This window comes from Carassius gibelio, chromosome A22 (assembly GCF_023724105.1).
Source record: "Carassius gibelio isolate Cgi1373 ecotype wild population from Czech Republic chromosome A22, carGib1.2-hapl.c, whole genome shotgun sequence".
Lineage (NCBI taxonomy): Eukaryota > Metazoa > Chordata > Actinopteri > Cypriniformes > Cyprinidae > Carassius > Carassius gibelio.
The window spans coordinates 7,144,867-7,289,045 of NC_068392.1; the positions used below are offsets into that span (position 1 = coordinate 7,144,867).

A 144,179-nucleotide genomic window follows, 5' to 3' on the forward strand; every position below is an offset into this window, starting at 1 on the left:
ATATGTTGCAAGATTACTTCAATGACATTCCTTTTTATGACAATGACCATGCAAAAAGCATGAGGAAAATGGAGTTGAACAATGCTCGTGAAAAAGTGGGACTCCGTTTATTCACTGGTATGAACAGGAAACTTCAAGGATAAAAAAAAAAAAAAAAAAAAAAAAAGATTTATAATAATAACAAGCCTGTGGTTTAATATCCACAGAGGAGGAAGAAAAAGAAGAAGGAAAAAAAACATGATCATTATGATACGGTGACCATAAATAATAATAATAATGATAATAAACAGTATATTCACTGTTTAACTGAATTAGTATTGAATCCTAAAAATATACTAACATTTATGGAAAATATCATTATAAATTTTTCATTTTGTAGTGAAATATGAAACAAGTAAAAATAAAAGTAAACAACAATAATACTCTTTTCATGGTCTCCATTTAAAGCTTTTGCTATCTCAAAGGTCTCATTCATAATAATATTATTAATAATGAGAAAAATAATATATGCATTATTATTATTATTATTATTATTATTAAAAATTGTTGATTTGGCACAGTGCACGGCTTGATTACAGTATTGGACTTTAACCTGGCACAGTTTATGACTAGCTGACAAAAGATGTGGTAATTTATATATGAACAAGCAAAAAAAAAAAAAAAAAGACAAAAAAAAAAAAAAAAAAATTGGCCTACAATATTTGTGCCTTGCACTTTTTGGTACTTGCAACTTAAAAAAAAAAAAAAAAAAAAAAAAATATATATATATATATATATATATATATATATATATATATATATATATATATATATATATATACACAATTTGATTTTCTAAAAGAACAAATTAATTTTTATGTTTTTTTATTTATTTATTTTTTTAAATCACAGAATATACAGAATAGGCATAAAATGCACATGGACACACACAAACTCTAAAAATAGCTATGTAAGTGTGCTGTTAAAATCCTCTCCGTAATCTTTTGTAATCTATGTGACTTTTGACACGTGGAAATCAATGACCTGTCGCTGGGTTTAATTAAACTGTTTGTCCTGCAGTAGCACATCCATTTGTCCCACTCACACTTATCAGGCGACATCCTAACAGAAGCCATGACCACATCAGCTGGATTTCCAGCGGATCCATATCGATGACATGATAAAATATTGAAGCTTGATTACTTGACTTAGTCAGGTAGATAGAGAAACAGACAAAAACGGGTTGATTCCGAAATCGATATCTAAGCTGAACCAAAATCTATAAAAAAATAAATAAAATAAAATAAAAATAAAAAGGCACCTCTAGCACAACTTGCTGGTGTTCAGATTCTGAGCGATTAGAAAAACACAACCAAAAAACGACGTCCATGATAGCAAAACAGATTGGTATACCGGTTTGCTATAAAGCATGACTTCTATAAACAATTGTCTTTTATATTATATTATTTTCTATAAAACAAGTATGCAAACCTTGAAGGCAGACCTTCAATGCGTGTGAAATGTATTTATATATTTAATTCTGAAGCAATTCAATTTCTGCTTTCTTCAGGGAATGTTATAGGAGAATACCCCCACAAACACAGGGTCGTCACTGAGACACGAACCGAACAAAACTAAGAAAAAGAGAGAGAGATAGGACATTCAAAAACAAAGATACGAATCTATCAAAAACATCACATTTCAAAATCCAACGAAAACAATCATTCTTCATTTGCATGACAGCTTGATTACAGTTATGGAATGATATTCCGGACATTATTCAAAAGGAATTGCAAATTGTATTTGCAATTGCGTTTTCAATTTGTGGATGCGTAAAATGTGACATAATCCACATCCAAATGTGACGTCACTTCCCAATGCAAACACGCCCAATAAAATGGCCCCACCCCTGTCACTTGATTGACAGGTTTTAGTGTAGACCTTGGAAATTCAAATGCAAAAGGAATTGCGATTCCATTTGAGTTTTGGCAGTTTTCATGCTCAGTGTAGAGAGAGTGAAAAGGCAAATGTGGTTATTAATATTGCTATTTAAATATGACAAGCTCCTAGCTCGTAAGATATGGGAAAAACAATCGCAAACGAACTTTGCATTTCCATTTTAAATTTGGCAGACACTGTGCGTTTGCTTAAACGAAACTGCAAACGGTTATGCGCGATTTGCATTTGCGTTTGGATTATGTCACATTTTATGCGTCCACAAATTGAAAACGCAATTGCAAATACAATTTGCAATTCCTTTTGAATAAAGTCCGGAATATAATTCCATATACAGTCTTTGTCTTCTTTAGCTGGAACAGTTTGTGACTAGCTGTTTCTCTAACTCGACTTGTTGAAGTCAAAGGTCATTTGGAGTGTGAGTCATAGTGTAATTATAGTTTGCATCATCTCTGCAACGCTCCCTTGCTCTCCTAACACATGCACACTTTTCCCCAGCTGCTCTGTACCAGGGCTGGAGACCCTCAAATAGGCCATGACAAGCAATTTGCCGCATGGAGATGATGAGAAATAGAGCAGAATATGATCAGTTTTGCACATGGGGGGCAAGCACAGCTCACAAATACAAGGGGAGGTGAATATGGCCAGAGTTGGAGAGTAACTGCTACTTATACAGAAGACCTTGAGATCCCGAGAAACAGCAGCAGGGAAGCCAGTCATTCAGAAACACCCTCTGAGAAAGTACGGGAATATGCAAGTGTCTTCCTGGAATATTCAGCTTACTTCCTTCTGCTTTTGAAAGTAGTATGCATTCTGTGGACTGTATGCTAATATTCTATATATATAAATAACAGTTGCGTTATTTATGCATAGAAAATCATCATGTTGCTCTTTTAGCGCTCACAAGATTTAATTGAGATCACATTTACAGTATGTTTCATTTAAGTAGGTAAAATATTTCCATTTGATCTCATTTCTGTCTCTGAGAAACAAACTCGATCTAAAAGAGATCTCACTAGTGATTTCTACTAAGATAGACGCAAATGTCATTTGATCTCAATTCAATCTCATTGCTATCTCAGAGAAAAAACTGACACATAAAAGAAATCTTCAGAGTAATTTCTTATGGGAAGACATGCAAAAGTCATTTCAGCTCATTACTATCTCAGAGAAACAAATGAGGTATAAATGAGATCTCGTGGGTGATTTCTTATGGGAAGAAAAATGCAAAAGTCTCCATTTGATCTTATTTCTGTCTCAGAGAAACAATCAAGATCTAAAGATCTGGTTGGTTATATCTTACAAGGATACATGCAAGTCTCAATTTGATCTCAATATCATCTCCTTACTATCTCAGGGAAACAACTGAGATATAAAAAAGATCTTATAAGTTATTTTGTATGGGAAGACATGGAAAAGTCACAATTTCATCTCATTGCTACCTCAGAGAGACAATTGAGATCCAAAAGAGATCTCACCAATTTTTTTTTTTATCAGAAACATGCAAAAGTCTATATTTGAGCTTAATTGAATCTCAATGCCATTTCAGGAAAACAATTGCAATATAAACAAGATCTTTCATATATTTTTTTCTAAAAGAAAGAAATGCAAGAGTCTTCATTTGAACTCATTGCTTTCTGGGAGAAGCCACTGAGATCTAAAGGAGATCTCCTTAGTGATGTTATGTGGAAATTTTATGCTAAATTTGATCTCATTTTAATGTTATTGCTTTCTAGAAGAATTTAGATTTTGGGATTTTTTCATAAATGTGATGTGACATAACTTCATGTTCTAATGTTTTAAATTTGAGTATGTATATTGTTCCACATGTTTTTTTTTTTTTTTTTTTTATAGAATATGCAATACGCCAACATTCCTTTCTGAACTTAGCCCACCTCTCTCTCTCTCATTTGCTTTTATTCTTTCTCTCTCTTTTTGTTGTTTGTTGCTTCTACAGTCTCTGTTTGCCTCCAGACACTACATCTTTGCATTTCTCAAGGGAGTATTCAACTGAACCGAAGGGTCTGTTGTTCATAACTCCTCCTTGGTGCTAGCACATTTACACTTCGGCTCTTTTCAGCTGCTAAAAAACACACAACGCTTCACACAATCCCGCTGCACATACAACAGAACACACACAATCTGCTGCAAATGCTCCCTGTTTTAATGACAAAATGGTGTACAGTGCAACGCCTTCAAAGCTTTGTATTTCCAAAACCATTTCCTGCACAAAATCAGCCGTGAAAGGCAATATATTCTGATTTCCCAGGACAGAACAAGCTATTAAAGAGCAATGCAGACAAAGTTTCTGTAATTTTAACTTTTCCCCAACATATTCAGGCTTATCTGAGCTAAAAAAAAATCCCTTTAGTTTGAGCACGTGTGTTTATTTTTGTGTGTATTGCCGGTTCCATGTTAAACGTCTGCCAATTTAAATACAACTTACTTTTCTCCCAAGAGGAAGAGAGAAGCTGTGAAGTTCAAACCGCTAAACCTCTGCAAAGCCCTGATGGGTTGCTTATCACGAGCCAAAAGAGAAAAGAGTGACACTGTGCACTGGCTCCAAGTGTGCGTGTTACCGTCTACAGAGATATTTTCAGGAGAAGGGGTGCCTGGGAGATTTACAGCGCTCACTCATGGGGATCTACTCCAAATTATTAACAGAAAGCACTGCTCTCCAAACAGCTCAAAACCTCTTGAAGTCTCTGAACTAGCAAAATAAACGAATAACATAAGAAGAAACTCCAATACTTGTTTTATTGTCCTTTATACTTCTTCACCTTATAGAAAGGGTATAAGAGTTAATTTTCTCATCAAAGGTGAAAAAAAAGGACCCAAGATGCTAAATAATTGTGGGCTAATTCATTTCAAACCAAGAGGCTAGTCATATGCTAGCTAAATCAAGGCTAAGTTTATTTTTATGACAGATTAAAAAGCAAAAGGACAAACTTCTGAGTATATGTCGTATGACCTGCTGCTACATCTTAAATCTGTGTTTTGCTACAGGAGCGTTAGCATATAGCATTACTAGCTAAATATATGATTACTAACCTTTTAGGTTCAGTCATATATACTTCATATATACTATATATATTTTTTCATGCAATATGGATTCAGTAATGGATTACAATTTGTAAGTAATCTACCCAGCTCTGCATAATGCCATGTTTGTCATAATGTTACTATTTGGGTTTTAGCATTAGCATGAAGCTAAATTCACAACACATAATATAGCATATCTGTCTTATAACACTTATACTAACATTCTTTTATATAAAAAGTATTGATTCCACAGACCAAGCATAGCATTAATATGTTTGTACAGGTATGTAAGTATTAGCATACAGCTAAATTCATTGTAAGCTTTAACCCTGTGTCCAAATATGCCTACTTCCCTAGTAGTTGAAAAAAAAAAAAAAAACAGTACATGAAAATAATAGTATTTCCTAATTCATAAAAGTATGCGGATGACTAACTAGTTTATTAGATGGGTGCTTCATAATCTCAGCTGGACATTTTACTATCCCAAGTCGTCACTAGACAGGAAAGCGACACACATTTCAATAACATGGTGAATATGGTATTGTTCACACATTCATAATATATTGAACAAACTAGTATGCGATTTTGGATGTAGATTAAGTTCAAATTAAACTCTTCATTTTTTGTACAACTGTCACAAAGTCCACCGTTTCCATAAGAAGGGATCATGAGTAAAATCACATTGGTTGAATCTTCTCTTTGGAATGCCATGCTGTGCAGAATCAAACACAATAAGACCACGAAAAGTGTGCTATGAAAGAAAATAGAGTTTTTCAAATTTGATTTCCTGTTGATTTTAAAAACATCTTACCTTGCTGAAGGGCATTCCAGGATAGTCTCACACTCAGGAACTTCCTGTTAAGGTTAATACTGAGAGAGTATATGTTCTCGCTCCGTCGCTGAACCATTATCAGAAGTTTGCAATTTTCCCACCAAGGTTTTGGCTCCCGGAGGGTACCTGGAAATTTACTGAAAGCCGAAGATAGGCCATCTAGGCCCTTAGATGGAGTAGAGCTGTCAATCATCCAGCCCAACCAATCAGTTCTTACTGATTAAATTCTGATCACCACCCAGTCACTTCACATTCCCCCTGTCTTTCTGCTTGACTCCAACCATTTCTCAAAAATTCAACGCTGAGAGCTATTTGTGAGTGTGAATCATGTTAATTCTCCCTGAATTAAAAACTTTAACACCAATTAGCATAACAGAAGTTCCCTCCAGCATTGCGTTAATGTCTGCATCCTACACCGCTAATTATCATAGCCGACAGTTTTTTTTCCCTTATTAACCAGGCCGTCAGCAGCAACTCCATCAAACCTGAGTCAATAAAACTGTTATCCGAATTATGTAAAAATATTCTTCTTCTACAAGATTTTCATGATTTTCCTCTTCCACTTCATCCACAGCAACAAAATAAGATGCTACAATATCGTAACTCAATTTTTCATTATTTGCTCCATGCTTGGAGAGCAGGTTAGTCAACTGATATTCAATCTTGCTAATCAAATTAGCCAAACCAAATCTTTCCCTTTAATGGCCATATAGAAAAACCTCAGGCTAGTTGTTTTTGTATGTTAAGCACTAGAGTGAAATAAATAAAAATGAAGAAGAAGATACTGCTCTGGAGGCGACAAAATATGATGGAAAATGGGTCATTTTGTCTTGTGAAAAAAACAACAAAAACAAAACAAAAAAAACCTAGCACCATCTTGCCTTGTTGACTCAATTAATATTAGATCCATTGATCAAATTTCAATGCTTTTCCACACTGAAACATTCATTAAATCACAAGGAAATTGGTTCTGTTTTTTTGATGATCTTGCTACAGTAGGTCTTGGATGCTTTTTGTTGTTGTTTGTCTCAGTGCATATGCAAACAATACTTTCAATGTTGCCTCAGAATGTTGCCAAAAATGGTATCTTATACTTAATCATTCATACCTCCTGAGACAACTCATAATTGATGTCGAGAGTATTCTGTTAGCATGCTTGCTAAGCTAACAAAATATACTCTAAGCATATAACCAAAGAGCATACACACATTTTGGCTAAATCAATTTTAGTTTAGAATTAACATTTATTTAATCTATAATTTTAAGTATTGAGAAAATTATATATAAATCTAAACAATTTACCATACTACCGTGAGTTTTCCATCTTAGATGGGTTTCCCCTCTCCCTCACTGAGCGTGTTGTAGTGCATTATGGGGCCTTCTCTGCAAAAGGATACATGTGGACACACTGCTTTATAATGACCACAAATGGTAGCTTAAGTTATATTTACACTTTGTTACAGTCATGATGTTCACTGGGTTTCGGAATACATTGTCTCAAACATAAACTTGAGGTAAATTGTCGGCCACTATAGGAAGTCTCCAGCAATCCAGAAAAGGTGAACTCTAAACATCTCATGACTCAAACTAATTATCTGAAGCTTGAAATGGTTTCAGCTGTTTAGCAATCTCCAGTCAAGAACATGATTTAGAGTGGACTACTCGGATGGAGTAGATCTGAGGGGCGATCTTGACTACACCCTTCAGAAGGACCTGCGGTTCCCCAGGGGTCTCCAGTGGCAGCTGGTAATTGCATCGGCCAAGCTGTCTTCTGCTTGACCCGTCTTCTTCTGTTCCCTCATTTTTCCCTCCTCCGTTTCTACCTTGGCCCGACATGTTGATTTGTTTCCTCGTTATTTTTAGCCAACATATCTGATGGCAGCGACTGTGCCATTCGTCAGTGTCTCTGAACTCCATCGTTTTATCATCCGTCCCCAGCATCCTTCTCTCTGAGGTTCATCCCTCTCAACTTCCATCATGCCGATTCTTGTGGTGTTTTTCCATGAGTTTTTTTTAGTTTTCAGACTGCTTATACCAATACAGACAAGGACCGCAGACTCTCTCTCTGTCTGTCTCTCTTCACTGATGCATATGAAAGGTTAAACCATGTTAATGACTGCATGGTGCCAATGGGAGAGTGCAGGACTGTGGGTAAAGGTCAGGACTGCATACAAGCGGAGCATAATAAATGCAGGCTCTCTGGAGGTAAATGTTACTTCCTGTAGTGCACACACGTTCATAATTCCTTGATACGTATTCTAGTTGCCACCGTTTCTGCTTTAGAACTCTTCTTGTAATTAATTGTTGGGAAATGAATAAATAAGTAATTGTCTGGTAATGTAACCTCGGGTGGGATTTCAACTACATTTGCATGGTCCGATTCCTAAATTATTCATTATTTTGAGTAAAAATAAACTAAAATAAATTGAACTCAAAAACTGGTTGAAATAACGCAATGAATTGTTAAAACTGGTTCAACGAACCAATGTGAACGATTCATCCACCAATCTGGCTGATTTGTTTTGCATTGCCTTGTTGAACCAACACTGTCTCTTCCAGTCAAGTCCAAAAACAACGACTTTTCTAAAAATGGCAGATGACATGTAAAGCTCATCGCAGTAGATTTTCCGATTTCCCTTTCATGCTGTTCAGTTTATATTTAGGCAACGAAAATCACTTTACATCAAAATCCTGCTCAGTGTGGGGCTGTAGCATTTGCCTACACTTGAAACGCTGTGGAAGAAAAACATGATGAGAAAAAAGCACCTGCCAGGTTTCACAGCTGGAGTGGTGCATGCTGGGATTTCTAAAATGGGAAGCGAAGAGGTCATGCGGTTTGTCTGATATATGAATCATTAACAAATTACTGAATTATTCAGAAACGAACCACACTACAGTACCATCGTTTTGGACATGACACGAAGCTTGTAAAAAAAAAAAAACAAACAAAAACAATTTGCTTCTTTTAAGTAGAGATGAAATTCCTGATATGGTGTGACAACTACTGTGAAAGGCGTGGTAATCGTATGCTAACCGGAGCAAATGCCAAACCGTATTATTTACAGCATGACGAGATGGACAGATGGGCGCCTTGGTGAGTTCCACCTTTGTGTCACTGCGGCTGATAGCGAATCCGAGCATCTCAGAGAGCGTTTGATGATGTGGAGCTCAGTTGGAATTAGTCATATAAGGCAGAGGGATCAATATGTCTCTTTGAATCAGTTTGATGGACTACAAAGAAAGAAGGGGGAAAGCCACCGAAACTCTTAAAGTTAGAAGGTTGTAACTCTCGAGTCACCAAAACTTTGAAGAGCAAAGTAAAAAGCCATCAAGGTCAAGACTGATGTGGGTTCAATGCTGAGGTTCATGGACCATCACAGATCTTCGAACACTATTTGGATTTGAGGTATTTAGAGAGCGAGAAGAAAAAAAATCTATGTGTAACATCTTGGTCGTTTCTTCTAGACTGCTGTAACTTGAGGTGGATAGCAAATTGGAGACTTATGAGAAGACTCATGTTTCTCATATTATTCTTCTGAGAAAAAGTCCCCAGTAATCTCACAGGTGTCTCTTTTCGAAAAGATCTCGATGCCTTCAATCAAAAGTAAGAGATCCCAACATAAACTCAAAAGTGTCTAATGAACAAATGAACATTATATGATAACTAGTTACATGATAACTATCCTTTTAAGTTACCGGCTTATCAGATTTTCCTCTCAAGAAGAAGAGATCTCAACAATATCTTAAAACGAGAGGCCAAAGTGTGCAATCAAACAACATGGATCTCAGTACGAACGCAAACATCTCTCATCAAATTCTTCAAAGAATTAATTATCTTCCCTACACTATTCACATTTATTTTCTAGCTTAACGGTCCGATTTTGAAGTTTTCAAAGAAATCTGAAAAATATCTGAGATGAAATTGATAATTAAATTGAGAATGGGATTAAATCGCCTAAACTTTGAAGTAGCACATTTTGAGAGACACAGCAAAATACCCTTTTGAAACTGCTTTGGATTATGGGCCACAATATAATTTTTTTTTTCCTTTACCACAGAGCTTATCAACATTCAGACAATCATATTAGAGCTGAGGTGATTCCACAGACACAGTACTAGCTAAATAAGTACATCTCACAGCCCAAACTCTAGCCTGAAATATGATGACCTGGAAGCATTAGATTTCATAGGGATTTGTATCGCTGTGAGCTTGCATTAAAGATACCCTCCATACAGCTGTTCCTGGGAAAAGAAGCTGTCATGCAGATTTTTCTGCAAGAGGCTTTGAGCAGACAAACAGAAGATGCTGCCTGCTCTGTGGAGAGTCTCTGTAGGGGAGAAAAAAAAGGTGCAAACCTGCAAGTGTGGAAGAGCAAAACAAGATATTTTAATGAGACTAACAGAACTGTTCCCAACTGTAGATGTGTAGCTGGCTTTGAGGAATGAGTGTTTGTAGTTTGAGACCTATAGTATTCATAGAAAAAAAAAAAAAAAAAACCTTTGACATCTCATTGGGATTTATTACCGTAGGGGCAAAGACCTGATTGTATTACCAAGAACTGCAAATGTATGAGAGGTTGAAAACACTTAGCACTGTTTTTTTTTTTTTTTTTTTTTTTTTTTTAGGATTATTCAAAGTGAATGTGCAATTACAATAATGTCTTTACCTGACTGTGGGGAAAGGGAATATTCTGTCAGAGCAACTAATGCTAAACTATGGAACATTTTACTATACAAAAAGCCATTAAAAAAGAATAAAATTACTCCAATGTCTTTAATTTTCCATAATGTGATCTGAATAAACATCTTACCCACAGTATTCTCCAGCAACAACCCAAAATCCACTCGAAACCACATACAAGGTAAAAATAACACAAGCATTATCAAGTTTTTGTACATTCTTCTCAGAAAATACAGCATTTATCAACATACAGCAAGCAAGTATATATAAAGTCAGGTGGACAGTGTTTGCTCACATTGATGAAAGCTTAAGAAAACAAATACTTTATTAGTCTAATGTGCACAGATGAATCATTCAATGCAAAAACAGATTTATTTAGAAAGCAAATTGAGGTCAAATTTTTTTTTTAAGTAATTGAAAACGTTTTTCACTGTGAAAACAATCATTCAACTACTGTAATATTAATCTAAAAAACACATGGAGATAAACACTATATTGTTATATGAGCAAATGGTAAAACATGCGAAATTGCACTTTTTAAAATAATAAAGTTATTCTCTCATATATATATATATATATATATATATATATATATATATATTGTGATGGCCTGTTGGTCAGGACTGTTTCCTTGTGTATGGTATGTTCTCTGTTGCAGGGGGCGTGGCTATCATTTGTCAGCGAGATTGGGGACACCTGGGCCCAGGTGTTTCACGCCTTTATAAACCTGCCACTCTCTTTGTGAGGGGAGAGCCCTTCTCTCCCGTGCACTGGTTGTTTTGTTCATGCAACACGCAACAGTATACGATCCATTCATTCAAACATGCACCTCATTCTACTGACTTTACTGATTCTCACACGTCACTGTTGTATTATGTTATGTTAGTTGTTGTATTGGTGTTTTTGTTCAGTTAATAAATTTCATTTTTGTGGGTTAAAACTGCGTCCTTTTAGTTTTGTCATGGCTTTAGAGCCAGGTCATGACTATATATATATATATATATGGTAAATATCTACTATGATTTAGCAATATAAATATGGTAAAACTACAGTCAATTAATTGTTTCAAATTTACACATTTATAATGTACTTAATTATATTTTCATATTAGATGTATTATATTAATTTAATTGTATAAAATTATATGTAATATTCAAGTATTGTCGAATAGATACTTTGACTTAAAGCAAAATTTTGAAAGTATGCATACTTTAACTTAAGCAATGTTTCTCAGTTCTTTTTACAACCCTGGAATCCACTTGTATTCAAAAGAGCTATTTCTATATGACAAGACGCTTTGGTCATCCCTTCAAAGCTGTTGCACAAGAAAATAAAACGCAGGCTAAATCGACAGAGAACGGTGGATTCTGTGAGATGACTGAATCGAATCTGTGTGACTGCATGAACTGCCGAAGCTTTTCTATGTCTCGTGTAGGAAAACAAAGGAACTTTAAAGTCTCTGTAAGGGATGATCTCCTTTGTCCTTGTACTAAAAAAACTTTCTTTGTAACACAGGCAGGAAATAAAAAACATGCAGGAGTCAAAGAAACTTGAATGAAAGAGATGTAAATAAGTGTGAGTACAGTATGTCAAATTCTTAGATTCAAACTTTTTCATTGAACTTTTCCGAAACCCAGAGCAAAGATCAGTATTAAACATTCTCGAATGCGTTTCAAAGAGACGCTTCCATTCTTATCAAAATAAATGTTATCTTTTAACTATAAATAAACGTGCTGCAGGGCATTTCTAGACGATCTTTGTGAAGTCTCACGCGTCAGTCTTGCGAGAAGAGTGCAAAGTGCAATATAGGTTGGGTTTGAACAAATCAAAGCATGCTTCTATACTTTTCGTCTGAGACGTGGCATCCAAAAAACACAACCTGGATCAATGCAGAGAGAGTGAGGAGCTTGGCAAAAGAAGAAAAGAATATAAAAGACAGATTATGTGCACACCGCTTACCTCATCCCAGGGGTGCGACTGAATGATCTCGCTTTCGGGAGTTTCTAATGAAAGAAAACGTGCCTCACTTTCAGTGTTTTTATTCATGAGAGCAAAAGGAAAAGCTTTCTCGCCGTGCTTTTAAAAAGTGAATGGTTTTTCTGTCGAGATATCGAGCAATTTGAGTTGATTAAGTATGTATGAGTCATTCGCTGAAAAGACAAGCCTGGTATGTGTTGGATTAAGATTAAGAGATTATAGACACAGGAACCCAGCTCGTACCCAAAATGCACTTTAAAGCTATGAAGCTCAGACTTGTTTGTTTGTTTTACTATTTTTTTATGTCAAGCACCAGAACCGTATTACTTAACAAATATTTAATGTCCAAATAGTCCAAATAGCTCATACAAACATCACAGTAATCCACACCACTCCAGTTCATCAGTTAACATCTTGAGAAGCGAATGGATGTGGGTTTGTAAGAAACAGATCCATTATTTAATTGTTTCTAACTTCAAACTGTTTTTTTTTTTTCTGGCTAAAATACAAGTCCTCTATCCATAACATTGCTGTCTTCGAAAAAAAAAAAAAAAAGGAATCTCGTCTGAATCGGGAGAAATATACACAGATCAAGCACCATTTATGAGCAAAAACAATCAAAAATAGTTCTAAACGAATATGTGTGTGTACTTTGATGTGAGAGGACAACAGGAGATGGACTTTTTCCATTGAAGAATGCTTTAAAAGAAAAAGTTTAAAATTAGAACCAAATTCACAGTGTGAGATATAAAGTCATCATATAAACTCCCAATTTGACATATTGGGATATATAAAGTCATAACTTTGAGACACAGACAAAACTTGTAAGATTTAATACCACAGATATGAGGAAAAAAAGTTACATGCAATAGCTTTTCAAAAGTCATGCAAAAACCGATTTTACAATCTTGGCTTTAATCATACCAACTGCAGGGAGAAATGTGGTTTGCTCATTTTCATAAGGTTGTCTAATGCTGCTGGACTGCAATATGAAACTCCCTGTTGGGCCATGTTATTGCTTTTAATTGGCTAATTCATTTACGTTAATTCACTTACACTACCGTGGTATTCTGTAAAGTCTGCACACATTCGCACGGTCGCACACACACACACTCTAAGTTGAGTGAAGCCCTGTGTCGAGACTCCACAGCGACTCTCCTGAGGGCATTTTTACCCAAGAGTTAATTATACGTGCACTCGTGGGCTGAATGTTAAACAGCACTCCTTTCTTGGCTGGAGTGTTTAGTTTGTATTGGCAATCGATCTAAAATGGGGCATGTTTAAAATCAGTGAGTCCCAGTAAACCCATACACGACTGCCCCATCATGTTAAAACGGACGTCCAGTGGATAACTATAGAGAGTCAGCCATGTGTCAAACTTGTCGGCTTAGCTTAGCATTCCGCTGTAAAGAATCAATAAAGCAAACCACAAAGGAAGAGAGTTTTTAACAATGTATATTAACTTGCACTGTACAAGTGAAAATTCACATGCTAAAAAAAAAAACATCAATCAGCAAAGCTCTTGCAAACTCCAGCGCTTCAGTTTGAATACAGCATCACTGTCGTAATTTCCATTTCATGAATCATTACAGAATCGTCCACAAGAGTCTTGTGTTTGTGACTAGCTTTTTTTGCTCGTAAATCCTCGACTGGTTTGTTCGGGGAGAGCAGCTTCATATCATCCCATTGTTGTTAGGTTTTAAAGAGCTCTATGTGTGGTAGTCTTAGCCTAGCTAAGCAGATTACACTAATTGGTTCTGGTAGCATTGAGGCTTAAACTTAATGAATATGAAAATGTTAGCCTGATTCGTTTCAACTTAAACCCATGGGGACTGCTGTCCATAGCATAGGATGTTGTTGATATGAATGTTGCAATGATCTGAATTAAAGTTTAAGCTTACTTAACTCTTCATTAGTTTAGACATTTAATCTGAAATTATATATATATATATATATATATATATATATATATATATATATATATATTAAAATTAAGTTTATGCATTTAGCAGACGCTTTTATCCAAAGCAACTTACAGTGCATTCAGGCTATCAAATTTACATATCATTTGTTCCCGGGGAATCGAACCCCCAACCTTGCGCTTGCTTGCTCGCACACTGCTCTACCAGTTGAGCTACAGGAACACATATATATAACAGTAACACTCTGTCACTATTTAAACCATACATTTATGGTTTAAACTGCCTTGTCAATCATCTTATCACAGTTAACATCATCCACATTTTGTTTAATTTGATTTCCTACCGTATTGGAGAGAAATTAAGAGATACATTGATCTGCTAGTCGCAGGTCTATCTTGCCGAGAACTCAGCATGTTTGCATAATGATGCATTTAAAAGTTAATGACCAAACGTATCATTTATAAATGTAACAGTGTTGCTGTAGATTAAATATAATGTAGATAAAATTAAATTTATATTCCTTCATCAGGTTAGAAATGGATTATCACCCATATGTTTATCTACCTGTCCGTTGGTCCCATATATACGCCATGTTTGTAGTTTTTCAAACAGTTTTAATGTGTTTAAATTGTAGTTCTAATTGAATCCTCGTCCGCCGCACAATGTGCTCTGGGCAATATTAGGCCAGGTTCAGGCTACATGATATGAGCCTGATTTTGCCACCATTTACTTGAATTTGGGATTCGTAAATGAAAATGGACGCAAGATTGCATCGTTTCAGCTCATGTAGTGTGTCATAGTGGAAGATTACCGATTCTGCATCTGCAATGCTTCACGATATCATGACAGAAAGACTAGCATGTTTAATTTTTCATCCACGACGAGTTCTGTCACATTGGTGACGTTGACCAATAGCAGCACACAAGCGCTTTCATACACAGTTTTCAAACATAGTGAAACGAAAAAGAGTTGATTGTGCTGCTAGGTGGAATTATGAGATGGAGTAAAGGTTCACGGAGCTGTGGTAACAGTACTCCTGCCTGTATGATGTGTCATCAGGGAAATATCACAATGGAACAAAAAAAGAAAAATGCTGGCGAACGATACTGCCTTCTCAATGACATCATGTGCGTCATAACCACTAGGCCACAGGAAGTTAGAGAGTTTGTCTAAACCTGGCATTAGCCATTAGTGTGCATTGGAAGTAGTAGACCATCCAGGATACTTTGGCATACTTTTTAAAACATACTATGATTTGGGACATGCTAACTCTATTTTCAAATACTATTTAGGATGGATAGTATCAAATTGGGATGCATGCAAGTTACTGACTTATAAATACATATGAATAAAATATATACTGTGAATGCACTTTAGGTTACACCTGTTGGTTAAAATGAATGAACGTAACTGTTAATTTCCTACAGTACTAAGGAATTAGAATTGAAAATAAATGTAATTTTATAACTACTTCTATTGTCTTTGAAACATGTCTAAATATACTACTGAATTAACTGACTTGCATTTATGGTAAACTAAAATATACTTCAGTATTGTTTATAAAATGGTTCATTCTGGTCCTTGATTCTGATTGGTTGAGCCAAGTTCTAAGCTGTTGTAACTTACTCTACACCTTTGTTTACATTTGTGTTGCTCGGCAACCACTTTATTGGAACCACAAATTTTTTTGAGGAACTACATTGTTTGGCTGAAGAATAATGTTTTTAATATTATCATTACACTTTTTATTTTGTGAAACCTTACTAAGTATATGGAACAACTGTTTAATAAAAGCAATAATCTACATGAAGCCGTGGTTTACTGTGTATTATTAAACTTCTAAGGGGCGTTGTTAGGCAAGATGTGATGTGTAAACCACAGCTTCTTTGGGCTTATTACTTAATTTTATTAAAACCTGTATGTCATGTACAGTCTTTGAATGTTTTAAGAATGACACAGTTGCAATGAATTCACAATCAAGTACATTTAAAATATATTAACTTTAAATGTAACAGCACATAGCACAGGTAAAAATATAATCAAGTATTCATGTTTGTCAGCACATCAAAATAAGTGCTTCTATTTACATTTAATTTCATGAATATTGCATCTGTAAGTATAGTGTTTTAAAAATATACTTTTAAGATTTGAAGTACACTACAAGTGCACATTTAACATACTGTAATTAAGCTCAATTGCACAATTACGTTACAGATGACATCCAAGATCTTGACTAGTTTTCCCCTGGTGACAAATGTTTTGTCTAGCATAGCACCATCTGCCTGCTATTAGACCAATGCCGGGGTATCATTGCTGACGAAAGCTGTGTAAGTTGTCAGCCAGACAAATGGTTTTGGGGCTCTCTGAGGTGAAGAGAATGATGGGATATACTAACACACCTAGCATGGCTTTTCAACAAGACATACGTTAAAGGAACATAAATCAAAGATGGTCCATGACAAATGCACAAGTTGATGTACTTGGCTACTCTATGAGGTAAATAAAATTCTGATGGTGTAAGATGTTATATAACATTTAACAGTCAAGATTGCTTCACAGGCTGCAGTGACATGCAGCTAAGCAGAAACGTTAAGATTATATATATATATATATATATATATATATATATATATATATATATATATATATCTGTTATTATAGCATCATCGCTGACAGTTACCATCGCCTCATTAAATTAGATGTCATTCAGTCCTAACCCTCAACACGTCTAATTTAACCAAAGCTGCCTCAGTTTTTCGGTGAAGCTCTTCGCCTTGAGTGTGAAGATTAGCTTTGCTGACAGTCAGTGACAGCTTTTGTCATTTTTTTTAATTCTTAAGCTGCTTGACAGGTACTATGCCGGCAGTGTTCTTGGTTGAGTTGCTGTGCTAATCAGAAACCCAGGCTTCTCATTGTTCTTTGCCTTTCAGCACATGTATATAAGTGTGATAGAAGATGCCCGCTCATTCTCATCTATAATGCTGCCACAGTACACATGGAGTTGGCAATGTTTTGATCACTTTTGTGGTGTTGTAAAGCCTCAGCTCACCTCAGCTACTCCGGATTGCTGAGTCGGGCTTATCCAGCAGTGATAGCCCAGGTGCAACTCAACGGTGAAGGGAGGGGCGTCTGAAGCTGTAGATAGTTTTTTTTTTTTAACCCGCTTGGCTGGATGACATGTTTCTTGGTCTCGTTCAAGGTGTGGATGCAATAGTCTGGAAGACTGGATAATGGTCACACAATGGTGGACATTTTACAGATAGTCTGGAAATGGATTCAGTACGCATCTCGAATAATCAAAATATTAATGTAAAGTTTTGAATGTGGTCCAAACCAAAGCTTGAGATAATTCAGTCCCTCCAGAAAAACGCAGATTTTTTTTGTGATTGTTGCGGGCAAAAATCCTTGATTTTGCGGCACGTTTTCTTAAAAAATGTGATGGAATATGCGGGATATTTTTGCTATTTTATGCAATGAAATTGAGTGAACTTGCAAAAACTGCGGTTTGATGAAAAAGAGAAAAAAAAGGTGATTCCCCCAACACCTTTTTCTCACTAGGCTACTACCTTAATTTAAAGAGTAATTACTTCCTATGATAAGCAAGCATACTAAATCACAGAATATTTAAGTTGCAATCTCTTACTGCAACGTCAATTATTTTACATACTACTAATATAATTACAACTGTAAGTTTTTGGAACTGTTCTGTAACAAAAAAGTGCAATCTTACAACTGTAAAGTTGCATCAACTTCTGAATGAAACTACAACAGTGTTAGTAGCCTAGTGAGAAGGGGGTGTTGGGGGAAATCACCTTTTTTTCTCTATTTCATCAAACCACAGTTTTCGAAAGTATCAATATATTCAAAGTATTCAATATAATTTGGCTCCACTGTCATGTAACAAATTTGGAAACTGGTTCACGCGTTCTTTTGCGCTTATTTTTGTTGGCAAATAAGAATGATTTGCGTGCTTCAAGTTTCACCCTGGTTTCACCACGGGGTTTGCGGATGATGTTCACGTCACGTAATTATGCCACTTCATAAGGTTCCCATGGCAATAGGGGGAAAATGGCGCTTTACTTGTGTGAAGGAAACGCAACATTTTTCAACTTTTTTGCAAGTTTTTTGCAACGAAAATACAGGGATTATGAAATCATGCTAGCCCCGCTTATTTTGCTTTCTGAAATCTGCAATTTATGCGGCAAAAGAGCGGCGTATTTGAAAAAATGCGACCCCGCATAAATATGCGGCCTTTGGCTGATTATGCATAAAATCAAGCGATCGCATAATCGCGTTTTTCTGGAGGGACTGATAATTATCATCTACTATTTAACTCAAGCTACAAACAAAAACTACGACTTAGGCTTGATACAACTACGTATTAATGTCAAAAGCAAAGTTTGAGACAACTAGGCTATTATCTAGTACTTAACTCAAATTACAAACAAAAACTGTGGTGGTGTGGGGAAAAGTTAAAAGCTAAAAAAAAATTTGCGATTTCTTTTGGGTTGGGACGCCACCGTTAAAAAACTATGACCAAAAATCTCTATGATACTTAAAGAAAGTTTACGATTAGCATTCCCATTTATATCTCAATAGCTGCTGCTCAGCTACAGCATTTTTTCCTTGAGGTATGTGGTTTGAAACCTTCCATTTATTTGTGGAGTACAATTTATTTGTTTTTGTCAGAAAACACAGCTATTCCCTAAATAGCATGCATTCTGCCCTCACAATTCTGTTATTCCGTCATCCACCAGCAGGAGCAAACTAGCTCAGTTAAGCAAGACGTTAAAGCAGCAAAGAGATTCTTTGAACTCTTGGAAATCTGTCACGATCTCATTTATTTCTTCATCCCTTTCTTCCTAAAGAAGACTCGTGACTTAAAAGCTGCTTTTTATTAGCATAAAAACGTTTGCTTTTGTCAGAGACCAATTGTAGTAAAATTGGATGTCACCTGCTAACAATAACTGCTGTTACCCCTATCAGGGTATTTTGGCTTCTCATTCTGACATTTTTCTCCTCACTAATGCTTTGCCTTTTAAAACAAGGAAATCGTGGAGTCCCTTGAGCTCTCAAACTTTAAATGTGCTTCGTTCTTGTCATATCAAGCTGTCTGACCGAGACTAAGTCAAATCTAAATGAGAGGGTTGCCACGGTCTATTGAACACTGCAATTTAGCCTCAATAAAAGCCGTCTTACACAAAGTGAATCATTTGTGATAACAACTGCGATTGGAAATCTTCTTAAAGTCCCTCTTCTTGCTACCACACACACCAGCCAACGGTCCCAGTCCTGTCTTGATCAAGTGTGACTCTTAAACTTGCATTCGAGTTCTCTGACTGTGGTTGTAAACGTGTGATAAATTTTCTCCATGTTATCTTTTAGCCACACAAAGGTGCATCCGGGGCCAGAGACGGCTTTATTTGAGTCTCGGTGAAACAAGCATATCTCTATTGTGCAGGAGAAGGTCTCTAGCATAATGTTGTAACTGGAAAAATGACCAAGTCTGGTTCCCAGAATATACCACTGAAATTCGCAAAGCTTGGGCAAAGGCGTAACCCCATTTCTTAGAGGAAAATAGACTTACTGTAGTCTCAAATGAAAGCAGGGGCACTCTGTTCTCTCCATGTCATAGTCATTCTGTTACTGAGAGCTTTCTTTAACCTGTTAAATCAGGGCTGAAGGAGAGATGAGAATCTGGGGCTGGAAAGAAGAAACGTTATTACATCTTTCGGATTATTATTAAAGTAAAGGAATACAGGCTGTGATGGTGACCAACTTTGAACAATTAAAGACAGAATTTTTGGATACCATGCATCATGACCATGATCAGTAAGCTCACATTATTCAAGCCCTAAAACCCTCACGTCACGAAGAATCACAGAATGTTTTCCACAACTCATTTTACTTTCGTAATCTGTTGTGCTCTTGAGGAAAACAATGTCCAATGAGAGAGAAAGAAAAGTACTATAGGTCAGGACTTGATTTGATCTTGATGTTAAATTACATCTAGGTTCAGGTACCTAGTCTTGCAGCCAGGCATTTAGAAACGAAGGGTTGTGCTGTCGGCCAAAAAGTTGAGTTTGCAAGTTATAGCAAGTTTTTTACCTTAGAGTGAAACAATAGAATTTGTACTTACATTAACTGAAGAATCATGCTAATTTTACAAGGTCATAGGGTCAATGAGAACCATCAGGCAGATTGACGTTGACCTCATTAATTTGTTCACCATTCTTTGTCCTTCTCTTCCAGTGTATCACTAAGCTCCTTCTAGGTCAGAAACTCCTCGAGTACAGTAATCCTACTAAATGGTTTATTATGGTTCTTACTAGCAGTCCATTAAAAAAAAACGATTGCCAAAGGACAGGAAAATGTGAATGCCAACAAGTCGGAATCAATCAAAACCCAGTCTACATCTCCCATAATAATGCTTCAGAATCCTCATGAAAATTCATAGCTTTGGGTAAGACGTAGCGAGCGTATCATTAACTAATGTGCTAGCCATCCCAGCGCTGTTTGCTCACATATCCCATTGAGTCTAAAGGGAAGCGAAAAAGCATAATTGAATTAATTTCTGCAATCTTTGCTCTCTTCGAGACCAGGGTCCATATGTTTAGCCATTTATTGTTGGAGCTAGGAACAGTGGAGTGGGGCTCTTGAGTTCCAAAGGACCATTCGACCCTCCTTCACAGCTGTCAGAGTTGCCAGCGCGGGTTTTGATGCAGGTCATCCATTCCTCTCAGCATGCTTGGTCTGCTGCCAGAGTATATCTGCTGTCCTCGCTATCTAAGTGCACAATCTCACTCGCGCTCATCTGCCACCATCACTTTGGCTGCCTGGAGGTCAAAACGAGTGCATTGCAAGTTGTATGAAAAAGAAAAAATGCGCAAATTTCACTATGGTAACCTTGTTTCATTGTTGGTGGCTTTAGAAATTAATTGCTAGTTGTCATGTATGAACACCCGAGACAAGTCTTGGTATTTGAACATTGTACATTCATGCGAATACACCTATAATGCACTATGCATAAAATACATTTTAAACAGCACCCTGTGGTGGCTTTTTTTTGTTTTAGTAATGCATAAATCAATCAATCAATTTTTTTTAGTAATGCATAATCAATCAATCCATAATTTTTTTTAAGTAATGCATAATCATTCAATCAGTCCATCCATCCAACATTTTTTTCTACATGCTAAACATTTCCATATAGAAAAACTGATTCCAGTCTGCACTTTTGTTCGCAGAGAATGTGAAACATTTCAAAATCAGACATGGCTAGATAATAATATCATTCTATACACTCCAGTGTTGGCTTTGAATATCTGAAAAAGAAAAAAAAAAGAGATTTTAAAGCCTTGCTGTGTATTTAAAAAAATTCAGCTCTGTCTTTTCTAGCATGTAAGTATTTTGCACTCTTGGGGTTAGAATATATTAATTTTGATTTGGGAATCATGATCCAATCAAATGAGGCAAAGCTCAATGAACACTGGTTTCAGGAGTTTTATACAGGCACACACTATAACCCTAATTAGCACCTAGGTTTACATTCTGTTTGAATGGCACATTGATTCCCATTAAGGGATGTTGAAATTCCCAACATTACACTTTCCATTCTAGCTAGCCTCTATATTCTCATACAATAACAATGTGTGCTTTATAAGGTCAAAATTTTTGACAAAAGAATAGCAGAAAACATCATTTGATACTCTACCAGATGGAAAGCAAGCCCACATCCAACTGTGAAACACTTGTATACAAGCTTAGCAGAAAAGAAATACACATCCATCAGACCCAGAAGAGGAATACAGACTGCAGTCTGGAACTTGCAACGGTGGTGTTTCTAGTCCCCGTGCACATTTTCTCAGAGTAGATCATCCTCTGCAAACAGGAAAGACACTCATCTGACCCCAGTATCTGACAACCACTGCCTGTCCAGCAGATCAGCCACACAGACGCCGAGTGGGAGGGGGCAAAGGTCACAGCGGAGATGCAGTGCACCATCTGACCTCAGTTAAAAAAATATATCGGCATCATATCTTTGTCTTCAAACCAACAGAAACTAGTAAAGATAGATATGGGTGGGATTTTATCCATTGGGAATGGATTGGATGATGAAAAGTGGGTGTGTTATATAACAGAATGAAGCTAATCTCATGGGGAAACTATTTTACTAGATGGCGATTTTGGATTTCATATGAATTAGCCTCCAAAACGTAAAATAGTTCAGAATTGGCGTGAGGTATTGTTGGTTGTAGGGAAGGGATTTCATATAAACTTATTTTCAATTAATTTCATTCGTATGAATTTGATTCATACTTATTTGACTTTGTATGAAAATTGTAGTAAAATCATTCATTTAGGATGAATGTGTACAATGGGAATTGAATGAAAACATACAAATTTCATAAGCCTTAAACAAATGTGACGAGCATAATTTTGTATAAAAAATAAAATAAAATACTAAACATGTGAAAAAAATAAATAAATTGTTAAGGTCAAGCCCTAAGCACAAACATGACTGGGGCATAGTTAAAAAATAAAAATCAATATAAAAACTGTAATTTAGTTATGAATTGCCATGAGATGGTATTGGCTATAGAGAGGCGATTTCATAGAAATTCATTTCATTAAAATTTTATGAAGTGAATTATATGAAAATATAAGTTTTTTTTTTTTTGAAAAAAAGCAAGCATAAATGTCTTGTGATTTATCAGTCAATTTCATTTTTTTGCTAAATAAAAAGTATTTACAAATATAACATTTAAAAAAAAAAGTTAAAATAGTGTGCACTAACAAATCTGTTGTTGTAAACCGAAAGCCATTTTCTGAGCCAGGGAAGTGGCAACTATTCAATGAAATGAGACATTTGCATTTATTTTTATTTACATGTTTGTCCATTCAACCTTGTTAACCGGGTTAGAAGGTGAATAGAATGAATTCCTCCAAGATATGACAAATTGTGATTAATTAATTCACACCGAATTAATTCTCAAGTAAACAGTTTATTGTTGCATGCTAACAGAAGTAATACAACCTATGTGATCAAATCTGACATTTTCTCTGACATTTAAAAAAAAAGCAGAAATAAATTATTACTATTATGGTTGTTTTGTTTGAGATTTAACACTTTTGTTTGTATTTTACCTGGTTTCTCACTACAAGTGTTGTGGAGAGTAACCCACTGGTTTGGGTTAGATGAGTTCCTAAACAGCACCCGACAATTATATTTTTTCGCTGCTGAATGAATGGTAAGCTAATATTACAGTAGCTTCAGTGAAAAACATATGAAATAACAGCAAAAAAACAAAACATAAACAAAACAACAAATTCTGTGATTGTTGTATACGTCTCATGACTGTTTTAAACTAAAAATATTGATTTCTTTCAACTTTTACTACTTTCCATCTGACTGCCATCTAACACCAATAATAATAAATAAATAAATAAATAATCATATGATAAAAATAAAACACATTTAATTTAATACATTCATTTAAAAAAATTATAATAAAATGTAACAAAAACAATGCAGAATATATAGTTCTGTATTTGGATATATTTATTGTGCAATATTTTTTTTAAAAAATACAAATTTTAAAAATAATAATATTACTTTTTATAAAAACATTTTATAATAAAAGTAATAATAATAATAATAATAATAATAATAATAAAGTCAGAATTTTAAATGTATATATATATATAAATCACATTCATACAGAACATCCAAACCTTCAGTTTCATCCCTCAAATTGAAGCAGACTGTTCAAAAAGTCATTTTGCTCATCTTCCTTTTCTCTACCTAGGTGATTGCCAGATCAAAGTCACTCAGGCCCGGGCCTAGAAAGACAGAGACACTTTATCATATAAAGACTTGCCTCCAGTCATGATCATTTCCCCACATAATGTACAATCACACCCATCCTGGGAGTGCGCAGATAAAGGTGCCTGGTAATTTAGTGTCTTCCCTTTCACTTATATTTCTCTACCTGTCAGCACTAGCTAGCAAAGGAAAGATTTTCATTAGAATACGATCCCTCGAGCTACTTTTTTAACTCTCAACTGCGAGTAATTGGGGTGAGTGTTGGTAACAGTCATTGGCGTCAGATGACTAGCTGTGTTTTCCATCTCAATTCTCAGGTCAGTTGCTGCCTTAGGAAAACGGTTTTTAAGAAGTGACACGTGAATAATGAATCTGTCAGGTATTGTCTTTTTTTTATGATGTCAATTTACTAAATCATAAACTTCAAGAGGAATCGTTACCAGTTAAACTGGCTAAACAAACTGCTAGCACTGTTTATGAAGTAAGTATTCACAGACTTATACAGACTTCGTGACTCGCACAAACTATTAATAAAAAACCTAGCAACATGCTAGCAGCTACAAACCTAGGCAACTACTCACAACACCATCATTACTTTGAAAACTAATCAAGTTCAAACTAAATCTTATAGCTAAAATAGTTAATAGACTGCTAGTACTACTTGTGAAGTAAATATTTGCTCGTAATTTAAAATACAGAATGGGCGACTACTGACTCTCAGTAGAATTAGCAACATGCTAGAAGCTACAAAAAATGTGTTTAAAACTCTCAGGCAACTACTCACAACACACTAGCATCATTCATACATAAGGTATTTTACACAAGCAAACATCAAGAAATTTAGTCATTTCTTAATACTTTCTGTATCAAGTTAAATGTCAAATGGTAGAACATTTTTTAAAGTTGCCATGACTTACATTGTTTATTAGCCAGCTAGCGCTGTTTTCCATCTCAATTCTACAGGCTAGTTTGCCAAGCGAGTGCTGCCTGAGGAAAGAGGTTTTGAAAAGAGCGACAATTGAATAATAAATCTTTCAGGTATTGTTTATTTGAGGATGTCATTTTGCTAACTCAAACTGAATTCAGGAATCATTACCAGCTAAAACTGCTAATTAGACAGTTAGCATGATTTGTAAAATAAATATTTGCTCTTAATTTGAAATAGACTTGGGGACCTAAACTACTAAGCGCAAGTAGAAAACCTAGCGACATGCTAACAACTCCAAAGTGCTAAAAACACTACTTACAATTTACCAGCACTATTTTGCTTGTTCATAAACTTCAAGAAGAATGTAGCTAAAATGGCTAAATAGACTGTTAGCACTACTTGAAATGTAAACATTTGCTAATAATTTAAAATAAAGACTTGGACAAACATAGCGTCATGCTGACAACTAAAACAGAAGTTCTAAAACACTCAGGCAACTACTCACAACACATTGGCATCATTTAGAAGGTATTTTGCATGAGCAGACATTAAGCAATTTAGTTATTTCTTAATACTTTCTGCAGCAAGTTAAATATCAAATGGTAAGACATTTTAAAGAAATCACGACCAACAATACTTATTAGCTAACTGCAGCATGTTTTCATATCTTCTAAGCTATCTCTCTGCACTTTAACCAGTGCTATGTACTTTATTTATTTTAGACAATCAGCTATAGTTAATTGGCGTCAGCGTTGTTAAATGCTCTGGCTGATAAGCAGTGTTTCCCATCTTAATTCTCCAGGCCAGTTTGCAGAGCCTAAGGCTATGTCCAAGCCAGAGCATTCCCTATCCAATCTTTTTTTTTTTTTTTCATCACAAGAAATATCTGCATTTACATGAAACCACAAAACTGAGACAAACTTATGTAGTATACATGCCAGACCAGTACGTGGTGCTGTAATTATGCCACAGAGATACAGTAAAAAATGGAGAAGAAGACTTATTCAAATGAACATGGACCAATACATTTATTAATCTGTGTTAATGTTATTTAATAAAAAGACAATTGGTCAGTGTTTGTTCATGTTTTTGTTTCTGTTACATGACGTAGCGGTGTCTAGGGGCAAGACGTGAGCTGATAACGTCATCATTTCAGAAAATATACAGATTCAAAAAGGCAGCATTTTCAGATTTATCCACTCTGGGACTCTGGGAAAAAATATCGGTTTCACTCTGCGAGAACGCTGGATCCATGTGGACGAAATGCCTACACGATTACACAATTTATACAGCGAAACGCATCTCCGTGTAGACGAGGCCTCGGGAAAGATGTTTTGAAAAGAGGTGACAAGTGAATAATGAATCCGTCAGGTGTGGTTTATTTTAAGATGTCATTTTGCCAACTCATAAACTTCAAGAGGAATCATTACCAACTAAAATGGCTAAATAGACTGTTTGTGAATAAGCTTGTCATTTAAAACAGACTTGCAGACCTGAACAAACTAATAACTGTTAGTCAGTAAGAAATGTGCTAAAAACATTACTTACAACACACTAGAATCATAGCAGCTAATTTACACTGATAAACACAGTTATTTCATAGCACTTTTTGCATCAAGTCAAGTGCTACATGCTAGGAGATTTTAAAGAAAACACGACCTGTGCAGTTTATTAGCTAGCTGCAACATGTGGACTAAGTTATCTCTCTGCACTTTAATCAATGCTATCTATATGTACTCTTTTCTTTTTCAGGCCTTTTTTTGCCAAAGTTGCAGGTCATCTCCGCTCAAGCTTTTAATTGATTTTACTGCCGGCAAAGAGCACAATAGGCTGACTATGACTCTTGAGAAATCAAACGTTATATAGTGCAAATGTTCCTTCAAAAGCTTCAATTAGAGATGCCTCTCCTGTAGATGAACTGTATACGATCAATACCGGTACTTCCTCAAAAGGGTCTCAATTTCCCGCACAAATACAGAAAACACAATCACAGACACACCCTGACATGTGAAACTATTCCCTAAGGGCAAAATTAGCACAACCGTGCAGCTTGTCACAAGCGATGCATGTGAAAGTTGTTGCCAACTCACATCCTGTCCAAGTTTTCGTCACAAATTCTCAAAAGCAAATTCATAAAAATGGGTTCATGTTTCATATAAGGATAATCTCCAAATAAATGAGGGGCCTTCAAAAACCCGCAGGAAATATTGTTTTCATTATCTGTTATTGCACTGGAGTTAATGCCATTTGGGTAAGAGTGCTGGCAGTTTAGCGGGCAGCCAAATGTTGAACATATTGAGTTTTACGATTACTTACTGGGAGTAAAAAAAGCAGCTTTTAAATCTCGCATTCATTTAGTGAACCTTTCAAACTGATTCAGCTTATTATAAAAATAGAGAGCAGATTGTTAGATTGTTTTTGTCTTTATAATGGAAAATCGATTTTTCTATTTTCAGTTAATTTATTTACTTTTCGAAACTCCCCTGGCGTCTATGCTAACTAACTTTTCCTCTCTATTACCAGAGCTGGAAAAAGGAAGAAAAAGTTCAACTTTTCTTCTGATTTTTTTAATGGATCTGAATCAGTTCTAAATGAGTTGTTCATGAAATGTATTTATTTTCAGCACAGATTTTGTGGAGAATATTATTATTATTATTTTTGCTTTAGCGAATTGGTCTCTAAAAACAGCATAGAGATCACATTCTTCCAGACAATCTTTACATTTACACAACTGCATGTAAATACAGGAGTGAATGCCCTAAAATACATTTTTGTGTGTGTAAAGAGCAGAACTCACTTTCAAAATTGCTATGACTTAGACCAGAGGTTCTCAGTTCCAGTCTTCGCGTATATCGCTCTGCACATTTTGTATGTTCTCTTATCACTTCAGATATTTGTTCTATTCGACCGTAAAAGCCCCGCGAAGCGGACATCACAGTATATTCTGCCATGATTGCAGTTCGAAGGGAGTGTACTGTATATATTCCATTCAAAGGGAATTTACATGAATTGAATATGAAGCTATATATTTTCAAAGGTATAGCCTATCATGTCCCTTTTTACACTTCTCTAGTAAGTTTCATCTGTGTATGAAAACGCTACAGGCCGTGGCGTAACGCAGATTTGTGAATTCGTGAATTTTTGCGCTAAGTATTACAGTGACCAAAGACTCTAAGAGATAAAAAGATTTTAACTAAGCCACTTGATATGTCGACAGATCCAAAGATTTTTTTTCTCTTTTTTGTTCCTTTGCGCACTCTTGAAGTGTTGCCACATCCACCTATTATAAGCAATGCTTATTACACATATTTTGCCTTGTTGTTCAGGCTCGGCTCGGCTCACAAAGCATTCCAGTTTATGAAGTTAACGTAGGCAGATGAAGGTCACAATATTTTGGCATTGGCTTATTTCCAAAATAAAGCAATTGGATTAAAGTTTAAATTGGGCTTGTTCTTATTTGCTTTTTTCTAGAAAGATCTGGCAACACGTACCCGGTACACGGATTTCTTTCACGCAAAAGAGAGACACTCTGATACGAGTTTAAATACGTCATTAGCAACTAGTTGTTCAGGACAAATGCGGTGATCAAAACTTGCATATTTAGGGAGTCAATTTGATCGTAGGATGTGGTTGTCACTCTCACAAACTACAGAACAGTGTGAACTGACAACCAAATTAATTGCAGTGTGTAAGGCCTACTTTACAGACATTTTGTCAATCTTACAAAAAAAAAATTAATATTAAAAATATATTTTTAGTGTTATTGATTAAACAACTTGAGTACAGAAACAGGTTTGAATTGAAACGTCAACACTTAATTTCGAAATGAAACACTTTCCCACCCAATCAAAAAGTGTTTTCGCTATTAGTCCTCTAGACTTTAGTCACAGTGTTGGAAAACAATATAAGATTTCTAGAATTAGATTTGCCCAAACATGTCCTCGGGGACACACATAATATTTCACATGGAAATAAGTGTGAATACTAGGAGAGAGAGACAGAGAGATAATGGAGATGGCATGTGGCTGGCGGCTAGTAGACAAGGTTAGCAGGCTGTTGATTTCTCTCAGGTGCTTCACCGCAGCATTTTTAAGGAGCCAGATGCAAAAATCTCACGGGGTTGCCGAGCAACCAGCAGGACAGGGTTGGAAAGACTTTGAAACCCTTTCTGTCACGTTACGCTGTGGTCTGTCCACATACCCTTTACTATAAATGTCAAGTTGACTTTAAAACTAAGCATAATCAACATTGTCTTCCGGTTTCCTCTTAAAGTATCGACCCAAATAAAGCCAGAAACCCCTCTTTTAGCGAACAAACTTGCGTGTTTTGGGCCGCAGCGATGCTGATGTGATGAGGGAAACAGAGGAATGAGCAGCTGATCTTTTCCACACGTCTGTTTAAACGTGTTAATTTATTTTCGTTGAGCTCAGGGAATACTACAACGATTCCTACAATGAGTCGTTTTCACGTCTTTATTTCACGACTCGTTGACACCTTTGCGCAAGGGTGATTGTGACTTGATAACAAGCCAGTGTAACAGACTACCTTGATTTACAAAGTTTTCCCTTTGTGAAATTACATCATGCAAATCTCTGTTTTCCTTAGCTTCTAACTGAAAGTTCCATAATTAAATGAATCCCAAACAGAATTATGCGTTAAATGATTTCTTTCAAAAATTAACATATAACAACAACAGCAGCAATTTATATAATAATTATAATAATCATTTTGAATGTTACAAATATTTAATTAATTAAAAATAAAATGTTAATTTCTAATGATTATGCTTAATTATAGCTAGTAAAAATAAACTTAAAGGCATAGGTCACCCTAAAATGAAAATTCTGTTATCATTTACCCCCAGTTTTTTCAAATTGATATTTGTTTCTTTCTTCTTCTGAACTCTTGAAGATATTTTAAAGATTTTGTGAAACTGAGTAGTTGATGGTAGCCATTTGCTCCACTTATATTTCCATTTTGCATTATCTTTGGGTAACAGTACTTCACATTCAGACATATCAAATAAAGATGATTATCTCTCATTTCAATCCGCAGAAAGTTATTACCTGCTCCCATGCACTGTCATCAAGCTTTCTGCTGTTTTAAAAAGTTGACCAAAGGGCAAGTTCCTGAGAAATATCCAATGAAGAGAATGATTCATTAGCTAATTGCATTTGTTCATCCTTAAGTATCAAAGTTGAATGAGTAATCCATCCCACACCTTTTGTGTTACAGACATGAATGACACCTCTAATTGTGTGTCGTGCTGAGAAGTGTGATATTACTTTTCTAAGTGATCAGACTTTAGATTTTTTGCCTGGCGGATGATAAAATAGGTGAAAAATATCATAGACTTGCATTTAATGAGGTACTTATGGAAGTCGACTTCTATCTCTGAGTAAACACAGACACAAAAAAAGATTAAAAGTCATATTATAAGATATAAAGCAAAACTAAGATAAGGTCACATATAATATCAATATTAATATGTGTACTCTCATAAGGGAGTCAGTTAGCTATCATTGAGGGATAAACTTCATATACAATAATGAGACATGCAATGTCATATTATGATATATAAAGTCTTAATTCTGAGATGAAAAGTCATTTTATGACAAAGTCATGATGTGAGATATAAAGAGCAAACTGTGAGATACAAAGTAATACTGTAAGATATATAAAGTCATATTGTGATACCCAGTACTGAGACAAATAAAGTCCAAACTGTGAGATATAAAATCATATTATTAGATATAAAGCTCCATCTGTAAGATATAAATTCATATTGTGGTCTATAAAGCCCAATTGTGAGGTATAAAGTCATAATTGTGAGATACGTCACAATTACAAAAAATAATTAAGTAATTAGTTAAGGAAAATAAATTAAGGACATTAGTTGTTTTCAGAAAATGTAAAAACCTAATAAAAAAAATTTCACCCTCAGTTGAGATAATTTTTTTCATAAATGACAGAATGAATTGCTCTCAGAAGGAAGTGACACACTGCATCACCCCCACATTGTCCCGTTTCTCAAAGCTTTGACCTTTTCTCCATCTCCTCGTTCGTACTCGTCTCTTTTTAGATGTACATCTTTCCGAGAGGAACCTGACAGGTTTGTTTTCAGGTGTTTATAAAGTAGTTTAGTGCACCCTATCGCTGCTCCGTTTTATGTGTGTGTGAGAGGCAGAGATGGCAAGGCGTTTTAGAGCTGAGATAGCACTGTGACAGATGTTTGACTCTCTCTTTTTTCAATAAAACAGTGGGATATGTTCTAACTCTCTTCCACCTGCTCTGCTGTAACATCTCTCGGTTTGAACGAGTCAGCATATGTCGAGCCACCGAACCTACAGGATGTGTTTTAAAGGGTGAAAGACCATCAAAACACCTTTGTTGATAAGAACAACTACATAGACTGCATTTTCGTGTTTTGTGATAAATGGATTCTTTTTGCCACATAAGTTCTCGTCCCTGAAAACTTGTAAAAGAACATTGTGATTATTACCCTCTGAATTTTGCCTCAGATACTGCTCTTAAAGTTCCTTATGAGGAAGAAACGAGACAACTGTTGACGTACTGTTAGAATATAAAGAGTTCAAATGAATATACATAGCAACTCTTTGATGAGAAATGTCTCCGAGTTCAAATTGAGATTGGACATTTGTCTCTTGGCAAATCTGAGAACATTTTTCAGACTACGTTGAGATTTCTTCTGGAGGTTTAAGACAAATGTGAGATTATTGGGTCCAATTTGTGTCAAACCTCAAAACGTTTTTTAGACACGGTCTCTACTGGAGCTTCACAAGAAACATCAACAACTTTGAGTTTATTGTGGCGTTTGTTTCTTTGGTTTCTTGGCAAGTCTGAGCAAAATTTGAGACAATGTTGAGACAATTTAGATTATTGAGATTTTTTTCTATGCAAATCTGAGCACATTTTAATCCATGTTTCTCTCCAGTCTACATAAGTGTACAGTTTTTGTTGATAATTTGTATTTAAAAAAATCACAAATCGCAAAAAACACTATGATGTGCCAAGCCATCAAAAACGAACTGAACCAAACCGAAAACTGTGGTAAAAAAAAACTAGGTTTGTATCGAACCGTGGGCTAACTGTATTGTTGCATCCCTAAAATAGTTGTATAATCCTAATAAATCTTGACAAGCCTGAATAATACAACAAACAAGGGTATTATACAACTATTTTTGTGATGTGATGCCAACACCTAACTAGATTAAACCTACGAATCAAACCTTGACTTCTTCTTGAGCAAGAACGACAATTTTCATTTTAGTTGAACTGCTGTATTCCTTTTTAAAATGCATTTAGATACGGACGTCATACATTTACCCATAATCCTCTACATCTATCACATCTTTTGGAGCCGTATGATTCAGTCTTGTCAACATTTACTCAGCTAATCCTGAACACTTGTGCAATTTAGCTATAAATCAAGCCTTTCTGATCCACGTCTGTCACCGATGTGTGACACTGTGATTCATGAATGATATGCCCTTCACCTTAAGAGGAGCATAGAAGGGAAAAAAAAGGTGCAAGGAATGGCAGAGGTGTGCATTTATAAATGATGGCGGTGTGAAGCCATTAGTTGGATTTGATCTGAGCTGAGAGGCAGAGGTTTTAGGCAGGAGACAGAAAACCAGAGAGATGATCGATCTGACGAGAGGGGTCGTACATCACGGAGGAAAGAGAGTTTCTGCAGGTTTGAGTGATGATGTGAGATAGATACGGCTGGGTTCAACTCTGCTCTTGGACTCATTTTAATGAAATTACTTGTGGAAGGCCCAGCTTTAAATTAAAAGCTGATATGTGGCCACAACGGCTGCCATCACTTCTGCTCTGGTTAAATCCCATCTATATGCGGAGAGTGGGAGTTTGATGCTTTGTAACACTTCACCTCCGCCCTCCCAGACGGCCATTTTTTTCCCCCATCCATTTTTCAAACTCTATTACACAGCAGGAGTCACTACTTTTTAATTTTAGCAAGCGTTCAATGCAATTCGTCAGGCGAATTCAATTCTTTATCCGACAAATAAATGGATTATCATGAGTTTTTGTGATTGGAACTGCGGCTAGTTTGCATATGGTTTATTGCTGTGTGACCCTGCTAGCAGTGACTCTAACTACGCTATAGCATTTACTGTTTCCTGAGCAGATTGACTTGTTTTTACACAGCATTTACATTAAAAAAGTAGGGTACGTACATTTTAAGTTTATAGCATCACACTAATAGCCATTTTCAAGTTCTATTACACAGCGGGAGTCATTCATTTTTAATCTTAAGAAAATGTTTGATGAAATTCGTAGGGTGAATTCTTTATCTGACAAATAAATGTATTGTTGTAAGTTTCTTTGACTGGAACTGTGGCTAGTTGCACAGTTTTTTTGCTATGCGATCCTGCTAACACTGACTCCAGCTATGCTAGCATATACTATTCCTTTACACTGTTTGCTAAGTAGACTAAATTGTTTTTACACAGGATTTGCTTTAAAAAAACAAATCAAGATACATATATTTGTACTTTGCTAGCATGCTTCGTACGGCTGTGTACGAAGTAACAAAGGCGTACAACATGCTGAATGTAGCGCAACTTGACATATTTGATTAAAACATTTTTAAAGCGAGTTTTTGGACAAATGAGATTTCACTGTGGGCTAGTCAGCATGACGTGAAAGAACAACAAACTCATGGCCCTGTCTTATTGCTTTAATGTACTAGGCTAGAACATGGTGTTGCATGTAATAAAGCTTGAAAACGACATACAAAAATCATGCTTTGGAATCTAGTTGAAATTACTGCTAGTTTTGCATATGAACACATTCCAAACCTAAACACATTAGCATATATGCAATGCTAAACTGTGATTATATAACCCAGCAGTCCCTTACTCTCATCTGTTTCTGCATAAATGACATACAGGTAATTGGGAACCTTTTTCATGTTTCAGGAGTGGAGAAAATAATAAAGAGCATGTTTTCAGGTAAAAGTTTTGATTGGAAGAAAATTTCAAGAGCTTAGTGTAATGTTTCCCACACTGGATCTTAGAACTAATCATTCACCAAATCAATAAACCATAATATTTAATCAATGTTATTTTGCCCTATACTTAATAATTCTATATTGAACATAACTGCATTGAATGAGTGTTCATGGGTGTCAGACAAAAAACAGGAAATAAATTCAGAGTCTGTTAACTGAAACTCTTTTGGCAGCTAATTGTGGGCTCCCCTGATATCATGTCAATAACCTGCAGTTAAAATCTAATAGTATCTAAAAAAGAATATTAGAGCAATATAGACGATTGTATTTTAAATCACACACACAAAAAAAAATCTGCGTACAAAATCAAAATAGATAATTTTTACACTCATTATTAATATTTCAGGTTTTTTTTTTTTTTAAATCTTCCATCAAATTATTATAACCACCCAAAACAACTTTTATTTCTGATGATATCATCATGGCCTTTTATTTTTCAACCCCTCCCCTCAATCTTCCTGTCATGTAGAGACACTTCACCATCCAATAATATATATATATATATATTAATTCCCCAACTGAAAATACCATTCAATTGAAAAACAAGTCACATTGAACATTATGGAAGGAAAATGCATTGGGAACACCATTTTACACACTTTGCGGATTGATGGTAAACCTGAAGACAAAAACAAGTAAAACAGTCAAGTTGATTTATTTTGTTCCAGAGTCATTATCTAACAATGTTAATAATGCAAATGTACCACAGATAGTTTATAGCCAAATACTACTACAAATAATATGTGGGGGTGGAATAGATTTTTTGGTTTCAACTGAACAGTTGAACCCTGGCTCTGGAGACCACCTGAAACAGCAAACTGGGAGTCTATATGTTCCCGTCTACTTGTCTACTCATTACAGATTTGAATTATCAATGTACAGTTCCCACTGCAACAGCAGTACACCCACTAAAAGAGCCATGCCAATGGATGAACGAGAGAGAGAGAGGACGACTTGAGCAAGACAAAATATATGAAAATATTAATTATGGCTGTTGGAAACAGATGGGAATTCAAAATGACTCTATAAAAATGGTGACATGAATCCTGCCTTATCGTCTTCCACAACAGGGCGAAAAGTGAGATAAAAAGAGGCCTCAATTTTTTTCCACGTTAGTTGATACACTCAACCTTTTGTCCTACAACTTGTTAGATGGTTGCTGTTGACACAGAATCCCTTCCTGTCTGTTGCTCTGCATTAAAGACTCAGAATTACCTCGCTACATTCACTTGGACTTTATTTTCCCTGGCACTTAGATACCTGATCCAGTCCCTAAAGTGCTGCATAGGATGCGGAATTCTCCCTCAGAAGCTTTTATCCAATCTTGATTTAATTATTATATATTTTTTCTTTTAATAATATCATTTGAAGCTTTGTTGCATCGGTATGAAGAAACTCGAATATGACTGTCACCCCAGGATCAACTACAAGAGATCATGTTCAATGGCATAGTAGTAGACTCTAGATCAGCTCTTCCATTTAGAGAAAACTGATACATGAAGCTTTCTCTTAAAACGAGTCGACTTTAACATCAAAACTTGGGTCCCATTTAGCTCTCTTAAATCATACGCTAACATGACGCAAAATTGCGTCACAAATTAAAACATGGGTTGTACTTGGTAGCCCTGCACAGAATGCATGACTTACTTTCATCCATAGTGTCTCTCGCTAATTCTATTTTTACCAAGTCATTCATGAAGCCCCTCCCACTGTAAAATCTCATTGACCTACAATATTATTGCGTATAATATAATTGCTTCGTAGTGATTTTTTCACATTGTACACAATATTTCACTTTCAGTGACAAAAAAACAACAAAAAATACTTGATGTGACTAGTTGACACAAGGTGTATCTCTCTTTAACTCTTAATTTGATGTTATGAAGCTCAAAATGGATTATTTTATGAAATGTTGAGGCAGAAATAAACAGTATCATAATCATGTATGATGAAATCGTTAATTTGTGGTACATTTTAATCAGATTTTTTTGTCCCAGCCACGTGACTGTCAAAATTCAAATTCTAGCAGTCGATTGGTCTCTATTTCTGCCATGTCATGCATATAGCCCTGCCCACAGTGAAATCCTATTGGTCCAAAAGCCTGCTCCATCTGTATTTTAAACATCAAATATTTTCCTATTGGCTGTGATTTATTTATTTTTTTGGTCACTTTTAGCATTTCATGTTTACCAAGGACAGAAAAATGAAAAAAATTTAATTGCGTCAATATTTACACACCCTTGTGTCGTTCCAAACCTGCATGACTTACTTTCATCCATGGAGCACAAAGGAAGATATAAGAATATTCACACTGCAAACAGTTTCCCAGTGGCTGTTGAGCTACAAAAAAAAAGCAGGATAAATGTTAGGACAAAAATATAACTCGGTGTAAAAATAAAGCCAGTGTTTCCCACGTTTGTCTCTATATAGTTCCAAGGCAGACACTTTTAACACTTGACACTTGCTTAATGAACGCAAACCTACGAGAACAAAACTCGATGTTTGTTCTTGTCCAATCCAAGACAAATTCTCAATGCATGTCAAAATCGTTTCTAATAAGTAGTTTGAAAAAAGAAGACACAGAAATGTAGCACATAAAGCTACCAAAAATGTCGGGTTGTTTTTTTTTATAATTAATTATACATTTATTTACAATACACCTTTATAATTCTAACTCAAAATAGCTCAGAATAAATCAGAAATTAGTGTATATTCTAGTCCATAATATTGTCCATAATAGTCCATACTAACCAAGACTGTTTATGTAACAAGATTTTAGCTCTGTGAAAGATTTTATTTGTTGGTGCTTTCTGGGGTGCCAGATATTCTGCCTTGTTGTGGTGGAAGCGTGATGTGCCTTATGTGACGGCAGCTTGGAGAATTCTGCGAACTCAGATTGGCGAATTCTACTAATACAATACTCAAGTCCTTCCAAAATAGGAGTTAATACTTCATATTCCTGCATACGGTGAACATTCACAAAGGTTAACCTATACTACCCGCCCACACCATTTATGTTTTTAGATCGATGTACCCAGGGTATCGGAACAAATTGATAAACCATAATGATTTAATGTTAATGTTCACCTAACTGTACAAACTTATTTTCATTCAAAGGCAGGCAAATGGGCTTAGCTGGACTAGTATTAGTGCTCGCATGTCATTTTTAAATGTGTGTATATGCATGTATTGACTTAATTTAGTCAATGTTAAATAAAAATTAAATTAAATGTATGCATTTAGCAGAAGCTTTTATCCAAAGCGACTTACAGTGCATTCAGGCTATCAATCTTTACCCATCATGTGCTCCCAGGGAATCGAACCCCCAACCTTGCGCTTCATAACGCAATGTTCTACCAATTGAGCTACAGGAACACTGCATGGTACAAAACTGTACTATACTGAACATTTCAGAATGTGCAATCAGTATTGTTGTTTAAAAGGCTTATAAAAAAAGTTTTTTGTTTTGTTTTTAATAACCGAAATGAAGCTGAAATAAAACTAATTGCAAGTTTAAGTTATAATACTAATACTTAAATAAAATTAAAAGCTATATATTACTATATAAGATACTATATAACACAAAATAAATAGAAAAGCAAATAACAAAAATACTAAAACATATATGAAAACTGAAAATACAATATAAGTTAATTCTGAATATTAATAAATACTATTTAATAGCATAAAAAACTATATGCAGTATTACAAACTCGTCTCTGTGTGTTTACATTTTATTACCTTTTATTTTAAACACTTTTAATAATTTCCCAAATGCATTATTCCTATTTTGCATTATTAATGTTTGCTGCACACCTGCACTGTAAAAGAGGATTTTTCGAAGCTGTAAAACCAATATTATTGGAGAGAGTTTTACATGAAAATACTATTTTGTTTTTCTATTTAAAAAATTCATTTTTAGTTTAATGTGTTACTTGCAGTTTATTTGTAATCACTTCTAAAACTTAATGCAAATTTTTGAAAATTATTATTACATTATTTTAATTTTTTCAGTGCGAAAGTATTGCCACCATAAAAAAAATAAAAAAATAAAAAAATCCCATTTTTATTTTTCTAGTGATGTGTAGCTTAATTTAAAAAGCCCACATCACATCTTAAACTTCCTGTGAGTTGCTGAAATTGCTCGGTAAGCCGTCCCGCTTCATTTCAGTTTTGGTAGCATGAATATCTGAGATTGAGGATTCATTACCTCCGTGAGACGAAATGAAATCTAATGAAAGGAATGAGCCAATCGTGGTACAACATTCCGGCTGGTGTTTATCCATGCTGAGATGGATTTCGCTGTAAATCGGACTCAGTTCTGAGCCCAGGGCTGTTTGAGAGAGGATCCATCATTTCTGTTCCATCGCGGGACTGACATTTACATAGATCACGGCTAGATAAATATCTAGCATTACTGATTCTTTGTCCTGACGCCACTGAAAATGACAAATGAGGGGGTTGGGTGGGGCGATGATTAGATACCGCCTCGGAGCTTTGCTCTGGTGAATTGTGGGTATTATCAGAGGAATCTGCACATCTTGACCCTTTCCTATGCTATTCTGTTCAGAAGGGTTTTTTTTATCATGTTGAGTCCGGGAACCAATTATTTTTTGATTATATCTCATCGCGGTGAGGAAGCAATCATAATATGATCTAAGACCATTTTTGAAGCATATACGGGAAAGACCTGGCAACCTTTAAAAGGCTGTGAATGATATTTTGACTCCATTACTTGGTTCCTCTGGAATATAATGCAATAGAATCAGGTCCCACCAGTACAGAATGAATTCTCATATTCCCAGTCTAAGAGTTTATTGTGGACTGGTTGATGCACTCAATGTGAAACCTTCCCTTCATCGAATCTGTGATTCACAGGGAACTTCATGTTCCCAGAAAACACATCATGGCCAGCATATGAGACTTTATGAAGGTACAAGTGAAAGAAAATGTCTGCAGAACATCCTTTCAACATCCTTTCTTTGGTTCTAGAACAACATTTCTTGGAACCAATCACTGACCTCAGATTTTAGGGTTCACACGAGGGCCTGGAAAATCCTTCTAGTGCATCAGAAATAGATGCACTGAGTGAGTCTTAGACTTTAAATATGACATAAAATCAAAATTGACCGTATAACTTTACTTAAAGATCCTATGCAATAAAAATGAGTTTAGTGGGTTGTAAGAACTCATCTATTAGCTTTGAGGTCATTTATATGGTACAATGACTTTTAAAGTTGGCTAAATAAACGTTAAGCACCTCTACACGTTCCAAATTTACAATCGCGATCTTCTAACAAAACAGATTAAGAAAACTGAGGACTTGCCTTGAGAGCTACACAGATTTGTGTCCAAATCCACTAGAAAATCCACTAGAATGAGAATTTCCTTTCCCTGGATACAAACTACAACTGATTAGCAATATCATTTAACCTGCAAAGTATGCTTTAAATGCTGTCGGCTATTTCAGATAAAGCACCATCAGGAAATACTCAAAATGTCCAGTTTCCAATTTCTTAATAAATGTTACAGGTATTCTTGTGCACACATCAATGTTTTTCAAAAAACTTAATCCACAGCTTTTCTGACGTTAACCAAAAACATGTTGGCACTGATATGATACTGATCAATATCAATCCTACTTTGAAAGGTCCAATCAAATCACACTGCATAAAATCCCCACCCATTATTTCACTTTCACCATAAAATATATGGGATAACCATAATTAAATGGCTACTGGTTTTATTTATTTTTTTATAATTCTCCAACCGCCAGCCACTGTTCTGAAATACAACGCCTGCTTTTCATGACCCAATTTTGGACACAATCAAGTCCATATTTCCTGTTCTTTCACCCCACGATTCATCACATAACTGTTAAGCTAAACACATTGCGAATGCTGTTTCAGGTATTCCTTAGTAAAGGAAACAGAGTGAATGTATGAAGGAGAAACAGAAAGAAGGAAGGAGGAAGTAAAAGAGCCCCACTGGTAACATCAACCACTTTATTTGCATCACTACATCGTGCTCGCCTGTGGCTGAACAAGACCATTCGTGCTGGATTAGTACTGCACCAGAGCCGTTTGATTGGTCACGGTCCACAGACTGGAGACCGTCAAGTGTTTGTTTGTCTGCCAGAGTGATTCACATGTCCACACATGAACGATTCTGTAATCTCTTTGTTGTCTGGTTAAACAATTAGCCCTGAAAGCAAAAGAGTAGCTTCAAACGTCTTATTCTCAATCCTCCGCGAAGGGCTGAAGACCATGTTTGGGTACAGCTTCTGAGTTTTGAAGCCACCTGATCTTCTAACTCTTGGGAACATTTTTCTAAAACCGCAGCAAAGAACCACTGATATATGAAAAACCACCACGCTGCCTGGATACCACTATAATTCAACATATCTATGTTGTGTACTTTCCGTTCCCTGAATCCTGGATGCTAAAGGACAGTGGTTGGGAGGGTGAAGGTCACTGGCTGTGTCCACAAAGCTCAGCACACTTCCTGTCCCCAATCCCTGTCCACTGAGTTGGCATCGAACATAGGGTCGCAGCGACTCAGTGGGGATCACGAGGTTTGTACGCCACAGGTCAGATGAAGTACTCTTTCCTGCTGTCTCTCATGGCACTGTGTAGGTCCAACTCGGCCTGGTATCGGAGTTCTGGCCTGGGCTGGTGATCTTTCTCCTTGACGGAGGCCATTTGCCGGGTACGCTCGTTTCGATGGCGGTACAGGAAGCGGGTCATCACGGCCACGGCACAGAGGGTAATGAGCACCACTGCTGCTATCAAACCTACGAGAGACAGAATAAGTGAGTGGCACTTGTGCCAATGCGCAAGGGCGAAAGGTTTCCTCATGCAGTTTTCGCTACTGGTTCAAATTGGTCACAAAGATTTGCCACGTTGACCAGAAGAGAGCTGTTTGGTTTGAAAGCATCTTATGACCAATGGTTCTGAAACCACCACTTTCTGTCTATGATGCTCACAGGTGCAGTCACATTCAACACCGTTTGACAAATTTTCACTGGCTAAACGCAGTAATTTCAGTAGGAATCCACACAATTAGGAGATTCACCCAGATTTTGCACCAAATTCAAGCTGGACATGAGAATTTGCCATGTTGACCAATCAAAAGCTGCTTGGTTTGAAAGTAAATCATGAGTTATGCTTTATAGCTACATTATTGACTATTGACAATTTAGGATGGACTTTTGTTGCCTGTTTCATCTTTTGCACCTTCAAAATACCTTACCGAAAGTTGACATAAAAGGTTTGATTTTACAGCATGTTTGCCTTAAAAAATGGAGCAGGAAAGCAGCACATACCTCCAATTACAGCAGATCCACTTTGGGCAGCGTTCGTAAGTTTCTTCCCTCTACTTCCTGTGTCTGCATGATCTGTCAATAAAGTTTGTTGTGTACAGTGACTCAATTTATTTCGCCATTTCTTGAAAACTTATTGGTCCTTTTACTAACCTGACAAAGATCTAGATGAAGACTTATCCGCCAGCTCTCCGCAATTTGACTCTACCAGGTTACCAAGAACATTAACCAATGAGCTGCCTCGATTCAATATGGCCGCCTTGAGAGGAGCCAAATTGTTAAACTGAACTGAAGACAGACAGCCGATGAAACCTCTGGATCCGGCCTGGAGAACCTCCTCGTCTACACTAGCTCGACCTGAGAGAGGCAAGAATACTGTACCTCAGTAGGTTCTTATTTGTCCCAACAACTAGTGCTGAACTAAACCAAACTAGGGTATGTAGTGCTTAATGAAGGATTCCTCCCGATAAGACTATCTCAAGGTGGCATGGTGTGGTGAATTAGTCCGTAAAGCACAGGCTCATACATCCACAGCTTTAATCTTGAAGTTTAATTAAACCGCCTACCTGTGACTTTCCCCAATGTCAAAGACCTTATCGTGATCAACTCTTTGTCTGTGGACAGGCTGTATTTCAGATTGGTATCTTTATCAATCTAAAAAGGAGAAGGATACAGAGAAAAAGAGAGAGAGAGATGTAGCGTGACATTCGCAAGATTCTACAAATATTTTATTGGTGTGAGACAAAAGCCGCCACGTGTTAATCTGCAAGACCGTGTGAAGAATACCGATGACATCCTTGAGTTTAAGCTCTGCTCATAAAGTCTGTGCTACCGGTGAACAAAACTGAAATGTATCATCAGCCATGCACATCAGGGTACTTTATTTAACTCCGACTGAAAACCAATCTGATCTTAATCAATTGAAAGGAATGGTATTAATGATAACTTTCCCTCAGCAGCATCAGGACTAACTCACGAAACATGAGCGGAACTCAACTCCTTTGTGAATTATTTGTAAAAGCATTCTACTGAAAACTAAAGCATAAATAACATTTTTGTGTAATATATTTTAAGGAAAACATTCATATGTAAATTGAAACAAGAATGTGTTTTTATTTATACTATTCTTATTTAACGTGCAACACAAATAATGCAAATTATTCATATACACAATTTTACATAATTTGTAGCAAAAATTTAACCTAGACAATATAAACCTTAAATGTGCAAAATGGTAATAAAAACTATGCAGTGTTGCAAAATTTGACTTGCACCTTCAATTAAATGTATGAATAAATTGTTCATAGAAAAATTTTAATCTATTAAATGTATTTTTATTATATATTACGTTTTATGCCTAAAATATTATGTTTGTTCGTAAAACAATTCATATATAAACTGTTGCATGAATGTGACCAACATCTTCAATTGAATTTCATTGTAATTTGTTCATAAAACAATTTGTATGTAAATTGTTGCATGAATTGTTGCATGACTGCAACTTCAATCTTTAAAATTGTTTGTAAAACCATTTTCATGTACATTTTATTGGTTAGGTTCAATAAATAATTGTTCTGCTTATTTCATGAATAAAAAACAATGATTTATAATAACGCTGTTAACATATAATTGTGCAGTAGCTGCCATAACTGGTTAATAGCTACCACAGAACTTACACCAATTGTTTTTTTTCGTTTTTTTCACTTTTTCAAAACTCACCTGGACATACATGTCCCTTCCCTCTCTATGTATCTGGACTCTGTGGAGCTCTCCATTGGCCAAATTAAGAGATGTTGGTGTAAAGATGTCAGGCTCTTTCTCTCGGTCCAGCTGATACCAAATCTGCAAACTCCCTGCAGGACGCCAACAAGATGCGAGAAAGGCATGCAATATGAGACACAAGTGAGACTGCATCAAGTCAACATTTCATTCTCCACTGATGAGGGTAATTGCTAGCTTGACCGCTGTTTTGAAATATGAGAAACACAGAAAAGGATGCTCCTCTCCAATCATCACCATCACCTCCATTGTAGTAATCATCAACTGACAGTTTGAAGGTAATCAAAAAACAGCTCTGATTGGCCAATACAACACTATGATTTGCCACATGCTGTAACAGGACAAAAAAAGAAATGGAAATAGAAAATTGTTATTCTCTGGTAATATACATTTCTAGACTTTATTTGAACTAAATGTAGCCAGTACCTATTAAAATAAAAATATCCTTACCATAATACTCCTCTAAATTTCAAGGTGGTTCTTATTTTCATATGTATTAAATATATTATATTTCAGTTTTAATTAGAATAAATTTAAAGCAGCACAAAAACACTACTATGATGCATGCAAACTATTTAATTAACATTATACTATACAACATGCATGAGAGTAATGAGAAAGAGTTTTTTGCTTTAATACATTTGTTGCACAGTAAGCAAAATTAGTGTTGTATATTGTTATTGTATATTAAATATAAAAAAATCAGTTAGCCTAAATGTAATAACAAACACTACTACTATGCATAAAGACTTAATACTTTTCGTAAAATAATGAGTAGTAAAAAATGGCTTTATTTGATTTTATTATTATTATTTTGGGATAAAATACAGTATGTCCTGAACCTGTTCTTAACATGTTTTGTGAGATTCACCCTTATTACATTAAAACAAGAAAGAAAGAAACAGTAAAATTATGTTATTACCGTTGTGAGCCAGAATAATGGCCATGTACTGTTGATGATAGGTGTTGACTGTCAGAAGCATGGCAGGAGTTTGAGTTGTGAGGAAACTGAAGGCGATGCTCTCTCGTGAATTGCTGCCTTGGGCAAAGATAGCCGAGGACTGACGGCTCTGGTTGCGCATCACAGAAAATGGTTCCTGGAAGGTATAGGTCACAGAGGACCCGCTTTCAAAGGACACAGAAACTTCTAGAAAGGAAGAAAACACAAAAGCATGAAAATGTTGGTGCAAACGCTTGTGGGCAGATCGTAGACACTGATTGGTCGTGTTTTTGTTGCCCTATCAGCATATTAATGCGCTGTCGAACACCAAGGACATGATGCAGAGGAAATCAGTTAAACTTTAAATGAATGCAAAATTATGCCTGGACTGAAAACGACCCCTGATCATCTCATGGTGTTCATTTACTCATAATATTATCTGAATAGAAACACAAGCTCTCTAGAGTCCAATAAAGAAAACGCAAAGCCAAGAACGCAGTCTCATTCACAGAGCATTGAATGGCTTGGCTGTCTGGCATATCAGAGGATCAAATGTGATAAAGGCTGTATTGACAACAGAGAGGTTTAGCATTGAGCGTGATGGGCAGGGAGGTTCCACTGGGATCGCTCAGGTTACAACCCTTTGAGCAAAATTCATCCAAACAACTGTGGTTCACGGTCTTGGACTACGAGACAGCGAGACAGACAGAGAATAGCAGAACTGCACTGAATATCTCATGTTTTATCCTGCTCAGCTTTGATCAGGTGCAATCTGCGGGCACAACGGCGTCTTCAGAAATCAAGGTTAGCGAGTTCTTAAGTGTCCTCCTTCTTGAAAGCTCTTTGAAAAACCGTAGATGAGTTAGGAGGATAACGAAGTTGAAACCAACTGTTTTTTTTATGAGGAATTGCTCCCTTGAACTGTAAAAAAATCTAAAACCTTCTGTGTTATAAACAGCCACAGAGAGATATGCTGGTCAACATTTGGCCAGTTAGCACCTTAGTTTAATTATGAATCTCTCAACTGTTTAAGATCTAACTACACATTTTATTGTGTATATATTGGTATGATGTTCACCATTGGGCAACATGCTTTTAAGATATTGTAACTCGCAGAAACCAAGCGTGCAAACAAACTCAATATTAGCGATTTATGAGCAATAATGACGTACCTTTCTTGCAGTTGGGTCCTCCATAGGCTGAGTGTGTGCAGTCACAAACGTAGCCACTGTTCTTCTCGATACATTTCCCCCTGTTGTGACACAAGCTGTTTTGGCTGCTGCAGTGACCTGGGCACCCCGAACTGACCCCAGGGGTCATTTTAGCCCGCTCCTCAAGGTCAAGTGTCATCCCGTTGATGCTTAATGACCTGATGCACCCTAGAAATCCTCTCTGTCTCGATGCTGTGCCTCCTGCACAGACAAAAAGCAGTAACTTTAAAAAGCTATCTTAGCGTAAGTACATCAAAATTTACCACCAAATGGAAAGCTTTGTTAGCTCTTGTACAACAGAATTAAGTGTATTTATGACAGAATCTTCCTTAGTGGTAGTACAACAAAATTAAGCGTTAAAAAAGCTTGATTGGTGCTAGGCAAAACACAATGAAGTGTAATTAAAACAAGCATTGTTAGCGCTACTACAACAAAATTAAGTGCATAAAAGACAAAGCTTTGTTAGCGCTAGTACAACAAAACTAAGTGTAATCAAACAAGCTTTGTTAGCACTTTTACAACAAAATTCAGCACAAAATAAACAAAAATATGTTAGCACTAGTACAACTAAATCAAGAAGAAAAACTGTAAAGTGTTGTTAGCGCTAGTACAACAAAACGAAGTGTAATCAAACAAGCTTTGTTAGCACTTTTACAACAAAATTCAGCACAAAATAAACAAAAATATGTTAGCACTAGTACAACTAAATCAAGAAGAAAAACTGTAAAGTGTTGTTAGCGCTAGTACAACAAAACGAAGTGTAATCAAACAAGCTTTGTTAGCACTTTTACAACAAAATTCAGCACAAAAATTTGTCACCACTAGTACAAGAAAACTAAGTTTAATCAAAACAAGCTTTATTAACACTAGTACAACAAAATCAAGCGCAAAAAAGACAGCTTTGTTAACGCTAGTCAGTGTTTGGAATAACGGTGTTTAAAAGAACGGCGTTAGGTAACGACGGTCGGTTTGTATGGGGGCATTAGGAATTCATATTGAAATAATAAGCATGTAATCTCTATTAGCAGCATCTCTGTGGAGGTAAAGGGATATTATTCTTTTATGCCCCGCTGGCACAAAGCTCTCACTCAAGGCGGTGGCTTACCAATGAACAGCTGGCTGTTAAGCTGAAGGTGGGTGTGGCCTTCAGACGGGGCCTCCAGGAAGCGCAAGGGCATCTGGTCCACCTGCAGCGACGCCTCCTTCATATTCCTCTCCACTCGGACATAATGCCACTGCTTGTCATTCAGCGGCACATGAGACTTCACCGTCAGAACCACCGGGCCATTACCCACATCAAATGTGAAGGTCACAACAGAAGGTCCTGCAGGAATGAGAAGAAAACACCAATCACTTCATATGCAACAGGAATTTGTGGCTGTAGTTGTAGGGCTGGGTGATTTTGATATATTTAAATTTCATATTTAATCTTAAGTAGCAGAAATTACGCTACAGTTTAGTTATTGTAAATCAGTTCAACTGTCCAATTTAATGACTTGTCTGAACTATTTAGATTCTTTATTAAAAGTATTTAGGTAAAAATATTTTAGCTCTTATATTAAAATAATCTATTTAGCGGTTTGGTTATAAGTATGGTTCTGAAACAATAATACATAAATATCAAGATATTGAAGTACCACCAAAGGGCTGAAAAATTTAAATGTGCAAATAATATGAAACTGTTTATATAAATTCAAAATGCATGTTTTAAATATATTTATTATTTAGCATTATTTAATAATAGTTAAATACATTATTTAATAGTTCTATTTTTAAAAAGTTACAAATACAACTTTTCAATAATATATTTAAATTGTATATAAATCATTTTATATTATATTCAATATTTATTATTATTCAACACTTAACTTTTTTCATATTTTAGAATTAATTACAAATTATTATATTGTAATACTTAATTTAAAATCATTTAAAGGAAAAGGCCACCATTTTTTCCATATTTCACTATTTTCAGTATATTCTTCCTTCAATTTAGACGAGTTGATACGTACCTCTCCTGTCTCAGTGCGTGCACTAAATCACTGTAGCGCATGGCGCCACTAAGTTAGCGTTAAGCTTAGCACCATTCATTCCTTAGGATCCAAAGAACGATGAATTTAGAAGCCACCAAACACTTCCATGTTTTCCCTATTTAAAGACGGTTACATGAGTAGTTACATGAGCAAGTATGGCGGCACAAAATAAAACCTGGCGATTTTCTAAATGGATAAAAATGATAACTATACTGTATGGCGAAAGAGGACTTCGCAGCACTTCGACCACGGCAAAGTAATATTGGTATTGGTGGTAGTTTGGGTGGAGGTCTTAGGAGTGATGATATTACTGTGCCGAGGTTGAAGTGCTGCAAAGTGCTTTTCCGCAATACATTATAGTTATTTTCTATCCGCTTAGAAAATTGCCATGTTTTATTTTGTGCCGCAATATTTACTCATTTAGCTACTTATGTAACTGTCTTCAAATAGGGAAAACATGGAAGTGTTTGATGGCTTCTAGATTCATCCCTGTTTGGTTCCTAAGGAAAGAATGGTGCTAAGCTAAATGCTAACATAATGGCGCCGCAAGCTATAGTGATTAAGTGCACGCACTGAGACGGGTGCAATACGAATCAGCTCGTCGTTAAAGGGACACTAAGTAGGAATTACTCCCATCTAGTGGTGAAATTGTATTTTGCATTCAAACTAATTTTGCTCTCCAGCGCCTCGCTTTTTCAAATGCGCGTTGCATCTACGGTAGGCGATATGTACCAAAAAGCTTTGACAGGATGTCTTCTAATAGCACTTCGTCGAGTTTTCCTTCAGGTGAACAGGTGTGTTATTTCAAACAAACTGCAACATGACAACTAACAAACGAATGTTACAGTATGAATTACTGACTGTGGAAAACATGAAATATTGTAATTAGTAGTTATGTCTTCTTTATTCGTTATATTTTCTGAATTATATGCATTGTTAGAAATAAAAAAAAATATTATAATATAGATTGTAACACTGACTAACCTGTCGAGAAGAAAACTGGCCACTTCAGCGTCTCTTTTGAAATCTTTATCAAGCATTAGCTCTTTCCACCTAGAAAAAGCTTCCCCGACATTAACTCTTGTTTTCTGTAATCTACGGTCACGTTTCCTTTTACGTTCTATTTTTTACTGTTTTGGCGACGATGTTTTCTTCTCTTGTGGTGCGGCATATGTATGGTCCACAATAAGAATGCAATCCAGACTTTTAAACTTGCCGGTGCAGTTTCAAGCGCCTCTCACTGCTCTGCACCTGCGTTTCTGGCTCTGACCGAAAACGCGCTGTGGAAACGCGTTGGCTTAGTACTTTTTGTCCCTCTCTGCTATTATAGTTTTGCAAGATGGCGGAACTACATGGAAGCCTCCGTCGACCTACCCGTCCCATGTATATAAAGATAATAAATTCTTCATTTACAAGGATTAGTTTAAACATTGGCATAGGTATTTGTACACCATTGAGGGCATATTTATGAATAAAAATATTGATTTTAGATAATAAAATACCTAAAAAGTTACTTATTGTCCCTTTAAAGGAAGTCAAGGTCCAGTGTGACATGGAACAACACCCAGAAACAGGAAGCCAACCTCTTAATTTTCACATTTACATAAATGCAACTACCTCAGCAATATACTCTAGCAATTTTTGGTGCAAATAAAAAAGTCCTAATACTTGGGGGAGGGGAATATATAAAAAAGTTAATGGCAGGCAGCATGATCAAGATGAACAGCCTCAGTGAACTGTGTACAGTAATTACACAGCTGATGGTTTCAACGGCATAGTTCTCTAAAACTACTATTTCCACTCAAACTGGCTGTGTCCTCTCCTCTTTGCTGCAAATACTAATGACACGGCATGAATATGTGTGGCTTTTACCATTTTTTTTTTTACATTTGTGTTAATAGTAACATAATAGTAACAAAAAACCTTTTCTTAACCCATCTTCATTTGAAAATTTAATTAATTCTCTTTTTTTGAAAGTCTCGCTGTCAGTATAAGGCACTCACCGCTGAGTTCCACTCTAATGAAGTCTTTTGCACCCAGATTTTCCAGGAAGACTCCAGAGGGAGCCGTGGTTTTGAAATAGAGCGAGATGTCGACGCTGAGCTCGGCCTGAAGCATTGGGAAGTGCAGGTAGGACGACTCCTGGTAGAAGGAAGCGGCGTTCCACAAAAACCCTGAGGTAAGAGCAGACCGATTATGGTTTTATTAAAATATTCTTATGCTAAGACTTAATTATAAACTGTAATTTAAGGAGACTTGTCAGAAATTTTGCTAAACTACTGTATATATCACTTTTATAGCTAAGATGTGACAGACTGTGTAGGTGAAGACAAAATCTGACTGCAAGTTCTAGATATACCCAATTTTTAAGGTTGTTCAAATTAATGCATTAACACATGGGATTAATAGGACTAATGTGTTAATGCACTAACTACAATAAAAAAAGTTAAGCGTGATTGATTAATCTATTAAACTGACAGCAACAGCTGTCCCTCAAACAGTAGAAGGCAGCGCTGACAGCCAGAAGATCACAAATTTGATTCCCAGGATAGGCATGGATAAAATCATAACTTCCCATGCAATCAGACGCATAAATGTAAATGTCCTTGGCCACCACGTCATGCATTCAAATTGTTCAAATGCACAGATAGATATACTTTATCCCCTACTTAATAAACAACAACAACAGCATCCATCATAAAAGTTGCTAGGCAATCCAGTCAAAAGTACAAAGGCAGCACTCTTCATTTTACATTTTTATTACATAAATGAGAATTTGCTCTCAGACAAAACTATTTGTTCTGGAACAAGTATATTAATAAGACCAAAGATTGCCCGTAAGATTTACCCAAAACAAATTATATTTCATGTTTAACCATTATAGAGACATCAGAGCCGGTGGTAAATTCCAGAAGATCTGGCCGAGGTGAGGCTATTTCAAGAAGATCTTGAAATAGACATTACTTTTATTAATAAACCACACGTTTGAAGTCTACACAAGTTCTCTCACACACACACACACACACATATATATATATATATATATATATATATATATATATATATATATATATTTATGTGTGTGAGAACTTGTGTAGACTTCAAACGTGTGGTTTATTAATACAAGTAATTATTTAAAATTAAATAATTAAATTAAATAATTACTAGTAATTAAAAATATTTTTTTCAATTAACTTTATTATTATTATTATTATTATTAGTATTATTATTATTATTATTATATAAAAATAAATTTAAATAAAAATAATTAAAATGTATTATTTTACAAAACTGACAGCATGTTCTAAATTTCTTAAAATGCAACTAAAATTAGGATGCACCCAAAAGTTTCTAAATGTGTTAATTACAAAAATCAGAGAATATTTTGTAAGTTAGTTATAACTTTAAATGCCCCCCCCCCCAAAAAAAAATGTCCAGTTCATCGTGTTACAATTCAGTTTCACATATGTAGTTGAAAAAGTCTCTAAAATGAGATATGCGTGCTTACGTACTGTCCCCGTAGCAGTGCAGAGATCCCACTCTGTAAATGGCTTCAGACCCACTTCGGTTTGTGTCTCCTACCAAGATCTCGGTCACTGGTAAGTGCTCTTTGTAGGACAGCACTCCTGTGTCATTCTCCCTGTTCACAAGCAAACAATAGCTGTTTTTACACGACTGCTCTCACTATCCGCAGCTATTGGTACTGTAAACTTGAGACGATATTCAACAGATTACAAGCAAAACAACGCAAAATCGAATATGAAAGAGCAGCAGTGTAGAAGCAGGCAAACAACGATGGCTCGTACCATGAGCTGCGGTCGGCGTCACAGTTGCAGAAGTGATTCATATCAATGCAGTTCTCATCCAGACTGCAGGCACACTGCTGCACCCCGGGGAGAAATCCACCCCAGTACGTCCTCCTCTCTCCCGCCCGGTCCAGCCACCAGGACAAGGGCGTTCCATCTGGAGCAAACACATTTCAGCCAACACGTTGCTTTATTTTGCCAGTGACTGTTATGTATAACAAAAAACAACTTTAAGCCAATGTAAAAGGTTAATACTGAGAATAGTTTACGATTTTTTGCGGCATGGCGGATCAATATAGTTTGCCCAAAGATATTTTATTAATTACTCGCACTTATGCGTTTCCAATTAAATCAGGCATGAAAACATTCAAATAAATATTACATGACGTAGATCATGTTTACATGTTTAAACTATTATACCATTTTAATAGTAATATTTATTTATTTATTTTTTTAAATTGAGGGGAAAAATACGTAAAGGTGTTTATTCTGTATACTAAATACCAAAATAAATAAAATAAAACAAACAAACATTTACATTTTTAAACAAAAGGATTTTAATAATAGAAAAAATGCCCTGAATAACAATAATAATCATCTCAAAAATACAGTTGACGATTGCAAAAAAGAGCTAGATGTTTTTGTCACTGTAAAACTCTACCCGCCTGTAAAACGTGGTCAGAATTGCCATTATATTTCTCTGTAGTTAACAGATCTGAAAAGAGTACAGCCCATGGAGATATTCCCACAAGATCCAGCCACCATTATTCCACACGTTTAACTTTTCTACTCAAAATCCCCCCCAGGAAAATCCAGGCCAATCTTTGTTCCCTTGCTCTGCTGCCACCGGAGCAAAAGAACGGGACCCAACTTTAGATCTCATTATGTAAATATCTCTGTGCCCGGCACAAACTGATGAACACTTTCAAGGACTGGCTAGTTTATAAATGTCACCATTTCCCATCAATTAATATTGTAATCAGATTGGAGGTCAAGTCAGATTAGAGATCTGAACAAATTCCACTTTGGGTAAATGATCCAATGAGCTGAGACGTTTTAATCAAGAATAAGGACTTGGAAAGAAGGCAGATGAGATGTTCGGAGAGAGAATGCTGATCAGTGACTGCTTTTAATAAGTAACACATGATCAACACATATCACTATAACACTATAACGTCCACCCTTGCATTAATACGTCATTAAACATTATGACATTACCCAATGATCAGTTATATATTATCAGGGTTATTGTTGTTAACTAACACACATTTGCTGTATGAAATAAATAAATACAATTATATATAAACACTAGATGAAAAACGTCAATGTTAAATGAAAATCAGAAATGTTGTTTTGGCAACTAACCTAATAAAACATAAACTAAAACTAAAATAAATGAAACTTAAATAGTAAAAATTATGTATTAAATTAAAAATGACTGAAATAGGTTTACCACTAAAATTACTAACTGAAAAAAAGAACTGAATTAAAACAAAAATTGAAATTAAAAATAAATTACATTTAAATAGCAAAATAAAGACAAAGGCACATACAATACCAAAATTAAAATCAAAATCTGATACATTAATTCAAATATCCACATAAAATAATTACATAAAATGTATATAATAAATGTAAATTAATATATTATTTATATATTAATATATATATATATTATATAATGCTAGAATTAACATGGCAGATGTTGTTCGATACCCACCCCATGTGTTGAAGAGGCGGGACTTCCTGCAGAGATAAACCACTTCCTGCTGGCACTGTTCAGACCTGCCCACAAGTGTCCGCAGCTGTTCCAGAGACGTGCTGTAGTTGAACTTCATCACGTGGGGCTTCTGAAGTGAAGACCCTTGAACCCTCAACATGTCTGTGCTATTGTGATTCACCACAGTCCAAACCTTATCATCTGAAAAAAAAAAAAAATAATAATAATAATTACTAAATAATCCATATGTATTCACCACTAACTGAAAATACTATTTTTACATTCAGCACACTGTAGCCTACAACACACAGCATGTAGTTAGCCGTAGATCACCCATCTTTTCTGTGCTGTCAAAGTCAATCCTTTAACAAACTGAATGTGCAGCACTTCACACTTTCTCAATCACAAAAGCGAGCTGTAATCCAGATAATAATGTACACAAACCTTAACGAGAAAAGAGCGTGACTTCAATTAGATTTAAAAATAAAGCAGCGCTGCAAGTCTCCTCCAACCCAGACTTAAGTCCAATCTTTGCTACACCTCTGACGTCAGCTTTCATTTATCCAGTAAACACCTCAACGGGGGGATGATTGTGTTTTCTCAGCCAGCAGGCACTTAAATCGGCGTGTGCCAAGCATACAGTCATTTACATTTCATGCGGCATTTCTAATTGAGGTTGGCCTAAGTCAATGGCATTTTATCCTAGTGGATCCCGAGCCAGTGGGTAAGTGTTTAAGAGAGTGACGCTTTATCACAATTCTGCAGGAGATGAGGAATATTTCACAAAATGAGCAGCGTGTATAACAGTCCACCAAACGGTTCCCCCCTGGACAGACCCATCGTTCTGCAACCTGAGACCCCGACAGCACTGGCAGACAGCGCAACATCCATTAGCGATCGGACAAGTTCAAGCTCTGATTAATGACTTCGTATTGGTGTGGATTCAAACAGATTTCCCCTGGCCGAAAACTGCCTTGAACAACTCGGCAGCTCTGTATCTCGAAAAACTCAAAAAAAAAAAAAAAATTGAATCAGAAAAAATTCTTCTGACAAGCTTTTTCACCAGAACACAGAAGCTGAAGGTCAGATTCACCCCTGAGAGTTATTTGCAATTTTCTCATGTAGCCTACATTCATGTTAACTTTGTTCTGTATTGGTCAGTTGTATTTTCATATTATGTAATCAAACTTATTATTAATTATTATTATTAATTTGGTAAAACTCCACAATAAGTTTCTATATGTAGTTAATGCTACATTTAACATGAAATGGCAATCGGCAATACTTCAACTTGTGCTTTAAAATGTTTTATATATGGACACAGGGTGAACTTGGTCTTGGTGAACATAAGATACTTTAACATTTCAAGTTGTATAAATTAACATTAAAGGAGGTTAGGAGGAGTTATTTACACTGTTAAAGAGTTGGATTCACTGACGGAGTATTCCTGTGCCAAGTAGACTGTTTCTGGGTTCTAATAAGTTGTGGAAAGTTTGTGGGGGTTTTTTTTCGAGCATTGCGCTTCATGACGTCATGAAGAGCAGAATTTCTTGTATGGGCAATTCTCCTGAAAATAGCACGTGCACACAGCAAATAGAGCGAGAGCGTGAGCACGCTCCCAACAAAGTGATTCCCAGTGAAGGGCTGTTGCGCTATTTTAGCTTTTTGTTGTTCATTTATTTGTTAAAGTTTTGTTTAAATGTTTACCAGTTCCAGTGTTTATCACTTTCCAACTTTAGTTAGTCTGTAATGTTGCTGTTTGGGCATAAAAAAAGATCTACAAAGTTACAAAGTTCAAAGTCCACTTCGAAAAGAGATATTATATTTAACAGAAATCACTTTTCAAATACCACAACGAATGACTCTTTTGGACTACAACACATATTTTCCGGGATTTGTGATATCACAAATCCTGACGAATGTCACGTGACCTAGTGAAGCTGCACTAGAGAAGGCAACGACTGTTATCACTATGTCGGGGACATGCTAGCTTTCCCAAGGGGGACAAACTTAAAGTGGTTAAAATCATACGGTTTTTGACGCAATATTTACACTGAAGCTCGCAGGCGGCGTGACAAGAGGCATGACATTTCCTGACCAGGCGCCGAGTGATGCTAATCACATCACACACAGCCACTGCTAACCAATCAAAGCACATTTCATGTTTCAGAAGGCGGGTCTTCATTTGATACAGGAACTATTTGAGCTGTTCATGCCAGAGTGGGAAGAGAAGTGATGTAATAATGTAAAATATGTGAAAAATAATGTGTTTTTCAAACAACCTAGTACAAGAGCCTGTTCTAGTACACCCCCAAAACAAAATCAAGAATTTGTAAAAGAGCATAATAGGAATTACCGTATTTTCCGGACTATACGTCACACTTTTTTTCATCGTTTTGCTCGTCCTGCAACTTATAGTCAGGCGCGACTTATTTATCAAAATTAATTTGAAATGAACCGAGAGAAATAAACCAAAGAGAAATGAACCAATAGAAAACATTACCGTCTCCAGCCGCGAGAGGGCGCTCTGTGCTGCTCAGTGCTCCTGTAGTCTACACTGAAGACATAGAGCGCCCTCTCACGGCTGTAGACGGTAATGTTTTCTCTTGGTTCTTGGTTCTAAATAAATACGACTTATAGTCCAGTGCAACTTATATATGTTTTTTTCCTCATCATGACGTATTTTTGGACTGATGCGACTTATACTCAGGTGCGGCCTATAGTCCGAATAATATGGTAATGCATTCTAAACAAACATGAATTTAGCAGTAAACAACAATACATTTGTAAATTAGCATTTACCTATTGTAAAATGCCTTAAAATTACAATAGTGTTCATTGTTGATTAATAATAAAAAAAGCATTAATGAACATTAGCAAATTGAACTTTACTGTTATATAATAAAATAAGTTTAAAACAAACAAAAAAGACAAAAATACTAATTTTAGATGTTAAAAAAGGTGGCAGGCTCAAACTAAGCTGTTAACGTGAAACTGCATTCACTTTGGGTTTATGTTTTCTTAACACACGCAGTTTGAGAAAACTACATGTACAGTATGTATGCAGCATGTCTATTTTTATCCCACACTTGCAGTATTCATGTTAACACTTATGTTTTTTTATCCCACAGAGGGCTCACCGGTTATGTTGCAGTAGACAACGGTGGATTTGAGCGGCCCGCTTCCATCAGGATCGATTGAGAAAAAGCCGGAGGCACTTCCTGTGAGCCGGTGGGCCTCGCAGGAGAGTTCAAAGATGGCTAACCAAAAAAAACCAGAAACAAAAACCACAATTGTCAAAGGAGGAAACCTGTTTATTTCGTTTTGTAGAGAATACATGTTTTGTTGTTTTGCATTTGCATTAATCAGTATTACTAACTTCAAAAGAACGGAAAAAATAAACAAAGTTTTAAAACAAAGTTTAAACATATTATTAATCAAGGCCAAAACTTGAAAGCTTTGAAAGAGTTTGTAGCTACTTTCTCAAAAACCAAACAAACATGTCATGTTTTTGTAATTGTTCTTGTCAACCTACAGTTATGACAGGTTGCTCCCGTGTATCCAGTTCCCGAACAGTCACAGAAAAACGTGTTCCAGGACTGAGAACATTCCCCATCATGCTCGCAGTAGTTAGGAAGACATCTTCAAGAATAAAAATAAGATTTCTGATCAAACTTTGATGGTACTTACATCAGGGTGGAAGATACGTTATAGAATTACACAAATGACACACTGCGACATATGGTACAATACCGAACGGTGATGCATCATGGATTAAAGGAAGTGACATCAATCAATAACCACAAGTGACTATTAGGAAATAGATGAGTGAGGCTGAAAGCTCATGAAGGAGGCATCAATTTTGCAACAGATTGAACACGCACTCAAGGATAAGGATGCTACAAGATTGTGAGCCATATATCAACTATTAGTGACTCTTGAAATGATCAAGATCTTAAAGTACATGCAAAATCCTGCATTGTAACTACATATGAGATGCAGTTTATCTAATGTTTTATCCCTCTCTCATCAGCAGGTAAACAATCTATTTTCATACAATGCATTACATATAAAAATCCTTTAATGGATCCTAAATGACAAACGACTAATTTCAGAAAGGAAATTAAATTCTGAAAGATGATAATACACAAGCGATTTAATGCAAAGCATCTGCTAAATACCTGCATGTAAAAATGCTAATTAAAACTGACATAATTGAACTCCCTTGTTAAAATATAATTCAACAAAACCATCTGGTTATGTATTTAGCTCTAAAAATACAATCTCTTCTGAAGCGCCTCTTTGTCAACAGTTGAATTTGAACGATTTTAATGGTGTGATAGTTTATGTCACTAGAAGAAAATGTAATAATTGAATCCACTAATCAAATGCTATACAAAATACAGAGGTGTGGAAAAAATAACTTTAAAGAATCTTCCAATCTTTGATTACTACTTTGATTAATTTAGAATAGAGAGGGGGCTCAAAAGACTAGGATAATGAGAAGAAGAAGAAAACGCAGCTGTCAGACTCCATTGTGGCAGAAATAACTCATATCCATGTAGCGTGTGATGAGGGAAGGGAAGAGAGAAATGATAACTGTCTCGCCTCATAGGCCACAAGATTGCGGCCGTGTCTGAAACTCAGAAGAGGTGAATTCTAAACCAGCGTGAACGGATCTCAGCACTAACACATGAACAGTGGAGGATGAAACCGGACTGAAGTTGAACCCCAAAGGCTGGTATTTTTTATATTAAACTGTATCTTTCGGCAGTTCGGGTTGTGAAAATTGCAAGTCACCCTTGAGAACATTTTGACGTATCCCAATGGTAACGCTGAATTTTCAACTCATAATTGAAATGACCTTATTAACATTAAACTCCATCAAATTACTGCGTTAACTATCAGTGGGATTTAACAGTAGCTCAAAACAATGTCATCCTTGAAACACATTGTTTTAGAGGTGTAACATTACGAAGACATAAAACCATTTTGTAAAAAACAACAACAATGAACCGTACACAATAAGTGTGATGAGGGAAGGAAGGACAGGAATAACAACAGTCTTGCCACACTGGCTGCAAGATTGCGGACGTTTCTGAAACTCAGTAGAGGTCGATCTACACCGGTGTCGGCTGATCTCAGCGCTAACCGGCGAACAAAATGGGATGAAACCTGACTGTTAAACCTTGAAATACATTTGAATACATCTTAATTGTGTCTTTTCTGCAAGGTTAAGCACAAAAGTATAAAGGCCAATCTTTTCAGGGGGGAAAGTGCTTGGTACAGAAAGGTTAAAGGAGCAAAATCTAAAGGGTTACGGATGGTAACTGAAGGATATCAGATAAGTGCTGTGGTGCGACTCTTCATTCAGCCAGAGCGAGTGTGATTAAAGATTACCATTACTCTCTCATTCTCATTTTATTCTCTGCTTAATTCTGCTATGCATCTCATGAACAGCAGGGAACGTGGGTAGCATCACAAAGGATATCTACATATATTCCCCCACAAACCAGTTCCTCCCCATAGGTGCTATTCAGAGAAATGGGTTGGGGTTTGTTGGCAGGATCTGAGGTGTCTTGGACCAGTGGCTGATGTCCAAATCTCTATTGATCTGTCTTGACTATCAAACTGCAGTCAACTGGTGAGGACAGAGACTTCAGGCCTAGCCATAGGTTAGACGGAGTGATAAAGAGACAATGAAAGCAGTGGAAAAAACAAGCGATAGCTAGATACAGAGCGTGAAAGGAATGCAGCTAGAGACAGTCTATACAAATGATTAAGGATGGTGATCAAAGGCTGTCAGAGAGGAGTACACCTTTCCGAAACTTATTCTAGAGGGCAGCCAAAACCAACAACTGGCCTCGCTTATCTTCATTTACTCTGGCTGATAGGCTTTACTGAAGCGAAAACAGGCACATCTTCTACAGCCTTCGTACTCAACCTGCTTCTTGTGGCCCTTAATGATGTTGCATCTCGAAGGCTCATTTGTCCCTCAAATTATTCTTTATGTTTTTGTCCTTGGCTTGGCTAGACAGTCATAAGTCAATAGCGTTTAGGATCGTTGCTAGATGACTTGCCCTACTCTGGGTGCTGCTTACAAACCAATCAAAATTAACCACACTATGACAATAATACTTTGGGTCTAACCTTTAAGAATTAGCAACATCCATCACTATTACGTTAGAGGAAATGGCAAACTATATCATTGAAAAAAGCGTAGCGGGCAATAAGAGTCATAATAACTTGCACACATGACATCAGTTTTATGGTGTGGTCATGTGTGGTAGAGTTGTTGGGCAAATTTTCATGGGAGAAATCCAATTGCGATCTGCACAATTAGGTGTTTTCTCTGAGCATAAAACATTTCCCAACATGACCTCATGTTTAAGTTGGTCAAGTGAATTCCAGTTTAAATTGGTCAGGTGATGACCAGCAGAAAGCTACTTCTACTACTACTACTACTACATTTTTGCCCACTTAATTTTTGACAAAAGGTCTCTAATGCGGCCACAGTCAGCCAGCATTTGCGGAGACTGTAAAAATCAGTGGGAAGTCCCATGATTCCTCTCACAGAACAACCCTTTATCTGTACCAAGGTCTAAACATAACTTTCACCGAAATGACTGTCAAGGCAAATTTATAAAACAATGAGCTGCTTCAACACTAAAGTAGTAGAAGCATCTTTTCCAGTGACTTTCATTCAAACAGAACTATCTCATCTATGCCCCAGTTAGACCTTTTTGAGTTAATCTTGAAAGCTTCCCCACCAGGAAAAGCTTGGATGATGTGCTCCTACACTGGATGCTTTTGGCTGACTGAGCAGAAATCACCATCAATGCAATATGCACCTATTGTGTATGCTGCTCACCCAACCATCAGAATTAACTACCACACTGACATGCCCCTACTCTGGATGTTCTCCAACCATTTAGAAATACCAATCACCACGACGTGCCCCTACTCCGGATTCTGCTCACATACCCTTCAGAATTTTCTACTGCAGTATATTCAGCATACTGAGGGAACTCCTCCAATGACTTTCATTCAGTCAGAATTACCAATAGTCTGCCTTTCAGGATCCTAAACCAGTCTGAGCTGACCTTCAAGATTTTTCCTGTGGGAAGTGCTCTAAAGAATTGCCCCCACTCTGGATTCTGTTTACTGACCAGTCAGAAATCACAAGTGTTATATTACACCTATTTGAACTGTATATGTTGCTCACCTACTCATAAGAATTAACTACCACCCTGGATCATCCATGGATCTTCGGAAACCCTTTTGAAATGACCATCTCTAAGATGAATCCCTAACTCTGGATGCTGCTCATTAACCCATCAGAACTGACTTTCATTTTAACATGCCCCTACTTTGGTTCCTGCTTACCAACTCACCAGAACTTTCCATTACTCTGAGGTGCCTATACTTTGGATGCTGGATGCATGGATGGCCATGCCTCTTACACAAAGAGCTGCTTACCAACCAGTTACAATTAATCTTTACTCTGTCATGCAACTCATCAGAAATAACCCTCTTTCTGACATGCCTCTACTCTGAATGCCAGTCATCAACCCGTCAGAACTAACCATTACCCCAATGTGCCCCTACTCTGGGCGCTTCTCAACAACCCCTTCAAAATCTATTTGGGTATTTCACTTTTATGTGTCAAAAAGCTATCAGCATATAGAACAACTAGGATTAGCTAGCTAGCCTAGGCTAAATTATGAACATGCAGCTCACTTTTCTGTCAAACAGTATAATAATGATTTCATAATTTAAAAGGGTCCAAATTTAGTATTAAATCAAGGTCCCAAAGTAGCTAAGATTGTGTACAACGGCTTAACTAAATTAAGCCAAAGGGAAGAAACCTTAAATCTAATGTTTTACAACATATGTTAGAATTCAACAGCTTCTACCATGAAGGCCAAGTTGGTTTCTTGTGAGCAATTAAACTCATCACAACACAATTTTGGCCTGTTTTAGTTCTGAGGTGATGGTTGGTCAAAATACCATTTCAAATTTAGTTTGACAAGGGCACATCAGTCTGAGTGGGTTGTGGATGCATGCCTGGAACTGCCTTCCCCCCCTGGAACATTCACAGCATGTTGGCAGAGCTAAAATCACAATTCATCCCCACATTGGCCCTGCCAACAGTCATTTGCCCAGGTGCCAGGTCTGAGCATTTGCTCGGTGAAGAATGTGACATACTCTACATTGCCAGAAAGACCGGCAGAGACGAGATTGACAGCAGAGAATTTACGATCTTACCTCCTCTCCTTTTCCCTGGCTAGCTTCCACTTTCAGTAATTCTCTTTTCCAAACCCGGCTATCTCTTTTTTCTCCCCCAACTATCTTTCTCTTTGTCCAATGCTTAACCTAACCTGACTTGCTCAATGGCTATCTTTTATTATTATTTTTTAACTGTGACTGTGTGCTCTTATCCAAAGTTAACTAGCTCATTTTTTCTTTACTTCTTTATTCCACCCATCCACCTATCAGTCTTTCTTTCTTTCTTCTATAATAGTTAATCTATTTTTAGTCCTCCTTTTGGATTTGTTTGACCATCTATTCTTTCTATCTACAGTATCTTTCTTTTTTCTTTCTCTCCATCTGTTTCTCTTTTTCATCCATTTGTTCACCCATCAATCCTTCTTTCTTCCATTCCTCCATATTTTTCCTTCCATCAATTGATCCATTTATTTTACCTTGCCTATTTCTTTTATCCCTCCATTTTTCAGTCCAACTGGTTCTTTTCTATATCTGTTGTCTATCTTTTTCTTTCTTTCTTTATTTACATTACATTACATTCATCTTTATTTCCTTCTATTTAAAAATTTCATTTTTAACAATCCATCAATCAGTTATTTTTCTTCCTTCTATCATTTCATCCTTCCTTCATCAAATTATCCATTGCCACATCCTTTTCTTTCTTCCTTCCTTGTTTCATCCCTCCATCCTTCAGTACATCAGCCTTTCTATCTGTCTCTCTTTCTTCCTCTTTGTCTAAAGCTCTTAGCCAAACCTGAATGGCTTCCCCCACCATGCAAACGCTCTTATCTTCACCTGCCTTGCATTCTCTCTCTCTTTCTCTGTCATTCTGCCTAATTTTTATTCCTCCCTGTTTATCTCCTGCTTGTGTGTGCCATAAAGTAGACCATGGAAAACAGGCCAGGATGCTAAAGGACGGGGGATAATGGAGGAACTGTCTCATCTGCTCATTTCCTCTATTCATTTAAATCTATCATTATATTGTTCACAGTGCCAGCAACAGTGTAGACACTTTGGCGTCATTTGCACAATGAGAACAAATGCATGAAGAGAAGTGATGCATTGCCCCAAAACATCTTCAAATAGTACTTTTCAAAGCAGTTTTCCTTTTAAACTCTGATCTTGGCTCTCCCAGCATGCTAATTACTTCTAATTTAATGCACTCTTTTTTTAAACACTAAACAACCTGCTAAAAAGGTTGTGTCTTTGTCTGATGATGCAGTTTTAAACTTTGCCCACGGCTTTTGCACTCACACTGAATACAGTATGTTAAACAAACTTCAGCTGTTAGATTTTTATTCACATAAACATCCCATTAACCACCAGTCCTCTTGGGTGAGGTGTGAAACAAATTTTCACATTTGAAGTTTCAGGCAAAAAAAGATGAATCCCAGATAGCTTGCAAAATCACTGGCATGGATTTTACCACTACACGATGTTGTTTTGAAACTGTGCTTGTTTGTGTCGCTCATTATCTTATAATGAGGGAATCACAATAATTTATTTCAAAAGATACTCGTCATTAGCATATCAAACAGAATGACTAATAGATATACCTGTCACGAATGCCACAGATGTCAAACTGGAGCTTGCTGAAGTTTCCCAGCAGGCCTTGCTGCACCAGGTAAAAGTTGATTGGCTGGTTGTTAATGATAACAGAGCGCATGCAGCCTTGATATGCCAGAGTCGGATTCCGACAACCCTGATTGGTTAACACTGATGGGCAACCTGTTAAAATCATATAATCATATAAATGAAAAAGCACTCTTTTGTTGTTAAAAGCAATAATTTAATCTTTTCAATGATTATATTTTAGCAATATATCAGACAACCACTTTCAAAAGTATTTGAAATATGTAAAATGTTTTTGTAAAATTGTAAAAAAAAATTAATTACAGTTATTGTGGGGATATTTCCATGTCCCTAAACATGACACGGCACAAACCAAAACCATTAAAAAAAATTATTTTGTAAAAGTTTGATTCTCTTTATTGTTATACAGTAAATTAATGTTATTATTTAGGACTCATTTGTCACTGATTTTTTTAATTTGATCGATCTATTTATTTATTTGCTTGAAATTGATCGCTCAGTGTAAAATAGCTTACTGGTCTTAAATCACCGTAGACGTAGCCTTAATTTTTTTGCATACCATTTCACATTTCTTTCTTTTACATTTTGAAATGTGAATATTCTTCAAATTAAGTATCCAGTAATCCATGATAAAGCTTGCATGTTACAGACCTAAAAGAAGGGGATTTTGTAATTACAGCCCACATGATTCTGTTGTGCATATTTTATTGGAATTTGTTTAAATCCACTAGCACCCTACCTCCAATTAGCACACTCCTCTCAAGCTGTGCTATGTCCTTGAGCTGCATGGTGGACGGTGGCTCATCATCCACCGAGAGGGAAACCTGGAAACCTCCCACACTAATGGACACCGTGTGCCACTGGCCGTCACTCAGAGCCTGACCTGGCATAGGAAGACATGGAGCAATGTTACGCCTCAAATGCTGCGCATTAATCAGGGTGAATGATTGACAGATCTGGGGTTTGTGCGCTGGAGCTCAACGAGTTAATCTGCATATGTCAGCCCGGCAGAGAATCCACTATTCCCCTTGAGAGGGACGTGCAGAGATTCAGTTTGCCATCTGCGATGGCAGCCTGCCAGGCAGCCATATCCAAAATTCAGTCGGCATACAGGTGTGCCTGCCAAAGAGTGTTTTACAACTAAAAATCCTGTTTGAATTCTCGGTAAACGCTTTTAGGGTGAACATGGGTATGTGGGATTGGACTTTGTTCATGTTGTTGTGTGGCAGAGAAGCAAAATGTGAAGACAAGCGCATAACCTTGTATATTTATCCCTTGGAGGGTCTTCCTTTTCACATCTGTTGTTCTTAATTTAAGCTAATTATAATTAGACTAAAGGAGCGTTCATATCAACAGAGGTTTGCAGCAACAAAACAGTTTCTTAAGAGTTGGCATATTTGAGATTAAATAATGAATTATTTAATCGCAAGGCACTGCAGAGGGTGGTGAAAACTGCCCAGCGCATCACAGGGACACCACTTCCTGCTCTTGAGGACATCCAGAGGAAACGCTGTCTACGTCGAGCTTGCAGCATTCTCAAGGACTCCTCTCACCCTGACCACGGACTGTTTAACCTCCTCCCCTCCGGGAGGCGTTTCAGGAGCCTCCGAACAAGGACCACAGGATTCAGGAACAGCTTTTTCCCTAAAGCTGTCTCCTTGCTGAACTCTTCCCTCTGACACCCCTCAACACCCCCCACACCACATAGACTCCTCCCCCTCTTCAACACTCTGATTTATTTATTTATTCACAACAAGCAAAAAACAGTAACTTGTTATTACTTGCACTACTGCCTGTTCATCCAGGAACACTGTATAATCCATTTGCACATTGAAATATTTTCTATGCACTTTACTGTCCATTGCAATACTGTAAATTATGTTCATAGTTCTGCCTATAGTGTACATACACTTTTACATAGCCCATCTGTATAGTATGTTCATAGTACACCTATCTGTATATCGTGCTTATAGTATTTAATATCTGTAAATTATGTCCATAATACTTACCTGTATAGTTATTGTACATATTATAGACCTTTATTCTGTACTTACTGTTTATTGCACTTCTGGTTAGATGCTAACTGCATTTCGTTGCCTTGTACCTACATGTGCAGTGACAATAAAGTTGAATCTAATCTAATCTAATCTAATCTAAATAATAATAATAAAAATAAATAAATAAAAACTATTATTTAAAAAATATGAATTAATAAAACCGAATGTTATATTTTTAATAGCTGTTGTTATAAATCCAATAATAAAATATTATTGTAAATAACAAAATATTATTATTATTATTAAGAATAAGAAGAACGTATAATAAAAATGGATAAAATATATTTCTCTTCAGTAAGTCACTTTCAAAGTTACATTGATACTGATGTATGGGGTTTCCTTTAGGAGTCCCAATCATCTCTGTGCAGTAAAAAACAGGCCAATAAATATTGATAAGTGGAATTTGCATGCCCAGCCACTCCCCTGCACACACAGGTATATAAGAGGGTGACATGTATCCGTTCATTCAGTTTTTTGCTTCAGAGCCAAACGGTTGCTGCAATATGTGCTTCTCATTTTCTACAATCACATGTGGGAAATTCTCTTTACTTGACACTTCTGTTTATGGCACATTCAGCTGTGTTTTGCCAGTAATAGCATGGTTAAGTGCTGTGATACCCCTGAGCAATTTCTCTTAAAGAGCTACACAGACGAGAGCATCTTTTTAAAGATGTCTCTTCGTCTGTGCTTTTCTGGATGTGGTTGTTTCCTGACACACTCTGAAGGCTACGGCCATGTCTCACGCGTCTAGGCCATAAGCATTCTGAGACTTAGTTTGTGGATGGTTCATGTCCTCGTTGTGAACACATGTCCATGGCGACTTTGAGATCATGACTCTGCCTCCTCGTGAGGATTGAAGTCCCCTCAGCTGCTCCCCGGTCTGGGACTTCTTGGAAGCAGATGTCCTCGCTGGTTAGCACTCAGGGAGATCTAAAGGGTTACAGTGGGAGCTCTTCCACCGGGCCAGTCCACACGGACCTCCCACTCCTTCACGACATTACGTGCCATTGAGCTTCTGAAGAAGATTGCTGGGCCATCTCGCAGCTGTCCGACAGTTTCCAGACGAAGAATATACATCGATCATTGCATTGGAAGGATCAGGCGCTTCAGAGGATGAGGACTCTCCTGAGCTTCCTCCTTCTGGGAGGACTGCAAAGTCAGAGTTTGACTCTGAACTGTCTGCTATGCTTTCCTGGACATTCAAGAACATTGGGCTTAAATGGAAGCCTTCACCCAACCCAGTGCATTCTTAGCTGGATGACTGGTTCCAAGGCATGGGACGTGACTCGCCGCCGTAACCCACCTCAGTGGTATTTTTCCTGGAAGTGCATGAGGTGGTCATGAAGTCACAAAGTAACCTTTCTCTGCCCGAAGCTGCTTTGCTGCCTCCCCCTTCCACACTACCAGCGATGGTGGGCCCGTCTTTAAAATTCTGACACATATTATTTTATGAGTGTATGCATACCGTTCTCTGTACGAATTTTTCTAGATGTGGCACAATGCTGCTCTTCTCATTCGGTGTGCGACCGCCTTAACAGTGACGCTGGTCAGGCAGCCTCAGTCTCGCAAGCGATGGCCATCCTGCAAGTCGATCAGTCAAAAGAACTAAAGCAGTTGCACGTTGGTAGTTCTGAGCCGGGGTTAATGCAGGAACTGCACAAGGTGACCAACTTCGCTCTATGAATGACTGTCAAGGCGCAGTCCCTCGGCCAGACAATGGCCACCTTAGTGGTCACATATATCTGGATCAGCCTTGCTGAGATGAGGGACGCCGACAAGGCTCGCATTCTTGATGCCCCCATACCACAGGCTGGCCTCTTCGGAGACACTGTCGAGGTATTTGACCAGCAGTTCTCGCCAATCCAGAAGCAGACTGAGGCCATCAATCACATCTTGCCCTGGCGTGATACTACTGCCACGGACTGGCCTCCAGTCTGCTCGTTGTTGAGGGCATCCCCCTGTGGCATCTATATCTGCACCAGTGCTGGCTGTCATGACCACTCAGCTGCAATGTTGAGCCACCTGCCAGAACACTGCTGTGTCCTGATCGCGCACTGCATGTTTGCGTGGACTGCACTGTGCTCTTTAGAAGTTCTGGCCAGCACTTTGTCTGCTTCAGAGGGCAGCAGAAGGCAAAGCCTGTCTCCATACATAGGTTGTCCCACTGGCTAGTAGATGCCATCACCTTGGCATACTAAACACAAGGTAAGTTGTGCCCCTAGGAGTAGGGCTCACTCAGTTCGAAGTGTGGCCTCCTCCTGGGCACTGCCACATGGCACCTCTCTAGCAGACATCTGTAGGGCCACAGGCTGGGTAACAGCTTAGACCTTCACAATGTTTTACAGACTCTGGGTTGAGCTGTTTTTTTTTCCAGCATTTTTCCCGCCATCTCCAGGAGTGTTCCTCATCTGACAAACCCTGGATTGTGCATCTTCCTAGCACACTCCAGCTGTCAGGTTCGGCGAAGGGTCCTGAGACCAGGATCAGAACTTGCATTGTATGGCCGTTTGGACTGCCACTGTACTGATCTTAGTGCCCCACAGGTAGTGATTCCCTTCTGTCGATCCCATGTGTGTATTCTTTCACAGTATCGTTTCCCTGTTGGTAAACCCGCAACATAACCCAATGTGGTCTTGGACTAAGGCAGGCTTCCCTAGTGTAAATAAACTGGTCACTGCTGTACTATTCTCAAATAAGAAAGACCACAAAGCACTCTTTTCATGTGTACAACAATGAGCTCAAGGTTAAGGAACAACAGCTGCGACCCTCCTTACTGTGATCACTACTCTTTCTGTCCCTATATGGTATAAAAGACTTCTGGCTAGAAACAAGGTGCTGGATAGGTTACGTCGTGGGGTGCAAGTTGTTACTTGTCACGCTTGAGCCTGCCAGCATCTACATCACCAAAACTCATGACATTAGTTCAGTGGTTGTGGCGCTTTCCATAGGTAACCCATTCGTCAGTATCGACATAACGCTGAAAGTGACTGACTGAAGGGGAACGTCTCGGATACTTATGTAATCCTTGTTCCTTGAAGGAGGGAACGTAAATGTTACACTCCCTTGGGCTACATCAGTGAATGGCTTGTTCCTCAGCACAAACATGGTGGATGCAAGCTTTCCTATTATATACCTGTGTGAATGGGGTAGTGGCTGGGCATGCAAATTCTACATGCCAACGCTGATTGCCCTTTTTTTCTGCTACTCAGAGGTGATTGGGGCTCCCAAGGGAAACCCCATATGTCAGTATCAACGTAACATCTCAGTTCCCTCCTTCTTGGAACGAGGATTATATAAGTAACTGAGACATTTTTAAATATTTTGTATAGCTGTTGTTGAAATTATAATTTTAACAACAAAATAACAAATAATGATAATAAACAGATAGTGTTATTAGCTATAGTTAGAATAATAATAATAATAATAATAATAATAATAATAATAATAATTATTATTATTATTATTATAAATTATTGTTGATAACAAAATTGTATTATTAATATTATTAAGAATAAGAATATATAAATACATTAATAAAATATATATTTTAAAGGATGTTTATAATAGCAGCTGTTGCAATTATAATAATAAAACAAATTCTAGATGTTGACAGTTAATAGCTGTTGTCAGAATTATAACAAAATAAATATAGTATTTATAATAAACAAATGTGATTATATGATGTTATTAGCTATTGTTATTACTGTTATCAATATTTTTCAAATTACATTATTTTATTTTTTGAAACATTGGATAAAGATTTTGGCTGACAGCTATTATTATTATTATTATTATTATTGTTTTTGTTATTTTTATTTTGAAATATTATGATACAAATTGCATTATTTTGTGTTAAGTTGTATGTTCAAACCCCAAAAGGTGAGCTCCAGAAAGACACACATGTAGACAAGTAGACGTCTCACCGATGACTATATCAGAGCTTTGCAATGCTGATCTGTGGTGTGTGAGCCTAAGCTGCCCATGAACGAGAAGCAAAAGCAGTCTCTCTGACTCCCTCCTCAGCCAGACCGAAAGTAGCGTCCCTTCCCGGTTCCATGTCCGGAACTGGAATGTCACCGACAGCGTTTCCGTGACAGCGTCCAATGGAAGTGACAGGAAACTGCTGCTGGAGCTCAAGAAGGTGGCGGATACCAGTTGAGGCTCTGAGCAGGTAAAAGTCACATTCCCCTGAAATGACAGGTTATGATAGGGTTAAAATAAACTACAAAAAAATATCAGGATATGTGTGTGTAAATGTATTTTTGGTGTAGTAAATATTTCAGTGTTTGCACAATAACAAACAACTTCCGCTGAATCTAAACACAAATCCATGCAGAAATATGTTCTTTTCCTTCTTTGACCGGTTTTGCCTGGAGGCGGGCAGACTGAGTGAAGGGAATAAACTGTAAGTCAAATGTCAAGACATCGAAGACTGCAGGTCTCCACAGAAACAGAATAGCGGTCTGTTTTTAGACCAACAGTCCAATGGCACTGGACTTTATAGTGGAGAGTCTATTGATCCGTCTTTCTGTGTGGTCTCAGACAAAAAATAATGTGTCTGGATTCTTTAAGCAAGGAGTTGACGGAGCGTTAGCTAAACACAATCCATTAAAACCCCAAACACCACAGAAACACCTGAAGCCTGTGAAGACGCACTTTACTTCATCTAGAAGAGAATACAACTAATTAAAGCCAATAGGAAACAACATTCGCCTTACCAATTAACTTCCGTAATGAAGTGTTTCTGAGTAAAAACACTACTCTGAAATGTATTCAAAATAAATATAATAATAACAAGACATTTTTGTAAAGCCAACGGGAAACAACATTTGCATTTCAAATAAATAAATAAATAAATATTTGCTTTATAGTATGCCTATTTAAAGTCAACACACATCACATTCACAATAATTTAAGAATGAAGCATTTCTAAGTAAAAGCAATACTCAAATAAATAAATACATATTATTATATTATAATTTTAGAATAGATCATATATTTCAAATTAAAGTCAGCAGCAAATAGCACTTGCATTCCTATTTTACTTACAAAAATAAATAAATAACAGTTTTCAGACATTTTAAAATAACTGTTTTCTTCTTGTTTTAAAGCAGAAACCATAATAAAGTCTTATTTAATCCTGATTGATCTTTTTTCTTTTTTTTTTCTTTTTTTTGCATTGTCAAAAGTCTGCCCCGAATCAAACAGGTTAGGATACATTCAAATGCAATACAACAGACATCAAAAAAAAGTCCTAGACCTTTTGACCCTATTAATCCCAGGCAAAGTGTATCCAACATACGCTCTAAAGTCACACTACGATCATGCTGGTCGTTCGTAGTCACTCATACCTCATTGCCTGGCTCATATTGGGCTCCAAAGGGCCCTTAGGAGCCTGTATATTTGCCTTGCTGAAAACTTAATTGAGAGCGGGTGAAGGTGTCTGCTGTGAAAATCTCATAGGGTGGCATGGACTAAGTGGGATTCGGTCCTCTCTGTCATTAGTACCAGAGTCCCACTGAACTCCCTCCCTGTCCATTAAAGGATGCAATATCCAGCATGTGGGCCGGATTAATGGCTGCATTTTTTAGTTGTGCTCTGGTAACAATATGAGACTATGAGAATGGAAACTCGTAAAAGTTGCTTGATTCAGAGGACTGGGATTCCTCGAACCTCGGAACTGGGAAAATGTAAAACATAAAGCAGGACTGGGGATATGTATTCCAGTACTGTATCATACAAAATACTCATTATCCCAATATTTCTACTAAATATAACCCAAAACATCATCAGATTGAAAGCAGACAAAGATAATCCAATCAAACAAAGGACACAAAAATACATACTTTGTCATTTACTAATTGAGAAAAATATATCCAGTGTTGTATATCTGTCAGTGGCAAAAGTATGTGAATCTTTGCTTTCAGTATCTACTGTAGTTTGACCTGCTTTTGCAGCAATAACGGCAGCTAAATGTTTATTGTAACTGCTGATCATTCCTGCACGATTACTTGTAGGAATTGAAACCCATTCCTCAGTACAGAACCACTTCAGCTCTGTGATGTTGGTGGGTTTCCTCCTTATGAACTGCTTGCTTCAGGTCCTTCCGGAACATTTCAATTGGATTAAAGTCCGGACTTTGACTCAGCCATTCCAAAACATTAACTTTGTTCTTCTTTAACCATTCTTTGGTAGAACGACTTGTGTGCTTGGGGTCATTGTCTTGCTACATGAACCACATTCTACTGAGATTCAGTTATCAGACAGATGTCCTGACATTTCCCTCTAAAATCTTCTGGTATAATTCAGAATTCATTGTTCAATCAATATGATGGCAAGTCGTCCTGTTTCCCAGATGGGAAAGGGTTCTTATGCTGGAACGCAGTGTTTTTCTTTGTCCAAACATAACACTTCTCATTTAAACTAAAAATTTCCATTTTGGTCTCATCTATCGATTAAACATTTCTCCAATAGTCCTCTGATTTGTCCACATGATCTTTATCTAACTGCAGATGGGCAGCAATGCTCACTTTGGAGAGCAGTGGCTTTCTCCTTGCAACTCTGTCATGCACATTATTGTGGTTCAGTGTTATCCTGATGGTGGACTCATGAACATTAACATCAGCCAATGTGAGAAGGCCTTTAGTTGCCTAGGACGGGTTAACATGGGTAGGGTAACATTGGTCTTGAATTTCCTCCATTTTGTCTGACTGTAAATTTGTGCAGTCCAAACTCTTAAGAGATGGTTTTGTAACCTATTCCAGCCCGGTAAGCAACAACAGCCCTTTTTCTTAGGTCCTCAGAGATCTCCTTTGTCTGTGCCACGATTCACTTCCACAATCACGAACAGACTTTGAAAACAGGGCACGCACTGACACCCGATAGTCCTTCCACTGTTTGAAAACACCTCTAAACAGATGGACTCTAACTTCACCTTCAATTGAACTGCTAGCCCTAGAGATTCACATACTTTTGCCATTCACAGATGCGTAATATTATGTAATTTTCTTGATTAAATAAATGGGAAAAAAATATAAAATCTCATCTCATTTGTTTGATTTGGTTCTCTTTGTCAACTTTCAGGACTTGAGTGAAAACCTGATGATCTTTTGAGTTATATTTATACAGAAATATAGAAAAATATAAATGACATTTCTATATCCATCTAATCTAATTATATAGCCATCTTCATCTATCTACCGGTCATCCTAGTTCTATATCTATGATGTTTTATCCATCTACCTATCCATCCATCCCTTATTCCATACCCATCTAGTTCTCCATCCATACATACATATCCATATAGGTTTCCATCCATCCATTATCTCTCAGTCTACAAGACCATAAACATTCAGATTTCAAATAATTTTATTATAAAACATGCCTCTTATTACTTATTGCTTTGATCTTCAATTATAAACTGTATATTTATGGATAATATCTTAATAAATCCAAAACAATAGGGAATAAAACAGGCATGTGAAAATTACACGTATGGAGCAGTCAGATAAGCAGAAATGTCTCTTTACACAGAGCCATCCCTCTTATTAAAACCCTTCCTTCATTTTAAAATGACTGTAATTCAGTCTCCAGACCTTTGGCGAGTTGGGTTTTATAAGGTATTCATCAGCGGATCATTTATGAGGCGTAATCGAAGGCCCGAACAGCTCTTGGAGAGTGATTGCGCACCTTGTAAAAGATATTTTAATGACAAGGCTCTCAGCGCTGTGGGAATAATGTGGACAAAACCACAATTCATTCTCTTAAAAAGCTCCCTTGTGGTGCCACAGTATACTGGCGATGTCTCAAAAAAAACTGAACGGCTCGATTTCGCTCCCTGCTGACCAGTTCCACAGAGAACTACACCAGTGTTACAGTGCATTTGTGGAAAAATTCAGGTAAAAACTAATGTGAATGAAAATTTTAATCAATCTCTTTGCAAACACAGTTTGTGCTCCAACTATTAATCACAATCCACAAACTTGGCTGCAGAAAGTTCTGGCACCTTTCCATGTTGGTGCTATTAGGGAGAAATCACTGAATTCTCAGGTCAAGAACCATCCATTATGGATAGGATGGGATGGGTTTGATAATTCATCAAGACCTGTGGTAATTGTTCTTATTTTATAGCTTTTTTATGGCTCTGACAACTACAATAACAAATGTATGAGATCATCAATAATAAATGTACAAGAAAAACATTCTCACCACACTGTAGATCTGAGGTTTGCGTCGTTTGGCTAAGTCAATGATGTTAACCCCATTGTAGTAGAGGTTCTCCATACATCCGTGGAAGTTTTTCCGCAGGAATGTGCCTGGTTTTCCGGGAAGAGGGATTCCTCCAAAGCTGAGCTTTGTGAAATGAATGGGAAAACAACAGCAATGGAGAGGTTTTACAACATAGCGGGAACTATGTCCAATCATTGGCCAAGTGATTTAGCTCTTAACTAATCAAAATTAATAATAATAATAATAATAATAATGCATTTTATTTATCATTCGCTTTTCTTAACCCAAAGCGCTACAACTGTGAGCATGGGTAGCAACAACAAGCATGGGTTTTTTAACCCATAGCGCAACAAGGATAATAAAATAACAGTAATAAACACACGATAATAAAAAAAAACTGTATAAACATACTCAATTACAGTAAGCAACTTTAAAATGATAAGTCTTTAAAGATTTCTTAAATAAGACAGAGAAAGCTCTACATAGTTTTTAATTTATATGCATGCTGCAAAGAGCGAATGGGAGTATAAGGAGCAGCTAAACTAGATATATAGGCAGTGGCAGTCCAAAAAATAACTTTATAAGTTAAGATCAGAATTTTAAAATCAATTCGCGATTGAATAGGAAGCCAATGCAAGTTATGCAGTATCAGAGTAATATGTTGACAGGCAGTTGTATACATTAGTACCTGAGCAGCTGAATTCTGAATATATTGTAATTTCTTAATAGTCTTTTTAGGGAGACCAACATAAAGTGTATTGCAGTAATCAAGCCTCGACTTGATAAAGGCATGGGTTAGCCTTTCTGCATCAGACAATGATAGAGAAGGACAGAGTCTTGCAATGTTTCTTAAGTGGAAAAATGCAGTTTTTTTTAAACCATTTTGATATGGGCATCAAACAATAGTTGAGGATCAAAAATAATGCTAAGATTTCGTACTTGGGTGGATGGAGTAGTGAAGCCGCAATCAGTAATCACATTAGAACTATTCAATTTATTTAAAGCCGCTGGCACCCCAATACATAAAAGTTCTTGCGTATTGAGGTAGATCTGAGTGTTATCTGCAAAAAATGAAACTCTAAACAAAAATTACAAATGATCTGACCCAGAGGCAACATATAAATACCAAATAGGATTGGCCCAAGTACAGACCCCTGCGGAACATCCTGCAGTACTAATGTTGGTTCAGATTGACATTTACCCAAACAAATAAATTGAAAGCGATTTGTAAAATAAGATTTAAACCATTCAAGTGCAATACCAGAGATGCCGGACCATGTATGCAATCTTTCAAGAAAGACTGCATGAGATATTGTGTCGAAAGCAGCAGTAATATCTAACAGGAGTAAAATACTACAAGCCCCAATGTCAGCAGAAATGAGAAGATTGTTCATAACCTGGACTAGAGTAGTCACAGTGCTATGACCTGATCTAAATCCGGATTGAAAGAGTTCTAAGATATTGTTAATGGACAGGTATTGTTGTAATTGGACGGCAACAACTCGTTCAAGAACCTTAGCTAAAAATGGAAGATGGGCAATAGGCCTGTAGCTTGACAAATCCTCCAAATTAGAACCAGTCTTTTTAAAAACTGGTGTACTTCCAGTAGATAGAGAGTTGTTAATTATTGCAGTAATAGAGGGACCATTCAATACCTCGATAGGCATAGGATCAAGAAGGCAAGTAGATAGATTCATAGGCCTGACCAGTTTCAAAATATCCTCTGAACCAACAATTTGCACTTCATTTAAATATAAAGTTATATTATTATTACAAATAGTAATTCGCTTCAATGCACTTGAAAGTTTAGCTTAAACAATGTTTGTGTACTTCATTAATAAATTATTATATTTAACATGCATTTTACTTGCATATTTCATAAAATGCACTTCAAAACACAACACAGAAATAATATAAGCAACATAAATAGACAATGTAAATACAATTAAGTTAAAAAAGAGCAAAATTACACAACTGACTGAACTGTTAATTATATTAATTGAATTAATAATAAATATTACATGTATTCAAGATCCATTAAAGTACTAAATATTAAATAAATCTAAATGAATACATTAAATATATCCTATTTATTATAAATTGATTCAAGGTAATATTTCATTGGATAAAAATCTGTAGTCTAGGATGATTCATTAAATTTTTTTATTTTGATTTATTAAATATTTTTCTTCCGGAAAACACTGTAAATTTAAAGCTGCAAATATCTGCTCAACGTGAGTTGTGCTCAAATGTAACAAGCCATGAAATGTGGGCTCTTTAATAAAAACTACTGTTAAAGATCTCTATATGCATCTGCTAATAGACTGTAAAAAATGAAAGTAACCAAAAACATTCTCACCTCATAATCAACTTCCAGTGAATCATCCAGCCCAGCCGTCCTCACGTGTTTGGTTAGTCTGTCCACAGTGAAGTTGATCTGTTTGTTAAATCGCTCGATCAGGACGGAGTGCCAGTGCTGGTCATCCAGAAGACTACCCAGAAACACAGAGAGATGGCCACTGCTAGGATGCATCTTGACATCGTCTTGAGAGAAAAAGAGAGAAAGAAATATACACATTTATATACTACTTTGCTTTAATTTTATTTTTGTTTCATTTACAGTAATTTCAGCACTTCAACTCACTATTTATTTCACATTTTTGGTTTTAAGTTTTAATTTGCACCTGTATAAGTTAAACAAAATGTACAAATGTGCATAAAAGTCAAATCCCATTTATATTATGCTAGCAAATTAAACAAAAATGTAAATGTTGTCGGAAGCAAACTTTTTATCAGTTGCTAATTTTATTTGCATCTTTATAACGGGCAACCTTAGAAAGAAGATTATCAAACGCTCTCGTTTTCTGTGCATATTCTCAAAACAAGCCATAAATAGCTTAGGAAAGGTATGCGATGTGCCGTCTCCTCTGTTTGATCCTTCTTAACTTCCTGGAAAGAAACCTGCTGTATTGATGATGAAAGAACAGAAAGAAGAGCGTATCTTGACAAAGTGAGAGAAGCCTGTCAGGAACGTGTTCAGCTCATATTTCACCACAAAATCAAAAGAAAGATGTATGAAATTATATTTTGCATAAAGAAAAGTATGCTTATTTTTAGCACCATTAATATTTGTTGCATCAATTGCATAACAATTAACCAAATGTTTCTCCAAAAGTGACAGTGAATTAATGTATCAAAATATTCCTAATTTTCTTTAAGTAATATAATCATTTTCCAGTGTTGGAGAGAAATGTAAAGCAGACACATTATAGTAAGATTTTTCCCAAGAAGGAGGCAACATACGACGTCTGAAATTAGCTTTGAGAGCTCTTCGAGGCTTTCAGATAGAGGGCGAAGGCAAATGTAAATGAAAACACTTTCCTGATAAACAGCATCAACACAATCTTGGCTCGGTATACTTAGCAATCAGAGCTCGTTGTCACTCTTGGCGTAACGCACAACTTACTCCATTTGACTGCTGGTACTAATTGAAATCGAGGCTCGGAAAGTGCTGGAACCCTACATTAGACCGTTCTTTGTGACAGCTCGATACATTTAAATGTGATTACGGCACAGATTTGGCCTCTTAATCAAATCTTTGTTTCACAACTGCCTCTCATGTGATTACAATAAAATGCCATGATAATGTCTATGAACACTTCCTCTTGCTGCAGTGATAGAAGAGCTCTACAAAACCCAAAGATGTGGAATAACCTAAAGAGTTTGAGTCTCTCCAAAATAGGTGTTTTGTGGATTAAATTTTTACAAATATATTAGATTTAGGCAAAATTATTTGCAAAAGTGAGAATGCAATACACTGTGTTACAAATATCTGCCATGATTCTGAACATGCAAATGCACCAAATCAAGATTTTTCAAAGCATATGTGGCCACAATCTTGCACGGAGTACGTTTCAGGCCTTTGGATTTGAGTTTAAAAGTCTATACTCACCCAGGTTGATATGCAGGGCCAGTCTGCCCTTATGCAGCTCTAGGGTGATGTAATCACCTCTTTGTCCCTCTCCATGCACAAGGACCCCATCCCCACGCTGGCTCTTAAACCGTAGAGAGATGACGTCTTTTACAGTGCTGGTGGACTTCTGATTAAACCGGTACAGCAAAGAGCTCCTGCCGTTGAAATCTGCAACATCCGACTCTAGAAAGTGGAAGGGAAAAAAAAGAATCCACTTTGGTCATAAATATTAAACAAGAAAAACATCTACTTAATGTTAAAAACTTTCATATCTTGTATAATTTTCCAGTAAATGTATTTCTAAAATAAAGTGTTTGTTTTCACGATCTTTATAACTCACACAAAAAAGCAAAAACAAAGCCAAACAAAACACAACACAACAAAAAAGAGAAAAGCAAAACATAACATGACAAAAAGAATCCAAACAACGACAAAACCCCACAAAGCACAACAAAAAGCAAAAATAAAACAAAGCAAAAACAAAACCCCCACAACTAAACAAGAAACAAAATAGCCACAAAAAAACAACAACACAAAGGCAAAGAAAAACAAAAACAAACAAACAAAAAACTAAGAAAATAAATTAACATCTAAATGAAGTACAACAATATAATACAGCAAAATGCAAATCATAAAAAACACAACAACAACATCCCAATAAAAAATAAAATAAGATAAAATAAAATACAGTTCTACAGCTCTGGTAAAGCAATATTGAAATACTAAATTGTTAACATTATTATTATTACTATTAACATCTTTCATTAAGAAAACATACTATTTTTCTAACTGAATATTTTATTTTACCAAGAACTATTGTATGCCAAATCACAGAAACTAAATGTGCTTGTCGTTTGAAAGTTTCCTAAATGTCACGTAAGGAAGATGGATTATAAACTCATTTGTTAGGTGCAAGACTGTCATGATTCTGCCCTCGTGTCCTTGATTTTTCCCTAGTCTTGAGGCAGGATCATGACAGACCCGTGTTTTGTGTACAAGCACATGGCCTTGTCTTTGGGCCATGTGCTTGTGTTGTCTCGTTCCCTTGCCCCGCCCCCCTTGTTAACCTAGTCGTGTCGTGATTGCTATCTGTGCCACCTGTCGTGTCTTAATTGTTCCCCTATTTAGATCTCCTAGTGTGCTCTGTCTTGCGTCGGTTCATTGTTCATCACTTGTTCCACTCGGTGATTGTTCAACTTATGTGTTCCTACCTGTCAGCCTCCAGAGGTATCTTGTCCTTGAAACCCCTCTAAGAAGTCTTTTGTCTTGCAGTGAGTGTTTGTTAGTAGTTAGTGTCCAGAGTCTTTGTTTACCTTGTTTATTGTGTTTTGTAGAATTATTCAGTGTCAACCCTAGCCCTTGTTTTCCCCCTCGTGGGTTTTTGTTTTCCCTTTTTGTTAAAATAAATCCTGTTTAGTTACTTCCTGTCTGCACCTGAGTTCCTCTCTTACCAAAACCCTGACAGAATGAACCGACCACCAAGGAACTCAGCAGGCAGGAGGGCCTCTGAGCTTCAGCGTCAGGCGGAGTTCCGGAGGCTGTGCTGGACGTCATCCCCCACCGACAGGAAGGGGGTCACCCTCCCCTACTCGCCCGAGGGGGAGTGGATCCTCCGCAATTATGCCCGGCTGTGGGAGAGTCTCTCCCAGGAGGAGCCACAGAGGTCCCCCCCCACCTACCCAGCTGCCAACGATCCCAGAGGGTCGTCTCCTGGCCGTCACAACACTGGGGGAACTGGCAGATCCCTCCCAGAGTCCTGAGGCGCCTTCCATAGCCAGCAGTCTCCCCATGAAGCGAGGGAGACGATTGTCGTGGGAGTCAGCCTCAGAGTCTTCGGCGTCCGAGTCTGCCCTGCCCGAGACCAAACTCCCCCAACCCGCCTCTGACCCAGCTGTGGCCTCTGCACCGCGCCCAAGGAGGAAGAGGAAGAAAAAAAGGCCTGCCGGTCCTGTGACCCTGTCTCCTCCCGTGCCAGCAGCGGTGAGCGCTGGCGTGCCCGTGCCAGCAGCGGTGAGCGCTGGCGTGCCCGTGCCAGCAGCGGTGAGCGCTGGCGTGCCCGTGCCAGCAGCGGTGAGCGCTGGCGTGCCCGAGCCAGCAGCGGAGAGCGCTGGCGTGCCCGAGCCAGCAGCGGTGAGCGTGCCCGAGCCAGCAAAGAAGAGAGCTGTATGCAAGTCTGCAGTCGTGAGAGCGGAGGAGAGTGCCGCGGCCGACTCTGCAGCAAAGACTCTAGTACAGTCTGTCTCATCTCGTAAGGAGATGCCAATTATCCTAGCTGCTAAAGCCTTCTCAGATTATTTGTCTAGTCTTGTCCAGATCCTAGAAGTCCCCGTCAGTCCTGTCTTGTCCCCAGAAGTCCCGAGTGTCCAGCCGTTGTCTCCCCGTGTCCTGTTGTCTCCCCGTGCCCAGTAGATGTTGTCTCCCCGTGCCCAGTAGATGTTGTCTCCCCGTGCCCAGTAGATGTTGTCTCCCCGTGTCCTGTTGTCCCCCCGCGTCCCGTTGATATAGTCGTCCCTCGTCCAGCTGTTGTCGTCCCTCGTCCAGCTGTTGTCGTCCCTCGTCCTGTGACCCCTCCTGTCATGTCCTCTGTCAGTTGTCCCGAGACCCCTTCCCACCCCTCACCACCCAGACCTGCCCGGACCCCTCGTCGTCAGCCTTCGGCCCGCCCTCCTAAGACTCCTGCCCCACCCACCCTGGTCTGTCCCCCATGAACTTTGTGGTCCCGCCTCCTCCCCTTCCCTGTTTGTTTTTTTTGATTTGTCACCCTAACCCTGCCATTGTGTACTCATGTTTGCCTTTGTTGTTATTTGTCATGTCTTGTTGGTTTGTGTCTGTGTCCCAGTCTGTCATGTCAGTCATGTCCCGTGTTTGATGTTCCCTTGAGGAGCGTCTGGAAGCCGCTCCTTAAGGGAGGGGTTCTGTCATGATTCTGCCCTCGTGTCCTTGATTTTTCCTAGTCTTGAGGCAGGATCATGACAGACCCGTGTTTTGTGTACAAGCACATGGCCTTGTCTTTGGGCCATGTGCTTGTGTTGTCTCGTTCCCTTGCCCCGCCCCCCTTGTTAACCTAGTCGTGTCGTGATTGCTATCTGTGCCACCTGTCGTGTCTTAATTGTTCCCCTATTTAGATCTCCTAGTGTGCTCTGTCTTGCGTCGGTTCATTGTTCATCACTTGTGATTGTACCACATTTGTGATTGTTCCACTCGGTGATTGTTCAACTTATGTGTTCCTACCTGTCAGCCTCCAGAGGTATCTTGTCCTTGAAACCCCTCTAAGAAGTCTTTTGTCTTGCAGTGAGTGTTTGTTAGTGTCCAGAGTCTTTGTTTACCTTGTTTATTGTGTTTTGTAGAATTATTCAGTGTCAACCCTAGCCCTTGTTTTCCCCCTCGTGGGTTTTTGTTTTCCCTTTTTGTTAAAATAAATCCTGTTTAGTTACTTCCTGTCTGCACCTGAGTTCCTCCCTTACCAAAACCCTGACACAAGACCATTTACAACGAGACAAAAGAAGATCTGCAATGATAAAGAAACAGTTAGGCTCAGATTATTTTATCTTTGGCCAGAATTTCAAGAAATATGAAGCCTGTTTCGAAGCAACCCTTCAGAGCTAATTCTACCCTAGGCAGTAAAAAGCAGAAATGTGGATTTTGACCCAGGTTTAGAGTTCAGACATTACGTTTTTGCTCTTTTTCTCCATCTCCTCGCTAGATGCTGGAGTGAGAGAGACTGAAGCTAACTAGCCTTGACAAGCAAAGCCTAGCAAAGAGCTCTGAGCCGTCTGCTGAATATAGAACTAACACAGAGGGTCCAGGAACATCAGCAAGCGCAATGAGACTGAGTTAGATAAAAGTGGGGAGATCAGACGAGAATGTGTTTGGTTTTCGTATGTTGTTGCTGTCTTGATGGAAGTGCAATGCGTGTCAAGATGTAGCCATAAAGAAATGTATCTTTATCTCAAAGTCTTTCAATGTAAGAGGCACAACAACAATCACCAAAAGACATAGAAGTTGCATAAACGGAGACCTTGAGAACTGAAAGGATAGAAAGAAGAGAATTTGAAAATACTGCCAGGTTTAAACTAATGCATATTGTATGCTTCCTGAGGGGAAAGAACAAAAACAATGAAGTTCAAACTCGTGCATCTGAACTCAGCCAGACGGCTCGCTAAACACAACACACGGTGGATTCACATCCCGATTGAATAATTTATTATTTAGGATTGTAGATGGTAAAATAAACGAATATTCTCTCTGTATATCTTACTACTGGCATGAAGTCTGGGCCCACAGAGATGAGAATAAAGACTAAATTGACGGCAGTCATTCAACCCTGGCACCATTTTTCTGAATCCAAATTATTTTATATTTTGATAATGGGTTTCATGATCTAATCACGTTCATTAAAACAATTTGTGAACTGAAATAATGCTGAAATAAAATATAAATATAAGATGAATATATATTTTCCTGACTATATCTTATTTCATTATTTTTTTTTTGTTACAAAATTCTGTGAATTTTCCCAATTGCTTAAGACATACACAAAGTTGCCCACAAGCTCAGAGTTAGACCTCAGTTTATCTGTGGGTCTCTTGGTGGCATCAACAAAGCAGTGCTCCAATGTGAATTAATGACTGTACAATGATACACACACACACACACACACACACACGTATGCTTTTGCTACACACTTCCCATTTCAGACACAAACAGTTTACACCACGAAACCACGGCCTTAAATTACAGTTAGTAGCAAAAGCGCTTGACAGATTTAAAACTAATTGACTTGAAGAGCGTTTCAGCAGTGCATGAATAAGGCCAAAACACCACTGAGGATATCCAGTTTATCCCACAGAAGACAAATATCAATGTAGGGAAACCATGCGCTATCCTTTACATGTGCATTTACTTCCTGTCTCTCTCTTTATTACGTCTCAGACAGGTCTGAATTCATTTTACCTCCATTTGATGCGACATTTTCTGTTTTTCCCCTTTAATATTTGTCCTCTGTAATTCAGGTTAGCAGACATTTTCATATGCCATTTGTGCTAACATTGAACACCGCAGTGTGAAGCCATTGTATGTTCAGCACATATTAGCGCAAGGCTAATTAAATGTAATTATCAAGCACTAATTCACTGCCTTTGGAATGCAAGCTGCACCAATGCTAATGCTAACCTGCCAGTGGTCTGACTTTGACAAAGCTCTAGCGTCTCCGTTATCAAACCCTATTACTGAAATACTGTGTGGTCAGCACTCACTTATCATGTTTGATCAACACAGTAAACCGAGTTGCCCCCAGCGGTGTCACATTTCGCCCTATCTCACGGAATTAACGCTTAGAGAATAAACATGGCGGTGATAGGTCGCCGAGTCAAGCTTTGAATTGACAATCAGTGCTGCTAGTGCGCAGACTACAAATACAAAGCACCTGAGGAGAGACAGAGAGAAAGGAACAATGAGAGATTAGGGGAAGAAAAAAAAGAGAGAAAACGAGCACTTGCAAGGCTACGTTATAAATATTTCAAGCGCAAGGCATGTGACTCTGGCAACCTTTGAAGTAACCGATTGATTGTTACTCTACACTTTGATACCCAGGAAAGGCAGGTCTAAACCAACTCAACCAGACTGCAGTAAAACAACATGACAGTGAACTAGCTACAGCTACAAATGAACTAGCTTAACTTCTGAAACAACAGCTCCCAAATCCTTAAGATTTGAAGAAAATCTGCACGTCCTGCACTCGAAATATATTGTCGCACTCATTTAGCTGGTTGGCTTGTACAATAACATGAAAGCAGAAATACCCTAGTTTTCCAAAGTGCTACATAACTAAATATGAGCTTGCAGTTTGTAAACACTGATATATTTAGATTTTTTTAGCATTATATATTGTTGGCAGGTTTGTTAGTTAGCATGTGCTGATAGACGCAGTTACACCATTATATTCACAATAAAATCAATACGATGGATTTAGAAAATAGATAGGTCAAATATCCATTTCAATACAGCTTTCATTGTGAATGCATAAAGTACCAAATTACACACCAAATGTACATTCAGTACTCACTGTATGCACAGCCGTAGACCTCCACTCTGAGCCCCATCCATCCCCCGGGACTCCAGTCCACTGGCAAGAACCGCAGAAATCGTGTTCTTATGGAGTGTGAGAGCTTGTGGTGAACAATCCCATCTGAATTTGTATTTCCACTGAAAGTCTACAGGAGGAATTAAATGTTAGCTTGCACAACAGTAACTTTCCAAGATCTGACCTTAGTATGTGCACTTCATGTGTTAATGAGTCAATACATTGTCAAACAGTTTTTCCTGCTGGATTGAAGGCCTTTGTAGAGATGCAGCCACATTTCCTGCTATTTGGCGAATTTTCATGAACGAAAAAATACTCATTTCAAAAGGGAATTTATGAGATGCGGGATTTTGGATGAGGGGTTAAAGTCAATCAGCCCAAATTTTTTGCTAATGTGACCATATCCGAATGTGTCCGAAAGCTCTCTGGCATCCATTAACATCTTGTGAGTGAGGTTTTTATGAACTTTGCAATATTTCCAGGTTTATTTAGTGTCTAAGGTACAGGTGTTAGCTCTGTACATTGTTAGCACCCCTGTGTTAAGTTCTGGCTTGATAGCATGTATTTGCAGACAATTACTTCATCATTCTATGTCTTCATTGGCTGCTAATGAAGGTCACTTACAGAAGTCTAAAAACTGACATTAAAGTTACAGGGAGTGTTAACGGTTAGCTTTCTGCAGGTACTTTAGCCTACATAGTCTGAATTAGCATATAGTTTTACCTCAAAGAAACTCTTCCAAAGTCAGAGAGTTTATTATCTATACATAGAGCTGAACCATTTGCCAAGCTGCATTTACCAAAGATTAAAAAAAAAAACGAACTCAAAACGTTAGCGGGGCGCTGCTGGCAATGTTAGTTTCTTTAAGCTGCGCTCAAAGCGTTGCTGCTAATCTAAACCTCCAGTTTTAGAATAGCTGGGGGTCTTACCTCCAGCTGTAGAGCCTACCAGAAAAATGGCATGGCCAGGAGGCACATACTGCTCTTCAAAAATGTTCCACGTCTTTTAATCTTCTACTCATTAAAATGTTTCATACCTTCAAAGACTTCCATTAAACTCTGTTCTCAAACTAATCAGCACCTTTTTATCCTCCTACTGGTTGGAAGATAAAAGAACCAAACATTAAACCATCATCAAACAATTTTTTTTAAATAAAAATAAAGTTGTAATGAGATGAATTAGCGTATATGTATACACCACCTCCACCTCCTCCAACGGCTCTCTATGTTTGTTTAGCTTCGATGATTACATTAGCAGGAATCCAAGCTTTCATAATGAGTGACGACGGAGATGGCAAGTAAGATCTCGGTAATATTTGGCCCAAGATCTCTTCGAGCCAGGATAAATAAGAACGCCGGGGAATGATGGTGCTTTGAAATGACTAGTATTGATTCAGAAGAGGGGGGTGAAGCCCATTTGTTTGCCTGTAAGTGTGGAGGCGATGAAACTGCTGTCTCTTGTGGCGCAAGGGCCATGCCAATCGATTCCAAAGTTGTCAAAATACAACCATCAAAAAAAAGAAAACGTAATTCAAGTTGGGTAGACAAGGATTTCAGTTGCACTGCCAGTGACCAATGAGGTCAGGAGACCATGAAATAAGTTTTAGCAGGGATATAAAGCCACGTCACTCAAGATAGAGGGTGTATTTAATCTTAGTTTAGGCGATTAAGTGAAATTCAAGTCGGTAATTAAAGTTTGAACATTTTGTGGGTGGCTGGTTTTCGATGGTAAGTGTGTGCCGACAGTTTATGGGAGGATGCATTAATTTATTCTAGTAAATTATTATGATTTAGTTAAAGACACAGACGCTTAATGATTATGGGTGTGCATGCATTTTATTCCAGTCATAAAAGCCCCCCGATACACACTATCCGGAAAGCTTTTACAGTACTCATTGCAAAGCACTAATGCATTATAAATATAATAAAGGATGGATTATTTATAAGAGTACTTGGAAAACTTACCCCTATGCTGTCCTCTTGTCGGAACTGCTTCCAAGCTCTTCCTGTATCACTGCAAAGCAACATGTAACTCGTAACCCAATCAGGGCTTCCGAAACGCCCCTGGGTCGCCACAGCTGTGACCTCGACCCGTTCCCGCAGATCCACCTGTAGCCATCGTTGCCTGTCTGTTCGTTCTGGAGCCCAGCCGCCACCTCCTAACACAAGAACAGAAAAGGGTGAAGTCCAGGTACAAGCAACAAAGAGATACAACATCAATAATTTAAGCTATCAACATGCGCTGAGTTTGCCAGGCTACAAGCAAACTATGCTTTGTAACATTAGCAAAATTTTGCAGGCAAAAAGGTAATGATGAAGCACCGCTCACAAAGAAGTCACTTTCAAATCAGTTAACTCTGCATGCTTAATGTGAAAAATATCGACAAACTTGAACATGTTTTGATTGAAAAGTCTGGATATTACTCACAAAAATTCACTGTACAATGGTAATTGTGACCGCACTTTTAACTAAATATTTATTTTACTACACAAAAAAAGTTAAATGATGGCTTTTGAACATGATTTATATATGATAAACCACACCATGAACACAGGAAGAGGAAATTATGTGATAACTGATTCCCAATGATTCAACAATGATTCCCAATATTCTAACTAAATGATTTGCCAAAATGTCTCTGAATTACCAAAGTATCTTGAGAAAAAGAAACCTAACATATTTTATTTGTGCACCAGCTCACTGCAACAAAGCAATGCATCATTCTATCAAGCTACTGTATGATGCTATTTATAAGAAAATCTTGCATGCTAATGATAAAACAACTATTTTGGAAACAGACAGTTATGCTAGTGAAAAATGCTAAATTGTTAGCATTGTTACTTTGGGCTAGCTTATGCACAATACTGTAGTTGATTAAGACACATTCCTTCATTAACAAAAGATAAACCTTTAACTAAAGGCAGAAAAGGTAGTTGAAACACTTAGCAGCCAGCAAAGCCTCATCTTCAGACAAGCCTGCCAAGTGAGCTTCTTTTAAGCCTGTCTGTTCACACTAATATTGGCACTGTATCTATTAAAAAGCTGAGCAAATAGACAGCAAACCCAGTGCTAGTCATAGCACAAGGATCTGCTCTACAAACAAAATCAGACTGAGCCAAAGAGGTGAATGTCACATTGGTGCCCCTGTAGCTGTCAGGCAGTAATTCACTGATTGGTCTGCTTTTAACCTGTAAGTCAATTGAATTTCAGTAATGTTTGCTGATACTCTATCAAAAGTCAAACTGGGTATTTATCCATGCTGTGCCATATAAAATGACAGAATTGTACTTTTTAATGCACTGGATTACTGAACGGACTCCAGCATGAGCTAGTAAAATGTATCAGTATCAGTGCCATAAGTTACATCAAAATTACCAAAGTATTAGCATCAGATCCCATCACTGTACAGTTTAGCTAATGAATTGGGATGTAACGATTCACACCGAGCCAGTTGAAAATCAGTAAAAATATGTGACGATTCAAGTTGCATGAGATGTTAAACGAATCACGATTCAACTGGGGGTGATGGTTTATGTGAATGTATCTCTGAAGGGAACTTTTCATCTTGCCTCAGTATTTTGCATATGAAAGTATGCAGTCCATCTGCTGTTTTTGTTTCGTTCAGATGTTTTATGTGGTATAATCTTATAAAGCTAAAGTCAGATAATTCTGGTTTGGCTTCAAATTTCTAAATTATACAATCTAATAAAAAAAATGCTTATGCTGCATATATACAGGATCTTTATTTGTATTGTGATTCAAATGTAGTAGTTGCCTCTAATTATAAATGGATAGAGTAAAGGGAAAGCCATAATTAATTTACCGTACATGAAGGTTGGTATCATTTATTTATTTGTCTTGGGATTTGTTGGGAATTGAAAATTAATTCAATTAATTAATTATTTATTTGGAGTATTTCAATTTCACAAATAAATGTGCAGCATTTTACTTGAGAAATTATAAAATGTAATAGATGTAAAAAAAAAAAATGATTAAAAAATTTACTTTAATTAACTTAAATCTCATTTGGTTAAACATTTTTTGAGAAATAGTATCATGAAATCAGTATTGTGAATCATATCGCACCATGTGTTGAGTGAATCGTTACATCCATACTAATGAAAGTGATTCATTTAATGTTGATAATGTTGATAAAGTATTTTCAACATTTTATACTGGGATTACTCACCATCTCTTCTGTTGAGCTTGGCAAAATATGGCGACTGACTGTCAGAGGAAGATGAGGAGCTCTGGAATGATGTGGGAGGAAGAGCAGAAACCAGTGGCCCATTGCAGTGATCTAGAACAGCAGGAAAAACAGATTAGCCAATCCGATTTGACATTCAAGTTTAGTGAATGACCCCAATCTGGTTTAGAATGCCCACTATTCATAAACCAGTCAGCTCCCAATGGATGTTGGATCAAGTCCTCTCCCTTGTACTTTCCCCATTTTCCCCTTTACCCCTACAGACATAAAATGGCTTGTACAGTAAATGTTGCTAAATTAGTTACTGTGAGACTTTCGTCATCCATTCCTCAAGTTAACGTGCTAAACCAGAGAAAGGAAATGAGCAGAAAGGAGAGAGAGACAGCTGACAACAGCACTCATCTCAATGTTTGAGAAATCCGCACTGATTTCTCATCTAATTAACCTTTCAAACACTTTCTAAATGAGCATGACAACAAATAGCTTCACTCACAGAATTGCAAATGTATTCCAGACCAGGCAAAAAGATGAGACGGAGATGAGAGGGAGAAAAGGAGAGACAAAGAGATGGGTAAGGTTGTAGGAAGGATAGAGGCCGGCAGCTAGATGTGGCCACATCTCCTCTCTTACAGAGGATTTGAGAGACATCAGAGATACCTGAGCCTAAATGAAATGTCCTCTGCTGGTTCAAGGGTATATTTACTCTGGGAAAAATCCCTAATAAACAGGCAACCTCCGAAGCAGTTTTCCTCCAGATGAAGCCATTTAAAAACCCGCCCCATGATGCATTTTTCAACAGGGAGTCTCTCTCGCTGACTATCTCTCTATCTTTTCCTCTGCAAGTGCATAAGTGGGCAAATTGAGTAAGTGATGTTTCTGAAACTCATAAATATGAATGATGGGAATGACTGACACGGGCTTCCGCTTCTGCTCGCGGTGACGGTCGTGTGGAGGTAATCGGCAGCATTGTGTCCACCAGTGGAAAGGGACCGGATTAAATTTTTCCTTAAGCAGACTGGATGTGAAAATGACCTTGTGGCTGATGGCACAAGAGATGGGAATCAATACAGCACGACCATAAACCAGCAGCTTAATTTCTTGAGGGCACTTGCATTTGAGGAAAAACTCTGATGGAGTGTTTAATGAACAGGAATGTGTACAACTCTATTGACGGGGTGGAAAAAGCTGTGAACATTTGAAATCACACGGGATTTCTGAAAAAAAACTACAGGATCCTACTCTGGTCAATGTTGCAGCAAACTTAGGTATGTTCTTAACATCCTGTCGGATGCCAGATTTAAAATCATTTAAAAAAAGTTTTTCCTTGTACAACCTTGTGATATACCATCCCCTTTTAATTGCTTTTATGAAACTACAAATTTGATTGTCAAAGGCATAGTTCACCCAAAATCTAAATTACCCCATTAGATATTCACCCTCAAGCCATCCTAGGTGTATATGACTTTCTTTTTTCAGACATATACAATCAGAGATACATAAAAAAAATGTCCTGGCTCTTCCAAGTTTTATAATGGCAGTAAATGGCTGTTGAGAATTTGAAGTCCAATAAATTGCATCCATCCATCATAAAAAGTACCCTACACCAATTTTAATAAAGGCCTTCTGAAATGAATCGATGCGTTTGTGCAAGAAAAATATCCACATTAAAATGTAATCTCTAGCATCCGTTGTAAATACTGTCGTACTCGCGTTTTACTTCAAAATCTCGACCACCATTCACTGCAATTTTAAAGCTTGAAAGAGACCGGACATTTTTAAATATATCTCTGATTGTATTCATCTGAAAGAAGGATGGCTTGAGGGTGAGTAAATCATGGGGGAATTTTCATTTTTTGGTGAACTATTCCTTTTATCTTGTCTATTGTGGCAACTTATGGTTGCATGACAGAGTACCACTTTCGCTGCCCCTTGCTTTTTCTACATTTTTGCAAGGCACAGTGCCATTTGAAGCCAATCGATCCACATCCTTCCCTTATGTAAACGCAAAAGTGCACTTACTCTGTGGGTATCCACAAATCCTATTCTCCAACTGGAATATTTTGACCTTTAGGTTTCATTTGGCAGAAGAGGTCGAGGTTAAAAATCACTGCAGTTGCGCAATGAAATGTATGGATACCTGGAGAGGTTTTCAGAGAACGATGTGTATCCATTAGTTCCAAAGCGCACTGTGCATCGCAGTGATGTAGGAGGAGGAAGGGTCTACCAAAGTGATGCTTCATCAGGCAACAAAAGTTGCTGCAACATACACAGCATTGAGTGTCCTTTACCCATCTTGGGTTGGAAATGCAGAATTTTCCTACAATAAATCAATGAATACATAAGACACTACAATGGAAAGACAGGAACCAAGATCTTTCATATGATCTCAAAATCTCATTAAGATCTCCTAACCCTAACCCTAACCCTAAACCTAACACCATTCAATGTTTTGAGCATGTATGCTAACCACTAGGCCATGGCCGCAAGTTTTCACAGAATACTTTTAAAGCCCATATGATGAGTAGTTTAATATCACCTACTTTTTATGCTTCTGAAGTTCCCCAGAGGTGGGAAACATTGCAAACAGACCTTCCAAAATGAGAAAATCTTGAGGTCATATTGAGATCCCCAAATTTTGGTTGCTTAAACCAAGCTTGGATTAGCCAAGACAAACCTTAGCATAGTTTGAGACACTGATTAATAATTTTTCTTGAGAGCAAATCTGGGGGGAGCTTTAAAAGAGATTTAAAAGTCTTCATTTAATTTAGTTTCTATTCAGGAGAAACAATTGAGAAGTTAACTAAGATAAGTTTTTCCTTTTCTATCAGTCTACAAACAGTCAAGAATGTAATGTTTTAACTTCTGCCTGTCACCAGAATGCCAAAAATAATTTATTCTAATCAAATACAATTATCTGATTGCTGCATACATAATTGGTTAATCATGCTAATAGTAAACCCAGCTTAGCTTATTAATTAGTGGAAATGAAGTGTACTCATGTATGCATGCAATTAATAACACTGTTTAATGAATCAAGAACAGTGCTCACTTGAAAAAAATGAATAAAAATAAATCATGAGCAAAAGCCATGGGAAGTTAGTGTACACACAGTGCTGTCTGTTGAACAGTAAAAAAAAATAAAAAAATAAAAATAAACAATTTATTCCCTCCATTTGACAAACACACCACACAGAATTGTTTCTACCGGGATCAGACGGATGCTCGGAATGAATGCGAAGGGTGGGGGAGATTAAATTTTTATGTTTACCTTGGAAATTCTCCTAGTCAGCCCTCCCAGATCTACTGACATATGCATGCTGTGAAATTAATGTTTATGGGAGGAAAACAACTCAGCAGCACTGGTATTAGCTTGAGGATAGGTCGCCTAATTCGCTGTTTTGCTTGCTAGACAGTCGGACGGCGTTAAACGTTAGCATTGTAACAAAGAGTCAGTTGTTATTTAGAAACGTTTACAGAAGCAAGCACTCAGGATCATATAAAACATCCTTTTGACATTACTAACTCAATTCTCTACTGTTCGTTACTCCTTGGAGTGTTTAAGACTCAAAGCTTTTAAGCAAATGTGGTTTGAAAAAAAATGTATGAGGCTATTAACGGACACAAGAATCCAAGAAATAGCATTTCTGAGCCAATGTTTTTTTTCCTCCTCCTGAGCATTATTCTTACGCTTTATTAGACGTAAAAGCAGCCTGGTTCAAACCCGGCACGACAGTCCATTTTTCCTGCCCCCAGCTGTGCTTTTAAGAGTCTGCACCTTTAATGGAATCCCTGGATGTTCCAGTGCATCTGCGCTGTGACAGAACATGTGATTTCTAATGCAGTTTTAAAGAAGCTTTTCCCACATTGAATTAAGTCCGGTGCCTCCAACAAACTTTTCCAAAGGAGGCATAAAGAGAGAGAGGCGGATGGGGTGGTTAGATGGAACCAGAAAATCCAGAATGCCTAGACATCTGTGAATGGACACCTACACCCTGTAGAAACTGTGAAACACTCATTTAAATCCTGTTGCAGAAGTATCCCAGGTCTGTTTGTACACAAAACACAATCCGTCCTCTGTGGATTAAAGCTTTCTATTCCAAACACCAAATCTTGTATTCAGACACTAGTTAGTAAGCCGAAGTCTTCAACATTCAAAAGACGACAACTGGGCAAAGTGAGGTGAATTTAATGTTTTCTAACGGCATCTGATATTTTAGGCCAAGTGTCAGACAACAAATGAGTTCAATTAAGTACAATGAAATAAAAAAAGGTTGCTGAACTGATAAATAAATAAATTAAATAAAACCAAGACATTTAATTTAACCCGATATTCAAGTAGAATTCTTATCAAATTAGCTATACTTTTGTAAAAATGTTATTTCGACAAAAAGAAAACCAATAAAGGTTACTTAAAAATAAAATAAACAGTTAATCAAAGTCCATATTCATGTAAAATATTCCTCTTTTCAATTAGCTATAATTAGATTAAAACTAAATTAAAACTAATAACTAACTAAACAATACACACAAACACACACACACACACACACACACACACACAAAAAAAAAATTAAATACAACTCTACCGTATAATGCAAACAGAATATCACCCTTTCCAATCAACTATATACTTCTATTAAATATTAATAAATAAATATCAAAATTTTAAGTTCGTAAACCTTATTATAGAAAAATTAAATGTCACCAATTCATACACTGAGAAACTGCATAACCTCAAGAAACCCGCAAAAAGCCACAATTTGAGAAGCATCTACAACAATAGTTTAATTTATCTCCAAAGCACCATATAACCAACACAAATGTCTCTAAAATGATCATTCTAATACCCCTCTTCTTGCTATCTGATCTTGAATTATCGTTCTCGACACGTTTCAGTAGTTTCATAATTGTGGATCATTCCTGAGCCTCGTGAGAGGGGTTTAATCTTGCATGTGAACAGAAAACCAAGACCGACATCTGTGTAGATTAAACAGTGAGAGGATTCTGCCTTGTTTGTGCCATTTTAATGGCTCTAAATAAACCAGGAAATATACAATCGATTAATTGTTAATAATAAAACGAATACAATATTATTTGAAAATGTCTAAATAGTTTCGCTTTAGGGGTGCACGATAAATATCGGCCGATAATTAATGCGCATCTCGTTAATAAAGCCGGTTCTCTAATCAGCGCATTAATTATCGGCCGATATTTATCGGTTTCCCCTATAGCATTAGCAACAACTTCGCATTTTTGAAAAACGTATTTAAATATAAAAATAAAAACACTCATTCGAAATGACTTTAATCAATTACAATAATAATATTGTAAAAGTATATAATTTACTATTTTTAATATATTATTATTATTAATATTTATATATTTTAAATAAAACATATTACCTTATACAACAATAAAACAAATTAAATTTAAATAAAGTAAAATTAGAACATCTTTTACCCCCCCACAACAGCACTTCATATTCAGACACGTCCCATTTACAGTAACACCTCAGACCCCTGCGCCCTATCTCACAGCATTTTGGATAATTAAAATGACTCTGGCCACGTTTCTGCTCCCCTCTTCAAGCTTGGCATTTAGCGCTGACCTGATTTTACAAGCGGTTGCCTATGGCAGCGAGGGCTGATGTAATAGAGGAAAACGAAGGAGAGGCTATTACTTAAACCTGACAGCGACACAGAGAGACTCTTCACTTCCATTGTGACACTCTGCGCTCTCCTCGGCAGGTAGAGCACAGCCAGAAGAGCCTAACAAAGCCCGGGTAATTTACAGTCTCCTATTTAACTGGGGACTCTATAGCAAGATTAGGCCATTACATCATGGAATATCAGGAGATGTAAACATAAAAGTCAATTCAGCCTTGATGATTGACATTTTTGTTTGGTTTAAAGCAGAGGCTTCAAATTCAATTCCTGGCGGGCCGGAGCCCTGCAGAGTTTAGATTCAACCCTAATTAAACACACCTGATCCAACTAATCAAGTTCTTCAGGCTTATTTGAAATCTACATGGTATGTGTGTTGGAGCAGGTTTGCAACGAAACTCAGCGGGGCTCCGGCCCACCAGGAATTGAGTTTGACACCCCTGCTTCAAAGGAACAAAAACTAATTCTGTCATTATGTAGACATCCTCGAGTTGTTCTAAACCTCTATGCGAATCTATATGTCATTTCAGAGTAGACAATGACAGAATTGCACCGTTTAGAGCAATTTTCTTATCGTAAAACAACCCTAATGCACAAAGAACCTCTTCACTCATCACACATACACTGGTTTGAAGACTTTATGTTGAGAAACTCAATCAGATCTTGATTGATTTGGAGTCAGTTCAGAGGCGTTTGAATGCAGTTCATGCTGAGAGCGTGTATATGTATCGATTGACACTTTTGAGGTTCAGTGGAAGAAAAAGCAGTACTTTCTTTGAATAACAATTGACGTTTGATGTTTATATATATATATATTTTTTTTTTTTTTACAGAACAGAGCCAAGATATCAATAACAAGACATCTTAGATTTTTTTTTTTTTTAATTGATTGATTTATTCTTTTAAATATGACTTAGTGAATCTGAATATTTCTCATTGAGATTAGTTGACAATGTAGTTGAAATTCCAAAAATATCTTTGGTTCAGGGTCTTGGTCATATTTGATCATATCATATTTTATCAAGAAATTGTGTTATCTGAGCAATAAAATAAATAAATAATAATAAAACACATAAGCAACACACAAATGATATAAAATACACATATCTATAAATCTATATATGCACACAAAATTAATATAAGACACCCACACAAAATGTGTTCAAATGGAAAAAATCAACAGTTATAAATTAAAATATAATGTAATTTACATGTTCATATTAACTGTAAAATGTATTATTTTATTTATTCGTAATAATAATAATAATAGAAGTTGTATACATAAAAATAACTAAAATAAACTAAAATGAATTTGAATCCATAAACAAAATTAATACAATACCCCCCCAAATTTGCTAAAATAATATAAAAAAATCTAAAATTAATTTTTTATAATAATAACAATAATCAAAACATATATTCAAAGAAAATATAAAAAATAAAGTTATACAATGACAGTTATGCAGTATTCAGTTTAAAATTAATATTTCTTTCTCTAAAAAAAAACAAAAAAACAAAGTAGTATAACAAGGTTTTATATCATTGTATATATTGTTTTCCTTTTTTAGAAATGTATTTTTTAATTTGCAATATTCAGAAGCAACTCAACTTTAATGCCCTAGATATAAGAAGAACTTCATTGGCTAGTTTACACAAGAATCTGGAAGAATGACAAGGCTAAAGCATTAATAATGTAACAGCTGAAGCTGCTTAGTACATATGTGGGCGGATATAGCTCAGTGTTTTTTACTGTTGCTTTTCTTCCCTTTTGGTTAACACAGCATAATCAACACCACACAACCGGGATACCATCAAAGATATGGAGATGTGTTTACACAACCTTTCTTTCCACTGATCAGGTCGGGAACATCTCAGGCGCTGTTCAATGACGAGTGTGGGAAGCCAGCAGAAACTCGGTTATCTTCGTGAAATGCCATTAGTGGCTTGTCAAGAGTTTGTTGTGCTTTGGATGATATTTTGAATGACGAGGCTGCAGAGCATATGTTTGGCAGACTAAACGCCCACTAACACAGACTGAACACCATCTCATTAAGGGAAAATGCATTAAAGGAGTCTGTTTTTCAAGGTACTGTTGGGAGTGAACATCAGCCGGGGTTAGCTTTATCATCACAGGCTTTTACTTTGATGGATTAGATCTGTCGATCATTTTCTCACGGTTCTCTGAGGGGTGACGGCTAAAGGGTCCTGGTTGTGGTGTGCATTTCGTGAGAATATGTTAAATATCTATGATAAACTCGGGAGATTTCCTTTGAATGTGAGTTTTTGGAGTTTGTATACTGTATGTCTGTCTACTCTGTAAAGTGACTAATCACAGTTCATTTTGTTTGTACGCTCCCTCTAGCTTATCTGAACTCGATTTTCCAAAGTACACTGATTTATTTTAAAACAACTGTAACTCAGAAATTGTTAGTAAATCTTACGACTAATTCCCGCATAATCACACTTGATACAAGTGTTGATTGTACCACATAAATATTTTGGCATGGAAGATGTTCATTCAAATATTTGCGCAGACTTTATGAACGATTATAAAGAAAATGCAACAATATACAGAAAAACATAGAAACTTTGATATTCATGAACTAATTAATGCATTACATTAAGTGATGCATTTATTTGGAGAGAAAATGTTCTCATGCTAAATATCCACTTCAAAATTTTCTCTAAATTTTCAGTCGGTTTATGTTCAAAATCGCATCTACTGCACATCAAAACTCACACACAATTTAGCAAAAAAATGTGTGCAAATGGACTATTTACTACGGAGCCCTGCACATGACATGCAAGAAAAAAAAATTAATAAATTGAAAAAATAAAAAAAAATAATAAATTAGTTCCCTCACGTTACTAAAACGTGCACACAATTACTATTGCGTTCCCTCGATTTACTATTGCATTCGAATTATCAAATCGAGTGAACTAAATAGTAAATCGAGGGAATGCAATAGTAATTGTGTGCACGTTTTAGTAAAGTGAGGGAACGAATTAGTAAATCGTGCACACAATTTAGGCTACAATTTTTTTCCTGCATGTCATGTGCGGGGCTCCGTAATTAACTAATGAAATTCACTGTGATCCAAATTGTGCATACGCCACGCCAAAAAAATCTGATTGCAATTTCACATTTCAGCAATTTCAGGCAACATTTGCATTTTTGTTTGCAATATGATGGTAGGTGGTTCTTGAGAAGGATGTTACATGAATATAACACAAAGTGAGAGAAAAACGATTCATTCAAATATATTTTACAAGAAAATACGACTTCAAAATTTCAACTTTAATTGAATGTGTTACTTGAAATTACTCGTAATTATTTGTGAAATTTACTAGCAATTTCTCAGTGAATTGTTTTGTTTTGTTTCAGTGTGTTCTACACGTTAGATCATTAAACAGTCTGATTATATGTAAACAATTTACACAACTTTAAATAAAGCAGCTTACATTTTATAGCAGCTGTTTGTTAATATTAAGTCTATACCACCAGGATTTTAAACAGAACCTGTTAATATACTGTATATGCTATTTCACTAGAACCAGCAGCCTTCATGTAAAGCGCCAAACCTTCGGGGGGCCCTGAAGAGAAATTCAAACTTGATTACTTATCTTTTGATTACTGGTTCAGAATTTCCTTAAACCGAGATGTTCCTTGGATCTCTCAGAACAACTACGAATCTTTGGCTTTTTCCATCATCTTCTTCTAATTTCTTTTTTTTTTTCACCCAACCCACACATCTTTCAGAATAGTTTTTCTGGCATTTATAAAATTTCTTAAAATAACCAATGGCATTGTTGTGATAAACACTCATCCACAGTGAAAATTACATGGAGGTATGTGGACTTAAGGCCATTCACGAACAGGACTGGAGTTTGTAGTTGGGTGGGGTGGTGGTGGGGGGGGGGGGGGGGTGTTTGTCTTTACCTTCTAAGGTCACTCTTTTACAGCGACTATGGATCTGCCTCTTGTTTAGGGCCAAAATTACAGCTGACACAAGTGCTGACAAGATAGAGGCAATTATTGAGTTAGACAATGATCTACTGTACAATGCAAACGCTGCACTTTTTCTTTCCTAGACAAGGAGAGAGAGAGAGAGACATTTGAGAGTTACAAGGCCAGACGAGACGCCCTAACTGTTCGTGAACCAGCTAGATTTTGTTCTCTGTCATACTTTAAACCATCTAAAGATAATAAATAGCATAACTGAATCAAAGCTGTTCTCAACTGGGGGGTCACTAACCAAAAAATATGTTGCATTATAAAGAATAAAAGATAAGACTTGTACCATGTATTGTTATTGACATCAAATATTGCGAATCAAAAACTCAATATGATTTTCACACAAATTCATCAAGGACTGACTGGGTTTGAAGGGTTAAATAAGACTAAAACAGTGTATGCACAATGTTTTTTATTTATTTATTATTATTTGACCAATTCTTTATGAATTCAACATTTGGTTCTGAGAAATTAACTGTTTTGATGAGCGCTGTCAAATAATGCGAATCAATAAAGCAAAATGATGTTTATGCAACTTACTTAAACGGATAGTTCAAGGGATAGTTTGGTATGTTTTAGCTTACCTCCAGGGCATCCAAGATGTAGGTGTCTTTGTTTCCGCAGTAGTTCCCATTATGATATTTTTAGGTCAAACCGTTCTTGTCTGTGACTCATATAATGGAGGTCTACGGTCACCACCTCAAAGAGCATGCACAGAGAAGTCCAAATTAGAGATCACTTCCGGCGCTTGCGCAGACTAAGCCAGAGCGCGCGCACAAGTCACATGACAACAGGAAGCACACGCGCCCTCAGATTACTTGGACGTGGTTGTGTATAAGAGGTAAAAACTATATAAATACTGTTTGTTTTCTCGCACAAACTGCTCGTTTCGTGTCTAAGACCATCAATGTGTATTTACAATGGGGAATTGTTTAATTTGGACTTCTCTGTGCATGATGCTCTTTGAGGCATAAGCATTTGATTTCAGTTTGTATTTGAGTCCTGAAGAACCAATCCAACGCTATCTCATGACCAATTTGTACGTATTTTACTAGGTGGCTAATTCGTAAGAAATTGAACAACCTCACTCTAAAAATTTTGTACGATTTGTATAAACCCCAGTGACAGGTAGGTTTAGGGGCGGTGTTAATTGTAGGTCATTCTTACAAATTCATCCGAATTAGCCACCTCGTAAAATATTTACAAATTGCAGTGAGATCGGGCTGCACCAATCACGACTCTACAACTTTATTTTAATGATTAAGAGCAGAATAAGGTTTTGGACATTTTCCAGATTCCTTTCAAAACAGGTAATGAAAAGAAGTAACTGACATATTGGTCGGAATGCTGTCAAATTTATTTGTGCAATTTGTTTTTGGGGGGGGGGGGGGGTAGATTGGGTTTGAGGGCTTTAAACGAGTAAAAATGGTTTGTACACAATGTTTTTTTTTTTTTGTTTTTTTTATCCAAAATGTCAATATTTGATTTCACTTGCCACTTGTTGGCGAACGTACAATTTGGGTCTTGAAGCACCAACTATGGCTCTACAACCTCTTTATTTTCCCAATTTAAGATCAGAATAAGGTCCCGGCAGATTTTTCATCTGGACTTTCCAGATCAGGTAATTAAAAGCAGTAATTGACTTTTTTGACTAAATGCTGTCAGGCATGTTCGATCAAAAACAGAGGGGAAATCTAGGCCACCATCTACATACTCTCTCAAAGACACGTTCCCCTCATTAGATTTAATAGACTGCAATGTTTCCACCTCACAAGAATACATATCTCCAAATCACTCACAAACAACACTAAATAAAGTATACGGAGGCGTTGTTATTTTCAGCACTGGTTTCTAGGCTTAACTCCAGTTCTGCATTTCATTACTAGACTCACTTCTATCTATTTGCAATCTGTCATATGAAGAGTTTGTTAATTATAATATTTGCAACCTAATGGGTTATGAGAACGGCACGGTTAGTGTGGTTATTAATATCAGCAAACTGTTCGCGCTTATCCACAGATGGTTTCGTGCCTGCAACGTCCTGCAGCCTTCTGTTATATCTCTAATCTATAATTATTATCTAACACTAATATTTATTTGACCGGAAAGGCACTACTAATTATGCCGCAAACATGAAGCCATTTCCAGTCATGGAAGAGGTGCTTTTGTATTTACATCATAGATGCAGATCAGACAGAACGCGACAGGCCAATCAAATCTTATAATAAACAATAAATGGCTACTTGATTGGCCGAATCAGGCTTTGTATTGTGAAATGCAATTCTCAAATCATACAACTCAAATGTGTGGGGGGGGGGGGGGGCATTCAATACAGTAGGTATGTGTGTGTATACACAGCCACACTCAAATAACTCAATAAAAATGGTTACCTATTAAGTATTTAGGCCCATCTATATAAGTTACAAATATAAAGTTACACTTTAAGTAAAAAAAAAAAAAAATTATACTATAATTTTTTTAATAAATTATAATAGAAAAAAAAAGTTAAATTATTTGAGATCTTTCCATCTATGTATTTGTCTATCAAAGTATAAAATATTTTTTGTTATGTTTAGATGGCGCATATGCAAATTAACCATAAGGGATTTGCATATTCATGTTGGACAACCTCTATGCCTAACCAGATTCTGAGGCTACAAATCTCCCTCAGAGTGTGATGTAAATCACAATTCAACTGATATATGAGTCATAATTACAAGTGTGGAAATAAGCTTTTGCCAAGTGTCACTCTACCTGCTCTATGTTCATTTCTTTGGATGGTTGGTTGCCAGATTTTCTTAAATCAAGCCATTTGAAATCAACCCATGAAGTATGAATCAATCAAAAAGAGAATGTGGGTCTTGACTAACCTGTGATTTACCACAAGAGTGCAAATTTGTGGTATTATAGGCTTTTAAAATATGATTACAATTATTCCCAGGCCATTGAGTCCCACTGCTAAACTTTTCTTTCAAGTAATGTCCTCCTACGAATTACATAAGTCCTCATAAGTGCCACTGATGGTGTGTGTAAGGCCCTTGAATACGCGCTGACTCAATTATATGTCAATGGCATTAGCTTGATGTAGACGGTGAAACAGCGCCTCCTGGCGGTCAGAAACCACTCTGAAGTGGACTACAGAAGTCTGTCTTTTTTTTTCCTTTTTTTTTTTTTTTTACTGATCAATATAGAAATTGATTATTGAATAACTTATTTATAGCTCCTGAGTCTTTAATTATCGGGATCATGTGTCATGTTTTTGCTTCCTGGACGAGAGAGACCTGTGACTGTTGCTGTTTTTCGTCTCAATAATTCGATGGCAGTATCTTAAATATGCATTGAATTAAACGCATCGCCTACAAAGATGCATGAATAACAAATTCACAGTGTACGAAAGCATTAAAAGAACACTGCATTTATATTACCATCATTCTGACAACAACAACAACAACAACAATAACAATAATAATAATAATAATAATAATAATAATAATAATAATAATAATAATAATAATAATAATGAAAACTTCCAAAATTTGAACCGGATGAGTTTTGTCCCAGGAACGTGAAACTTTAGTATGTGACTCGAAAAATCCTCTCTCAAAAGCTATTATTTAGTATTCCTACTAATAAGTAGTACTGGAACTCACGCATCAGATCCTGAAAACAACAATAAATGTATGTAATTATTATTATTTATTTTTTTGCATTTAGCAGACGTTTTTATCCAAAGCGACATTTTTTTTTTTACCAAACATGTGTTCCTTGAGATCGAACCCACAACCTTGCGCTGCTAACGCAATCACTGAGCCACAGGAACACATAAAATATACTATTGAGCATCTAAATATTATATATATATATATATATATATATATATATATATATATTATATTTGACAATAATTATAGAATATATCAATTATTATTATTGTATTTATTTTTAAGATAATGCTTGCAAATATACTCACAGTTATTTGCTGCCAGTGTGGTGCGTAACGCGCACAGGAGCGCGAACGCGTGGAAACTCAGCGCGTCCATCAGCACCACCTTCATCAGATCTCCAAATGCACAACAGCGCGTATCCAAGTTGCTCTATATTCCCAGCCAGCGTAAAATAGCTCCAAAAAGCCAGCTCGGGCTCGGCTCCAGCGGCTCTTCGGCTAGTCTGTCCAGTGCTGAACCGAATGAAACACTCTCCCCATAGTTCCCCTTAAGGACATACGTAAGGCTTTTCCCACGAGACTCTACGTATACCAAGTTTTTTGGCGGGGGTTTGCTTGGATGTCCTCAGTTCTGCTCAATATTCCGAAGTGTACAGATCCAGCTGAGGTCGAGAAGATACTCGGGTCAGAACGAGACTTGGTGCGTTCTGATGCGCGCGAGCCAACAGACACAGCGTGAGAGGTGGTGCGCTGTATAAGGCGAATGATACGATTCTGTGGAAAGCAGTTGAGTTTTAGAGAGACAGAGAGAGAGAGAGAGAGAGAGAGACGATTTCAGCAGCACAGATGTGGACAGCGCTCACTGACGCGCTCCAGTTGTAGGCTACACACGACGCCCTGAAGCACATGGCTTTACCTAGGTTTAATCGTACGGTAACTTCCTTTTTCTCGTGCCGTTTCTCAGATCTTCACATATATGTCTGATACACATGGAAATCGACATCTAATACTGTGTAAATTCACTTGAATGTGCGAGACTGCCTGTTCGAAGTGCAACTAAAAATATTTGCTCTGCAAAAAGTGTGTTTATGATCAAGATAACACATTAAAATAGTATGATAGCAAATACCGATTTGCAGTCTCAGGCTAATGGACTGTTGGGTAAAACAACTGGAACTGAGTGACACCGGAAGCCTCACATATTCAAGTTATAATGGCCACGCCTACTCTTAGGGTGAATTCACGCCTGTCTTGTTCGGTTCAACTGAATCAAATTCAACTTAGTCTCCCCCTTTAGTGTGAGTTCGGCTCTTATCTACGTCATTAGATCCACTATGAAAAAAACAGCCGATCTTGTACCAACCTGGAAGTAAGATTTTCGGCACAGAAATTCTCAGTCATTCTTCTAAATTATTTTTTTTACAACTCTGGCCATGTTTAGCATGAGAATCCATCTCTTTAACACTGTGAACAACTCTGAATACACAAAACACCATTGTACCCCCAGTTAAGAAAGAATGGTGCATATATTTTAGTCTTTAATGAGAATAACTTCAAATTTCAAACTTTTGTGGAATTGTGTTTATATTTGGCTTTCAATATCCTGGTTTAAGACTAAGGTTTACTGTGAGTTTAGTGGTTGTTTCCAATCGGAGACTTCAGTAGGGACACCATTTGCTTTCGTTACTCCTTGTCCTTTCAAGGGCGAGCTCAGTAACCAAATACACTGCAGACTGAAAACCATTCGAAACTCAAAAAAACTCAAGTAAAGGTATGGTTTATCTACTCATTTAAAGTATTAACAAAACCAAGGATTTCTACCTGAAAAATGTTGTCTGCAAACTCTCTGAGATTAACATCGCTATACCATCCGTTTTCTCCCTGAACGCTGAAGTGATGCATTTCCTTTGAAATCGAAGAATTAAAGTTAAGGTTAAGCGAGGTAATTATTTTCTGTATCATCTAAAAGACAAAGACGAATGCTTGGTGATCCATCATGATAATATGCAGAAAAACCAAGTTGAGGAGATCATAATGTGACTGTTCTTTGAACCCCACGTAGCTAAGAACACTAAATATATACACACATTAGTGTTAATGCATTTTACAGATGCAGTGGTAATCTTTTGGCTGGTCATAGGGCACAATGGCATGTGTTTGAGACTGGATTATAGGAATCCAGACTACAGGGTTTTAAAGCATTAATCCCACAGGGCAGAGAATGACACCGTCCTCCGTTCAAAGAGCAAACACCCTCTTTGATACAGTCTGCACAATGATACAGTGGTCAGCCATGCAGCCAGTGTTTATCTGTATCTTTCTGCTGCATCTTTGAGAAGATGAATGTTTTCTTTTTTTTGTTCATATATTAACTTCCAAGACCGTTCTACAGAAATTGTGAATGTTGCCACAATGGAATTGCATATATACACTTTGTGCATGTATCTATATATTTATCTATATATCTATCTATCTATCTATCTATCTATCTATCTATATATATATATATATATATATATATATATATATATACATACATACATACACACACACACACACATTAATATGTGCATTAATATATTTGAAAGTGTTAAAAAGTACAAAGGTAATTGATTAACTTCATTTAGACTGGGTTTTAAATCTATAAATCTATCAGTTCACACAAGGAATGTAAATGTAATTATAAGGAAATAAATTGCTTATTTCATTATTACTATGGTTGTTTTTGTTATTGAATTTTAATTTGAACTTTGTCATTCACTTGTCAAATTTTCCCCATTTATTTTTCCAAAAACTGCGACTGAACACACACGCACGCACGCACGCACGCACGCACACACACACACACACACACACACACACACACACTCACACACATATTTATATATAATAGCAGCTATTTTATGTCAAATAAGAACATTTGGTGGATTAATATAATGCATATTAGAATGATATAACGTTGTGTCACATAATTTCAGAGTGCAACTAGAATTTCATGGAATTCTCCTCCTCAGTCTCCTCGTTGGGAATTCATCCTGGTTTTCTCTCGCTGGAGATCCATTTCCTGTCTAATGAATTTTTTTCAAGTCCAAGCATGCTGTGCTCTGATCGTGCTGTAAGACTTACAGATTAGCCGCTTTTCATTTACTCTCCCCGCTCTCCCTTCCCGCCGGCTCCTCACGTCTCACATCTTCCGTCCGCAGTCAGGGTTCTCGCCTTACACCCACGGTTGGGAGCGTTTGGATTTCATTTGGTTAACCTCACTTTAATAAGCTGGGTAATGATAGACTGGATGGTTGTCATCCAGTTGCATGAAGGTGAGATGAGATGAGGGTCGGGAAAGCCATTTCAAAGATCTGGCTTGCTATGATATGAGCTACTTATGATATCAAGTAGATAATCGAGAAGAACAAATGGGAAAAAGACAGTTCAATTCATATAATTGAAAACAAATGAGCAGCGGTATTTATCTAGAAAAAAAAAAAAACACTCACAATGCATAAGGAATAAGTGATTTACAAGAATAAAGCAATTAAAGCAGAGAATGTATCTTTTTTCGATGAAGTGGTTCACTAAAATGAATCATACAATCCTCATTCACATGTCTGTTCAAATGTTTTTGAATCAATACACTAATAAAGCAAATAAAGCAGGGAATGAAGCGTTTAGGATGCAATGATTTGATAAATTGAATTAAATGTTTAAATGGTACATATGACAGGATCAGCTAATAAATCTGACTTTCCAAAGCTTCGATTAAAAGTGAAAATATCCCAGAATTTCTGATGGTATTAAATCATTTTCAGTGCTACCATGTAGTAAAATCATATGCTATGCGTTACATTGAGCTGTACGGAAATTACACTGAAAACATATTATTTGGTTGTGCTTCTTGTAAAATTCAGCTTATTTCTTGAAAAACTATTTTGAAACCAGATGATATATTGCTGTGCTACTGAAAAATGTGCTGCTAACTCCTCAACGCTGGATGAGACACATGCTAAGAAGGAGAGAGAGTGAGTTTTCTGTGAAAAGGACACCATGTTCAGCTCCAGGAGTAAAGCTTTGGGAAGAAAGGGTGGGCGAGAAAAAAAAATAGATAGGAAGAGAAAGAAATGAGAGAAACACGAAAGAGACGGGGTAAAAAAAGCACCAACAGTTCCAGCACAGGTGAAGCCACACACAGTCAAAAGAGTAGAGCAAGAACAACCATTAATAAATAACGACATTATTTATTAATTACATATTATGGATGATGTTTCCTCTTTTTATGTTCTTTATTTTTTACCTCTCTCAGCCTTTCTTCCTTTTTGTGTGTGGTTTTGAACTGTGTTCTTGGTTTTCATCGGTCATTAAAAATTAAGAGGTTCAATACACATGTCCAGGTTTTCATTATCAAGAACTTGATGAAGGTTCATGCATCGATTTTAATACACAAGCTTGTTTGACTCCTGTATCTAAAAGAGAGTACTTAAATAGTCACTTGAAGTCATCAGAGACTCAGAAACACTTATTTTATAACTGATAAAGGTCTTGTCTTCCTGACTCATTCTTATCTCTGGCATGCCCAGAAAATGAACCCGGCTGCTCTGCAGTATCTTTTAAAGCTACTACTCTCAGAAAGTCAAACAATATATAGTATGCACTTTTTAAAAATATATATGTTCCTAGGCTTATAATGACAATGTCAAAAGCTTCACAGAAATCAGTATTAGACATCAAATTAGTTATCCATACATGTGGAAATCAGCTGAGAATTGAACATTGCATCCTGGATCAGAGGAGTGAATATTTGTCATTGTTGTGTTTTTTTTTTTTCTTCTTTTTTTCTTCTTCTGGTGATCAAAAAAATTGAAAATGCACTCACTCCTAAGGCCATCCAAGATGTAGATGAGTTTGTTTCGCCGTTAGAACAGATTTGGAGAAATTCAGCATTCCATCACTCGCTAAACAGTGGATCCTCTGCAGTGAATGGGTGCCGTCAGAATGAGAGTCCAAACAGCTGATAAAAACATCACAATAATCCACAAGTAATCCACACCACTCCAGTCCATCAATGAAGTGTAAAACCTTCAAACTATTGCTTCCCTTTAATATCAATAAAACCATTCCATTCCACAAAAGATTGGAAAAATGTTCTTTAGATTTTACAATGGTCTTCAAACTAAGAAAAAAAGGGTTGTTTTGTGGCATCACTGTGAGAATCCCCTTTGGATGCTTTTATTTTAAGAGTATATGATTGTCATAACAACTAAAATACATTTTAGTACACTGCACATACAAATTGTGCATGTTGTTCAAATTAACATCAAAATGATGGTCATTTAAGGAGTTTTCTTCACAACGAGGTAAAAAGTCCAGAACCTTTTCTGTTCTTCTATACTGAAACAACCTTCAAGAACCAGGTGAAGACACATCTGTTAACTGAACCACTACCATAAAGCTATTTCCACTCCATATTTCTGTACTGTATCTCCAATTTTCTACCTTTCACCATAGCTTTAGGTTTAGTACTGTTAGTTAACACCCAATATTAGGGACATTGTTGACTTACATGATAAATTGCTTTTAGATAGTGATGTTGCTTTAGATAAGAGCATATGCTAAATTTAATGTAGGCATTTTTTTAATTATTATTTTAGCTTACGAATGCCAATAACCGCTGTCTACAGGGATGCACATTCATCTCAGTTTAAAGTAGGAGTTGGAAGTGCTCTTTAACTCAGAAACCTGATAGACTTCTAATTCATCTGTATAGTCCAACAGCAGTTGGGTATCAACAACTGGCTGACATCCAATCAGAAAATCTCCTGGAGATTTTTGTCTATCTGTATGGCTCTGGCCATGTGGCTTCTTTAGATCGGTGAGGAAGAGTATTGGACTAATTATGGCTTCTGTTTGCTTTTCATTAGTGGTATAGTCACAGTTGAAAGAGCTAATGTACAGTTGAAAGAGCTTTAGATTGCTATCATGGATCTGAAAAACACAAATTAATGAGATAAACTTTGTTGTAAAGAACAACAACAACAAAAAAGAAAAAAATACGACATATACGTACGAACAAAATACGTACCACAAGGACTTTACTCAGAACCCTCAAGAAATGCCTTTTTTTACCCCACCTTATCTCGTAAACCTTCTTTTTTTTTCTCCAAGTAATCTGTATGACAATTTTTCACACGCTACCACCTTCCCCAAATCTGTATCCCATTCTTGGAAAGATGGTGGCAGGGTTTCCAACTCTCAAATTCGACACTCGATTGCTGAAAGCGTGAGATGTTGAAAGCGTGAGTGTCACGCCAGTTGCGTGAGAGTTGGCAACCCTGTGTTCTCTTTCATAATACTTATTTGAACACCCCCCCCCCCAAATTTTGTTCAATTTTGACCAAAGCAAAATACAATCTCTTTGACATTTCAGCCTGTACAGATCTAGTCCTATGAGACCCAAAGTCTCGCGTTTACTGTAGGGAAATAGTCAGGGCTGTGCTGATGAAAATGGCAAGGAACCATAGCGGAGGAACCGTCCTAGCCGTCATGGATCATTGGCTTCCACGGAAAGCTCCGTGTGGGGGCTTGAAATCATCAGTACACTAATAGAGAGAACCTACCCAAAAGGCCTTATGGCAGCCCATCACAGAAACACTTAGAAGGCATGTACAGAAACGTGCGGATGCTTAAATTAATTCATCACGGCATTGTCGTCGCTTGCCTCCATTGGTGTGCAAGTGTTTTGAAAGGGCACTTCAGGTCGTGTGGAAGAATCACTCCGGCGCGCCTGTGCTGGAAAATAGCTGGCTAGGTGAGGGAACATCTGTTTTCAATGGATTCTGTCCCACCTCGCTGGGAAGCCAGACGGAAAGAAAGGGAGATAAAAAGGGAAGGGGAAGACGTGTTGAAAAAGGCATCTGCAGAGAGAAAAAGCATTCAGAGAAGTGACTAATTACGCTTCTGATGTCTGAATTCAGACGGTGAAAGTGAATTACACATCTAACAGGCTGCGACTCTAGAGAACTTGGTGCGGCTCCTTTGATTGCTCAAGGTATTACTAATATTTCACAGATTTTATTTCCCCAGAAAGAAGAGCTGGATGTGCTTGCCATAGATCTAAATTCACTTAATCTCGTTAAGCAAGATGCAATACAGTTCGGCTGACAAAGCACTTCAGCCTTAATGGAGATTCTCCTCAGCTCGAAGACCTCTGGCTTGTGTTTCCGAGAAATCAACACTCATTATCTGGATCTGGTTATGGTGCGACAGCCTAACCTTCCAGTATCGCGGCTTTGTGGGGTAAATTTACGGAACGCTCCACCCATTCCCAAAAGAAACACTGTTGACCTCATACATTAGCTAACCCTGAGCATATGCTGAAATTTATTCACTTTTACTACCAACGATTATCCCGATAATTTCCATTATAAAGCCATTATGAAGCGCTTCAGTAAATGCCTGAGATTTGTGACATAATGGAGGAATTACCTAACAGGTCATTCATATTGAGTAGCTGTGGGGCTTTGTACGGTTAGCTTCATTTATAAGTGTCTGCAGAAGGTGAGCAGGCCAGCAACTAGCCTCTTCATAGTTTACTTTTTTTTTTTTTTTGCAATTTATTAAATCGAATGGTCAATTTCTGTTTAATCACAGTGTGTTCTACTGAAAAATAAAATAATGATATAAGCAAAATGGCAAGTGGCTTTGGTGGCAAATGGAAGCTTTCTGGTAAAGTGTACTGCTACTTATTTTGCTCACCTGAACAGATTCTGTATTGTACCTTTTCTGGAATTAGTAGCCAGCTCAATAATGTCTCATACTGGGCTCACAATATTCCGGCAATCTAAAGTCAGATATTTCAGTATGAACTCAACTTCTACATTTGACCGCAACCATAGGAAAGGAAAATATCCAATGATTACCATCTCAGTTGTTTTTCCTTAAAGAAAGCTTGCACTTCTGAGAATCACACGATTTTGCTAGTTTCAGCAACTGTGCTGGATTTACCAAGATATCAAATCTTCAGAAACATCAGAGACAAAGTTGATCCTCAAAGGAAACATAACTTAGAATGTTATGTGTTATTTGTTATAAAAGAACAAACTTCGGATAAATGTCCTATCGGATGAAGTGTCAGTTGTCCACACCAACAGATAAAAGAGATCTCTTAAATATCTGTTGTTAGCAATTCTAAATTTTTTCTAGCTAACAAATGTTCCCAATAACCTTCTCAACATGCCTCATGTCTCAACAGTGCCAATTTAAGATTTAATTTAAAAATTTCAATAGGAACATCCTATTTTTCAGGATGCTATTCTTTGTAATGCCCACTGGTCCTTATTTCCATTCCACACCAGACTACAGGTGCCAGTTACTTTCCTCTGGCGATGTAGCGGCCTGTCAAAATGGGGCGGAGAAGGTACGGTTGTTTATAGCAGCTTCCTCTAATATGTTCACACTCTACTTCATTTTAATTTCCTTTCTTGTTAAATTGAAAGAGTCCCTCCACCCCCTTCCATCTCTGCAGTTGTCACCACGGCATTTATGTCTATGTTGGACTTCAATAGGTCGAAGCACTGTTTATCAGTCACTTCTTTTCCTAAAAGAGTTTCAGACTCACCACCACTCATGTGTCGTCTACCCAGGGGACGCTCAGGCAGTTTGTCAATAGGCCCATTATGCGACCTGTCAAGGAATATAACAAGGGCCCATGGCTCTCTCATCTACTGTCTGGGTATTGAGAAGCTCACAAGAAAATGCCACACGTCCCTACAAGAATTAAACCTTGTAGCAGTGTGATATTTCTCTTATTATGATAGCAAAAGGAGAGATATCTCTCCAGAAAAGCCTAATTTAAGGTATGGCGACTTGCAAGTGTTAACGGTTTTCCTGTGGACTGCCATAACATCTCTAAATATATGGCCATTTTTAAGCTTGCTTTAGATATTTTCTTAAAGCCGTGGTATTATTGGATGTCTTTGAAAACTTGCCTTTTACAGCTCTGATCACATGTATGGTGTTAGCTTGCTTACAGCAAATCTTTGTCTTATTCTGAATGTTAACAGGCTACATTTGAAATAAAACATAAAAATAAAATTATGTTGAAACATGTCATAAGGAATTTGCCCTTTAATGTCACTGCCAATTTATCTGATAGTTAGCAATTATGCTAATGCCTTTACAATGTATTATGCAAATTAGCTTGCTACTGCTAATGTTGCATTGTGCATATTAGCATTCTAAATTAAAATGTGACAATTTAATATCAATTGAACAAACTAACGTACCTTCATAAACTTGTGGAAAACATACCGTGCTTATATAAAATTATAAACTAATCAATCAGTTTAGAGATTTGAGATTGGTTTTCCCTGTTGAAAACCAATTATTGTCTAATGCAGGCTTCTAGTTGCTCAACTGACTAAGGTCTTCTTTGTTGTCTTTATGATGTGACAAATGTTTTCTATGGTTGAAAGATCTTGACTGCAGGCTGGCCATTTCAGTACCCGGATCCTTCTACACAGCCATGATGTTGTAATTGATGCAGTATGTGGTCTGGCATTGTCATGTTGGAAAATGCAAGGTCTTCCCTGAAAGAGACGACGTCTGGATATGAGCATATGTTGTTCTAGAACTTGGATATACCTTTCAGCATTGATGGTGCTCATCTTTCCAGATGTGTAAGTTGCCCATGCCACACACACTCATGCAACCCCATACCATCAGAGATACAGGCTTCTGAACTGAGCGCTGATAATAACTTGGGTTGTCCTTGTCCTCTTTAGTCCGGATGACATGGTATCCCAGTTTTCCAAAAAGAACTTCAAATTTTGATTCGTCTGACTACAGAACAGTTTTCCACTTTGTCACAGTCCATTTTAAATGAGCCTTGGCCAACATAAAACGCCTGCGCTTCTGGATCATGTTTAGATATGGCTTCTTTTTTGACCTATAGAGTTTTAGCCGGCAACGGCGAGTGGCACGGTGGATTGTGTTCACCGACAATGTTGTCTGGAAGTATTCCTGAGCCTATGTTGTGATTTCCATACAGTAGCATTCCTGTATGTGATGCAGTGCTGTCTAAATGCCCAAAAATCACGGGCATCCAGTATGTTTTCTGGCCTTGACCCTTACACACAGAGATTGTTCCAGATTCTCTGAATCTTTTGATGATATTGTGCACAGTAGATGATGATAACTTCAAACTCTTTGCAATTTTTCTCTGAGAAACTCCTGTCTGATATTGCTCGACTATTTTTCACTGCAGCATTGGGGAATTGGTGATCCTCTTCCCATCTTGACTTCTGAGAGACACTGCCACTTTGAGAGGCTCTTTTTATACCCAATCATCTTGCCAATTGACCTAATAATTTGCTAAATGGTCCTCCAGCTGTTCCTTCTATGTACATTTTACTTTTCCGGCCTCTTAGTGCTACCTGTCCCAACTTTTTTTGGAATGTGTAGCTCTCATAAAATCCAAAATGAGCCAATGTTTGTCATGAGATTTCAAAATCTCTCACTTTAAATATTTGATATGTTATCTATATTCTATTGTGAATAAAATATAAAAGTTTATGAGATTGGTTAATTATTCCATTCCATACAGTGTCACAACTTTTTTGGAATCTGATTTGTATTTGAATATCTGGAATCTGAGGGTGCAAAAAATCTAAATACTAAGAAAATCACCTTTTTAGCACCTATTGCTAAAAATATACCACAGCGACTTAAGACTGGGTTTGTGGTCCAGGGTCACATTTCGGTGTGTCACTACTAGTACCACAGGAATGGCTTTCAACAGCTTTGAAAACATCCATTACACAGCAAAAACTATTCCATTTGCACAGTCCAGTATAAAAGACAAATCTTACTTTTATTTGGCCTTCTGGGCTGCACAGAGCTAGTACACTTGTGAAGGGAGGACGGTGTCGTTCATTAGCTAAACAAGGTCAACACTGTGTCTAACCCTCCCACACGCAGAATCCACCAAATCAACTACACTGCTGCTTCCCCCTCACAACGGCCCACACAGCAGGTGTTTATGGGTAATTGCTGTGTTTGGCACTTTAGATTGTTTGTGCTGATGATGGCGGTTCCTTCCCTGGCATGACTATAATTTTAGGATAAACACTTTGCCACTACGCATACATTTTAAACAGGGCTAGTGGGTGTATTTGAAGTCCGAGTCAATGGTTTCAAACCACTGTTGAGGAGTAAATCACAATTTGAGGGAAAGAATGCATACGTTCCTATTCAAAATGGGACAAAATACAGATTTAAATGTTGAAGAAAGCTTTTATCGCACCATATACCATTTCACAACATGCATTGGGTTTATTTAGACCCAGTCAGTTAAAATTTTATGAACATGAACCATTTTAAGTTAGAATAGTGCACCCTGCAAGGCATTATGGGATACATATTCAAAGGAAATCCGACTTGAATGCACTTGTTTTGTGAATTTGCTTTTAAACTTTCCTTCGAAATCTTCCGAATGTTCCCTTCATCAACACACAAACCCTTGAGCTTTTGTTTCTCCATTCTCCTGGGGGGCTTCATCTCATCTGATGACCTCCATCCAAACGAATTCAACATCTCTTGGATGCCATATGCCGAAATACTGAGGGTTAGAGTTGCATTAGACTGGTTCTTTAGACAATCCTGAACAAATAAAGCACGGATATGAGAGTCCTCGAAATCTCCCATCTAGCTATACTTGAGTAAGTCTTCCAGCTGGGGCAATCTGGCTAAAGAGAGATACGTATTAGTGGAGTTGTAAAGACACCTGGAACGAAACAAAAATAACTGTTCTACTTTCCCACTGCTAGTTTTGATGTATTTTCACTGGAATCCACAGGTGGGAACTGTTGCATGTGACAAGTGTGGTATTTTAAACTATTCTCAGCGCTGCCGTTCCTGTTGCTGCAGCCATGTAGCGGCTCTAAGAAAACAAGCACAACTGAGGAAGACTGCGTGAAACGAAGAAAGTTAAAGTTTGAAAATCTTATCTTAATAGGTGCACACTCTTGCTTATGGGGATGTTTAAAAAGGTTAAGAAAGAAAATCTTGTACTGCAAAACTATGTTTTAATTAGAAACTCCAATGGAGGTTAAAAACATTGATACGAACATCAGTACGGTCTTCAAATTATTGTACTGGTTGTAATGTAGGCTTCAATTCAATAATAATAAAAAAATGACTTATATTTATTTATTAAATAAATAAATATTAGTTTAATATAATCACATTTATTTTCTTACCATAGGGTAGTTACATTTTTTAATATTTTACAGAATATTATTTATACAATTTAAATTAAATTTACCATTCAGTCCGAGGGAAAAGGCACCTTCCTGCCTTGCTCCATTTTTAATTGTGACTCAAACCAGACCATCCGTAAATGCCCCCACCTGTGAAGCAAGTTTCATTCGATTATTTATTTGTTTGTCTGTTAGAGGAAATGAGAAGAAATGGAACTGACCTTGCCATCCAAAATGTTTCTCTTTATAGATAAGGCCAGCTGGATATGCTGTCCCTGGGCTATTGTGTTTAATGAACATGAAGACCCTCAGTACCCCGCAGAGGACTCTTCAGGTGCCAAGCACTGGTCTATTATTCTCAGACAGAAAACGAGAAAGAAAAATTGGTACAAAGAATGAGACAGACCACCGTTTTTCAGGTGTCATATGATTAACTTGTCTACTCTCTTCTTGAATTCGGTTTCCTGATGTACAATCGTACTCGCATCGCTCTGAATGAAGTGTTCTGGAGTTGGCCACTTACATTCATCTTCACCTTGGATTGAATTTCACCAGTGCCGATTCATTATCGAAGGTCCCGGTCAGGCCAGAGCCACGGCTGACGTGCCTGGACAAAACTAGCCCAGAATGCTTAGGTTGCATCTGCATTGATCTGAAATAGGCATGGAAAGATCCACACATACAGTGATGGTGGTTGATAATCAAACCACAAGAATGCCGCCCCATGAAATTGAGAAACTGCAAGACAACCGAAGAGCACAGAAACACATGGCTGCATTCATGTAGGGAGACAAGCTACATTTCATACTGAACTCTAAGTAAGCAAATGCATGTGCAAATATGCAAACTCTTAAAGTGTGCAATTATACATGCTTAACGTGCACTATTAAGGTCCTTAAAGATAGCATATTAGCGGCCACACCAGCGGACGATATTGTCTGTTTATTCCAAGTGCACGGCCGTCTGCCGCTTTAAATTCTCAAGCTATTTAAAGCAGGGTTGATTCTGATTGGCTGTCAATGTTTTGATCGTTTATCAGCTGAAAAAAAAAAGTGAGATCAAGCTTACCGTATCTAGCTAAAATATTGTATTTACACCTTTGCGTAAAATTTGTTTCAGGTCGAAAAATTAAACATGCTGTTATTATTATTACCGTTGTAAAAATAAAATTGTATTAACAAAATAATATTTTGTTTAACATACATTATTTGGTATGAACATACCATCAGTTTAACCAACGTAGCTAAAAATGCTTGTTCGGGCACTATTGCATAAATTTAGTTTCGGGCATAAAAATTAAACGAGAGTGGTGTTCTCCGTTTGTATTCATCTGAAAGAAGAAAGTCATATACACTTAGGATATCTTGAGGGTAAGTTAATCATAGGGTAATTTTCATTTTTGGTTAATTCTACAGTACCTTTAAGAAAATGACCTCTTATTATTGACTTATCTTAGTGGCAAGGTTCATCCTGGTATTTTCAAATGAGCAAGAAAAAAATATGGTTTTTGTTCCATGATATGTGCACAAACAAACATGCAACCAATGTTGGAAGAAATAAATAAATAAATGATAGCTTCCTCGGTTGTGATGTTTACAAAATGTAGAGGAAAGGAAATTTGGGACAGTATCACCTCTATCTATGTCTGAACTCCACAGGATTTGTTTTCTGTATGAGAGAACTATGGCTGTTTTCAGACTCATGCAGGTTCCTTGGAGTCATTCGAAAGCAGCACAGAACCAAACAAAGAAGGAGAGTCCCATTATCACAAAAGTGAATGTAGCGTCAAGCAGCACTTGTGAAATATTTGTTTTTCCTCCATATATCTGTTGTTTGTCTACATTATCCTGCAACATCTCACTCGAAATCTCAGTGCATTTCACAGAGTTTGTGCTTCATAAATGAAACCTCGGCAGCATCCTCCTCTGCGGTAGAGCCAATATTTGTTCTGAGACATTTCTGCATGTCTCTGGGCGGTGCATGAAGATATCCAGGAATAATGGCCGAGGAACATTTCCATTCTCAGCACTCGTCTGAATTATATTACAATACCCTGCTGCACAGAACCTGAAGATGAACATCCAATAGGCCAGCAATTAGTCTAATAAATAATTGACATTACGATTACGTCTGCTGTGATAAACTAGTCTGAAACTTGAGACCAAAAATACACTGGAAATGGTGTAAAAATTCTTAGCACACATGGCAGAATAAACTGCAGTGCTCATATAGAAAATCTGAATTCCAATCTGGCTTTGAATGTGTGTTTGAATTTGGTTCTGTGAAAATGAGGTGTGTAGTAGGCGATGTCACTTTGTAAATAAACACTATTTGGCCTGCGCACATCCATATAGACCGAACACGTAATACGCATGTAATACGCAGTTTTGTAGTTCACACCAAAATTATATTGGTATTGTTTCAAAAACTTGTACTTTGAACCAATTTTCAAAAGTTGGTGTTTTCAGGCCCTTAAAACCGTATTAATGAACAGGCAGAATCCATTAAATGTTTTGTGTTTTTAATTGAAAACGGTATTGCGTAAATGCCTTCTAAATGATTTGCACATTTAAAAACGTTGTTTAGTGGTAACCGCTGCAACGTGCAAATCTGGATTTAGCTTGAATCAAATCGAAATCTTATAGACCCTTAGAAAGAATGAAAATGTGTATGTGTGTGAAGACAGGAAATGATCTTATACTGTAGAGCAGAACTAGCCTGAATACAGAATAACAAACTGTATGGCCTCGTGCTGTTTGAGGAGGGCATAAATCTCTTTCAGAGGTTTTTTTAAAGTAGAAAATGTTATAATGCAATACGCTCTCTCTCTCTCTCTCTCTCTTTCACACATACACATACAGGCACACACACACTATTCTCATATTTTTTCACTTTGAAGTTCCCAACCTATAGAAATACTAAAATTCATAAGGGCTGCACACTTAATCAGAAAAATTAATAATGTAATAATGCAATAATGATCATCTCTTTTCCTGAAGAAGGGATACTCCGCCCCAAAATGAATATTTTTATTTAACCCTCATGTCGTTCCAAACCCGTAAAAGGTTTGTTCATCTTTGGAACACAATTTAAGATACTTTGGATAAATATATATTAACTATACAAGCTTTATTTTGTCAAGATACATGTTGTATATTGTCTTAACAAAGTCTTGAAATTCTGTTTCAACTTCTCGAGACTCATGACGAATTTCCTTCAAATTCCAACTCTGCACTTGTTGCTATGTGGTTGCTAGGGTGCTCTGGGTGGTTGTAATAAAACCTTCATTTCTCTATGATATTCAGGTCTCTAGACACAGATTATATTTCTTCGTCAATGTAAGTCTATGGGATTTCTGTGCTTGTGTTGAGTGTTAGATTTAGTTTTATTACAGCAATCTTGAGTCTCAAAGAACTTGAAAATTGCTCTACAGCCAGCTGTCAGGAGGTCTGCACCATACCGGGGCGATCAGACACCTTTCACAAAAACAAGCAGGTCTTGGAATGCCGCTCTACAAAAAAGGGGGGTTGCATTTCGGATCACGTATGGGAGTTTATCTTTAGTGAATACAGATCTGTGGACCGACATGTCTAACAGGGGTTTCAAAATGCTGAGCACACAAGAGTTTACTAGACATGTAAGCATATAATAACTGCCCCAATTATTCCCGTGTTATTCATTTGTACTGCATGAACTGCACTGTGACAGCATCCCCAGCTTCGTTCTGCAGGTTTAAAGGATGAATTAGAATTTTTGTCCATTTTTTTCCCCTTTATTCACGTTGCTGAGTGGGGCAGATGGCCTCCGCTATACCTCCTGCTAGGTGCATGAAGCTTATTTTGTGTTTTTGCACCACTGTGATGCTAAAAACAAACAGTTTTTAGTTTTATTTATAGCGTCTGATCGATGCACCCCAAAATCCCTGAACCCATGGAGTCACATCAGTCGGCATTTTCTTTTAAACAATTAGACAATGATTTTCCTTTCCTTTAATGAGTCTGTTATTAATCTTCACTCCACGCCGCAGATTTTCAAGAATCTTGTCTGGAGCTAAAGCATTCCAGTTTAAACTGCCTCCATTGTTACGACTGGGAATTAAACCATTTGTATTGATGACACAAGTAATTTATGGGAAAGTAATTTTGAATGCATTTATAGCTTATGAGCTCTGAGTATATAATTTTCTCCTTTTAAAAGCCCCTCACTGCTTATGAAGTCACCATTCATTCTCTAAACTGCAGCGGTAATTGCGACAGCCGGTTCTTTGAAGGAAAACGACAGCTCTGTTTTCCACACCTTACCTGAGCGAATGTCGATTGGTGGACACGTGACATACAGTACCGCAATTTGTTGGGCATTCTGACGGGGCAGGTCTTTATTCCTTTATTCCTATAACTAGGGTCCAGTTGCTGTTCTATATTCAAAGAAGACGTGTGGGTATCGAGCTTTATTTTGAGGGTTATTGCGTCCTGCTTACCTGTGGTTCTCTGTGGGTCTGTCGTCTTTTTCTGATTGCTCTGCCTCTGACAATGAGAGCCCGAGTAAACTCACGCTGAGAAAATACATATCTGTCCAAAATATCAAACAAATCCAGACCAGGCCTTTTTTTTTTTTTTGGTTGCCAGCCGTTCCACTTTTCCTCTCGATTTAGCGCCACAAAAGCCATCCTGATCATCTCAGTGTGGGCCTTTCTGGCAAGTACAACAAGAAAAAGGAAAAGCATTTTTAAATGCTTCATTTATCATATTGGATTTATCGTATACTAAAACTACAACAAAAACATTTTTGTTAACTGGAAAAAAAAACAAAAAAACACTAACATATCCCTAAATGAACAAAGAAAAAGGTGACTTTTTTCAAAGATTTTTATACTATTTTTATTTTTTATTATTATTATTATTAGTCATCAACAAAAAAGCATTTTGGTAGATTTATGCTTTAGATGACACATACACACACACACACACACACACACACACATATATATATAATTATTATAAATACAAAATTAAATAAAAAGGTGTGAAAAAATAATGCATAATGCAACTATTCAACAACTCTGGGACTCAGTAGGGAACCTTTTTTTGATTATTATAAAAATAGTAAATAGTATGAATATAAATAGTATGTCAAATAAATGGAAACGTGGTATTGATATGCAAAAATAGATTTGATGTGTATATGCTATGTGATGGGTAGGTTTAGGGTTGTGGGATAGATGCCTACCATATTTACGTGAAACCTGCGTATCATATGCATTCCAACAAATTTCGTATCGTAATGACGTCAAAACGGAGTATTATATGCAAACCAAACACATGCATATCATATGCACGACAAAATCTATTTTTCCGTATCAATACCACGAGTTTTCGTTTTTATTTGGCGTACTATTTATATGCAGTTTCAAGAGACTGGGCCCTTTATTCTAGCCAAATGATTTCTAATTTATTTGTTTAGAGTAAACAAGTACATTGTAACACCACCTAAAGTCCTGCAGATGTGTATTCATGCTTACCTGAGTAGCATGTGGGATTTACGTCAGCATCAATTTTGGATTTTTTTTTTACCATTTTTTATTTCAAGACACTTCTAAGCCAAGAAACCAATAATAAAGAAGTCTGAAAAGAAAACATACAAATTGCGTGTAAAAATGCGAAACTATACTAACCTTAACACGTCACAGATGTCCATGTCCATTGATGCCATTACTTTTTAGGTTATTCCGTGATGTTTGATGTGGTGTACATGAGGAATGAGACCCAGATAACATCTGAGGATTGCAACACTTGCCCGCCAAGTTCAAAGTGCTGCTTGTTTACAAAATGCAAGGAAGATGACACCGTTTTTCTAATGACATCATCCTTCAAGCTGGTAGCCCCGAGCAGGGTGTACAACTGGAGCCTGTCTACGGGGTCCACCGTGAAAGATGTCTACCCCAAAGAGGACACTTCAGTGGAGTCTGCGTATTGATCTAAAACCAAGCTTAAAATAGCGACGGTGGGGAAACATGATGGTTTTGAGTCACACGTGTTGACAGTTTTCGTGATCCTTAGCTCTTCAAATCTTCAATTTCGTGGCTCTGTACTTTGAAACCAATTAGTCTCAACTGGTATTTCATTAGTAAACGATCTGCAACCTATTTTGCGCAGTTGAAAGCAGCCCATATACTCCTACAGGCCTGTGCTAAAAATGCGACATTTCCTCAGGCAGTTGAATTTACGGTAATTACCTCAGAATAATGTAATTGCCCACGTATTTAGCAGACGTGAACATGCGTCGAACAAAGAGCGAGAGCGGTTTTATGTGGAGTGACTCTGACGGGTCGCCTTCCAGCCGTATTGCACAACCTATAAATCTTCCTGCAACGTTTCTTCCCCCTCTAGAACCAGTTAATTAGAATCTTTTCAATAAATTAACAAACTTGCGGCACCTGGCATAAAGAAATCCAGAGAAATGGAGTTCAAAGCGCTCCGTGCTCCTGGGAAATCGGATTCGTTCGCAACAATTAGTCACCGATTGACACGCCGACCACCAGTCAGACCCACGGCGATGTGGCGCACGCTGCGTTTGTTAAACATTTTGACCCAGATCCCCCCAAAAAAGAGCATGGCTCTGTGCATTTGGGTACAAAATAAAACTTTCTGCTTTGACAGTGTATTTCATAATGCATAATTAATCATGCAGCGCTCAATTATTTACCACAATGCAGAGGGGTTCTGCGTTTTTCCCCAGCGTCCAGGGATCAGCTGTGTATACATTTGTCTCGTCTATGGATCCCTGTTTGGCTTCTGCCGACACGGTTTTAATCACTCGTTCATCTGAGAGAGAAAGGCCTGCATGTCAAACAGATAAAGTGTTTTCCATATTGTGATAATGGAAGTGAGACAGCGTGCAGAATCTGCTTCTTTCTAGATATCCAAATGTTTGGCGTGCATGAAATTTGTAATTCAAATTATCAATAAAAGAAAAAGTACATTGAAAAAAAGAAAAAGGTTGCTTTGCTGATACTGATGACTACAATTAACTGAAATGTTAAAGTTTTTGAAGGTTAAAATTTATTTTAGATATAGTTAATATAAAATGCATACGTATATACAGTACACAACAGTGTTAATTTACTATCACTGAGATACTATTATAGTTTTTATTAATATTTTGAATTAGTTTTCATTTACTCTTAGTTAAAATGTGTCTTTTTTCAGTTGTAATTATTTTAGTACATCAAGTTAAACTAAATGAAAATTAAATACAATTACCTTTTGGGGGAAAAAATTGTGATAGATAGAAAAACAAATAACTATTTTATGCTTAAAACATGCTTTATGTTTTATTAGGTGTGTCACTAGACTATAAAAATCATGAAGATTAAAGGAAAAAATACAAAAAAATACATACATACATACATACATATACATATATACATACATATACCCATAAATATACACATACATATACATACATACACACACACACACACACACACACACACACACACACACACACACACACACACACACACACACACACACACACACACACACACACACACACATATATATATATATATATATATATATATATATATATATATATATATAATTTGGTGGGAAAATGGTAAAAGACCTCAGGATCAATAGGCCAGACTAATTCTGAGTTCAGCTAGCACACTTCATGAGATATAAAATACAAGAACTACGGCCAACACAAAAACTGTACAAATGAACACTGGCCAGTATGTGTGGGAAGAAGTTTTTTTCTTCCTCGTTCACGCTCAAACTCTTACATAATTACACACACCTCTTCTCAAAGTCAAGGACATCATCTGAAAGATGTGAATAAAGGTGACTTACTATAGGTTGATTTACTTTTATCGCATTTGACCTTTCAGCGTTCAGCTTTGTATTAGAGCCACTCTGTGTTCGCTGAACCCAAGGGATCTGAAAGAATTCATGCTGTCAAAAATCCTGTCATCATTGACTCACCCTCAGGACGATTTTTCTCTGGGACACAAAATGAGCATTTTGAGGAATGCGCTGGTAACTTTTTTCCAAGCAGTTACAATGTATGGAGAGTGGAACTTTCAAGCTTCATAAAACACTTTTAGGTAAAGTATTCTAAGAAACTTCACAAGCTAATGGAACATTATTAAGGTCTCAACACAGATCTTGGATACAGGAGTGCCGATGTTCATTTGCTCGCCATTTAGCAGAAGCTTTTCATCTGAAGCAACTCGCGGTACACTAATTGCTAGGAGAATCAGTCCCACAGGAGCAATCTTGGGTTAAGTGTCTCACTCAAGAGCCCAGTGGTGATGGAGCAAAACAATGATCTCACTGACTCTTGGGTTTCAGGGTCCCCTGCTGTGTGGAACTGAACCTACAACCTTTGCATCGCAGCCAAGATCCTTAACCATCACTTATTTGTCCACTCTGTTCATGCAAATGTGCATGCGCTGAAAACAAGGCAACTGGAGATTACTTTATGAATTAAAGCATAAAATAATAGATGGCACACATATATGCTGTAAATATGCTGTAAAGTAGTACATAACTCAAATGTCAATCAAATAATTTATAATCAATCATAATTGAATTTTAAACAAGTCTTAAAAAGTTGTCAAAGTCAGTCATAGTAAATCAAATTGCAGTGTAAACTATCATAATGTAATAGTCATTAATGCAGGAGTTAAAAAATCTAAGTGTATAATGTCAGTCATAAATAATTAACTCATAAATAAAAATAAATAAATAAATAACTATTATCAATAATTAAATAAGCCATAAGACAAAAATAAACAAGTCAGTCATAATAAAAATTAATTTGTGTTCCTGTAGCTCAATTGGCACAAGGTTGTGGGTTCGATTCCCCGTGAACACATGATAGGTAAAAAATGATAGCCTGAATGCACTGTAAGTTGCTTTGAATAAAAGAGTCTGCTAAATGCATACATTTGAATTTAATTAAAATTTTTAAATTTAAATTTAATTTACATTTTTTTAATTTACATTTAAATTTATAAATTGAAATAGTTAATTGAATGAATTATAATAAATCATATAGTTAGTCGAAAATAAGGCATAATAGATCAAGTAAAAAATAAAGATAAACGGCCAAGGTTATAATCAATCATAACAGTCTTAAGTCATAAGAATAATAAATTCAAAGAGTATTAAGTCATAAATTAAGTCAGTCATAAATACATTTCAACATCATAATAGGAGGAACCATATTCCTTTATCCTGCCTACACTGTATTTAAATATTCAAATATAACAGAAATGATAAAATACTATATATAAAATATAATTTTTTTATACTCAAATATGTGTGTTCTGAATGCAATGTTCTGAAATTGATCTATCATTCCAAGTAATTTCGCTTTAACAGTTTGACGAAGCAAATTGACATCTTCAAATACAGAGATGTATAGTAACGAAGTAGAACTACTTCACTACTGTACTTAAGTACTAAAAGGCGGTATCTGTACTTTACTAGAGTATTATTTTTTTCTCCTACTTCCACTTTTACTTCGGTACATATTTTCGCTGAGTTTAATACTTTTACTCCGATATTTTTTTTATGTGCTGCATCGTTACTCGTTACAATTATAATAATGTTACGAATCATTCCATTACAAACCACTGCCAGAACTGTAGATGGCAGGTTTGATGAAGCTGGCACATCATCGAGCGAATCAAGCGAGACTGCGCGTGCTCACTGAACTGCTGTGAAGAGAGAGATGAACTCCGAGCCGAGCCAGATAATGACTCGTTCACGAGTCAAGAACCGGTTGCATCGGTTTTCGGATGACCAGTAACGTTAGTTCTTTCTGACAGTTCGATTCAATAAACCAGTTGAAGAAAACAGTTCACCGATTCTTTTGCGCTCGATGCAATGGCGTCATTGGCGTTGACTGCACATGGGCTCATAACATTAACACAGAATCAGTTCAGAATCAATCACCAAACGAATCAGTTCGGTTCCAGACGCTCTGTGTGTCGGTTTGCTTCACGCTAAATCACACATGCGCAGTATCATCAGCTCCTCGGTTCACGAATCGGACGCGTCTGACAGAAACGGTTCTTGACTCATTGAACGAGTCATTATCTGGCTCGGCTCGGTGTTCATCTTCAGTTCTCTCTTCACATCAGTTAAGTCAGTGTACTGTTTGAGTCAATGAATTACTCCGGGATATTGGTTTGTTTTAACTCAGAGGGAGTGTCAGACACATTAAACAAGTTAACAGCTTAATTCATCTGTGGATTAATGCGCATTGGAGACGCGAACTGTTTAAAACGATTCAGTTCGATTTGGTGGACTGTTTCAAAAAGATCCGGTTACATCGAATGATTCGTTCGCGAACCAGATATCACAAATTGCTTTGTTTTTAACTGTCTTACAACATACACGGAAGAGAAGACAATGCTGAATAAAGTCGTAGTTTTTGCTATTTTTGGACCAAAATGTATTTTCGATGCTTCAAAAAATTCTAAATGACCCTCTGATGTCTTACGGGTTTGAAACAACATGACGGTAAGTTATTAATGACATCATTTTGCAAATTGGGCTAACTAACTCTAGTAACCGTTTTTTGTTTACAAGAAGTTACAGTCAAAGGAATTGTGATTGTCCTTTAGGTTAATCATTTGAAATAGTAAAAACAATATGTTCAAACTTTTGACTACTTTCTTTAATAGCTACATAACACAATACTTCTACTTTTACTTTCAGTACTTGAGTAGTAAATTTTAAAATAGACTACTTGCAATACTTAAGTACAAAAAATGTTGAATACTTTAGTACTTCTACTTAAGTGTGGTGCTTAAAGAGCACTTCTACTTCTACTCAAGTCACTTTTTTGATAGAGCACTTGTACTTTTACTCAAGTATGGTTCTCTAGTACTTTATACATCTCTGTTCAAATACCACACACTTAAAAAGAGCCAGCCATGACTGTTTTGATCCTATAATAACCATGGCATACTGGACAAAGTGTCACATTTATTATTGAAGATGTACAGTCGTGCCATTTAAGACATCTCGTAATGACTGGCCACATGCAATTAAACCTGAATATGAAAGAAAGATCCCGCTCATGTGCGCGTCAATGTGCGCTTCTAATTGTCAAGAACTATTTCACAGCAAGATGCTACAGCACCCAAAGGCCACTTTAAGGTCACAGGGATGGCAGCGATCTGACAGGAAAGTTCTGTGAGGCACCCGAGATTTGTAAACCCCTCCAGACCAGAGAGATTTCAAAACAAAGGTTTTATTTTTATTTGTTTTTTCCCCCTAACAGTGCACAGCCTATCTCAGAGTCGCCGATGGACAATATGGGATGAGACAAGGGTCAAAGAGACCAGAATGAAGATGAAGGGCAGAGATTGGTGTGATAGGTGTCATGCTGAAGTGTGAGGTTGGTGTGTAAGTGTGTGTGCGACAGGCTGAGAAATGTCCCAGTTGAGGGTGCTGAGTGACAGAGACTGAGATCTTCTGCCCGACACCTTCACATACACAACCCGGCTGGCTATGTGATGCTGTTAGTCGAGCCAAGAAGTTTTAGCAGTCCATCTGGGATGTGAAAAACACTTCCAGAAAATGAATCGCTCTTGTGAGCTTGTGCACAAAATTATTGAGCATAACATATGTGATGCTGTTTCAGAATGCAACATTTTTTTCCTTTTATGGTTTTAAATAACATGTCGGTTTGCAGTGCTAATTAAAGGACAGCTACATTAAAAAGAGAGTGGAAGTTAGCCGATCCTAAGGCTGTTTACATAATGGAGTTTTAAAGGAATAGTTCACCTAAAAATGTAATTTGCTTAAAATGTACTCATTCAAGATGTAGATGAGTTTGTTTCTTCATCGGAACGGATTTGGAAAAATTTAGCATTACATCACTGGCGCACCAATGGATCCTGAATGGGTGCCGTCAGAATGAGAGTCCAAACAGCTTGTCCTCGATCCATAATATTGCTTTCTTAAGTGAAAAAACATATCATCTGAATAAGGAGCGATATATGCACAGATAAAGCACTTTATCAGGGATTATGTACTAATGTTCAGGCCAGAAGCAACAGTTTAAAGTTAACATTATAATGATGGATTGGTTTCTTACAAACATGCAGCTTTTCACTCCATAAGAAATTAATTGTTGGATTGGAGTCGTGTGGATTACTGTGATGTTTTTATCAGCTCTTATTCTGACAGCACCCATTCAGTGCAGAAGATCAATTTATAAGCAAGTGCTGTAATGCTAAATTAGCTCGTTTCAATTTGTTTTCCCGCCAGGAATTCTGCTGTTAAAAACATTTTTTAAAATAAGCTGAAATAATATGGCCAAACAGGCTATGGGGAAAAATTACACTTGGTTTAACCATGCAGACGCCGCCTTGAGGTTCTATACCACCACAAAAACTCTTGCAATGTGTTTAAAAAGGATTGTCTGCTTGCTTATAGTAGCATATATTAGTAGGTTTCTGGCCTTTGAGGTGGAAAGAAACAAACAGAAAAAGTATTGAATTTTAAAGATGTGAAATTAATTAAATACACCTTATGAATTGGATAAATGCTAGTAAAAAAATGCAGATCTGACTACCTACATTTGATAGTATGACAAATAAAATGGAATAGACGCAACAAGTACTCAAATATTAGAGTAAACCAATTTACAGTATTGTTCAAAATAATAGCAGTACAATGTGACTAACCAGAATAATCAAGGTTTTTAGTATATTTTTTATTGCTACGTGGCAAACAAGTTACCAGTAGGTTCAGTAGATTGTCGGAAAACAAACAAGACCCAGCATTCATGATATGCACGCTCTTAAGGCTGTGCAATTGGGCAATTAGTTGAAAGGGGTGTGTTCAAAAAAATAGCAGTGTCTACCTTTGACTGTACAAACTCAAAACTATTTTGTACAAACATTTTTTTTTTTCTGGGATTTAGCAATCCTGTGAATCACTAAACTAATATTTAGTTGTATGACCACAGTTTTTTAAAACTGCTTGACATCTGTGTGGCATGGAGTCAACCAACTTGTGGCACCTCTCAGCTGTTATTCCACTCCATGATTCTTTAACAACATTCCACAATTCATTCACATTTCTTGGTTTTGCTTCAGAAACAGCATTTTTGATATCACCCCACAAGTTCTCAATTGGATTAAGGTCTGGAGATTGGGCTGGCCACTCCATAACATTAATTTTGTTGGTTTGGAACCAAGACTTTGCCCGTTTACTAGTGTGTTTTGGGTCATTGTCTTGTTGAAACAACCATTTCAAGGGCATGTCCTCTTCAGCATAGGGCACCATGACCTCTTCAAGTATTTTAACATATGCAAACTGATCCATGATCCCTGGTATGCGATAAATAGGCCCAACACCATAGTAGGAGAAACATGCCCATATCATGATGCTTGCACCTCCATGCTTCACTGTCTTCACTTTGTACTGTGGCTTGAATTCAGAGTTTGGGGGTCGTCTCACAAACTGCCTGTGGCCCTTGGACCCAAAAAGAACAATTTTACTCTCATCAGTCCACAAAAATGTTCCTCCATTTCTCTTTAGGCCAGTTGATGTGTTCTTTGGCAAATTGTAACCTCTTCTGCACATGCCTTTTTTTTAACAGAGGGACTTTGCGGGGGATTCTTGAAAATAGATTAGCTTCACACAGACGTCTTCTAACTGTCACAGTACTTACAGGTAACTCCAGACTGTCTTTGATCATCCTGGAGGTGATCATTGGCTGAGCCTTTGCCATTCTGGTTATTCTTCTATCCATTTTGATGGTTGTCTTCCGTTTTCTTCCACGTCTCTCTGGTTTTGCTCTCCATTTTAAGGCATTGGAGATCATTTTAGCTGAACAGCCTATCATTTTTTGCACCTCTTTATAGGTTTTCCCCTCTCTAATCAACTTTTTAATCAAAGTATGCTGTTCTTCTGAACAATGTCTTGAACGACCCATTTTCCTCAGCTTTCAAATGCATGTTCAACAAGTGTTGGCTTCATCCTTAAATAGGGGCCACCTGATTCACACCTGTTTCTTCACAAAATTGATGACCTCAGTGATTGAATGCCACACTGCTATTTTTTTGAACACACCCCTTTCAACTAATTCAACTAATTGCCCAATTGCACAGCCTTAAGAGCGTGCATATCATGAATGCTGGGTCTCATTTGTTTTCTGAGAATCTACTGAACCTACTGGTAACTTGTTTGCCACGTAGCAATAAAAAAATATACGAAAAACCTTGATTATTCTGGTTAGTCACATTGTACTGCTATTATTTTGAACAATACTGTATTTATTTTAAATTTAAAGTGAAGGACACTTATACAACATGATAGACATACAGTCCCAAATATTGCCCTTTGATTATGAATTGGACATGGCTTAGGGATTTAAATCCAAACAATCCCTTTAAGTGAACTTTCACAAAAAAAATAAAAAATAAAATAAAATAAACACCACACTAAGGTACACTGAGACCACACTATAGAAAATATTTATTATCTGCATACTGATGATTTTTTGTTTTGCCAAAACTTATTTAAAATCAACAATTTTTGTTATGGCTGGAAATTAAGAGCTGCTTGAAGTAAATTTAAAATAAATGAGCTTCTCTTGATACCCAGTCAAAACATCACTCCAGATCAGAGACATTTAGATGTCTGGAACATCTTCCCATCCACCGACACACACGGGCAGAAACTCATCTTCACATTAGCAATGTGAGTCATCATCAAGCTCTCTCTTATCACGGCAGGGTCTGATTGGGTGAGATTGAAGAAATTGCAGGGGCAGATTGCCCAGTAATGGCTTTGTGAAATGTGAGTTGAGATTCATCCTCATTTTCATCGTTCTCTGTCTGGTCTCTACATCCTCTCTACTCTCACTGACGCTCTTAATACTTTTGATGAATTCATCTTTGTCTGGGACTGATGGGTTCTTTTGAGCAGGTGGTTTTTGCTTGCTGGTCCTACCAGTAATTGTAGCCCGTGCCCAATAAATACGTCTGGTTTGGGGCACGTTACGGTAAAAGACATGTGAACAAACATGCAATATCACACACGGTGGTCCGTGGAGATCTCCCGTGTAGTGAAGGCTAAAGAGGGTAGGCAGCACGGTAATAGTTTGCAGCAATGAGAGACTGAAATGATGGTTTGTGTGTGTGTGTGTGTGTGTGTGTGTGTTTGTGATACGTTAGCTACTCTCACGGCAGTCAGACGCTCGATATGTTGAGTGGTGTGCTGTATTTGAGACGCCACGGGTGCGGGTCTGTAGCAGATAGTCTTCCAGCGTCCCTAAGCTGTGGGTGGTAGAAGAGGAAGTGGGTCTGGGTCTTTCCATTTCTATATCGACTTTCTGTTTTATGCATTTCACTCTCAAGAAAAGAAAAGTGGTTGCGGTAAAATACAGTAACAATAGCATGGTACTTTACGTATGATATAAACAACTGAATTTGCATTATGGTTATACCATGGAACTTGTTTTGTAATATCTGAATGGCACATGGGTAGTGGACTTGAAATACTTTTGGACTCCATATAAAATCCATTTTAAACATTATTTTCTATTTCTTTTGTAATCAATAGTTACAACCTAATAAAAACATGTATGTCTGAAAACATCTTTATGTGTCTAAAAACATTAATATTTTACAGTAGTATATTGTGTATTCCTAATTCATTATTTTAAACTTATTGAAAAAACATTGACGTTGATTCAAAATGAAATGAAGCATAATCACCTACACTGTGCAAATTTTCATTTTACAAGAAAATGCTATTTCTGACCTCCTACTTCAAAAAATTTTTATTGTCCTGCTTGCAGTTTCTTCGTAATGATTACATTTACTACCATTATTCTGAATCAAAATTGCAGGTAAAGACACAATTTTCTGTCTGTGTCTGATACCTTTAACTGATTTACAGATAACAAGCTTAGCACAGTTTTGAAAAGCTTACATTTTAATATGGTCTTTCAAAAACTAATTTCTGATGCATAATACATGCATTTACTAATAGTGGTTAAGCTTGTTATTATTGCTGAAACTGAGACCTTAAAATTGTTTTACTCTTCGGAAAATTGAAGGCGACCAGTTAAAAGTTAATTAGAATCAACAAGGCTTTATTTGTAGATCCTTATAGTGCAGTAATCTTTACTGCATCCTTCATTTGAGCGGTTTAACTTAATTGTTTGGAGAGCTAGCCCTAAAAAGCCACAAATGTCCAAGCTGAGGTGTGGACACCTAAATCAACCTCCTTCACACCTTCCACTTCCAATTGCTTCGACAGTGTTATCCGAATGAGACGATGACAAAAACTTCTCCAAGTTTTTGGAAGCTTCTACATATACTGTAAACCTTCACCACTCTCACCTGATAGGTTTATAGAGTTGGATTTATGTCATGTAATGTCGAGGACCAGCGCTGCACCTACAATTCGATTAAAGTTTTACATACCGAGGCGCCCGACATCAATTCCAGTTGTGCAATAAACCAGCACACCTTGGCAGCTATTTTCCCACCCTCCAATCAGATGCGGTGTGCCATGTTTGAGCGGTTTTCCTTCACACAAAACCTCCAGTGCTTATAGTTTCACCATTAATCCAACTGTCCAAATCAATGAGGAGCTAATTTAGTGAATCAGCCAATTTCTCCAGTCCACAAGCTCACAGATTTCATTCACATGTTGCTTATTTGGTAATACTGCAAATAAGTAGGGCCTATGTTTAGTACCATTTAGATACATTTGCACAGTGTCAATTTTAAATCAAAATTAAATAAAAAAAGTGTATTGCTTGTAGCAATACAATAATAAAACACAGTTCCTAATTTGTGGTTCTCTACCTTTTTATCTGCCGTGAAAGACAAGCTTTTGTGGTAAGCGAAATTACGTGTTAGAAGAAAGTGGTTTTTAGACATGCATCATTCTAAATATATGTAGCAAACAGCTCTTCTATTTTTCATGTAGTGGTGTGTCAAGCTCATAAGAGATCTACACACATTTGCGGTGACGTTTGATTGGTTGATGCTCGAGAGCAATTCACTGTTTCTGACAGAATTAATGGAGAGAGACTGGCAGAGAAATTATGGTAAATGAAAGATACATTTACTTTTAAGTAGGTACGGAGGCTTTTACAATGCCCATGTCGGCCCCATCAGCTCACACAATGCTCAGCGTTAAAGCACTGGAACAATACGAAGCCGGCCTGTGAAGACTAGTGAACCAGGTCATGTTTATTTGCATGTAGGAGACAGAAAGTATATGAAGAAGTTGTCAATATGCATATCAAGGTCAGAAAAACTAAATGTGAATATGACAAATGATTCGAGTGAAAGGTTATGTAATCGTGGACGGGCTAGTAACTGTTCCCACTGAAGTTTTTTTACATTTTCATTTTCCATAAGCCTACTGTATACCCTGAAATCACAGACCAGCACTACTGAAATTTGTATTTAACAATTTGTGTCAACTCCTCCCACATAATTTCTAGTTACACAAGAGATTGACAAATTTCAGTGGAAACAATTAGATGAAGACTATAAAAAGCTTGAAAACTGAACAAGAACATGCAGCATATTTAAAGACCACCGAGATGTTTTGCATTGTGGCATCACTCCAGTTATAAGCACCTCACAAAGAAAAAAGAAAGGAAAAAAAACGAAATTCTGTATATTTTAGTTAATGCAAAACTAAATAATAATGAAAGAGGCTGATAAAATATAATGAAAACAATGTTGCAATGCAAAAACATCAGATATTGGGGTGCAATAAGATCTAGACTTGTCTTCAAATGTAAAAAAAAAAAAAAAAATAGACCTACTAACAGATGTTCTAAATGTTGCAGTTGCAGTAGCAACACTCAAGTAGGTCACATGTCTCCTGGTTATATTAGGGCTTTTTTTTTCAAAAGCAGAACAAACAAGTACAGCCCATTTAGAGTACATTTAGACAATCAGGCAGAGGTAAATCAAATTATACAAAACATTATATTACACATAATAAAAAAACGAAATGGCACCCTCAGCTTTCTGGTCATTCTCAGAGCTGACACGAAACGTACTAAGGCTGGACCGATTGGAAATTAATTTATGAATTTCACAGAACTACAGACTTAAAAAAAGACACATTCAGAGTACTTCCAGTACACAAAGGGGGCTCTCACGAGCACCCTTTTGAATCATTAAATGACAAAAGGGACACCCTACCACTTCATGAACTTCACAGCATTGGGAAAAAGCCACATGACCGTAAATCCACATCAAGTAAATATTTGGGACAGAGATAGTACCTTTGATATAAAAATGGACTCAATTAACCCAATAAAGCAGTAATAACATAAATAAATTGGCAGTGCATGGTAACAAATTAGTAGTTCCCTAATACAGACTGAAATCAACAATTAAACATGTCCAAAAACTCGGAATCTAGTTGGACATATCTAGTACATTTGGTATACATTGACCCAAATTCTCCACCCATCTTTTTTCCAAGTTTTAAGTAAAATGCCAATACAATTTTATTAGATTATTTTGTGTTATTTAAAATCTATCAATTCAAGTTTCCCAATTAACCAGCATACCTTGGCAGCCATGTTCCCAACTTCCAATCGGATGTGGTATGCCATGCAGCTTTTCTTCACCCAAAACCTCCAATGCTTGTAGTTCCACTATTGATCCAACTGTCCAAATCAACAAGAATCTAATTTAGTGATCCCAATTTTTACAATCAAGTGAAAGTGACGTGACATTCAGCCAAGTATAGTGACCCATACTCAGAATTTGTGCTCTGCATTTAACCCAGCCGAAGTGTGCACATACACACTGTGAACACACACCCAGAGCAGTGAACACACACACACACACACACACACACACACACTGTGAACACACACCCAGAGCAGTGGGCAGCCATTTATACTGCGGCGCCCGGGGAGCAGTTGGGGGTTCGATGCCTTGCTCAAGGGCACTTAAGTCGTGGTATTGAAGGTGGAGAGAGAACAGTACATGCACTCCCCCCACCCACAATTCCTGCCGGCCTGGGACTCGAACTCACAACCTTTCAATTGGGAGTCTGACTCTCTAACCATTAGGCCACGACTTCCCATGATCAAGATCAAAGATTTGGCTCACATGTAGCTCAAGGTAAGGGTGCAATGTAGCCAAGATCTCTCAATGGAGCTAGTACTTTCAACATCAAATGATGGACTTAAAGATTCAATTAACACAAACTAAAGTTGTAAGGACATCAAGAAAGTGTATGGCTTCAAAGTAGGAAGATGCAAATCAGGTAACTGTGCAACTTTCCCCAGAACTCTGAACGCAGCTGGATAGAGCTACTGCTTTTGATATTAATCGATGGACTCAATTATCAAAAATGAAAGCAGTAAGATGTCAAGAAAGTTTTAATGTATATCTTTGAAGTAGGAATTCATTAACACAAAATATGCAAATCAGCTGGTCCAATGTGCCCCAAAACTGAGTGCAGTTGGTGTAGTGATACTGCTGAGTGTCCAGTTTTAGGCATAATGACATAAAGACATCTTACTCTCTACCATGCCTTCCACGCTTGTCAGTTTTTCACTGCAAATACAGGCCCCTGTACAAGTCCCTTCGTATTTCTACAGCATCCAACTAGCAACATGGTATCTGGAGCGAAAAGTCGAAAGAAAATCCTGAGCTCATTGGAGAGATGGAGAGAATAAGGAACACTGAGCAGGGAGGCTGTTTCAATTTCATTTATCAGACATCATTTCTCTGCTCCACTGACTCAACAAATTCAGTCTGTCAGCTCAGTGTCACCCCTCCGGGTCCCTATGCCCTCCATACGCATGCCTAGTGACGCAAGGTTGGTAAATGACCCTCTAATAAAGATCTAAGCCCATCCCACCACAAGTGTACATCCGTTCTCATTCGAGTTATTGATCTGAAACTCATTTCCCAGATGAAAATGACCAAAGGTGGAATGGTTCCCTAGAGGTTGGGGAGGGGCTGTGATGCTGTGTAAGTTATGATTTGGGAACATAGTGTGACGGGGTGAATTTAAGACCAAGGAGGTCTATAATACCTGGAGTTATCTGTTAACATTCCCATTCATCTCAGTGGCAGTTGTTTGGCTCTGCATTTATTCCCCTGGCAATTTGATTTTTATTTTACCTTTTTAACAGACTAACACATCCAAGCTGGAGGAGTGTTGGACTATTGTCTCTACATGATGAAATACAAGGGAATGTGAAAAAAAGAAACCACAAATGGTGTTTGAAACAAGAATAATACTACACGAAAGTGTGTTAGACAAACAGGGATGTTTTGAAAGTGTACTACTCTCTAACTTTCTCTTGGTCTTGTAGCTTGAGGTTTATGGATTCTAACACACAACTTTGGCTCTGTCCTCAATTTCAATTATTTTCCTTTTTTTTCACGACCTCTATGCTTGACCCTAGGAAGCCAAAAATCCTTCTGATACTGTGGAAATCAAAAGACTCCAAGTTTGTGAATCGTTAAAATCAATCTTTCCAAATCTTTTGTCGTTGCATTGTCTGATTGATTTTTATTTGACTGGTAACCGCTCAATAAAGTTTCTTAAAATTGGAAATGTATTCATTGATTAAACATCAGACATTTCTCAGGCATAACGATTTAATTTTTCATATGTATTTGAGAAGCGCTGGTTTGGTCTTAGTCTTGACTTGGTCTCGTCCTGCCTTTGTCTAGGTCTTGTCTTGGACTCAACACTCTCTGGTCTTGGTCTCGGTTTAGGTTGTCTCGTCTACAAACCTCCTTTACAACAACCACTCACCAGTAGATTCCTCAGAAATACAGGGTGTCTTAAAAGAACTAAGGCAAAGTTTTTTTTGTTTTTTCAGTTGCACAATTTTTTATAACCAATTGGAAGATGAAACATGTTAAAAAACACAACTGACTTGAACTGAATGAGGTACAAGAGCTATATCCTGAGACCAGAATGTAATTAAAACTGGTAGGTGGGCTCTTTTGAATGGGGACATTAAGTGATCACCCACAACACCCTTGAACTGTGGAAGTGAGCTTTACAAAGGCAAGCACCTTGTGAGTTTTCTTAAAACAATAAATACATTTTAGCATCTAATAACCTGTTCTACTTGATTTACTGTAGGCATGTATGTGTGCTAAGTGTGTGTAGATGTAGACCTGTAAGTGAGTGTACCGAGGTCTCAAATGTCAGAGAGAGGTTTGGCGACACTGTGGCTGCGACACGGGGCACAGAGCCTTCTGGGAATAAGCCACCAGTCTCAAACTTCATCTCTCCATTTCTTTCCATCTCTGCACAAAGATTAAATTACTACAAGACAGAGGGCAATGAAAAACTTTATACATACAGAAACAAACACGACAGTGTGATATGGAAGAATGAGAGAATCTCACAGTGTGAATTTCTGATGTTCAGGCCTCCAGCCAGATGAAAGTCTCACACCCAAAGACAAGAAATCCATTTGATCAACACTACGTCAAACTCTCTAGGGAGTGATGGACATCTCTACATAAGCCAGAGTATTTGTTATAAAAATCTCAAATGGAAGATCATTTATCCTGATTTGCATGCTGTAGACGCACCCGTGTTACAGTATGTCTTATTTTAAGCTTCGTTTTGTCACAGCATATCTGACACTGACAAGACAAGAATGGTATTCGATTCAACCTCATTTTTCACATGTTTCAATTCGAATTTTTTCAAAACAGTGGTTCTTGACCAGTTTGGCTTGAAGATCCAGAATTTATATAGGAAATGTTGACCCAAACCAATATCAGACGAATGTAAATTAAAAATAATAATAATAATAACTTGCAAAGTTAAGAACATGACATGAAGCGCCATGAATAGAAAGATATTAAATAATATAAAGATTTATTGAGGTAAACATTATTATTCCTGGCTGAAATGTCAAAGAAATCTGGTTATCAAGATAACGACTGATTTTTTTTTTTTTTTTTTTATTAGCAAATTCCTGTAATTTCATCCCAGACAGGGTATAAGAGGTTCAGACCTAGTTACTGCTATTATTGCTTCAGAGAGCAGATCTATGAAATTATTCTTAAAAGTGCTACACTGTTCTCAGTTAACAGACTGTGTAACTCACTGGGGCAAAACCCCCTCCTTCCAAAACCACAGCTCTAATTCCTTAATCAGGCAAGCCAAATTAATTTTGAAAAATGCTCTATTCTCCAAAAGACCAACTTTGCCAATTTGCATAATAGGTTTGGCATTATCAGTACGATGAGCTCCAAAAAAAAACAAAAAAAAAACAACACCTACGAAAAAGTGTCTCATCTTCAGACTATTGCAGGTTCAATGGTGAATGCCCCAGTTCATGTATGAAACGCAATTCTATCTTCTAAAAATTCAAATGGATTCACAAGTTTCAAAATCAATGTTCTAAAGCAGCAGTTGTTAATACTGTTACTCACATCGCCCTGCTCTGCATCTCTCTCTCTCTCTCTCTCTCTCTCTCGCTCTCAATCTGTCACTAAGATCACCAGCTCAGCCTAAACAATGAACTGTTCCATTTATACACTTATTTCACATGGCTATGAGAAGCAATTATACAGTACATGGGCATGTGTGCGTTTGCCGCACTGTATTCAAGCTTTAATCAGGATAAAACCATATATTAAAAGTTATCTGTAGCTGTGTTTAATGGAAAAGGGACAGAGCAGTGTGGAATGAGGAAAAATTATGTGCAAAATAATGCTTTAAGGTTCCATTAGTTAATTAAATTTACAATTAATTTGTTATTCAATAACATAGTTACTTAATAAAAATCTGTATTGTTAGTTTGTCATTAAATAATAATAACAAATACAACTTTTGATTTTAATAATATATTAGTAAACGTTGAAATGACATTAAGATGAATCAAATCTTTAGTTAACCACATTATTTAACCTAACACTAACAAATAATCCCTGTAAATATGTGCCACGAAATTTATGTATTATATAATAGTTTCAAAATAAAATGGTTGTTATAACATTAGGTGTACATTAGATAAGATGAAACAGCATTTATTAATTTATGCATTCTTTATTTACATAAGGAAAAAAAATGTTTCTAAAAAAATCTGTTTGAAATCTGAAATTTTCAGTCACAATGTATTTTTAATTTCAAACATTACCGATAAAGGTTAATACTTGCTGAAAAAAAAAAAAAAAATATATATATATATATATTGCTCATTCACACTGGATAAATCTTTGTTCACACTGGATAAATCTTTGTTCACACTGGATAAATCTTTACCCAATGTAAACGAAAGAGACCTTACTGTAAATTGTTACCGTAAATCAAAATTCAATTATATTCAAAAAATTCTCATTTTAAGAGTCAGAATTTATAATGCATAGCAAATAAAAAATTATCTAAACTCAATATTAATAAATTGGTTGATTGGGTTCAGAAACTTTAATATCAACTGCAAATATAAATACACAGTGAATATTTAAATGTCTAGCGCTGAATGAGGCCAACTATACAATAGAGCCATACAATGTTTGTCTGTGGAGTATGAATCATAGATGACTCTTACATATAAAAGCCAAAAAAACAAAACAAAACAGACATCTTAAATTACTGATAATAGTCCCGTACAGCAAAAGAATAGCATATTAAAGCAAAACGCATTAACATGATTTCTTTCAAAATGCCTTGACAGTATACATGGCCTCTAAGAAATGCATTTTCTTTCTTCCTCTTCATAAGGCATGTCTTTATTTTCATCATGTGAGATGTATTATGAATGCAGTGAATAGCTTTATGCTACAATAAGATAAAATAATAAGAACATGAACGCTTCTTAATGTAGGTCATCTCTTAAAAAGAACAAAAAGTAAGAAAATTGTGTGCGGGCGCAGCTTCTGTTTTCAGAGTATAATTGAGTCTCCTTATGAATAGATTAATAATTTAAAGCAGCAAAATGAATAATTGATTCTGGTTAAATGCCTCTACTTTAAGAAATGAGTTTGACTTTTACACATCTCTTTATAAATGACAGGGGCAGTCGCACCTCTAATTCAGGAATGAGTTGAGGGGTTGCTTGCTGCCTGTCTGTACGTCAACAGATAAACATGTCCTTGTATCTCAACAGAAAGGAAAATAGATGTCATTTTACAGTTTGCCACCCAGGTGTCAGAGGTCAATATGCAAAAAGAGGCATTTGAATGCAGCTATTGATATTTATAATTTTTTTTTAAGGGAAGTGTCAATCAAGAGCAAAGCAGTGCCATTTCTATACCAAATCATGTTTGTACTTTCATGTGCTGGATTTGAAACACCGACCTTGAGAAGGCGAGAGGTTCAGCTGTTGCAATTTTGCAATTTAAACATTTTGCAATAATAATAATAATAATAATAATAAAAAAGATTAAAATGCATAAAATATATTATAAAAGTTAAAGATGAGTTGAATTACAAGGTTAGTTCTCCATCAATATATCAAGAAGAAAAAAAACAAACAAACAAAATATAAATTTTATGGCTTTTTTATTTTAAAGACATTATTATTATTATTATTATTATTATTATTATTATTATTTTGAAAGATGAGGAATGCAACTACATTAAAGGAATAAGTTTCAAAATCAAAAATGTTTCCTGATTCAGACAAGACCCATTCATGCCAGAGGGTCCTTTAGTGAGCTACTGATATAACGATACATTTCTCGAAATCTGTTCTGATGAAGAAAAAGTCATCTACATCTTGAATGGACTGAGAGTGAAAACATTTTAAGCAAACAGTAATTTTTGGATTAACTATTGCCCTTAAAAGCCATTTGTTTTGGATCTGTCAGTGTTCTTTTTTTTTTTTTTTCGTCTTGAAATTGTGTTTTTATGTGTTATTTTGTCCATTTTTGTGTCACTGCTGGAACTTAGTGCAGTTTTAATGAAACCCTGGTTGAAGCAGGATAATGATGTATTTTCAAGGTGTTTGCTCTAGGGATGCACCAAATGTTCGGCAACCAAAATTATTTGGCAGAAAATAACAAAAAAAAAAAAAAAAGAAAAGAAAAAGCTCTTTCTGTGTTTGGCCAAACAAGCGAAAAGACCGAATAAATTGTACCAAAGAATGATATGACGCAATCAAATAACAACCAGTGAGAGGTGTGCACTCTAAAATGTAACAAACAGAAGTATGGAAGCCTTTAAAACCAAAAAAGGAAAGCAAAAATCATTACAAGCCCTGAAAGCGATAGATTGTTTACAGTGTTTAGTACTGCAGCGTATGTCTTTGATGAGAAGAGGAAGAGGTGACTGTTGCTGGTTACTGTATGATGATCGAAATAGCCTTAAACAATTAAATAAACTGCAGAACGTTATGTTTTCACATTTGAATTGCATGTATTCTGACAGCACTGCACAAACTCACGGCACTACTTGTTAGTGAGGACTGCTCGATTAATCGCATGCGATTGTCATGCGTGTCTAGTCAGTAAAGCCAGTTTTGTGATTAGTACTAAATGGCCATCACCTGCTTTCAAATGGAGTGGCACTTACTACACAGAGCCGTAGTTCGCTGACAAGCTACGCAATGTTATGACAATCTCGTGCGATTAATTGTGCAGCCCTATTGTTAACCAAAGACTGAATAAAAACATGGATGTATTGTCCGTGATGTCACCTGTAGATTTCTGAAGAGCGCTTTTGAAGGTCAAAGTGGGCGGACCTTCACCATCTTGCCAGCGTGTCACCGCGTGCCACTCCCTGATAATCAAAAATGGGCAAAAACATAGGAGATGGCTGCTGAAGCCATGGCCACCTAGATCGATGGCGGTGACGGCAGCAGCGATCCACCTGTCACTCAAGTGGCCACACTCTTAATTATGCAGACCTTAAAGGGTTAGTTCACCCAATAATCAAAATTATGTAATTAGTAACTCACCCTCATGTCGTTCCAAACTAGTGAGACCTCCGTTCATCTTTGGAACACAGTTTAAGATATTTTAGATTTAATCCGAGAGCTCTCAGTCCCTCCATTGAAGCTGTATGTACGGTATACTGTCCATGTCCAGAAAGGTAAGAAAAACATCTTCAAAGTAGTTCATGTGACATCAGAGGGTCAGTTAGAATTTTTTGAAGCATCGAAAATACATTTTGGTGCAAGAATAGCAAAAACTATGACTTTATTCAGCATTGTCTTCTCTTCCGTGTCTGTTGTGAGAGAGTTCAAAACATAGCAGCTTGTCATATCCGTTTCGCGAACGAATCATTCGATGTAACCGGATCTTTTTGAACCAGTTCACCAAATCGAACTGAATAGTTTTAAATGGTTCGCGTCTCCAATAAGCATTAATCCACAAATGACTTAAACTGTTAACTATTTTTAATGTGGCTGACACTCCCTCTGAGTTCAAACAAACCAATATCCCGGAGTAATTCATTGACTCAAACAGTACACTGACTGAACTGCTGTGAAGAGAGAACTGAAGATGAACACCAAGCCGAGCCAGATAACGAACAAAACATTGACTCATTCAAGAGTCAAGAACATTTCTGTCAGATGCGTCCGATTCGAGAACCGAGGAGCTGATGATACTGCGCATGTGTGATTCAGTGTGAAGCAAACCGACACACAGAGCGTATGAACCGAACTGATTCTTTTGGTGATTGATTCTGAACTGATTCTGTGCTAATTTTATGAGCCCAGGTAAACCGAAGGATTAAGAAAGATCCGGTTACATCGAATGATTCGTTCGCGAACCAGATATCACAAACTGCTTTGTTTTGAACTCTCTCACAACAGACACGGAAGAGAAGACAATGCTGAATAAAGTCATAGTTTTTGCTATTTTTGGACCAAAATGTATTTTCGATGCTTCAAAATTTTTTAAATGACCCTCTGATGTCACATGGACTACTTTGAAGATGTCTTTCTTACCTTTCTGGACATGGACAGTATACCGTACACACAGCTTCAATGGAGGGACTGAGAGCTCTCGGACAAAATCTAAAATATCTTAAACTGTGTTCAGAAGATAAAACTCTCACTGGTTTGGAACGACATGAGGGCGAGTTTTTAATAACATTATTGTGATTATTGGGTGAACTAATGCTGTGTTCACACCAAACGTGAAAAGAGCATCTGGCGCGAATGATTTCAATGTTAAGTCAATGTAAAGGCGCGTTTACGAGCTTCTGGAAGTCTCGCGATGCGAAAGAGGCATTTAGCGCGGCGCGGAAGACGCGAATTCGCCTGTCCCCCGAGTTGAAAAATTTGTACTTAGGCATCAATTCGTGCCATGTTGACCAATCAGGAGCCTGCTCAGGAGTCACTCATTCAACATGGAGGAACGACTGATGTTGTCAGTGAGCAGTCAACCGGAGCTACATGACACAAGTATCACACACAAGTTCATATTTCAGGAATAAAAAGGACCTCGCTTGGAAGAGTGTGTTGTAAATACACATTTCACTTTTGAGTCACGTACACGTTTATCGACCCCCGGCCTTCCCGCTGTTTTTTTACAACTATTTTCCCCCTAATATAGCCTACATCTACTTTTCGCTAACAAGATAATGCGTTTATTCAGAGGACGTGTGCAGAAAAAGTGGAAAATACCTGAGTGTTCGATCAACATCAGCCATCTTGCAATTAGACAAGCGCTAGCACTTGCTCCTCCCACAAGAAACGGATTTTGCTTCAGACGCGCTTCATTTCGCTTTAAACTTTTTCTTTCTATGCGCGTCTATTTTGCTCTAGACATTCAAAATGTTCAAGCGGCAAACTAGAAGCGGTAGACGCGAATTTGACGCTCTATTCGCATTTGGTGTGAACACAGCATTACCCTTTAAGGCTTAATATAATCTAAACGGATGAGTTATAAAAAATAAAAAATAAATCACCCCCCTCATAGTTGTCATGATGGGTAAAATTAGCTATATAGACCAAAATAACTTTTTGTACCAGGCTCTAAACACATTTTCCTTCTTTAAATTTGGGCATTTTAACATGGCAAGTCTATGGGACCTACTCCCTTTTGGATCCAGCTTCTAGTGGCCAGTCGATGAATTGCAGTTTTAGTCCCTTCCATGTTGGTTTCACAAGAGAGACTGGAAGGTTGCCACTTGTTGTTAATCTTAAACAGGGTTCAAAGACTGTCAAAAGACACGAGGAAATGTTAGTAATTTAATTTTACTTTTGTTCTGTAAAATAAAATAAAAAATAAATAAATAAAAACAATTTTTTTTTTAAGTCTCTTCTCAGCAACGCTGCTTTTAATTGTACAATAAAAACATTTTGGCTATTGCTTTCATCCAATGGTGAAAAAGAACTGGCAGGATACATGAAAAAAAAGTTATTGAAGATCCATGTTTAATATTCGGCCCATAGTTTCATTTAGTTCAGTTTCGGCCAATAATTTTCATTTCGGTGCATCCCTAGTTTGTTCTCCATTTCTCTCCATTCGATGCTGGACTGTTTGTCCTGAGCTCAAAGGAGAAACGTTCTGAATGCTCTTATGTTCTAATGTGGTATAAACAAACTCTGTTTTCTGTATATGTCTAGACCTAATACTGATGTGCTAAAAAAAAAAACATATTTACTTGTTCCCTGCATGAATGCTTTCTGAGTTGTGAGCTTGACCCTGATGTCGTATTTAATAAAAAATTTCATTTCTTTCATTGGTTACAATGGGAGACACAGGTGAAGCCAGTGAATGACTGTGTTTCTGTCTTTGAATCTGTCCTTGAACAAGTTTATGCACAGGTCTTGCAGAGAGTGCATTTGCAAAATGACTTTAAATGCAGGAACATGAGAGAAAAAGAAAAATCTTGTAGCACACATACATTAGGAAAATTATCAAATAAACTTTTGGTTACATCACCAAGTGCATCTGTAAATCTCTCTCTGTCTCACTATCTTTTTTTAATACACATACATTTTTTGAGGCATATAGGGAACTCAAGAAACCATGTCAAGAACAGTTTCAGATAATTATTAAAGAGCCAGTAAGATGAAAATTCTAAGCTTCCTATCACTGTTTATAAGTCCTGTACATTAGGTTTAAATCCATCCAAGGTTAAAAAAACATTGTCATTTTGTCAAAATATCATTTTAAAATTACCTCAATTCTCAGAGATCCCCAAACGGTTCGCGCGAAGCTGTTCAAAAGATTCAGTTTCCTTAAACCCCACCTTTCGGTAGCATACTGTGTTCTGATTGGTCAACTGACATAGTTTTGATTGGTTGTTCCGCACACAACTTCACGGTAAACAATGCGTTAGCATCTGTTTGGGGTGAATTATGTCTTATTCCTCTTACCGCGAAGCAAACAGTAAAATAAAAAACTTGAACAGTCTCGCTGCTTTTTCTTCTGTGTGGGTGTATTCAAGCCGCGCGCTTCAGTTTGAATCTGAATAGCGTGTTCAGCGCGGGGGCGTGGTCACATTAGATATAACGAAGGGAGACATGAAAAACAGACATTGCGTTGTTTTCATATGGATTACTTTATCACAGAATATCTGTTTTCGGCAGCACTTGTTTAGTTTTAAAGTAGATATGTCAAGCTTTCTATAGATATCTCTCTCATGTCTCTTCGTTGAGTATTCACAGAGTTACACTTCATTTTAATGACGTTTTTGTAAATGAAGATCAGCGCAGACAGGCTGCAGACAGCACACATACTGATAAGACGCTCGGGAGAAAACAAACACATAACTTCATAATCATACTAATAATAATAATAATAATAATAATAATAATTATTATTATTATTATAATTATATATATATATATATATATATATATATATATATATATATATATATATATATATATATATAGTTAACATTTATTTCAAGTAACTTTGAAATGGTTTTAATTTTATTATTATTATTATATTTAAGTATTTATACATAATGGTAATATTTTAATATGTCCTTTTTTGTTTCAATTATAGTCTTCACAGTACTGAGAATCTAATGAGAATCACCATTTAGAATAATGGGAATTGTAATGTGCGCAACTGTCATGATGACAACTTCACAACGAAGAAAAAAAGAAAAGAAAGAAACAATATATTTAAGCAAAACTTTGTGTCTTATCTATTTCCTATTGATTCGGAGGTGAAATGCTACCTGGATGCATAGGTTTTATGTATTTATTTACTGTGAGTTGCACTCAAATACTCGGCAGAGACCAAAGTGTCATTTGTCTTCACGGAAGAAGAATGTACTTGACCCTCTTGTTGCTTTATGCAAATAGAAAAGCTTTTAGATGTAAAAAGATTTTGAGATAATATTGCTGCTCAATTTTAATGTCAAGTTTTTGGAAGAATTGGAGGTGTGTCTACGTTAAATCCCACTTAATATTCATGAGGAACATTGGCTGAAAGAAGCAATTATAACGTGGGTAACAGGGTTCAGCTTTCGACGTACGCCAGTGACCTTCATGTGTTCGTCTCATCCCTCATTTGCTATTTAAATACACTCATTTATCACCGCGCTACTGTCACACAGTTGTCACTGACGCAGGTGTGTTTCTGATAAGACACATGAAACAGCTTTCCATTCGTAACTCAGGTTTTATCACATTATGTCTCTTTATTCTCACTGTCGTCTTCTGCCTCCTTGCATCCCTGTTGGTTCTCAACTTTTTTCCCCTCACTTCCCCTCTTTTCCTTGCTGTCACCCTCACCAAACTAATGAATTCAGTGTCGGCTCACTTTTTTCCTTTTGATAAAACTGTTATCTGAGCAGTCAGCTATAGCAAATCTGACATCCGACAATTGACATTTGGGAGCGAACGAACAAGTGACAATTTACTGAATTGTAGGCTATATTTTTGCCTAATCCCTATAGGATCTCAAAATAATCAAAAATTCAAGAATTTTTATGTATTTGAAGCAGGAACGTGTTTTCATATACGTACAGTACACATGCACATTTACATTTTATTCACACACACACAGACACAAATACAATTTTTTAACTGAAATATTGTGTAACAATTCAGGTTTTATTTATCTTTTTATTAATTTGATCAATTTAATGTGTTTTTGCATAATAAACATTAATTATTCATTATTATTATTATTATTATTATTATTATTATTTATTTATTTTATTTTTTTATTATTATTATTTAGCCCAACCTGTTGTTTTTTTTGCTATGGTAGTTTATCACAAAAGCAAAAC

At 36.9% G+C, this 144,179-nt stretch overlaps 1 protein-coding gene and 1 long non-coding RNA gene across 3 annotated transcripts in view; both read right to left on the bottom strand.

Annotated features, from left to right (window-relative positions):
* Positions 1-6,279, bottom strand: part of LOC127942731 (uncharacterized) — an 8,515-nt gene extending 2,236 nt beyond the window's left edge. Inside the window, exon 1 of the long non-coding RNA XR_008149383.1 lies at positions 5,789-6,279. This is a non-coding gene — a long non-coding RNA (uncharacterized LOC127942731). The remainder of the gene's footprint in view (positions 1-5,788) is intronic.
* A 33,910-nt stretch (positions 6,280-40,189) lies between these two features.
* On the bottom strand, positions 40,190-101,880 carry LOC127942715 (contactin-associated protein-like 5). Of its 2 annotated transcripts, none has more exons than XM_052538628.1 (24): positions 101,066-101,880; positions 87,400-87,510; positions 85,175-85,368; positions 83,193-83,340; positions 77,108-77,311; positions 75,515-75,699; positions 73,135-73,278; positions 68,850-69,114; positions 63,609-63,752; positions 62,833-63,004; positions 56,544-56,650; positions 56,149-56,268; positions 53,009-53,209; positions 51,289-51,445; positions 50,995-51,122; positions 49,486-49,656; positions 46,555-46,773; positions 45,411-45,650; positions 44,221-44,445; positions 43,239-43,372; positions 42,086-42,173; positions 41,673-41,876; positions 41,523-41,594; positions 40,190-40,991 (listed from the first exon to the last, which is right to left on the bottom strand). In XM_052538628.1, exons 1-24 carry the CDS (start codon positions 101,148-101,150, stop codon positions 40,789-40,791), a joined length of 3,921 nt encoding a protein of 1,306 aa, XP_052394588.1. In that variant the 5' UTR covers positions 101,151-101,880; the 3' UTR covers positions 40,190-40,788. The 2 variants fall into 2 exon arrangements, with proteins under 2 accessions (XP_052394588.1, XP_052394589.1); XM_052538629.1 differs by lacking the exon at positions 101,066-101,880 and adding an exon at positions 97,680-97,797.
* Between the last annotated feature and the right edge of the window lie 42,299 nt (positions 101,881-144,179).

Coding starts and splice junctions, on each gene's coding strand:
- LOC127942715 (XM_052538628.1), bottom strand. CDS start 101,150: ATGAAGGTGGTGCTGATGGACGCGCTGAGTTTCCACGCGTTCGCGCTC. Junction 63,753..68,849: donor AAGCTCTGATATAGTCATCG/GTGAGACGTCTA, acceptor TTCCTATGCCAG/GTCAGGCTCTGAGTGACGGC. Junction 46,774..49,485: donor CATTAGAGTGGAACTCAGCG/GTGAGTGCCTTA, acceptor TCATTCCTGCAG/GACCTTCTGTTGTGACCTTC.